Below are 144,179 nucleotides of genomic sequence, written 5' to 3' on the forward strand. Positions count from 1 at the left end.
AGGAGGTTGTAGCCAGGCAGGGATTGGTCTCTTCTCCCTGGTAGCAAGTGACGTGACAAGAGGGAACAGCCTCAAATTGCACCAGGAGAGGTTTAGATTGCATAGTAGGAAAAATGTCTTCATGGAAAGGGTCAAACACTGGAAGCCCAAGGAAGTGGTTAAGTCACCATCCCTGGAGTATTTAAAGAGGTGCTGAAGTGGCACGCGGAGACATGGTTTAGTGGTGGGCTTGGCAGAGCTGGGTTAAGGGTTGGTGATGATCTAAAAGGTCTTTTCCAATACGATTCTATTATTCAATATTTATACACTATAGTTCAAGACTGAATTGAGAAAAAAAAAAAGGCAGAAAATATTTACAATTTTTTAATGCTCTTTTGATTTGTTTTTTTTTTTTTTTTCTAGCTAGAATGCTACATTTAGTTATAGATTTCTATTGAATTGACTTTTAGGGTAGGATCTCCCCTACAAGAATTTATTTTAATGCTGGATTTGTTTCATTTTTTGGGATTTTAGGTTTTTTTCTGTGATAATGGGAGGAAAAAATGTGGTTTGTGGAGATCCAGAAATTCTCTTGGTTTGGAGGCAGAGTTGCTGCATTCTGATTATGACTGTTTGAAATTACTTTGGAACAAAACAAATTTTTCCTTTTAACACAACTTTGGGTGTTTGTATTTGCATACATGCTTATGGAAGAGATTTGGAAGAGCAAACTCTGCCACCTACACTGAAGTTTCTGTGTCCACACTGACCAGGCAGCTAGCCAGCAGTCACAAGTGATCAGTTCTTTTGACAAAGCCAGAAAAGAAACAGCTGCTCAATAATGCTGAGAATTCAGGGGAGTATATGCTTTGTTTAGAGCACAACATATCTGTGATATTAACACTGCATTGCAAATTCACGACTGCTGCAAATGCCACAATATGGATGGACTCCAAGTCCTAGATGGTTACATGAATTCAGCTTGAGATTCAGCAGCACAAGCAACTTAGCAAAATAAAAACTGAATTTAAAAAAGGGAAAATGTGATCACAAACCTAAGCTAAAACAGTTCATTGCTGATCAGAATTAATTCAAATGAAAATGTATTATATTACAGCCACTAAACAAAGACTGTGAACATCCTGGATGTATTTCTGCATTAAAAACCAAACAGCAAAAAGCATGTGTGAGTGAAGAATGCATCTGGTTTGTAGCTAGCTCTTAAATTAATAAATCAACCGTAACACAATTGTGACTTCTACCTGAACGACAGCTCCAATTAATTTTGTATTGGTTCCCAGTGCAGAGGTGAGGTCAAGGTATCTTTTGGCTGCATTCCTAAATTTAAACACGGGACAATCTCATCCGTCTGGTTAAAAGTAATCAATACTAGCAATTTATCATAATTTGTTTTGCAGTGCACACTTGTGCTGTTTAATCAAGTGTCTTGCTTGATTTGTCTGCTCACAGTTGCATGAAAAGCATTCACTGAGCATGCCCAATACATTTTTCTTTTCCACACAGCATCACTACAGTGCCTATTGCCCACTGATTCATGCTCCAAACGAGTTGTGAGATGACTTATGCATATTGGCAAGGAGTAGAAATGAGACACTGCCACCCTAAAGATCTCATGATAAATGAATCATTCTTGGCAGCAGGTTCTCTGATGAAGTAAAAACCACAACACAACAACAACCAACAGCAAAAACAACCAACAAAAAAGTCAACAAGAAAATAAAGAAGAAAAAAGTCACTAACTCCCCCAAAAAACAGGAGTTTGATTAACAACTTCCTTATATTAAATATAAATCAATCTTCAATGAGATTTAATGGTGGAGTAGCCTAGTTATCTTAAGTCAAATTTATGACCTGTGACCTTTTACAGTCAAAGGGCAAATGCATCATTTCTTGTTAGGACATATTCAGTTAATTGTATATAAATTATGTACAGTATATAGACTAAGCAGAACAGCAGTTGGCTTAGCTCTTTAATGGAATGGCCAAAGGGCATGATAGCCAACACAGGAATTTAACTATTTGTGTCCCAGCTCAGAGTCAGGGAGTTAGGCACAGCATCACCTATTTCATCTCATTTCTCCTGAAGTTCCCTGAAAGTAGATCTATATCAAGGATGCCTCAGAGACAGTGGGATGATGTCCAGTTTTAAGTCTTGATGGAGGATGATAATTCTCTTGTAAATCTTTTGGGTCTGGGCTTCTTTGGCATGGAAGCTGAGATATGGGAAAAGGAGAAGGGTGGATAATCTGGTATTGCCCTGATATGAATTGTGGACCTAGGCAGGATGCATTGCTAGATCTAGGAACATGTAAGATGAGGTTCTGTTAAAGATATAACAAGGAAGGAAGGCTCCTAGGATGAAGCAGCTCACTCCTAAAAAACTGAACAGCCATCAGCTCCCAGGAGAATAGTTGTTATCCTTTAGTATGAAAGGCAAGCCTGTCTGACCTTTTGTGGTTAGTCTGTTGGATATGGTTTGTTTGAGGTACTTTTTCATTCAAGTTACAGGAAGCTCGTGTGCTAAAGGAGTAGCCTACAATCACTCCAACAAAACCTGTGTAACTGAGGTTTTGCAGGGGACTAGAAGCTTTTTTGTTTAGGGGGCTCATTCTTCAGGACTTAGTGATGTGTCTGGGCTCAATGTTTGCCCATGCACTGAGAGCTGTGCTACACACCTAGGAATTGAAAGCAGCTGCAGTGGTGGTGGATGGGATATACAAAAACATCCAGAATTGTGAATTGGCTTCTCTAATACAGGGGTCCCAGCACTGTTAGCCATGAAACTACAAAATACTCCAAAAAATGGGATTGTACTTCCATGAGCAGGGATCTCTCCTGTAACAGCCTCAAGCACACTGTGGAAGTGGGCCAAGAGAATCAGGAAGCAAAAATCTTCACAGGAACCCATCAAAATCCAGTTTTTCCAGTATTTTTATAAAAATTTTTACATTTTTCCTATTTGCCAGTCCACCTTGCTCTAAGCTGTTTTTCTGGTGGGGTGATTTTTTTTTAAACTCTCTCATAGATTTCTGAGAAAGAGTAATTTTCATTTTCTTTTTATGGGTTTCATATTTTTGGAAAAACAGTTGTAAAAAAGAGGTAAAACCTCAATAGACACCACTCAAGTCTATGCATTCCTTCTGTGTAGTCATTTTTCTAAGTTTCCCAGTGTCCCCTTGCTTTAGAGAAGGATGCTTGTCTATGGCACTGTGCCATCAATGTTTTCATTCTGAAACCCATCCAAGGTCAATACAGTTCTAGTCTGGAAATAAATATGCTATATTTTAGCCTCCAAAGCTAATAAACACAAACTACTTCTTTACTTACATAAAAGAAACAGTAAATTAGGGCACAGAGTATGGAAAGAATTTGCAAGCATCTGAGGAGATATAACTTCATTGAAGAAAGGTAATTATACTATATTATCATGATGAAATTTTGCTTTCAATAACCAATGTGTTTGCTTTTTTACCTGCTCTAAATGCTACACTGAGGTCAAAACAGAATATCAGCTATACCCCTGGCTGGGAACTAGAAAATCAGCAGGACATTGCACTTAAATCTTCCTTCCATTCCTTTTCTTTGTCACTTAGATCTGAAACTATTGTAAATCATTCAACTTCTTTTGTCTACATCTAAAAACTGATTTTAACCAAAAATCTTACAAAAGCATTACTCTAGGTTTTCATACGTGTGTCAAGCTTTATAAAATATATTTCTGATTCCAATATTTTGAGGAAATTCATAATTTAAATACCTGAACAAGACTTGTAGCAACCCACTGTTTTCCATCATGACTATGTGATGTCTGAAGTCCAAGAGTAATGTGAGGGTGTTAAGCCATAGTGACTCCTTAGAAACACTGAGTCTACAAATTGGGTGAATTTCATGTAAAAATAGGAAAGCTCAATACATCTAGAAGGGCTGAAAAAATCCCCCCAAGAAAGCACATATTTTATATTTGTATTAGAGCTTAAAAATTCTGAGGTTGAGCAGTGAAAAGAAAGCTCAGAACTTCTCAGGAACCGATGAAAACATGTCTATGACAGAGTGCTATAAGGATGATTTTACAGATTAGGCTTTTATTTCATTATTAGATTAGGTGAGAAAAACTGAGCTCTATGAAAAGCAGATAGCATCCATGATTTAGAGAAACAGACCCTTGCATAAGGCAACACTAGAGATTGCCTGTTGGATTGCAGTCACAGCCACTGAACACTTCACAGCAGTAAGGAAATTAGGGCAGGGAACTGCAGGCAAGGAGTTTATTATTTTTGTCCAGATGTGTACATCTTTTCTGATAGCTTTAAAGGAAAGAAGGATTTTTTTCAGAAGACTTTGCAAATTTTTTTTTTCCTTTCCATTTCAGTCATTTAGAGCTGAAGTGTGAAACCAAAGCTTCCAGAGAGTTGGAGATTCAATAAAATTGTATAGACTCAGTGGTCATTTCCAGACATGAGAAATTTGTGGGCTAGGGGACAGCATCCCAGTTCATGCAGAGATAGCATCCCAAGTGCCTACCCAAAACAGGCTGCAGGTCATCTAGGGATGGTTCCTGGAGCCTGCTGAGATCTGGAGAACATGAAAGCTACACAGTGGACTGAAGTCCAAACACACCTCTGTCAGCCTCTGTCCAGGAGGGCCTAGTCTATGGCAGACCTTCTAGGGCAAAATTCTTCATAATTTAGTGCATTTTCTACCCTATCGACTAAAACGTGCAGAGGAGACTGGCTTCTGTTGTGGTCCATCTTGAATGACAGCCAGGCCTCTCATTTCTGCCAGTGATGCTAACTCCCAGCAACACACAGCCAAGCAGCTTCTACCAATAAACATGCAGTGATGGGCAAAGGTTCCCAGGCTGTACTAGCAAAGGAGCAGTTTCTGTAAACAGCTTTTTTTCAGTCCTTTCCATTCTGCCTCTTAGCTTAGACCAGAAATAGCAAATAGGTTCACCATGCAAATAAAATAAGGCAGCATACCTCATTTTAGTTTGAAACCTACACCTACAGTTGAAAATGAAGATACAATCTGGAATGGTGGAGTTTTTAAGTCTGCACCAAAATGAAAACATAAAGCCATTTTCCTTTGTAGTTGGCTTTCTCTTTATAGATACAAGACCTCTGTGAAGCCAAGTGAGAGTTTTTCCATTTCAGTGGGCTTTAGATTATATCCATAATACACTGAAGGAGCATATGCCCTTTATAAGAGAGGGATAAAAGCAGCATCCACAGAGCAAGATGACAGGGTATGACTGCAGGAATTTTTGTGCACAATGCATGCTTTTCACTATTACTTCATCATTCTTATAATCAGAACCGCAGATGATATGGAAAAGATGTTTTCACTGAGGACATAACACTAAGCATAAAATCAGAAGACAATAGCTTTATAATAAAATTTAAATGGCCTATACTACACCCAAGAAGGGGTATATTTTCAATAATTTCTCTTTTAGATATGTTTCTTCCTCTAGGTTTGAGCACTGTTCAAACAAAAGATTCAGAAACTGACACTGCATGTGGTTACTACCAATCAAGGGAATATGAAATGCAGTGGACTTCAGTAACAAAGCTCACCAAAGATTTGTACTCATCTGTGTTTATGTCTGAGCCAACAACCTGATGAACAGTGATTGAATCATTATTTCGAGATATTTCTCTCAATATCTTTTGAAGCCCTGACAAATAAATTATACCATGCAGGTTTCTGAGAACTTCAGTGCTTTGGAAGTGAAAATCATATTGAAAGAATGCATCATAGAAAACAGAGGAATATATTTGGATCCAAATGCAGAAGATTAGTAGTAACTTGGGTAGAAAAAAGGAATATTACTTTGGAAGCCACATTACCAGTAGATTGAAAAGCTCTACCTAACTGCAATGCAGGTTCAAGCAGAGTAAAATAAATTTTTACTTTTTCAGTTTTGTTCTGATTTTGTTCCTCAAGTTCATCAATATTTGCCCCATTCACTACAACCCTGTGAACTGTGCCTTTGAGCCAGTTCTTCATGCAGCACACAGTGAGTTCCCTCATCCTGCAGCTGGACAGCTTGTCCAGAGGATGCTGTGAGGAACAATGTCCAAATCTCACCAATTCTCAGAAAACCTAGATCCACTGTCACTTGTTGTCAAGTTGTCAAGGTTTGAGCCTGGCACAATGCCAGTGCCCCCACGAGAACACCTACTTCCCTGGCACCTACTGTGAGATATGATCAGAGACAGAGCAAAGCAGGCTCCAACTTAAGGTTAAAAGGAAAAAAAACATTTATTAACCTACAACTACAAAGGAAGACACACAAAACACAATAGAACATAAGATGAAAACCTTCCAAATTCTTCCTCCTCCCCCCACCAAATTCCCAATTCCACTGCCACCCTTCAGATAATCGATTCTCAGTCCCTCGAGAAGAGAGGAGTCCCTCTTGCGCCACACACCTTCCATGTCCAGTGCTCTCACCACTGCACATGGATCAGAGCTGCTTCTAGGGTTTTTCATTTTAAGGATTCTTTGACCAGTTCCAAAGGGAGCACAGTCCCTCTCCTTTTGGGACACCTGTCCCCCCCAAATTTCATCCCCTGGGACCGAGGGGTCTCTTGAACAGAGATCATCTTCTTCTTCTTCTCTTCTTCGAAGCGGAGGGCACCACCACCACCCTCCTCACCCGTCGTCTCTGTTCACACTCCTCCACATCACTGCACTCTCTTGGCTCTGAGCCATTGCCTCCCCATAGAACGCAGTCTCTGTGGCACAGAAACACCCGTGGTTCTGCCGTGGCTACACAAGAAAAGTCCAGCCCAAAGCCACTCCATCATCTCCTCCCACCTAGAATTTTCCTCAACATCTTCTCAATCTCAACAGCTTCTCAATCTCATCAACTTCATGAAGACTCAGCTTTTGCAAGGTTCCCATCTTCCTCAGAGGGGTTAAAAGTCCCAGGCTCTGCCAGTTTACTTCGTCAACTCCCACGCCTGGCTGCCCTGCTGGGCACCCCCCCCTTCTCCTTCACGCCGGGCCACTATCACAGGCACCGGCTCTGTCTCTCTCTCCCTCTCCGGGGGGGGGAGGGGGGGGGAAATGGAGGATGGCTGCCCGAAGCCCTTGCAATGTTCTCCTCCACCCTTGGGCCCAGGCCTGGTCTACCTCTCTCTCTCTGGCCACATGGCTCCCCTCCCCCCCTGCCCAGCTCGGCCGGGCAGGGGGGAGTCTGCTCAGTCTCAAGCGGGACTCCAAGAGGAAGTTCCCCTGGGAGATCACAGCTTTTAACCCCTGTGTTCTCAGAGGCGTATCCATGCCCTCAGTGGACAAACCAGGTGCCAATATTAAATCTGAACACTGATTGGCTTGCCCACACCATCACAAAAAACTTCATTTCCTCTTAAACCACGACACAAGTGTAATTCATGTTAGCCTTAAATATGAAATAATAAACTTGGTGAAAGAGAATGAATTTGCTTTTCTCTCCATCACCATAACACACCTGATTGATTTTGGGACAGGTTGAGGAAAAAGGACAGACCATATTTGCTTTGGAAAGGCTTGCACAAACATAACTCAATATGCCCAAGACACCTGTGAGGACAGGCCATCCTGGAGTAGGGAAGAGCTGCCCTGCTGAACTCTGACTAATATAGACCTGGGGTTTGGAGGTTCTGCTGCAGTCCCATGTACAATGATGCTGCTTCTTCTGGGTACTGCAGTATGATGATGCAAGATATTCCTTCTCAGAAGGGAACATGGACACGAATCTGGTCCTTCTCCTGCATAAAGGTTTCTCCCTTTTGACACCAAGGATGAAATTCCCTTAGGACATGTGTGTTTGCCTAAATGGTTTTGGCAATAATTAAATATCATTTATAGATCATTGTCTGTACCATGCCTTCAGGACATATATATGCAAAACAGATAAGCTCTCATATACTGGAAATTATGGGTCTTAGCTTTAGCTAGATTCTGTATCTGGTAACTGCACGTGCTTTCCAACTTACTTTTTTCTCCCTTGAAATTTCCTAACACTCCTTGGTAAACTTATTGAACACACTAATTGTTTCTTTAACTAAGAAGTTACTACACTAAAGTACAGATCCAAGAGTCGTTATTTTTCCCTTCTTTTTTAGTATTTTTTAGTATTTGTATTTTTATTTAGTATTTTAGTATATATTCTAGTAGTAGACCTAGAACTGACCTCAAGCATCCTGGTTGGATTTCTCTTTGAAGTACAGGTCTTTTTGCTTACTATTAGGCAAGTACATAAACTAATATGTACTTCAATTTCCTCACACACATAGATTTTTGCAGGCAAGAACCTCAGATTTTCATACTTTTTGTCATTTTTATTTTCTTTTAGTTACAGTCTTTCAAAGTAAAATAAACAATGTCATAACAAAAATACAAAACTTTGCACTGACTGCTTTCCTGAACACTCTCCATTAGACATCAGCTCCACACTTGAGAGTAGCTCCCAGTGACTCTTTGACTAAAACCTGCCAAACACCAAACTAATAAGTGAGAACTTCAGGGAGAAGTGGCAGAGTCTGTATTAGGAACTGGGATTCATGTAAAACAGTGGGTTTGAACTATTTCAGGATCAGCACTGAGCTGAGAAACTCCCAGATATTTGCCAAAAAAAAAAGAGAATGCAAAACTGAAAGAAAATAAAACCCCAAGCCATCCTAAACTAAGGCATATTCTTAAAGAGCAGAAGTGGAAACAACTACACTACTTCAGATTTCTTCCTTGCCTACTAGGATATTACCTGGAAGTTCTCCTAAATCTCAGTAAGGCAAATGTCTTGGAAACGAGTGGTGAAAAAAACCGTGTTCCTTATAGAATCATGCAATCATAGAATTCCTAAGGTTGAAAAAGACATTTAGAATCACTATTCCAATCACCAACATAATAACTACCACCATGCTCACCATACCACCTGGGTGCCATAGCTGCACTTTTTTTTACACTTCAAGGGATGATGCCATCACTGCCCTGGGCAGTCTGTTCTAATGGTTCTTAACAAAAAGTTTGCCTAATCATATCTAATCTCAACCTCCCCTGGCACAGTTTGAGGCCATTTTCTGTTGTCCCACCACTTGTTACCCAGGAGAGCAGACCAACCCCACCTCACTACAACCTCCTTTCAGGCAGCTGTAGAGTGTAAGCTGCCCCCCTGAGCATCCTTTCTTCAGGCTGAACACCCCCAGCTCGCTCAGCCACTCCTCAACAGGCTTGGGCTCCAGACCCTTCCCCGGTCTGCTGCCCTTCTCTGCCCACACTCCAGCATCTCAGTGACTTTCTTGTAGTGAGGGACCCAGAAATGAACATAGAACTCAAGGTTCCAATGCCATGGAGGTGACCATTGCCCTGGTCCTACTGGCCAGAGTATTGCTGATACTCTGGCCAGTAGGACACACAGGTCCAAAAGCTACTGGCCTTTCTGGATACCTGGGCATATGCTGGCTTAAGATCTTCTACTGTTGACTATCATCGCCAGGTCCTTTTCTGCTAGACAGCTTTCCAGCCACCCTGCCCCCAGCCTTTAGCACTGCCTGGGGTTGCTTTGACCCAACAGGAGGACCTGGCACTTCACCTTGTCAAAGCACATACAGTTGGCTTTTCTCTTATCAGTCCTGGTCTAACTTTTAGTGCAGCATAGCTCATAATGATCAACTCGCTGAATTCAGCATGAAAACATTATAAGAATAGCTACATCAGAGGGTCAAACTAATCAAGTATTTTATACTTTGCCATGCATCTCATAAGGAAATGTGACTTGTTGCCACAATTTATGTCACAGTCAAGAAAGACATGACACACAGCATATCACTTTACAATTTCAGAAAGCTTCAGCCTATACAGAGTAACACCACACCACATCAGAAACCTTCAGGCATCTGCCCTTCTTGTTCTTTAGCCCAGCCTTTTATACCCTTATTGTTCATGCACTGCACCTGTGTGCCCTCTGCTCCCTTTGTGACTGGCCAGTGCACCTGGGCACTCCCTGTCTCATTACCCCAATGCTGCTCACCTGCCCTGCAGAGCTGTGGCCATTGGGGATGAGGCTCAGTGCACTCCCTGTCTCGTTACCCCAATGCTGCTCACCTGCCCTGCAGAGCTGTGGCCATTGGGGATGAGGCTCAGTGCACTCCCTGTCTCGTTACCCCAATGCTGCTCACCTGCCCTGCACAGCTGTGGCCATTGGGGATGAGGCTCAGTGCACTCCCTGTCTCGTTACCCCAATGCTGCTCACCTGCCCTGCACAGCTGTGGCCATTGGGGATGAGGCTTGGCTGCAGCCCCACTCCCAGTTACTACAAGCTGTGTTCCTATCACTTGTGCAATTGCTCTGTCTTTCCAGGGTCTGTCTTCTCTCTAAAATTACTGAGTGTACTCACTTTCAACAAACTCGTCTAGTGTGAGGCCTCCCTGCCCAGTGCAGGGGTTTGGAACTGGATGATGTTTAAAGTTCCTTCCAGCCCAAACCATTCAATGAATCTCTGAAAGTGCAGAGCTAATAAATTTTTAGTCTGGGGGGAAAGTGCAACTGAGAAGAAAGATACAAGATCATCTACCATATTTTTATTCCTCTCCAAATGCCTACAATGATGAAAAAGTTGAAAAAGGAGCTCAATGCCTAGATTTTTTTTTCTCTCCTATTAAACCAGTTATATAAGTTGACCTATCAACATATACATTTCTCACAGCCTTTTGTAACATTTGCTGTGTCACTGCACAAGGGGCATTGTTGAGGATCAGAGGTATTCAGTGAGAGGTAACATAAAAGAGAAAAAAGGTGCTGGGATTGCTGTAGTCATGACAGGAAAATCAACTAAGCTGTGGCATAATTCTATCTGAAATCATCTTTTGTTAGTTCTGCTACTTGTGTACTTTTTGAAATTCTCGCTCGTGTTGGCATGAGATTTTCACATCAAAACTTACTTTAAAAAAATTTAGGAAAAATACAAAGAAACAAAGCCCTGTAATTAAGACGAAAGAGAGGAAATCATGAGACGCGAAATCTTATTTAGATTCTATCTCTATCTGCTTTGGGCAAATTGTGTACCATCTTTTGAAGACACAGAACTTTAATAAGGAAACACCACTGTATTAGTATCCCACATCATTTTCCACTGGGCTATTTAGGAAATTGCTGAGAATACAGGCAAATGCTGTTATATTTCACTTTTGAAGCACAGGTTGCATGTTGTGACATTTACTGAGGGCTTTTTCAGAGCAAAGCTGCAAGTTATTCATCTGTTGATATTTTTAAAGTTTTGCGTTGAGGAGACTGCTCTGCAGGAAACATGATTTATCCTGTGGCTGCATGAATTCTGCTCTGCTGGATACACACAGGGATGGGAGGGGACCTACAGTGTTTGCTGCAGCACAGACACATTTATGCTTCAAAACAATGTTGCTTTCCTAACAATTTATATATGAAATTTAGAAAATATATGAGAGAAATTGTTAGTCTATGTGAAGAAAGCTGCTAGAAAATGCTAATCCTGATAGGCTTCTGAGGTAGCTCATGGGGAATCAGAAAATATATTTGTGAGACATATTATCTTGAATGTTTAAGGTTACCAGCATGAACACTGTCCAAATTAATGGATTGTCCAGGGAAGTGAAACAAATTTGCCATGACAGGCTAAAAGATAAAACCTTGTTTACAGAAATTCCGAAGTTTACATTGAATGAATTGCCAGATGAATAAGAAATAAATCAGACAAGAATTATTATGGTATGATGGATGCCATCTGTAGGGTATAAGCACCATCATCTGGAAAAGTGCTGTCTTCAGGGTTTATGAGAACTTGGGCAGAAACATCTACAGATAGGTTTTATGCCACAGTCAGCATGCCTAGCAATCAGGAACACACAAAGCTTTAAAACTGGAAAGCTTCTCAGTTTGTCCCCAGACACTGACACGGTAGTAAATCCCTTGATAAATTTATTTGCAAGTGGCACCAATTTTTATAATTTTCATAACTTTCCCTGAGGTGTTAGATTCTTGTAGCTGTTGCAGTTAACTTCCGGTCTGCTTTTCTGTCAACCCGCTTGATATCACTGAAATCTTATGCCATGTGTTGTGACTCTGATTGCCAGAAAGATTAAGGTCTGATAACTGATTACTGTACCTACTGGGCCAAAAAAAAAGAGAAAAAAAGGCCCAAAAAACAAAAAAAAAAAAACAAAAAAAAAAAAAAGGTCAGATAAGCCATTACCTATAAAGTCTTTAACTATCTGACCAGTAGGACTCGACCACATAACCTGAATTTTTTGGGTATGTTTACAAGATGCTGCAGGAATTTCTGATTTTTAAACAAAATAAATTCAAAAACACACAAAAGTTTATCTTCTGAGATCTGACCAAAGGAGAGGCAAGGAAGAGGAAGTATTGCTCCTTCCAAATGTTGAGAATCATTCTCCTTCTGATATCTGACTGTCAGTTCTGTGGCAGTCTTATGGTGTGGCAACCTTGGCACTTCTGCAGTAAAATTTGGCTATTATACATAATGATAGAATAATAGGATTGTTTATGTTGGAAAATACTTCTAAGATCATCAAGTCCAGCTGCTAATCCAACCCCACCAAACCCTCCTCTAAATCATGTTGCCACATCTCATGTCTTTTAAATACCTCTGGGGATGATGAGCCCTCAGTTCCCTGTTCTAGTGCTTGATTACACTTTCCATGAAGACCTGTACCCTGGGGCTGTTTCCTTGTCCTAGGAATACAGGAATGCAGGAATTCAGAGGCAAGGGATCTTGAATAACTACACAGACATAGTTGAAGATATAGGAAATATCCACAAGACTGAAGTTTCAAGGATCAAAGTTGGATATTTTGCCTGCCTGATATTCCTACAATTTACAGTCAATAGAGGATTCAGAGTCTTCCAGATTAGCCTCCAAAATTTAACTCAGTGAATTGCTTTAGAAAATCCCAACCCTCTTCACCAGTAATATGTAGCTCAGGGAGACAAGCCAACTGAATTCCCTCAGTTGGTCACACAGAGGTAGATGAGCATGCCTTTGGCCATCTGTGGCAAACAGACATTGCAGTGTTGGATAAAAACATGCAGCTGTTCAAGCCTCCCAAAAAAAGCCAGGTCTTGAAGGTAACCAGCAATGGTGATACCACAGCTACCCTGTATGCTGCAGAAAAGATACACTTGCTGGGGAGATGAGCAAACTGTCTATAGAGTATTTAAAGAAATGTCAGTTATTGTTTTGAAACAATTGTACTATCTGCTTTACAGTGCAGAAGCAGGTTAAAAACCAAAAATCAAAGGCAGGGACATCAGTAAAGAAATGCTCAAAGTGACTTTTGTGTGAAGGTTTACAATGAAGATGAGACTTTATTGAAACAACAGTGAACAAGTGAGCATCCAAGGAAGGTGCCTGTGAGGAAGAGAGAAAAATCTGAGGGATTCTTTTCAGTCTATGAACACTCATGAAGTCAACTAAACTTCTAAAGATAGACTATTCTAATAGCCATATATCTTAAGGTCACCATCCTGATTTGGCCAATCACATATTCTTACAAAAAATCTTGAGTCTATGATAAATGATTCATGCCTCTAGTCAATGTACGTGCTGAAGATGTTATAGGAAAATAGAGTGTGGGAGAAAAAAATTTCATATTTTGGGGATAATATGTCCATAGATTTTATTGAGAAGCTGCTTTCTTCATCCTTTTGGTTATAAGGAACCCTAAGCATGTGATGAATACCTCTAAGCAGAAACCTTGTTTTCAGCTGGACATATGATTTACCACTTATTTTTTTTTAATTTGAGCTCAAATGTAATAGCTGAAAACACTCCTATCCTTTCTGTATTTTAAAAAACCTCTCACTTCCTTATAGCCTCAGTATGAGAAAGTTAAAGGCATTTGCTAAACTGCTTTTTCTTAAACACTTAGAGAAAGCCTAAGGAAAGCTTTCAATGCAATGTCCCTGAAATATAATCCCACTCTTTATGATGGTAAAACTAGAGATAACAATATGGCTTGCCTTAAAATGTGACTTTACTTACTATCGTGAATTTGCGCAAATGGTTTGGATATTTTATATGTGCTTAGTTTTACAATATTCAGCTATACTGGCTGGCAAAAAGTATAGCTAAAACTAAAATATATACAATAGCAAAGACAGGAGTATTTTTTCTGATTTACCTTGATTTATTGAGATTCTGAGACATACTGTATTTGGAGATTTTCAGAAAGACATCATTACTTTTAAAACCACTGGATATTGTAATTGTATTTTGGATGACTCTGACCAATGCAGCATTTACAGACACTTCCTAACATTGGAGAGCTGGAAGGCCATAAAGAGGAGGGTGAGATGAGGTTAAAAAAAAAATCCTTTCTGGATAAAGCAGATTTTTTTTAAATGAAGGCATTAATTTAATGTACTAGTTTTGATGTCACGGTAAAAATTTGAAAAAAAATATTAAATAAAATATTTAATTAATGCAGGTCCTTTTATATTGCTAGAATAGAATCATCAATGCTCACTTCCTCTCACTGTTCACTGAGCTACAAGAAACTTGCCCTGCTTTTTCATGGCTTGTTTCTACCTCTGGCCACATCTCCATGGATATGTCTGCATTAGGTTTTGTGAGAAGGCACAGACTGGTTCAGGTTTTTGACTGAGGGAACCAAGAGGTGTGAAGTCAGTGCAAGACTATAAATTATGCATTCATTCTGAGTAATATAACACTGTGTTTTATTTGTGTTTAGGGGAGTCTGCAAAGCCAGAACTATAACCTGGTGCTCAAAATATCCAATTCATAGATTTTGCAGTACTTAATAGAATCCTGTTTTCTGTGTTCCTGGGGAGCAGGTTTATAAAGGCCATAGTTCATACAGAGGCCCTTGATTTTTATGGCAAGACTCTTTTATAATTTTTTTTTTTCCAGAGTGTAAATCTTCATGCAGTCACTAAACATGCATTAGCTCATGGTTTTCAAGCCTGTTCACTTAGATTATGACAGTGAACAACATTCATTACAGTTCACAGAGGAGTTTCACATAAAGGTGTTCAGGCAGATTTATTCTTCACTCATTCAAACTTGAAATAAACCATATCAAGTACACAGAAAGCAATATATTGTGTCTTCGTGGCTAAAGGTCATTGGTTTGCCTCCGTTAAGACATGGGAAGCAATCCTAACAAAGTTGTCACATTTTCAAGCCATATTTACTGGACCTAATCTTCTTTGAACCGTGTCACTGCTGCTGAAATAAACAAGGGCATGGTTGTCAAGGACTTTTAATTTTCACTGACAGCTGTCAAAGGGTCTTTCTTAGACACCAGTCATATTTTAGATAAGAATATACAGTTTCAGGCTTCATGCTGGCCACAGAACATGAGCAGTTGTGATTGAAGATGCTCTCACTTCCTGAGTTTAATTTGAAAACATAAATGGAAAATTGGATTTTATGGTTCAAAAAAGATAGAAACAGATAACAATAATGTCCAGTTTATTTATTGCTTTTATCAATTGGTATTTATTTTATAAAGTAGCTGAAACATTGTTCTAGCTCAAAGCAGTGAGATTGGACTTTTTTATACCATGAATCTCCTATGCACTTTTAAGAAGGGGCAATGAACTACACAAAACCAAAGCCAAGGCTGTCAAACATCAGGCTGGAAGGGCCTCCCCAAGGCAATGATTAATGGTGCATGGAAATAAAGTGACAGATGACCACTAACTTTGAAGGGGTTTGCTTTATGGTTCTAAAAATGCTTCCATGAACCACAGGGAAGATGCATGGTGCAGGATTTTGCTACAAGCTCAAAGACTGGTGCATGAAACAAGAGAAAGTATAACACTTTCAGTTATGTTTCTCTTCAGTTTTTTCATCTTCTTAACTTAATAAAGGAATTTGGAGCCATCTGCAAATAAGAATTGGGGCGGGGGGGGCTAAAGGAAAAATAAAATGAGTTAATACAAAGCAGACATTTGATATTTATGAAATTAAATTTTTATGCTCATCCCTCACCTTCTGCCCCTTGCAATTCATATTTCTGCCTTGTAGTCTACAGTATCATTCCAAGATTGGCAAAGGAATCACTTGTTTCTGAAGGAGCCCACGGATGCACCATAGAGGCAAAGATTTAGGAAATGCTGAAGGAAGACAAATGGAAGAGACCTGAAGGAAAATTGAACACAGTTTCTTTCTACAGCTCAGAGTTAATTGGCAAGAAATGAAGGCAGACTTATCCAAATACTCCATGTTTCTCAAAGCACATTACAGAAAAAAATTCTCCTTTCTACAGAAGATTTCTTGTCTATGGCTTCAAAGACCTTGTACTGGAGTGGGCATGTCTTCACAGCTACATAAATTCCACAGCTCAGTTCTTCCCTTTACATCTGAAAGAAAAAGTACCTCTGAGCCAAAAAACGACCTGTGGAAAGCCAGGTCCCAGAAGAATCACTCAGAAGACACAACACCAAGACTAGAATAAAAAGAGGCAGAACTCCTGACAGACATGACTCATATATATATATAATTTCTAAGCTGTTGTACTGGTGAACCAAGATGAGAATTTGCAGGTATGCAACAGAAAAAATGCAAGTTATGAATCCATCTTTAAAAGCAAAATTATTCTTTAACATAAGAGATATTGACAAACATAGAAACTTCTAAGGGAAAATATAGAGGATATAGTTTTTAGCTGCAATATTGACTAAAATAGTAATGAGAAATTAAAGTTTAAGTAGTGTCTGTTTTCCCAGAACCTGTAAGAACAGTGTTATACTTGCTCTAGAGAAGAATGAAAATGATACTTAACAAGAATTGTTGGGTTTTTTAAAATCAAGAATATAATTTTATATATAAAATACACTGTCTTCATTCTAGAAATACTTGTATCATTTTGTTGTGTTTTGTTTTGTTTTCTGAGAATGTAGTACATAATCTTTGGCTACTAGACACATAGGTCTTTTAGAAAGTATTTCTTGTTCATCTAAACCAGGTTTATTGTTTGATTTTTTCCCAAAAATTTAATTTATTAAGCCATTTTCTAGAGCAAAACAGCAAAAAAGGTGTTTATATAATGTCACGGTTCACTGTAGTAAACTCCATTTTTGCTATGCAGTGAGAAATACATTTGCCTACAGAACTGATCTGCTCCCTCTGGACAAAGCTGAACCTCTCTTTATTTTCACAGGGCTGACTGAAGTGTCTTTATTCTGTAGGTGTCACTGAAATTAAGCTGTTAAGTGCACATATGTACTCAGACACATCCTATAGCACACTTAGCATTATTAAAACTATTAATGATGGCAACCTCTTTGCAACCCAGATTAGCTCATGGCCAGGGGAAGATGCTAGTAACTCAGAGTTCTTGTTTGCTTATCTTTTTGTGGTTTTCTGTTCTGTTTTGTTTTGTTTACTTTCTTCACTAGGACAGCCTGATCTATCATCAGGTTTTGAGCCACTCTAATTCACATACAGCCACAAGTTGGGAGAACAAAAGATTACCTTTGGCTCCTGAACTGTTATATTTTCAGTAGCTTTACTATTATTGGAGGGTAAGCCTTGTACTTGGTAAGCAGATCCCATCATGTTTTTGGTTCTTTCTATCATTTTAGTGGAAAAATTTGGAGTAGAATTTCTCAGAAGGAGCAAAACAGACCCTTAAAAGATATAATTGTAAGAACAGCCCTAAAAATTTGAAAGTATAATTCTTAGTGAGAACATTACGTTATATTCAATGACAGATTAACTGGCTATGCCCATATATATATATATGACAGTGAAGGTTTCTGTATTCAAAAACATTATGCTGTTTTTCCGATTAATGAGGTCAAAGGTATATTCTGCATGTACCTCTACTTACTTTGACATTGTTATTTTCCAGGTAGTTAGGCTGCAAATAACATAATAAGCCTTTTACTTACCCCTGTTTGTGCATATTTCAGAACAATGGGCAAGCAAGAATATATTTTGTTATTTTGCAACCATCATGCTGCATTAATATCACGCTGTGTAGCACTCAGTGTAACAATGTGAGGCAACAAAAGGTCAGGAGTGCTCTTTAAGTCTTCACAGAAGTTTAGGAGCTGGTGATGAATAAGTCAGCAAAGGAAAATTGTATTGGTATGAACTACCATACCCAGAAGGTGTTTGGTATGCATTGAGCTTTAAAGGTGTATGAATCTCAACAGATTCCCAGCAGATCTCCTTCTTTACAACACAGGCAGCCACCAGTAACTACACTATTGGCAAGTGCAAGAAATATACCATTATATCTTTATGATAATGTCTTACAGACTCTGATTGTGAAGACAGAAATATTAATTTGGGAAAAACACACAGTGTGTTGAGGGATGTAAACTCAATCCTCCTGATTATGAGAACTTGTTTATTATGTTATTTGTTACTTGTTAATTATGTTTATTTTTCATACAGCATCATTCTACTGTTACAATACTTCTGCAGCGACATAATTGAAGGACAATTGTAATTCTGCTAAAAGTATATAAAAGAATATTATTGCATCCATCCAATATTTGTTGCACTGCTATAAAATTCATCTCTTTGCACGTGGGACAATGGGCTGAGTTTATATAATTTCAACTCCAGTTCCCCAGAAGTCCTGCCTTTATTCAGTGCTCAGCTAACACAAGGACCTAAGTAACAGAAGATAACTTTCAAACTGGCCTTACATTCAGCAGGGAATTAGAATACATTACACCATAAGATTCCTTCCAATTTATATTATTCCATCATTTTTTGAAGTAGTTTTTCCCCATTCATACTGCTGGTTATATATTCCAGGATTTTATTATAAAATAATAAAAACTCTATTTAGAATAAATAAACTTTCTATGATAACACCACCCTTACTGCATTTTATGAAATGGGAGAATAAAAATAGAAACATCTCCAAGATGAAACAGGAAATGTGAAGAAGAATGAAGGAAATTGATTCAAGTCTCAGTGTAGTACTGTATCTACCATTTCAACCATGCTGAGCTTCAGTACACTTTTTAAAACTGCTATATAACCATTTCTGATTTTAAAAGCTGAAACAACGGAATAGACTCAGGATTCTCCTTTTGGAAGATAACAGCACACCTTTAGAGATCTTAAGAAGTGATCAGAGCTTCCAATTCAGTGTGCCAGGAAGCTCCATTTTCTTCCTTTCACTTATTTGTGGCAGCTGCAGCCCTAAATCACTATATTACCCAAGCTCAGCCAAAGCAAACCTTAAACTCTGATTTGAGATACATTTCAGCTGGATAAAAGAATCATTAGAGTGAGTCATCAGATTTATATTGATATGGGTCAAATGACAAACGTTGAAAAGTGTTATGTGGGAGAACATACCAAGAGATTCAGCTTCCAAGTCTGTTGCCAACGCCTTCCTGACAGAACTTTTTGCATTTTTTTATTAGTTCTTTTTAAAAAAAACTTGAAAAACTAGTTCAGAATTAACATATTCGTGTATTTGTATGATGATGTTATCCACATTTATATCATGGTGTGTGTGGAGGGGTTATTTTTATTCTTCTTGTTGTTATTATTATTGTTTTTCAGAAAGATCTTCCTTCTAATTTTTACCAGACCCCTGTTGTGAAAAGTCAGCTACTACTGGAATTTCATTTTTCAAGGCTTTATGAAGGCATATAATGGCAGGCAGAGTCAACTTTTATTGTCTCATGGGCTCCACCAATGGGAAAGCACTGTCCTGTTGAAATGTACTACATGAATGCCAAGATCAGGTTTCCATGGAGCAAAGTTACTACATGTACTCTAACACTTGGATCTGAGTTTTTTATTTCATCCTAAAGATTAGTAGTCTAACTGTAATGATTAAATTTTTTGTATAATATATGATTCTGTTCAAAGTCCTCAGAGCAATGGGATGCCACACTTGCATTGGCTTCATGGACATTTTGTAGCATGGTGTTGAAGGTGTGGTTCATTACCTTCTCATGCTAGGAAAACATATTGAAAATTTCAGTATCCATGTCCTTCTGGGACAGAGCTGGAGTACTCCGGTGTGAAGGGAGCCAAACATACTGCACTCCTCATGCAGACTATTTAACTGGAGAGGCTCTTGGAAAAATGTCTGTCTTTGTGGAATGAGCATGCTGGTTTACTCCAGAGGCCACCCTGGCAGCCAAACAGAAGCAGGGTAATCACAGGACAAGGAATCTGCAACAAGGCTGCAAGGAAAAGCAGCGACTCGTCTGTTAAGATCCAGCAGTTGAATAAATTTGTTGCAGAAATGTAAACAGTGACTGTGAGATTCTTGATCCTGAGCTTTACTAATTACAGAAGAGTTTAAACCAAGTGACAAGAAAGTATTTTAGAGTTTTCCACTGATTTAGCAAGGTCTAGCTCAGGTCTAATTGTGCACTGAAAGCCTAATTTTACCATCACATAATTTACTTAGCCAGTAAATAAGGTTCACCAGGGTAAACAAGTACATGCAGAATACTGTTTTGTAAAACAATGACTCCCAAGTAAAACATTACTTCCCCACAGAAATGTTGATAACTGTTTTAAAAGAGAGACACAAATGTTTTTCTAACTCTTTTTTCATGTGAGCAATATGAGAAATATTGATACCATGCTAAAAACAGCAATAGAGAAATTCATAAGTGTTACCTGTTCTATGATATGCTGATATTTTAAATAGCTTCTTGTGTGGCTTGAAAGCCTGCTCTTAATTCACAATAATCTTTCATCATGGCATCCAAATCTACTCTCTCATTTGCACATACCTTACAGTTTGTTAGTCTAGTAATCAGATTAAATTTACTTGCAAATTTACCCTTTGACTTGTTACTTTACCTGTTTAGCCACCTTTTTATCAAAAATTCACATGTATACTCACCCTGACTTCACAAGAAAAGCAAGGCTATTTTTGGCTTGGAGGGTTCCCTATATATGGACAATGCATATATTGCATCAGTGCAAATATTCATTTCACTCTGAATGTTTCTCATTCCTTAAAAATGTGCCTAATGTTCTTCACCATTAACCCAAAGAACCAACAGATGTCAATTCCTCACCTTGTACTATTACTGCCATTGATTATGTGTTTGTATCCAAGACACTTCTGCATGGGATTAATAATATAAGGATAAGTTTGGCAGCTCGCAAATGAACAAAGAGGTCAATGTTCAAAAGGCTAGTAGAAACTTTATGGAACAGGTGATACTGGAAGAGGTCAAATACAAAAGCCTTAGAGCCCTTTTTACATGAAGATTGTTGGCCTTTGTTCAATGATTGACATAATTGATATTGATGATCTATGATTCTATGATATATGCTGTGCTAATTACACACATCAAAGAGTTTTAAAGCAATTACATAATTAGAAACACAAATTCTAATTCTATCTTAACAGTTACAGTACTAAAGTTTTGTGGATTACTCAAGGAATACTCAAGGAATTCACAAGGAGTACTATAAGATTGTTCTTTACAAAAGTTCCTGACCATACACAGGTAGAAAAAGAGGGGTTGGATCAGGAGCATACATTTCCACTGCCAGAATTAGTTTAATCTTTGTTTTTTTGAAATGAGGTGCAGCTTTCAAGTGAAATCGACTGATCCTATTTTCAAAGATGTCTGGTATAGTCTAGGCTAAGGTAGATTAGACTAGATGGAGACAACACACAGTAAAATCTCAGAATACTCATTAGATGAACAGTATTTGAGGTCAGAAGGGATTTCAGAAATCACTTTCACATGCCTGCAGAGGACAATTTATACAGGCATCTCTGTAATGAGACAAGCACCCAAACTGTCAGTAATGAAATTTTCCAGTAGCAGGCATGGATACAAAGACATGAAGGGATGCAGATTTCCAAAGGAAGAAAACTGAATTATGGTAGCAACTACCATTAATGATTATTTGAATGCAACAATGAAAATCTAAACTAAATCTGACCAGGGATATTATCACTGATCCAACTATAAATAGCTGATGATAATTATTCTAGTTAATATATTAAGATGAGCCATCAGCTATGTATCATCTATGACTGGCAAATATAAACAATTGTATGCAAGTAAATGGGTTAAAAGTTCAAGGATCACAAAATGAAATGAAATTTAAATTTTACAGAACAATCAACCTGTGGGTTTCAGATGGAAATTCATGAACAGTCCTATGCTCCTGGATTTTGTCCAGCTTTGTGCTGCCCAGATTTTTCACTCATTTCACTTTTATGCCATGTTTAATCTGCTGATGCTACAGTTGCTCTTGACTGACACCAGTAATGAGTCAAAAGGAATTAGTCCTGACACCCACAATTAGCAAAGCAAAATAAGCAGCAAGAGTAGTAAATAAATTTTCATAAATATTTGCCATTAATTAATTTTCAAAACTCTTTCATTTTTGCTTCATTTTTTGCTGAACAAGATGCCAGTCATCTGCAAATGAGCAGTCATCTGGTTCTAATTCCCCTCAGGAAATCTGGAAACAAGAAATTCCTGTCTCCTACAGGAACGCAGAAAGGGAGCTACCTATCTATGAAGTCTACTGGATACTATCCTCTTTCCAGGTCTTTTGCAATTTTCAAAATATTTCTAGGGCATTTTAAGACTGAATAATTTAATTTTCTTCATTACTCCCTCTCCCCTCTATTTCTAAACAACACCCAAAGGCATCTTTATACTTTTAAATTAATACTAATAAAGTATTAAAGTACTTCCAGAAAAACTAAAACCAGCCTTCTCCAACCCAACCCCCCCAAAAAACAAACCAAAGCAAAGCAAAAATCATCTGGCCAAAATCTTTACTGTTTGTAGAAGAAATTTATCATGAGTTTCAAGTTCCTCTGAGAATATGTCAGAGAGAGAGATACATGCCAACTTTATAAAGGTCTAAGTTGAAAAGCTGATTTATTTATGCTCAACCTTCCTCCAGAAATAAAAACAGAATGAATTGTAAGGGGAAAAAAAAAGAAAAAGGGAAAAAAGCAAAAAGGCATAACACTGACAAAACCCCGGCTATTGAATTCTGTATTTCCAAGACTCTTTAAGTGGAAAGGCTATCCTTAGACCTGTTGGCCTCATAACAAAGTGAATTTGTTATGATTTCAGAAATACACTTTGTTATAAAATGCACAAAGCCTTTCTGCCTCCTCCTCTCCCACTCCCCAAAGGAAGCTCGAAACTGTAACTCTTTGTGTGATGCTTCAGCGATTTGCACAGCAATTTAATTCCTTGGTATAGTCAGGAAAATCCTTACATGCATTTTATTGAAGGATGGGTAGAGGAAAAGGAGACTGAGAAAAATATAAAGAATGGTTGAAGGGAAAATGGAACAATAATTGGATTAATATTCTAGAAAAACAAAAATTTTTAAAAAACTTAAAAATACACTATGCCTAAAAACCCAGGGAGAGGAACAGTTTCCTGTTCCTAATATTTAATAGAGATGCCTGGTAGAAAGCTAATCTAAGCCTTCTAGTATTTGAGCACAAACAGCAATTTCTATTCTCCCTTCCCCTTAGGCAAAACTGCCACCAAACCTGGAGGAGGCCACATCTGTTTGCTTTTGGTGGTGCTTGGATACAGTCCACATCCAGTTCTTAGAACCTGCCTTAGCAGGCAATGGATAATATTGTCCAGGAGTTGGTCTCCTCCAGTTCTCTGGTTCTATGCCCCTTGCTAATGAGCTGCCTGTTATGCAGCTGAATCCTACACAAGCACAAATATCCTAGCTTGAATCAGCCTAAACATGTGAAACACAGCTGGAGCAAGATTACTATTTCAAAAACAAGACAGGAACACAAAGTAATTTTGAGTTATAATTAACTGGTGGTCAGAGTCCATTAATGTCCCAAATTTTGCAGGATCCATGAGAAGTGATTCTAAGGAAATATTCCAAGAAAGATAACACATTGATATTGCATATTTTTATTATACATCTGCATCGAGGAGAGGTCTGTCTTGTTTTGGCATTTGGGGAAAACAGTAAAATATATAATTTTACCTGGTCTTTCTCTAAATGTAAGCATAAATTATTGTCAAATACGATCTAGGAAAGTCAGTTTTTATGCAACAGAATGACACTTAATAGGTATGAAAATTATGTCTATCTACTATGTGTATCTGGTTTACTTATTAAGTTTCCAAGTCAATTAGAATAAAAATAATGCTTAGCTTATTAAAAAAGGGAATCAACTTTGTGTGTGTGTGTGCTCAGAGCCCTCAGAAGTTAATTAGAAAGAAGAAAGAATGAAAACTACCTCTTTTTTTTTCCCAATGAGAATTTTTAGCAGTGCATCCCAGGTTAGTTTCTTTAGAGTGAATCTGTGAATTACAGAACGAAAAACACCAAAAACAATCAAAGGAAAACAAAACAGCTCATAACTTGGGTGGAGTTATGAGCTTGAGTCCTTGAGTTTACTAAATGAAGAGCAGATCTGAATTTACAGAAAAGCTGAAGATTGCTGCGACGTTAAATACTTTCTGATCTCAGTTTCATTCCCTACTACTTAAGAAATCATGTTTCTTTCTATTTTAAAAGCTCTTCTACAGTTGAAAGTTTCACAGGAAGGTTACTAAATCTTTCTATAGTCAGTCTTCCTAAAGAACAGTTGAAATTATGTATCTTGGTAAATAAAAAAGGATGCAACTTTTAAAAGAAAACACATCCAAGCAAAAACCAGAAAGGCAGCCAAATCCTCTAGGTGTTGATGCTGATGGCCTGTGGCTGTACTACTTTGAGTTATGATCTTAGAGTCTCCTAGGACAAGCAAGGTCAGGCTTGGTCAATACACAAACAGGATACCTACAAAGTAAATCTGGGTTCTGCAACTCATGGGGTCACAAATTCTGTAGCAAGAACTTTTCTTCTGTCTTGAGCATTTAATCTCTCCTTCGGGCATGGTCACAGAGGTCATTCTAGTCCTAGAAGTTCTGCTTTCTGAACAGTTATAAAATTGCAGCCCTGACTACTTGAGGACATTAACAAAATGATGTCACTTCCCAGCCCATTCAAATTTCAATCAGATATCAAATACTTTACTCGCTGTTGTTTTACTGTATTTATATTTTTCATCAGCCCTATATTACTATAGTACTCTCTTGAAATATTATCTGACTCATTTTTGATCTTCATTCTGTGGTATTTCCTGGTATTTCTAAAGTCCTTTGGCATTCCTAGGAAACTGAGAACTTTTATCATATCTGTCTTCAGAAATTATTTCCTTTCTGACAATCACCAAGGGCAATACTTTGACTACTGAAGTCTTTTGTGACTGGCTTTCAAAAGGCCCAGGACATCTTTGTCAGATTTCCTCACACCAAAGCTTGGGTTTCCAGCCTGCCTTCACATTGCCTATTACACTGGACAATTTAGGCATTAGAATTGCTGGGGTTTCCAAGTCCAAAGTAATAATGAGCATTTGTCCTTCTCTAGAAACAGGAAAGGTGGCCTGAGCTCAAGGGTCATGTTCAGTTCACAAATATGATGCTAAGTGAATTCAGGGAAACTGACTACCAAGTCAGAACTGGCTGTTAGATAGTTATGGGTAAATAAGACGAATCTTAGACTTACTACTTGCTTTTATTATCACGAGGAACCATTATAGAGAGTAGATTTCTCTGAGGCTTTCTTGCAATATGTAACCATACACTGGGTATAAAAGATGAAGTGGAAGGAACCACATTTTAGAGATGCTATGCATAAATCCTTTCTTCTTTAAAACTCTTTTATTTTGTATGAAAGTCTCTTGTATAAACAGCAGTCATTCCCACACTACAATTGATTTTGTGCTGCAGAAATATAACTTTTCAGACCTATGAGCTGCTTTTTTTCTTTACTAAATAATTTTCACCTAATATTCTTGTAGAATCACAGGTCTAACTCTTAATTTTCCACATCAGAACATCATGGGAATATGTGCCAAATGGCTCCTTATAATCAAGAAATACATCTACTGATACAGTTCTATATATTAGACTTGTTGCTCTATTAAGAAAGGGATCAAGCAGTTTTAGAGTATTTTTTCTTGACAATTCCATACTGTTTGTTTGTCCTCCTTTTGTTTCTCATTACTTTCTTCTTTTTTATTTTCTTTTACCCCCTAGATGTTTTGGTTTTGGTTTATTTTTTTTTCCTAATGGGATTCCCTTTCTGATGACTAATAGAAAATCCTATCATCTATTTACCAGCAGCTATGAAAAAATTCTGTCTTTATGGAGGAGTTTTTTGATATTGTTGGGATAGAACAATAATAGAGAAGCTACTGTCTTAGTGTGATTTGCAGTCCAACAAAATATTTTATAAATCAAGAAAATATATATGGGAACAGTGAAGAAATTGTCTACATTATAGAACACTGTTTTCACAAAAAGTGACTTAGAGATGCATTTTGGATCATTGTACTTTGGCATAAACACTCAAGATGTTATATTATATATATATATCTCATTATGTATATTAAAACATCATACATCTCAATATGTATGATGTTTTAATATATAGAAAGGAGCAAAATATAATCCCTCTGTTAGTTCCAAAAACAATGATAACAATATCTTTTCTAAATTTTTCCATTTAGCCAGGATTTGCACTATTAGATTTTTCACCTCTGATGATTGTATGTAAATGTCCCAGTGTCTGGTTTTTGGGGTAATTTTTCTAAGTGTGACAAAATGGATTTGAAAAAAGGACTCCATATTACGGAGTAGTTAAAAAAAGTACTGTGGCAGCTTATTATAAAAGTGGTGGATGCACTCATCTCACACCATTTAGCATTTTATAAATGAAATTATACTTAAAAAATCCTTCACCATAGTGTCTGTATGCATGGAGAAAAAGAAGACTAAGCAGATGAATGTGATAATCATTTTGGCTGAGAAATTTTTTAATCTATCAAATTTCCTGTTACTTTCTGCTTTCCAGAATCCTCTATACTGCCGTCATCAAAGCTGGAACTGTCTTGCTGTGGTTGTCTGTGCTTTTCGGTGTTTGCGTGTGGTCGTGGGGGGCGGGGCGGGGGGCGGGGCGGGGAGGTGGGAGGGGGAGGGCGGGAGGGGGGACGGGGGGAGGGGGCCGGGAAGGGCCGGCAGGGACGGGCATGGGAAGGGAAGGGCCGTTCGGGAAGTGCAGGGAAGGGCCGGGCAGTGCAGGGCATGGCCGGGAAGGCAGGGACGGTAATGGCCTGGCCTGGACGTGCCGTGGCATGTCCTGCCTGTTCCTTTCCTGTCCTTCCGTCCTTTCCTGTTCCGTCCTTTCCTTTCCTTTCCTTTCCTTTCCTGTCCTTTCCTTTCCTTTCCTTTCCTTTCCTTTCCTTCCTTTCTTTCTTTTCCCTTAAATATTTAATATATGCATAGGTAGAGGTTAATCTCTCTGACTGCTTTGGAAATTGGCTTGTGCTAGAGGCAGCACATCCACACACTCTTTTGTGGTACTTAAAAACTGACTTTTACCAGTGTTTTGCTACTTTCGTTCTGTCATTCTGAGCTTTAGAAAGCTGACCTCCTAAATCCAGAAAATATCGAATGTCAACTCTGGGGAAGCTTGTTGGCAGAAAGTGGAAAGGGGGTTGCTTTCCTTGCTACCTGGAGAAGATACCAGCTGATCTGCACAGACCATGCCTGACACATGACATCTGTTCCAAAAATTTCATGTACCGTAGCATTTAAGGCTCACCCAAATCCTGTCTCTACCATGTGTATCTTTGGCTCTAATGACTCAGGGTATTAAGTCTAAATTAGAGCTCTTGCTTGCTGCGTTTTATTTTGGTGAAGTTCTGGTGAAGATGTATTTTGATGAAGTTTCCAGAATAAACATCTGAGGAGGAAGCCTTCTACCCCATAACTCAGCAAAATGAGCGAAGAGTATTGTGTGCAACTACACAGCTGCTTTTCATCTTTTGGTTTGATGAGCAATATGATTAAATCCTTTTTTTTTTTTTTGTTATCAGGAAATACAGAATCATAGAATTATTAAGATTGGAGAAGACTTCCAAGATCATGAAGTCTGACATTCAGTTGAATACCATGTCGACCACTGAACCATAGTGCAAAGTTCCATGTCCCCACCTTTTTTTGAACAGTTCCAGGGATGGTGATTCCATCTGTTCTGTGGGTAGCCTGTTTGAATGCTTGAATACCATTTCAGTGAAGATATTTTTCCTAATATCCAATATGAACCTCCCCTGGTGCAACTTGAGGCCATTCCCCTTTCCTTTACCAAGTTTCCTGGGAGAAAAGGGCGTATGTCAATGACTAAAAATCTTAACAAAATGGGTGTAGTCCAGTCTAACAGTAATGGAAGAAATTTGTGGAACCTCTCCTCAAGTTCTATAGTCCCACCCTGAGTACATGGACTACATCACAGAAACATATTTTAGTAAAAAACTAGAAGCCAAACATTAATATTCCTTATATATGAAAAATTAATATACAGTAGCGTCATGAGCCTTCTTTCATAGTGTGGCCAATACTGAAAGCAGCTTTCAACTTTTTTTTCAATATAACTCATTATTATTAATACTTTGTCTACTCAAAAAGAGAAAAAAATACATTTCTATAAAAACATGTGTTTAGATTTCCAAATGCTTTTTATCAACTGAATACAACAGAGCCATGACAATTCACACCACCCTGAGAACCTGTCTTCCCTGAAGTCATATTTGGCAGTCAGGTTATGGTCATCTCACCACAGAATTGTGCAGGCTGGAAAAAAGCTCTAAGGCTCAGTCCAACCATTAACCCAGTGCTGTGATATTCACCACCAAAACACATCCTGAAGTGTCACATCCACACGTCTTTTGAATACTTCCAGGGACAGTGATTCCATCAGTTTCCTGGGCTGCTTGGGCAATGTATTCCACGCCATAGAGAAGGTCTGCCAACACAGAACCAACTGTGAGAAGTACAGAGGGAGAAATAGGGAGGAAGAGAGAGGCAGATGGAGGAAAGAGAGAGAAGAGAAGAAGGGAAGAAAGGAACAGAAAGGAGACTGCCTTTATTGGTATCCTACAGAAAATGACTGAAATACATATTGTAGTGTTTAAAATATCAACATAGATTATGCTATACTAAAAAATGCTAAGACCTAGTAGAGGAAGTGTTAATGCTTCATGTTTCCCCAGCTTTCTATCTCTATCTAAAGTTTCAGTTTCCTACTTAATATTTCCAAAATTGGCGTGAGGTCTCATCTCACATTTTTTGTGCTAAAATTTAACACTTTGGTTTTAGCCTGAATTTAGAATAAAATAACAGTACAGGTATCAAGTTATACAAGGCATTGTAGAGTGAAAGGCTGAGTGCAAATTTTAGTATTTCACAATCAAATAATTGACACTTCAAACCCTCTTTTTTTTTCATGATATAAAAAATAACCAAGTAAAAATAAAAAGGCACTTTAACGCCATGATCCTGATAAAGTTCCATCTCATATTTTGCACCTGTTTTATTTTCTTCTTTATCTTCCCTCTTTTTTTTTTTTTTTTAATCTGGAAACACTAATTTTCTATTAAGACATATTGCTGGCAAATGTGTTGATCACCTAAATCATGAAGAGAAAAGCATGAAGAAGCCAGGAATTTTAGATGTGTTCTTGCACCTGCTGTTTTTGCAGCCAACTTTCCATCTGGGACTGATGCTATTATTTTGTTTCTTGAAGTTGGGTTACACTGACATATTTTTAGAGGCTGAAGGAGGAGGAACCTGGCTTTATGTAGTCCTGGTTTGTGAAGCTACAAGACCATCATCTGCATTAGAAAGATACTCAGTACATTAGTCAAAATCAAAACAAGTGTGGCCAGTGTAAATTATCGCCCACAGGGCAGTTTTCTAAAAAATCAGATACTAATTTCTCTGTGAATATGCTAATCACTTAGATTTGACTAATCCCTTAGATTTGACACCCACATTTTGGATAGAGAAAGTTGAATGAGACTTCTCTCATTCAAAATACTTATGTCCACTAAGGCAAATTCTTAGATATAAGTTATTCTGACATAGCACTTTTGAATTTACCCAATTTCCTTTGTCAAAAATATCTGAAAATCTTTCAGAATTTTAGTGGCAAACATTGATTTTTTTCTGAATATAGTCCTGTTCCCTAAATATTGAACAACTCTGAATTATTATTATTGTTATTATCTGAGAGATCAGAAAATTTCCAAACTAAATGAATAAACTAAATATATCCTGCTCTTTGCAAAGACAGAAAGCCCAGATCCTGGTGCTCTCAATCATCATGGGAAATGTGTCATTATTCCAAGAGTCAAAGAAGTCAGCAGAAATACTTATGGAGCAATACAGACCTAAGCAGCAGAACAGGAAATCAGAATTTATATTATTTTAATTTAAAGCAGAAACCTCAAAGTGAAGAACCTGTGATGTCTGAACAATGAAAATTTCACAGCAAATCACAGAGAAGTCAGAGCCAGTAGCTCCCAGTAGTAATGCTCCAGTACAAAATCAATTTGTCTTATTTGCAAGAGTTCACCCTCTCATGGTGTTTAGGAGCCTGCTATTTTTCTCATCCACCAGGAACACACATGAGTTACAGGTAAGCTGCTTTGGGTCACCTCTTCTGCAGTGCCAAGTACCCTCTGTGCTGTTTTATAATGAGCAGAGCCTGACTAGAATACAAATATGGTATTTTCCATGCTCTCCATGCAGTCTGGAAAACAACTACAGGGTCCCCAAGCAGATTGGCAGACAAATGGCACCAGAGCACTCTCTTGGCAATCTGTGTCTCTGTTAGGGCCCAAAACTCTTTGAGCAATTTCAGCTGTCAGATTGCAGCAGATGAGCCAACCACGATCCTGCTCAGCCCCACAGGCCTGATTAGCACCTGCACTGTCACTCTTCTCTCTGCAAGGAGGTAACAAACCTGTTCAACAGCTGCACAGGTGACAGTAGACCCTGCGGTGTATCTCAGCATCCTGCTATTTTAGAGAGCAGCACTTAGCACAGCAAAAATCTAATGAACTGTTTAATGCTCCTGTCTCTGTCAGTGACTTTCTGGTGTCTCCAAGAATTTCCAAAGTTCTTCTTTCCCACAGGATTCAGTGACATAGGACAGGTTCTTCACCTAGTTCTGAATGGATTTGGAATGGAGTCATGTGATGTGTACCTGACTTATGAACCGTACCAGGATAAAGCAGGCAAGATTAATCAATGCATGCCAGGCAATGATGATATGGCATAAACCTTCTGAAAAACAGGTTTCTGTCTGCTCATGGTAACACAATGAGCTCTGTACACATAGGAACCAAATTTCTAACAGCAAAACATATTTATAAGAAGTTAAGGAGTTTCATGGTTACAGCTACACTAAAAATAAGAGACACCACAGGAGAACTGTCATTGTGGCATCTTTTTTTGGGTAGTGCTCATATCTTTTCACTGGCTGAAGATAGAATTCAATTTATCATCCTAAATTAGCTGCTTCAGAAAAATAATGGAATCTTGGCAAAGATTTTAATATAGTTCAGATAAATTATGACACTGTGCATAACTATCACAATAACCTATACTACAGCAGTTGGGTTGTACTGAGTGGTTTGAAATTTTTCTTAATAAAACAGTCTACATATTTCTTTTAAAACTCTACTCATGAAAATGATTTATTGACAAATTGATAAAAGAATTTACAGAATGTGTTAAAGGATCTTAATCTTTACAAAATATTGGTAAAGGACCAAATAATCCACAAAAAAAGTTCTTCTGGGAGAATGCAGGTTTTGTTTGTTTCATGGGAAAAAAAGCAAAAAAATGTTGGGAGTTTGTTTGTGAGTGTTTTGTTTGGTTGGTTGGGTTTTCTTGGTTCCAATTTCCTCACAAAAAACAGTTCTTGATTTCTTTTGTGGTAATTTTAACATTGCTATTTTACTAATTTCTGACATGGGTAACTAATTTTTCCTTTCATTCAGAGAGAGTTGTTCTTCAAGTTACTCTGGAAAACAGAATTAGCCTAGAGGTTTAAGTAGTTTGCTTATATACTGCATTCCTTTGTAATTAAGATGGAATGTCAAATCGTTGGGCTCACACTAAGCAACACATAAATGGCTGATCAGAAACTTTGGACTACATGAATGTTGAATTTAGAAAGAAATTATTATATGACTTTCAGGTGAATAAGACTGCTTTCACAAAGAGCTAGCCTCTCACAGTGGAGATGTTTTTAAGAGAGGAAATATACTTTGCTCTCTCTACGATTTTCTGTACTGCAAAGGCATGAGTCTCATTGTCTCTGTAAACTTATAAGCTGATGTGACTCTTACTCTCAAAGCTTCCCTAATCTACTCAATGTTACACCAAATCAATCCATGTTTATTTTTATAGTATATTGGAAAACTGTGTGAAGGTATTTGTGTTGTAATTCTGACACTCTACAGAATAGTTTCAGAAATAAAGTGCAAGGTTGTAGTGCACTAAGAAAATCTTGCTAATGGTCTTTCTTATAGTTGTAAACTTAAATTGGCAAAGAATACTAATAGAAGTTTGCATATAGCAAATGACATTTTTCCTATTACTTAGTAAATTGCACGGAGTGTCTGAAGCCAGTCATAAGCAAGACACACTTTAATTGTCAATTTAAGTGGGATTACTGTGATATGGTTTCTAAAGCTCAATGTAGACCCTTCTAATAGGATTCATAACTGCACAGACACACTTTCTTATTCTAAATGATATTGCCTCTAAACTGTTCTATTCCAAATTAAAGGTTTTTATTTAAGTTACTTAGTTACTTGAATAATGGCGGAACAACTGGAAAGTCTAGAAAAGTTATCCTGTAATGTGTATTAGGATTTTCTTAACAAGCAATCCCTGTAGCAGTCACATGTACTGTTTCAAACTGTGATTTTATTCTTCATCATCTCATGGTGACATATAGAAACTTTAGTCTCTGCCATATCTAGCAGAGTTTTTATAAAGTCTAATGTAAGATCTACTGGTATTGAAGAGGTTCTTCTATGACTTCTATTTAGGCTTTCAATCCAATCCTCTGTAATTAGCACAAAATTCAGTACACCACACATTTGAATGTATAGATTTTTGAGCAATTATGTACATTCTGAGTATAGAATCACAGAATTATGGACTGCTTTAGTTTGGAAAAGACCTCTAAGATCATCAAGTTGACCCAGTAATCCACTACGAAGCTCACCACTAAACCATGTCCCTAAGTGCCACATCTACATGTCTTGTAAATACCTTTAGGTATGGTTATTCAACTACTTCCCTGGGCAGCATGTTTCAGTTCATGACAAACCTTTCCATGAAGAATTTTTTCTCTAGTATCTCATCTAAACCTCCTCTGCTGAAACTTGAGGCCATTTCCTCTTGTCGTCTTACCTGTTTCCTGTTGGGAAAAAAGAGCAACTCCCTCCTGGTTACAAGCTCCTTTTAGGCAGTTGTAGAGAAGGATAAGGTCCCTCGTGAGCCCCCTTTTCTCTGGGCTAAACACCCCCAGCTCCCTCAGCTGCTCCTCATCAGACTTGTGCTCCAGACCCTCCCCCTGACCCACTGCCCTTCTCTGGACACACTCCAGCACCTCAATGTCTTTCTTGTCATGAAGGTATCCAAAACTGAACACAGGATTTGTGGTATGGCCTCAGCAGTGACAAGTACAATCACCGCCCTGGTCATGCTGGCCGCACTATTGCTGATACAGGACAGAATGCCCTTGGCCTTCATGGCCACCTGGGCACACATTTGTTCAAAGTCAGATGCTGTGAACCAGCCCACCCAGGTCCATTTCCACTGGAAAGCTTTCCATCCACTCTTTCCCAAGCCTGTAATGCTGCATGGGGATGTTGTGACTCAAGGGCAGAACCCACACTTGGGGTTGTTGAAATTTGTGCAGTCGGTCTCAGCTTATTAATCAGCTTTGCAGAGCCTTCCTGCCCTCCAGCAAATCAGCACTACCACCTCAGCTGGTGTCATCTGCAAACCTACTGAGGGTGCCCTTGATCCTCTCACCCACAGTATCAATAAAGATATTGAATAAGACTGGCCCCAGTACTAAGACCAGAAGAACAACACTTGTGACCGGCCACCAACTGGATTTAACTCCATTTGCCACCACTCTCTGAGCCACCCAGCCAGATGTTTTCCCAGGAAACTGCAGACCCAACTAAGCCATGAGCAGCCTGTTTCTCCAGGAGAATGCTGTGAGAAAGGTTTTGACACTGAAGGTTGATTTAAGCGTGTTTGCATATGTCTCTAAGGTAGGTGTCTAGCAGTGGAAGTAATAGAATAGAGAATTCTCAAATGACACTTTCAATTCTTTACATTAGCTCAATGATTCTGGTTCAACACAATGTTGCAATAAGAATGTCATTACTGTTCTCCAAATGGAATAATTCTGAATTTCCTGAATACCAGGGACCTCAAGGCAAAGCCTGTTGACACTATCTGATCTCAAGAGTTTCAACATCTGAAAGCCACCTACTAGCAAGTGACAGAAAGAACAAGAAAATAATGATGCACAAACCTTTTAAAAAGCCAAGAGAATCAACAATATGACACATCTCTGTAATAAAATTATTTGAATATGAACAATATTTTGAAACCCAGACAATAATAACAGCAATAAAACTACAAATAGTCAAAGCAATGAACTACAGTGAAACACATCATGTGGTGCTTCTAAAAAATACATCACACCTTTTTCTTCAATACACAATAGATCTACAACACTATATGAATGAAATCTCTTTCTCAGAAGGGCTTCTTGTGGTCTACTCCCACCACACAGTTTTGTACAAACTCAATAAATATATAATTCTCTGAAGTATTTCACATGAAATTACATAGTTCAGGCATCTGGCTAACAGTTTTTAATTAGCTCCCTTGATCTCTAGATCAAGATCTAGATTCTGTGTCTCAATATGTGAAACACCAAGAGAAGATCTTATGTTCAACATACAAACAAATAGAAACAAGATTATTTCAACTGGTTTTTAACATTAATATAATGTTAATAAAAATGTTATAATGTTAAAATGCCTGTTTTAACAGGGAACATTATTATAACTTAGAATCAAGTTCTTCAGAGTCAAGTTCTTTACAGTAATATGGTATAAACCAACTAACTTACACAGAGCTCTCCCAGCATGAACCATTATATGCAGTTCATATATCTCATATGTATATGAACTGTATATAATATCATGAGGCACAGTTCATTTACAGCATACTAGAAGAAAAACACATGGTTCTCCAAGGGTTTTTCCAATAATTGCATAAATATTTTAGACTGGGTTTTTGAGGGTTTTTTCTTTCTTTTTTTTTTTTTTTTTAATCCTGAACTGACTGGAATTATTTTATCATTTTTAAAAACCAAACATGAAGTCTGAGATCACAAAAGCCCTGAGAAAGAGGAAGAGAAGAGAATAAGGACTCTCCTAATAAGTACAGATATTTGTTGGTCAACTTTTAGAAATCAAGAGAGCTTGTCCTTGTCAGTCTTGGAGCAATTGGTTGTCAAAGACAACTGAGTAAAGGATCACACGCACGTTCCATAGAGATTTTAAGGACTCTTTACAGCAGATTTAGCTGTGAGAGAATGCCAAGCTCTCCACCTGACCCAAATGTCAGAAACTCCACACATCTTTCTCAGGACTGGGATCTACCATGAGGAATTGCCTAGTTTCAGGCAAGGTGGCAATGTAAATGGAGACCATATCATGCTCTGTTACTTCAGCTATAATTCCTGACCTGCTTCTTACTATACTTGGAATTGAAGCTCAGAGAGATCTTTTCATGAAGCAGGAAATACTGTATTTCCTATAGTTACCACTATCAGCCATAATAATTTCAAGATATACAGTATTTAGTGACTGTGTCACTGACATTATTATTTAAAGGATTGAGTTTATAGCATTAAAAACACACAGAGCAAAAAAATTGCTTTTGAGGTTGATTAAACACCTCAGCAGAATAGATGTTCATTCTCTTGAGAATCAGTACAAAGAAAGCAAGACTAGATGAAAGGAAGCAAAGTATTTAATCAACATTATTTCAGGATAGGAGTTAATTTCCTACAGGGACAAATCCCTTTCATATTATCTGTACATTCCCTTTGTGAAGAAACTTTTCATATCATTCACATAATCTTTTTTATCTGTGAACAGTCACTGTCATAAAGAACCAGAGAAAAAGAGAAATCTCTGAGTTGTGAAGGTTCTTTCAATTTCTTTCTATCTCTCTTTGTCTTCTTTTTTCTTTTCCTTTCTTTTCTTTTCTTTTCTTTTCTTTTCTTTTCTTTTCTTTTCTTTTCTTTCTTTTCTTTTCTTTTCTTTTCTTTTCTTTTCTTTTCTTTTCTTTTCTTTTCTTTTCTTTTCTTTTTCTCCACACCATTTGATTTAGCAGTTCTGAAGAAATTTATAAGGAAATTTTTTGCATTTTGAAGAATGTTAAAATCATTTTAAGGATGTTGGGTCTAAGGAGATGAAAGAACCCCTAGAAAATCTTTCAAAATTTAACATTTTGGGGAAAAATTTACTTCTGAACTCAGAAACATCATACCTTTTAGAATTGTTGGAATTGAGCAGAGAGGTTAAACTGGAAGACAGTTTTGGTTTTGCCTATTCTTAATGCTGACAGATGTTTTGAACAGATGAGGAGGGGAAAAGAAGACGCAAAATTTAATTGTTCAGCCAAAGAAATATAGCATTTAGAAACAGCGAGTGGAACTCTCAGTTGTCTTAAAATCTCTCAGCTGTTATCACTGGATTTAATCCTGCTGCAATCAGACCTGTAGAGTGATGTTATCTCTGGCTTGTGGTTTCCCAGGAAACTGTGCCCCAAAATGGCTGAAAGCACCCTTGTCCCTGGCATTTTGTAACCACTTTTGTAATTACACTTGCAAAAATGAGCTGTGGAACTGACTGGGTATTGACTTTGAATATAGCACACAAACTGCAGAGTGTGCAGCACAGCACACAGAAGCAAAGCATGGAATATCTCACACATGCTCCACTGGCTCTCAATTAAAAAGATTCAAACCCAATTCAGTGTGGCTGTTTTAATCTCCAAGGCTGAGGTACCAAGAATTCACTCCTCCTATTGTGAGCCATCTAGACAGATGGAAGACAGGGCACAACTCTGAATCAGAAATGGCTTGGTGGTGGAATACAGAGTGTGCAACTCCTTATCACAGCAAAACAGAGTCAGCCTCAGCCTGGCAATCTTTGGAGCAGAACACTCCTTCTCCTCCTCCACTCGAACAAATTATGGCACAATAATGAAGACCAGCTGCATGACAAGGGAAGGGACACAATGGAGAGTGAGAGGAAAAGCAACTGGAGAAGAATGACTGAATTGAATAAAAGCACAACATGGCTCCTTTCTGGCAGAGTCTCTGCAGCTCCTCGTTTTGTTTTGGTGGTTTAGTTATGTGGTAACAAAGGAGATCTTAAAGGAACTAAGGTTATAGGAACACCATAATTCATAGCCAGGAAAAAAAAATCTCATGGATATTTTCTTTCTTATTGCATGGATTTTTTTCTTTCTTATTCTTCAAATGTAAGAAATGTTCAGTGCTTCACTGATTCTACCAAATTTCTGCCCTGAAGTTTACAAAATTTCATGTTCCTATTATCCAGAGAAATTCTACAGGATAGGATCATGATTTTCCAAATAAATAAATGAATTAAATTATCTTTCTTTGATTCTTAAGCTATTATTGAAACAAAGCAGCAAACAGCAGTAATGTACTGACTATAATCATACTTCTAAATTATATCTTGAATTATTGATGGACTATTGACCCACACAGAGTATCTTCAATAACCCATTCCTAGTATCTACACTTACAATTTTATACACCCTATCAATGTATTAACAGAAGGGTAGATGAAACTATAAATTCAATCTTTTTATCAATATATCTTTTGTTAGAATCAATTGGATCATTTTACCATGTACAAGGTTAAATCTAAAAGTGATTCAACATTAGTTTTACCAAGTTGCAGCATCTGGAAGAGTTTGTTAGATCAGCCTCATCTTCAGAAAAATGGATTTTTGACAAACTATCTAAATTAGGAAAAATAATTAGTTTTGGTTTTGACTGAAAGAGCAATAAGATTAGTGATATGAACATAACACTAACACTGACGATTATGTTCCTTTAGTAAAAAAAATACTAAAATGAATAAGAAAGGTACCTCCTTTTCCCTGTGTTTTGTTTTGTTAGGCTACCAAGGAACTAAGTTTTGTTTAATTTTACTGGCATATGAACAAAACAGAATCAAAATAGCTTCTTCATTAACATCTCCTCATCAGATCATGATCCAAGCTTGCAGGGTTGCCAGTTGGGAAAAACAAAAGAAAATAAACCATTACCTAAGGAGAAAACCAAACCTTGTAACATTTTGGTGTTAAAACCTGCTTTTTGATTAATAAATTAACAAGATGATTCTGAAGTCAGTGAAGAATAATAAATATGATCTCACTACAAATACTGTGCAAATAACTTGCAGATAGCAAAGCACTCCAATTAATATACAGCTCTGAAGATGTTTCTGAAGAATGTTCTTTCATATCTCTGCAAATCTCTATACAGTTTTGGATACACATATACAGATATATGTATATATGTGTATAGCTTATTTAATATGTTTACCTATTTTTGAAAACTTTTATTGATTTATATACCTGATGTTACGCTTATTCAATATATTCAATATTCAATAACACACTAGGACAATCAATATTCTGCATTTGAATTTGGGTAGCAGTAGTGTTTCTGTGTGAGAGGCCTTTTGGCCACTCCACAAGAGCCTGATCAGTTTTATTTCTCATATTCTCTGGTGGATTTAAAGTGAAATGGGTCAGATTCAGGACAATTCAGTCAGAAGTTGCTGGGCTTTTGAGTAATGACAAGTGTATTAGAGTATGAGCAAAGATTATGGGGATTGTCTGCCCTTTCAGAAAAGCCACAATTTCTTGTGTCTAATACCAAAATAAAGTGAAACATCAAACTTGTATGACAATTTTCAACTTTTTGGTCTACCTGATGAGAAATGGACTGAAATAAATTTCCAAAGACAAAAACGGCTTACAGAAAAAAAATTTAGCCTTCCTAGCCTCAGTGAATTCAAGTAGTTTACTGTGTCTCCAGCACTAAACTAAACACTGGTGTTCTAGTGACTGGGGGAGGCAGACAAAGTATGCAGAGAAAATATTCCTATACAAGTAGCAGAACCCATTATCATCCCAAAGCTCATCTTTTGTATATGCTGTGTTGTTAGGCACAAGCCTAAATCCCCGTTTCTCCTCCAGCTGTAGATTTTCCTCTCCTTTCCTATCTATTATCCATAGTATCAGAAAAAGCATCCCTCATCTCAAAAAGTGTAAGACAGAAAAGCTGACTAATGTAACATAAACTCTGTATAATACTTCACTCATGTAAGTGCATGCACACACACACAGGGTTTGACTAAACTGTTTGTAATACATTGCTTCAAGACCAAACAGATGTCTGTATAATATCTCTTCTTTCCTGATCCTCAGGGCTGCCTCAGCACTGCATAATTCCTTCTGAAGTTTTAGTCCCTTTCTTACACTCATTAGCTGTTCTACTTTCCAATGAGAATCTATATATACAGATAGAGATGGTGGTGATAGTGTGGGAAAATACTCAATTGACTGTGAGCAGTTTCAAGTCCTCTGCAGTGTGATACAATTTAACCTGGTGTTATTATAAGACCTGATTTAACCTGGGACCAATTCTAGCTTGTACTGTAGCACAGAAATAGGAACTAATTATTCCTACATTTTTATGAGTGTCCGTACAGTAAAGCTAGCATTTATCTCAGTCTCCCAGATAATTGCAAAAGGTTGTTATTTCTCATTTTAAGAGTGAAGTAAATAATTGAAACAGATAAATTACAGTTTGAAACAGACACATGACAATTGCACTTGGTGTAAAGAAAACAAACCAGTAAGCCAATAATATATTGTGAGCTGTCCAAGACATTTCCAAAGAAGGGTGTCTTGAAGCTAAATTTCTTGGGTGACCTTCTACAGTAATGTTCCAAGCAACAAGAAGAAATCACTTGGATATAAAGAGGAATGGTGTGATATATTGCAACTAGAAAAAACATTTATAAAGAAAGTCATTTTGAAAAATGTCTCCTGCATGTTTTCTTACAAATAATGTAGAGAGTTTGCATTATGAAGCCAAATAAAAACTTACACTCTTAGTCACACTTTGCAGAGCTATGACCTCTGTCAAACTCTATATTTTAAAATAAGAAATTGATTTTCATTTGGAAATGAACAGTGTTCATTCACCTGCATTTAAGCAATGTGACAAAGTCAGAAAACTCAGAAGGTTCTCTCGGGTTTTAAAGTAAATAGTCTGTTTTATAGCTTTTGAGGCTATCCACAGAAACTTATTCCCATAACTGCCATAATTTAACACATATTTATATAATGCTGGAGTGGGAGTGTTTTCCAAGTTATTCACTACCATATTAATTTGTCTGGCTTTCATTTCATTTTCCTGATATATTTTTAGAAGTTAAAATCTTGACAGCAGAATTGAACACAAAGGAAGGGCTTCAGAATCCTGGATTGCAGGAATAGAATTCAAATAACCAGATATTTATTGCTGACTGCTAAAATCAAGCAAATTTGAAAGCCATACCCAAATATACCTAAGCCATATCCTACCCAAGCTATTATTTTGATAAGGACTGTGGAGGGAAAAATAATTCTTTTACAAATGCCTTTTTTTTTTTTTTTGTTATTGGCTTCTCTACTAGGAAGAGGCTGATTTTATGTTAGGATTGTAAATATATCAGAGACCTTTAAAAGAAGGTCCATTCCTATGCATTTGTATAATTACTGCTTCAGGCATAGAAAAAGGAATAATCCCAAATCAGAGACAAGAATTCAATCTTATTTATAGAATAAATAACAGGTGTCGTCAGGGTTGGAAGCTCATAAAACAGAGAAGTTCAACATAACACTGTGCAATTCTTTTTGTTTGTATCAAATTTGTTGACTGGCTGCCTTTAGCTTTCTCACCTTAAAATTTGATAAGATACAAAGACAAGGCAGTCTGTGCTTTGATGTTGCTAGTCCAGGTCAGTTTTTTACTTTCCACATAGGTTTTATTTTAGTGAGCAAAAAATTTCCTCTGTCTCAAAACCATTCTGCAGCATGATGTGTGTTTCAAGGCAAAACCAACTTTCCCCCAAAAAAACACCCATCTAGTTTGAAGATGGAGAAAGGTACAGGTTACCACACAAGAGGTGATTGCTGCTGGTACTGTGGCTATTTCTCTGCATGGAGAGATATGAACTATGAAAGCAGCTGCTGGATGCCCTGTTTTCATGCAAACATCCCCAGCGATAACGGGTTGTGCAGCAGATCCTTGGCCAATGTGCAAATCCCCCTGCTCTTCTATCACGCTGACATCTGAAGCACCCAGCAGAGAAAAAGAGAATGTGGCTTGTAAACAAATTAATTCTTTACTTATTATTTGAAGTAAAAGAAAAGGTAATGGACGAGCGAGGGAAATATTGGGTAGAATTTTGGGGCTGCCTATGACTCTCATGCAAGGTTTGGCTGATGCTGAATGAGGTGTGGAGCAAGAGCTCACTTCCCCTACAGTTATTCCCCCTGCTGGTTTTACTTTTCTAGAAATACAATACTGAGGCAGGAGGGGAACAGGAAATTGAATACAATACCCTGTATTGCATTCAATGAATCCTGACGTGCCAAGAGAGTAGTGACACCTTTTCCTTGGGAATGGTCCCAGTTAAGGGAATGATGAGACATAATGACTGGGGCTCAGTGCTCTGGTTGGATGGTGTTTCATGGTGCTCTCCTTGCCAGGGATGGCAGGGGTGGCTCAAAGGTTAGTTGAGGGCATTTAAACTTCATCACACTGAGTACAGATGGAGGGTTAGCACTACATCAGCTTTAACACACAAAAATACCCCCTTCAAGCCTGACCAGATTGTGCTGAAACAGGCCATGGGTAGGCAGAAGTACCTTTAATCAACCCTCATTGTTCAGGGCCCTCATTTAGTTTCCAACATGCACATCCAAATGCTGTTCTTTCACACATCTCTGCTCTTAAATTGTTGATTTTTTCAAGCTGAGATTTATATTCATATTTCAGATCTGTATCAGCCCTTGTGTGCTGTCTGTAAGGTGGCTTTGAAACATATATGTTTGCACTTAATGTCCAAAAAAGAAAAAGATTCTTTACAAAGTCCCCAATTGAAAGCAGTACACGCATTTTAAGCACTACTAATGTTCACATGGACAGGGGCCAAGCCACATCAACCCATTCATTGCTTTGTGCATTGTGCAAAAGGACCATTTGAAAACAGTAAAATATAAATCTCAAAAGACGATAAAATCATGCAAACATTTTTTACTGGATGGGAGATTCCTTCTGCCTTGGCCTTGTATGCAATGGCTCCACTTTTGTGAAAATTCAAAAACATTATCAAACAGCACCCAGTATGAAATATTAGCAGGCACTTAGGCAGGAAGAACTCTGTCCTTGTAGTCAAAGAAGCTTGCCAAGTTCAAACACCCATTTATCGTGCTATTAACTTTGTACCCAATTTCATAAAGAGCAAAGCAGCCTTTTGAGGGGAACTCACTGCTGAGCTAAAGCCCAAATAGTTGTCCATTGTTCCTTTGCCACTGTACACAGGTTCCTGGTGACATTCAGCTAATGAATTTTCTTGATGATTAACTACCCTTTCTATGGGATCATTGTAATAGAAATGTATTAGCTCCTGTTACAAGTGAGGTGGATGTGTCATTACTAAAAGAGAGCTGGGCTTGGTTTTCTTCCTCTTCCTCCTTTTCCTTTCACAAAGTCTGAGCAAAGCTTGGAAAAGTATCACCAAAATTCAACATGCTGAAAAGAAAATGCTGCTTTATTGAGCAGTAAAATGTACTTAGATGCAGCTTTTCCATTAACTGTTGAATTAGAAGAAAAGTAAAATGCAGATAGGGATATATTTGGAATTTTTATATTTATGTTCATTCTAATCATAATTATACAGAGCATGCTCCAGAAATAAGTGGAATAAAAAAGGCCATGAAGACACTGTAGATATATTTCTCTGAGAGCAGACCTTATAATTAACTGAAGAGATTCTCTTTCTTTTCTGTTGCCCATTTTCACTGCAGTTCACACTCCGAAAGCGCTCTGCTGTTGCTTAAACTGCACTGACATCTTGTGGCACTGAAATAGAAGAATCCTAAAAATTAAATTTTAAACCTTTATAAAATATGAGTTACAGTGTTTACCTTCAAGTGCTGCTGTATTGAACTCCTAAGATGGTTGTTGTTTACTCGCTTGCAATCAGAATTGGGGTCAATCTGCCACAATCAACCTAAAATTTAGAGACGTCATGATAGAATTATAGAATGTTTTGGTTTGGAAGTGGCCTTCAAGATCATCTAGAATAACATTTTTTCCTGTAAAACTGAATGTGGGTGAAGTATTTTGACTAAAAATCCCATGTCTGTGAGCATATACACTCAGACCCTTTCTCAGACACATGCAGCAAGAGACAAACCATTGATCTCTGAGCTGGTGTTTTATCACCTTGGCAACAGCAAAGTGTTCAGAAAAACTTCAGATCTTTTTATCCCTGAGAATGAAGACAAGATACAGGCAATCATCAGCTAAATAAAAATCTCCTAGTGGAAGTCCATGTACAGTGTAGAGAATTCATAAGTGAATTGGGCTCCAGTTAATTCCAAAGGAATATTTTTTCCATCTTATCAGAAGGTGAGGAAATAATTTGTGATACTCCATTGGAGGCAAAGTAAAAAGCTGTGTATAAAGAACATTTCATGGGGAGATAGCCACAGCCCTTTTTTAGTCTGTCATTGTATAATTTCCCCACTGAATGCTCCTAAATCCTGTATTATCTGTGGTTTTATGATCATATCAAAGGAAACCACAAGTCCCTAGGAAACACAAGAAAATAGGTGCACACTTAAGCCCTTAAGGCAAAGCAGTCTCCATCACCCTCCTGTTTGTATTATTCATTGCTGCTGCAGTATCTGAAAAAGCCTTGTAATATTGCATTAGGTGCACAAGACCCTGTAGAGATAGAGAACTATTATTATACTCCTTTTACAAATGGAGAATTGAATCAGAGGGAGATGAAGTTGGTTGTCCAACTGGATAGGAAAGGTATGCGAAGTGAGGAATTTATGTGAAAGCATCAAATGGAAGTGAAGAAGCCAGTCTCTCCTTTAGCAGGCACATTGTTGCCCAGTTCATTTGTTTTGTCTCATTGTTTCTTCATGTGAGGTGTCTGATAACTGTGATCAGAGAATCCCAGCACCACAGAAAGGTTTGGGTTGGAAGGAATCTTTAACCCCTGACATGGACAAGGATTCCTTCCACTAGTCCAGGTTGCTCAAAGAGCTGTCCAACCTGGCTTTAAATACTTCCAGGAATGAGGAGATGTTCAAGCACCACATTCTATGGTGTTTGCATGGATGCTGAAAAATGGAATCCTAAAGAATTCCTGCTGAGAGAGTGAGGAGGGGAAAAAAAGGGAATACAGATCAAAGTAAAACAAAAGATTCTAATTTCTGAAAGCATTTGGCTTTGGAAAAATATCTTTTCTTAAACACACTTTCTGACTTTTACTTACAGTTCTGCTTGCTTCAACCCTATTTGAACTTTTAGGTGAGGTTCCTATGTGTTTCAGAAAACCTCCTTTACTTCCACGTGTGCTTGCAGAAAGGCAAGAAAAAATTACTGATGGATTTTCTCAATACAGGCAACTGAAACTTTCCCAGTCACATCCATGAAGTCAAATATTGATTATTTGTGCACGGGATCTTTTCCTACTCTTAATGTAAAATATTCCTATAATGCCATTGAAAGTAAGTCTAGAGCAGTCCAGTAAGCTTCTTGTTTTTCTTATGCTCAGTTTTTAGGCTTAATTGTTGTTTTTGCTTCCATACTGCAGGCAGAGCTGGCAGTAAAGACATGCCTGAGAGACACCTTGATGGAACCTGCAGTACTACATGCAGGGTGAGTAAAATACAGCTCACCCAAGGTGGTGATAAAATGTATCTATTGTTGCAGAAAATATAGTATAATTGGAATATGCCTTATAAAATAAGACCTTGTTTTAAATAAAAATCCTCTGGACTACTGAAGTTTCCTTTACCAAGAACTATATAAGCATAATTATATAAAGATCCTGGGTATTATTGCAGCAGTTAAATAACCTGTGAATAATCTTCATATACTTGTGTGTTGATTTCCAGAAATTTGACACTCCAAGAATCTTCTCACAAGAGTTTATCGTATTAATTTTTTATTTCTCCTCTTATGTTTTCACTCCTTTCTGCTACTAGATGTTGTTTATTTTGCTCTACATATTCTTGCTTTCCATGTCTTCTACTTAAAAACCCAATCATTAGGAACAATGAGATAAGGCTGAATTCTGTTTTAACAGATTTAACAATGGAAAAATTCAAATTTAAGTCAATAAAGAAAAAACTTTACTACATACAGAAGAGCTTTGAGCACTCCCCTATGACCTTGACACATACAAAGTGCTGCCTGTGGGAGAGTTGAAAACCCCTTATTCCCAAATATTAGTGTTTGTGGATTGACTGTAACAATTCTACAGAAAAGTATTGGGGCATGAGCCAGCAAAGACAAGCAGCAGCATCCTGGATTTCAAGAGCAGGAGTAGATTCAGAAGATCCAGGGAAGGAATTATTCCTCTATAATTCGTCCTTGTGACACTGGATCCACTTTTTGGCATAGGTTCATTTTTCACTAATGGCATATTTTCATATATGACATATTTCAATATCTATCCAAAGGAATTATAAAAATCAGAGAGAATTCATTAATTTTGGACCTCACATATCACTTTTTGCAGAAATACTGATAGAACCAGGCTACAAAACTGCGGGAGGTAAACTAACTACACAGACATACACGCAGAAGAATTTTCAAGGGACAGTGTTTTTTTTTAGAGAATTCTAACTGAAAAGAAACTTTTTTGCAAGAAAACATGCCAAATACCCAGGAGGAAGCTTGATTTTGCATTGCAAAGCAGCCCTAACCAACCTACTTAAGTTCATATTGGATCTTGGAAGCCTGCATTCTTCAATGTGTTTGATGTGATTTCTCGGGAAAAAATTAAAATCTGTGTTGAGGAGAAGCCTCATCTATTTTAGACTTCTACTGGGATCTGAAATCAGTGGGATATTTTTTAATCCTTCTTTTTTTCACGCTGAGTAAACTTTTAACATATTTCTGAGTTTCACTACAAATATTTTTCAAGCTTACTTATTTCCCATCACATCGGGTAATTATTAGAGGTACAACTTCTCTGCACAGACTGACTTCACTTTTGTGCTAATTCAACATAAACCTGTATTTGCACCACTGCCACTCACAGCAAGGCAGCTCCTCAGAGCATCTTAAAGTGCCTTCATTTCAGCATGCCTGAGAATCCACCGTAACATTTCAAAGGAAGAGATGAATCAGGTTTTTAAATACAAAATATGACGTGATGTGATATTCAACATGCAGCTTTCTCTATTTTAACAATATTAGAGGCATGAATGTTTCTGTTTGCTAGTACTAAAGAGCTTTAAGTGCTGTTATAAGGATGTTTTTTAAGAAATGTAAATAAAATCTAAGCAAGGTCATGACAAGCTAAAAGGATGTATATTATGTTCTAAATTTACTCCAGTTAATACAATACAACATTTCAGGATTACAGTTAAAATAGGAAGAGAAATTAATTTGTTTATATGAAAACTTTTTTGGGGGAAAATATAAGTAGTTTTTAGAGGCATAGTTTAAATATTTTCCACACTTCCCCCCCGCAACAATGATTCTATATTCATTTCCCTCAGTCAAAACCTGATTTCCTTCAGAATGAAGGCCACAGGCACTGGAATTTGTTTTTAATGACTGCCTCAAAAACAAAGATTGTGATATTCTGAGGAAACAATTTAAATATTTACAGCAATGTGACAATGGAGAGACTATTTAGAAAAAAACTTTCCCAGAAGTTTTCACTTTACCACTTAGCTAAAGTCTAGCTTGGTGCACTACTTCCAGTTGGTTTTATGGAAGTCTCCTTCATCACATTTGAATAAAACTTTCAGGTGTTTTATGACTGAGACAATTCATTCCAACAACAAAAATAAAAGTTGACAAGATAGTGATTCAAAAGTAAAAAGGGGTTGCAAGAAAAAAATACAAAAAAAATAGATGTTTAAGGTGGTGATTCTCAAGATTTGTCTTAACACAATGAACACATCACATCCATCAGATTCAAAGACAATTTCTCAGAAGTTGGATGAAATTTGGTTTAAAACATTCTGGTTTTGCAGGCATGCACATTTCTTGTCTATTGCAATCTCTTAGAAGTGTAATTTCATCTTCTAGTTTGCCCATAAAAGAAAATATTTTCCTTTGACAGACATGCTTCACATTAAAGTGTTCTATAAAGTATTCTATATTAGAAAATGTTTTTACACAGCACTCCAAAAAACCAAAAATTTTGCTGAGACTACATTGCATCAATTTTTTGTTTATATCATCTTATATTTTGCAAATATAAGCTGCAGTAGATGGGGAGGTTGTTTTGAGGCTGGCAGATATGCAGAAGGGTTTGGTTGCTGAGCATTTTGGAGTGGTATTTTTGTCTGCTTTTGTTTTGTTTTGGGGTTTTTGTGGGGATTTTTGTGTTTTGGTTTGGTTTTTGGGTGGTTTTTTTTGTTGGTTTGGTTTGGTTTGGTTTTTTGGTGGGTTTTGGTTATTGGTAGGAGTTTTTTTGAGATATTAGAAAAGTTTCTCAAAATATTAGTTTGTAAGAGTCAGCCATGCAATTTCACACAGGTAATAGGAATAGGCACCAGCCAAGCAAGAATCCAATTTGTGAAAGCATTCTCTTTATCAGACCACTCTAGAAAGATGCTCTATGTAGCAACAACATGAACAATTCATAATAAATGACCCCAAGGGAAAAGTGATTAATCATATTTCAGTTGTTAGTTTAGCAAGGTGAGACACATCCCAGTGGAAGGAGATTGCCTTACTGATACGTATTTAGAGGCACGAATTCAGGGGCCCAATGAATGAGCATAAAATCTATAGGTATGCCATTTATCTCAAGAAACTTCTTTGTTAAAGGAAGGGTTGGGAGACTTCTTTTTAAACCACAACCAAACAAGCATTGGAAAAGAGTGATCTCTTCTGAGACATACATGGACTGGTCATATGGTTGATATATGAACAAGCGTAGGATCATGTTAAACAGATGGCACACAAAACACTTCCTTTTTTGCTCTAATTCCCAAAGGAGAAAAAATTGACACTCAAGATATGCTATGGCATATTGTCACAGCCTGCTTTGCATTTAGCTGAAATATTACACAGTACTGTTTTCTTGAAATGGGATGCTCTAACACAGTCTTGGTCTCAAAGACCTCCCCACCAAAGTTTCTTAGGTTTCTTTTCGTTTCTGTCTTCTTACAGAAATGTAGTGGTCAAAGTCAACTCCAATTTCAGCAGATGCTGCAAAGAGCATTATTCCTTCCCAGCAGCCTTTTGCAGTGGTTAATCACCACTCACATTTTGCACAACATGAAACACAAGTCTACTTGTGTATTTCATTTCAAATAAGTAGTGAGACATGTAATGTCTGTCTGCAACCAGGCCCTGTATTACATGTAGCCACTGGAACTGTTCAGAATGAGATCTGAGCACTGTGACAGTAAACATGTTCTAACAGCTTCACTGGATTTCCACCTCATATTTCTGGAAATATTGTATAACTTGGTTTTTTATAGAGAGGAAGTGGTTAAGAAGGAAGGGTATTGATTTTGTTTCTAATCTAGCATAAGCACAATGAACAACTAAGCAATACTCATAGGCACTAATATTCCATGATAATTTAAGTTTTATAGCAAATGGGTTTAATCTTCTGTTGAGGTAAGTCCCTTAAAAAGTTTCCATGAGCTTCTAAGAGAAATCGCATGCATTTTTTCTCTTGCAAGGGCTATAGAATAGTATTAAAGATGCATGACTGAAATGGATAACATGCACTCAATTATCATTTATCATAGATTTTTTTTAATTTTTCCCACTAATATCTCTTAGCAATGTAAAATTGTTCTTACAGTTAGTTTAAAAATGAGCAGTTTATACTGTTGTATCAAAAAGAAAGTAGCATGATCCTCCTGGCAGTTGTTTCCTAACAATTAATCATTTCTGTCTGTGAGGCTTTGCCCTCAAATCCTCTATACTGAGATACAGTATTTCACTATTGTCTATTGAATAGCTCCTTCCACATTCCCAACTCATTGGAATGCAATATGTTTTTCATTCATAGCTTATGCTTGTCTCCTTACATTATAGCAGTATTGTGATTATTAATCCCTTCATCATGTAACTAATATGTGATAAATCAGCCCTCTGTTACCAGTCTGGAATTGTTATTTGCTAAAGTGATGCCTTTTACCTCTGATAAAAATCTTGCATTAAATTTTCTTTCAGTAAGATCCTTTAAATCATTAATTTGGCTGAGGAGTGATGCAAATGACCAATGAAGAGATTTTTCTGTTTTAATCCCAGTAATGAATCTTTTATCTGTAAGTAGGCAGCTTTTCTATTTTCAATATGGGTCTGCTTAAAGTGTTACAAATACAGAGGATGAAAACTGACTAGCTTGGAGGTTTTTCCCTTCTGCAATAAAGTATTTCTGAATGCACACAGATTAATTTTTTTTCAATTTTTAACTTCAATATTTCAGTGAATGGGACAGATTGGTTTTGCACAGAGACATTAGCAAGGAGACTTTGAGATACTACCTCCATGATCCTAGTCAAATTAATTATTGTCACTCCAGGAAGTGGTGGGGGTTTTGTCCCCAGCTGAAAATGAGGATAGCATTCCACCCCTTCCTTCCCAAATTTTGTCTGATTTTCCTATTTAGACAAAGAGGTCTTTGTCACTAAGAGGTCATTATTACATTTAGGTATTTTAGGCCTCTTATCTCTTCTGGGACCCTTATTGATTGTCTAGATATAAATATATGGTATTAAGAATACAAAATCATAGACAAGATGCTTCACCAGGTAAAATCCAGCATGTGAGAGTGAAATTGATTAAATTTTATTCTTACCTCTAGTGTCTGTACAAATTCTTGGTTAAAACCAATTAATACAAATTATAATCTTGGATGCTTTTCATACCATGCTAGTAAAGTCATAGTAACTAAAGAATAAATTTAAATTATATAAATTATACATATTGAAAGTTATTGGAAATAGGCCAAAGAACATCAAAACAGCCATTTAAAAATCAAGTTAAACTTCTTGTATTTTCTTTCAAGCTTATTCAACTCACTAAAGAGATCAGAGATAGGGTTGTAAAGTGTTGGAACTAATTGCCATGTGAAGTGGTAGCAACTCCATTCCTGGAATTGTTCAAAAAAAGTGTGGATATGGAGGACATGGTTTGATGGTGAACATGTTGGTGGTACTAGTTTGATGGTTGGACTTGATGATCTTAAAGGTCTTTTACAGCCTTAATAATTCTATGATTCAACTTTAAAAAAAAAATCAAAGGCAAAAGCTGTACCCAGCGACAAGAGAGGTTGAAAAGACAATGGAAGGAACCACTAACTGGTCAGCCTTACCCCAGTCCTTGGAAAAGCCTCAAAGGTCACTCATGGAACACATTTCAGTGTACTTGAAGAAGGTGATCAGGAGCAGCCAGCATAGATTGGTGAACGATAACTCAGAGTTGATCCAACAATTGCCTTCTATGACAAAAATGTCTGGATCTCTGGCTAAGGAGAGAGCACTGGCTGTCATCTACCTTGTCTTCAGCAAGGTTTTGGGACCTGTCTCCCATCTCAGGGTCTTTGTAAACAGCTTTGTTTGAATTCAGGTTTGACCATGAGGTAGTGTGGTTACCTCTATCTGGGGCTCCTAACAATGGATTAGAGTATGGTATGTTTTCCTCCAGGTACTAGTATATTTTCTATAGTTTAGGAGGGTTGTTATGTCTCTAGACAGTGAGCAGTGCTCATTCTGGACTTTGTAATTATAACTCCTCTTGTGCAGGGCTACCAATGGACCAGGATTTCTGGGTTACTTTTATAGCATGGACATTATTCAGAGACCTGTTCTAAATCAAAAATCACAGGGTGGAGAAACGCCACAGGGGAAGACTTAAAAATAATCAACCAGGAAAAAAACCTCTTTCCTAGATTTATTTCCATATTAAAGGAGTAAATACTAAGCACCAGACAACTTCAAACACAGATAAAATATAACTATTACTGCAAAAATGTTCTCATGGCTCTTTCAAACAGACATGAAAGAAGTTATGGACAAAATGTTGTGAAGAAACACACAAACCTTATAACCCAAATGGGGGTCTGTCATTTCAATGTAGCTTTGTTCTTTCATAGCACAGGCCAATCAAAGCAGATTAGGATTTGTTGTCACAAGCACTGTATGAGCTACACCACAATTACCCCGTTGCTCAAGCATCTCAAGGCTTGTTGCTGCCTTAGGCAACACCCCTCATGCTGTGTCACTGGGCCTTATCATAAATTATACCCATTAACAGTGCATGAATAATGGTGACTTGCAGATGTTTTCAAATTTTATTTAAAACCTTATTGTGTGGAAGCCTACCTCCTGTTGGATATCCAAAAGCCATCCATAATAAAATTGTTTACTTTTCAGTTTGTGGTGGTTCCTAATTCTGTTGCCTGTTTTACAAATCTTTCCCCAGTGTATTAGAGGCATAAGTCATGAAGATTCCTGGTTGTGCAACTGAAAGTGAAACAGCATGAAAGGCAGCAGCAGCTGGGACTAGGACTTGGGATTTTTCAGCATCTTCTGGTCTCTATCCTATTAATCTCAGGCAAGTAATTTTGTCTTTGAGTTCCCACCGGTGGTCTCCTCTGGAGAACTTATTACTTAATGAGATACTAAGACTCTACATTCAAATAGGATTTCTGTAATACAATATTCTCTACTCCTAATTTAGGTTTCCTAAGGAATCTGCTGAGAGGAGTGAAAAAAAAGAAAAAGATAAACTTCCATACAAAAACAACTCACCACAAAAAAACACTCCAAGGGCCAACCAGGATTTCCAAGCACAAGGGAGATCACTTTGCACTTTCTCACAACATGTTGTCTTATCTTGGCAATTCGCATATATTGATTGACTTCAGAAGAGATTACACAAATACTGTGTAGTTTTTCTGGACCTCAGTGTGCATGTTGAGTATTGAATACAGAACAGCAGCTTGAATTTTAATGTACTCTGAATTTTCTCTTCAGCATGCTAAATTACCGTTTCAAATTAAACATATATAGAGAAAACAGGAAAGTTTACTTAGCTGTTTCACAGAATGTCTCTGGACTAGATCCTAAACTCATAAATATTATTTATAATTACATTTTAGGTTTTTTAAGAGAAGAAAAGCATTTTAAAAACAGATTACAAACTTAACTTTTTTTAAATGACAATGGATTCTGGGCAAATATCATTCACCCAGACTGACATTCAGCCAGAGAACTTTTCTGATGTTACAATATTTAGGAAGACCAGAGCTATCTTCCAAAATCCCCAATCTCTTAAGTTATCTAGAGAGAAGCAGGGAAATAATGATTTAGATTTGAGGAGCATTTATCTCGAATATCATACTCTGTTACCTTGTCAAAATACTCTGTTACCTTGTCAAAATAAGGTGCAAAGGACCTATCCTGAGCCTTATGATGACTTCAGCCCTAGAGGGGTGGGACAGAGACACCACCTCAAAGAGCTCTGCCCCAAAAATGACCATGAAGTTTTAGTAGACCATCATATTATCCAAATGCAGCTTGCATCTGCACATGAACTATCCTTGCTTCTTTGAAATTAGTGCAATAAGTGCACCAGAGAAAGCTGGTATTGTCTCTTTTACAAAATATATTATTCCACTTAGCACTGTAAACAATATTTCATGTATATTGATCAATATGTATATAGATTTGCTTGCTGCTGCTTTTCATGGACAAGACTCAGCATTCATCAGCCACACTTTTTAGGTAACACACCCTAACAACTACTCTTTTTCCACTAGTGTTTGTAGATGTAACAAAGAAGCAGCAGGATATAAAATCTATTTCCACCACTAACATAGATTTACAAATGCACACACAGCACTGAACCTGTCTCTTCTGAGCTGCTTACTGATTTATTATATTTTTCTTCCTGAATGCACTGTGTAGGGTTGACAACTTTATAAAGTCATCTTGAGAATCAGAAAGTTGTATGTCGTAATATTGACTTGATAGTTCTTCAATGTTGCTTTTTTTAGCATGTTAAAATAATGTATGATTATGATCCCTCATCCAGTTTCATCACCTATAACTCCTGTTCACAGGTGCTTGCAGATGTATCAGAAAATCACCTCATTCCACTTAAAAATAAAATCCCTGCATGTATATCTTATTTTTAGAGATAGCACATTTTCCTGGAAAAAGCATTTCAAAGCTTTTTGTGATAACTATTTTGATATCTAGGTTACAGAGAATAAGAGTAGTATTCACTGTGTTTATAAAGAAAGTGGAATCAGATTCTACCTAAAGATTTACAGTGGAAGAGGAATAGGCAATAGCAACAAGGTGAAGCACAGAAATTTCAATTAACTATGAGGAAAAAACAGTGCATAATTAGAGTGGTAAAACACTGGAAAATGTTGCCCAGGTTGGTTGTAGTGTCTCCATCCCTGAAAAGAAGCAAAACTCACCTAAACAAAATACTGAGCAATCAAACTTGTACTTGAAGACAGTCTGAGATAAGTACAGCTTTGGAACAGATGATCTCCAGAAGTTTCTCCCCATCTGATTTTTTTAATTTGGTGCCTGAGTTCCTGTTTACTCATTTGGGAATTGGCTACACTAAAATGTTATTATTTTGAATTGTTAGCAATGAAACTGCTCAAGGCTTCACCGAAGGTACAAAAACTGAACAAAAGATTGGCAAATGTTACTGAGAGATAGAGACTTAGAATATGCTTTAGTGGACAAAATAATTTTAAAACAGACAGAACACTGCACCTGGATGGTCCAAGGTTAATATAGAAAAACTAGGGCTCATCATGATCATACCAGTAGTTCCCTCCATTTCTGAAAAACATCACAGAAGGCTATAAAATCTTAAGTCTCCCAGTAAAAACAGTTGCAAATTTTAGTGTTTTCTTGATATGCAAATATTTTCTAATATTGTATGTTGAAATTCTATCAGAGATGTTTCAAAAATTTTTCTTTTTTCACATTGCATATGGTATGATATCAAAAAGTGCTTTTCAGTTGTTAAGTCATCTGAAGAAAACACAGCCACTGACCCTTTACATGAAATGAGGAAATAAATATAATTCTTGAAAATCAATCCATTTTGAGACAATACATAAGTTCTTGCTCCAACATGAACTTACAAATGCCTTAAAAAAGGAGAAAAAAACTAATAAAGTTCAAATAGAAAATGAGAAAGTATTTATGAAGACACTGATGGGCTTAAAAACAACAGATCCCCATGTCAGATTTAGGAGCAGTTCTAGTTGAAGTATTCAGAATCATTCTATTTATCTGAATGCCAGTGAGGAGTGAGAGACAATTCCAGTGTCATTCATGTCAGAGGTAGAATGAATTGTCCTCTGGAGATGTCTTTTTACTAGGCTAAGCTAAGTAGCTAAAACTAGCTAAGAAAAGAGCTTACTCTTCACTTAGGATTTCTATGTTAGTTAAGATTAATCCAGGCTTAACTTATCATATGGAATAGCCTTTTTCTGCTTCAAGAACTGACATGAGCAGTAGCATGCAGCAACTCTACAAAAATTAATGAGATAAAATCTGAAATGGTTACCTAGTTACGCCAAAATAATTGCAGAGCTCTACAATAATTTTCATCAAAATGATACCATTAAAACTATTTGAGCAGAGCTATAACAGAAATGTCTGAAACAGCAAGGGCTGTTTCAGGCTCTGACCCTTTCTCTACATCCATACCTATGGGTACATCTCCATCACTTAAACAATGATCAATGGCTGCTTGTCACTACTGAGGCCAGACTGCACAGCACACTTCACCATGCAGCTGAATTATTTTCTGTGGTAAAACAGAATAATTTCAACCATGCTTCCAGGTTAGAGTAGCCTGTGGTTTATGATATTCTTCAGACCATGGTGTATGTCTGTAGGAAGCACACAATGCACAACAAAGAATATGACGCAGTCTAGGTCCTTTCTAGTTTATTTACACAGACGGATCATAAAATCAAATTTGGCAAGGAGAGGTTGTAGAACCAGGATAATGCTCTGCCACAGATTTCTCTAAATTATGCTGGATGAAAACAGTGTTAGGAGAGATGATCTGTGGCTTCTAGTTCGGGACAACTTCTTAATCAGGTCCTAAAATTTGTTCAACAAAAGTAAGGTGTAATGTTCTTACATAAAATTCACTTTTTTCAAAGGAACTTTCTTATTCTGGCAACATTTTCTGTTCCTGCCTAAAGTCTTCCAAAAGTTGTTTTCCAGCTTCCTCATGCATAGGTACTACAGCTGCACTGGGACCCAGTACCTGCCTATAAAGTGAAGGTGAACACTGTGCAGCGTGGAGAGGCAGAGAAGAAGCCAATATCACTATATTTATACGCTGCTTGATTTGATTTCTGGTCAGTGGTGTGATTTCCCCAAAATGAACTGTGACATTTCCTACAGCTGCCTCCTCAGCATAGAAAATAGGATTCTGCTCACCTGGGACTGACACAAGGGAAAATCCTTGCCAGCTCTAGGTCTGTATGCAGTGTAAGACAAAAAATTCTATTCAGCTCGGTGGTACAGCTCAATCATAATGATTGCTTTTAGAAAAACAGAAAGGCAGCACATAAAACTACATGGGGAGGACCCATTCCTGTTAACATTTAATATTCTCATATAAACATATTCTTTCTTCAAGATGAGTTTAAGATTGCAGTCCTCTTCTGTAGAGATGCAAAACATAATGGAAAAAATTATAAAATGAGCATCTTCCTGATGGCATTTCTGTATGCATTAGTAGAGACATCCGTTTTACTTTCCTTTTCACCTTAGTGTATTTTTTAACATGTATATAATTTTATTCCATTGATTTGGTTGACTTGCTTCACCAATCATTTCACTACTAAAAGAGCTTTAAAATGGTCAATAAAACAATAAAATTTCAAATCAAAATACCCCCCAATTGTAGCAATTTCACAGAACTAGATCCAAGTTTTTTGTAAAACATGTTGCATCTGTTTTGCTTGTATAAAATCTATTTACTAGAGAGTACATTTTTCACAGTAAAATCACATAAGGCTTTTTAATGCAAATATTCTATCAAGAATTCATAGGCAAGCTGAATTGGCGGATTCTCCTTACAAAGCATGTTTATTTTTTTTTTAATTAATGCCTTGAAATGATGGATACATCAAGTTATAGGTACAAGAGCAGCTTAATATGACTAGTTTTGTATTAGGGAATGGTAACATACTGTATTTTATATTGACCTGCAGAAATAATTGGGTTCATATATTTGTGGACTCTCATTTATTATAAGATATGTTATTAGAAAAGTGTTTTAAAGATTGCTTCTGTCAAATAATAAAATATCAGTTTGATGGTCTATTTTTCATTACATCAACATACAATGTAAGAGTAAAACTGTATGGAGATAAATGGCTAAATCCTTCAGGGTGAACTCCACTTGAAAAATTTTTATTGGAGATAATACAAATAGTTTGAGTATAAAAAATAACTGTATTAGCACTCAGGAACTTTTTTGTGTCAACTTTAAAGCAGAATGACCCAACCACCACAGAAGTTGATAGAAGCTTTCCTTCAACTGGGATGGAAGAGAACCTGCCCCTGAAAAACACCCTGATATCTTGACAACTTCTCTAAAGAACATCAGATTTGATATTCTATGTATGTACCATACCAATGAAATCACATATACTTCTGCCACCAGAGTAGGAGTTTTAGGAATGACAGATGAACTGCACCACTGAGAAAAGTTGTTGCCTAATCTCCAACGTGTTCAGAGACTTGTTCAGTTGACTTAAAATCAAGTTGTGTTGCAAAAGAAACTAGTAAAAGCTAAATCATTTTCCTTCAATATGAACACCCATTTGCAATGGTAAAGATTTGTTTTTGAAACCCTAATTGAAAGTTCTGCCTGTATTACAATGAATCAAATAATTGAATTAAACTGCATGTCATGATGGTTTTAACAATCCAAGAAAAGCATTCAAACAAAACAAGTTGAAAATATAAACTATGATAAATTAAAACAAAAGGACTTACCAAGCTGTCAGTAATATTTTCATGCCTGTCTTAACAGCAGCTGGGGCCTGGGGAAAAGAGAAAGCAGAAAGATTTGTCTCAGTTGCTTTCTACAGCAATGTAGGAGTTAGAGGAGGGTGTCAGTGAATCAGATGCCTCAGGTCACTGGAGTCTCCTCCAGCACATCAGTGCAACTTCTCAAGTTCTCTATGATGGCGCAGATTTACACCAGAAGAGCATCTCAGAGCAAGTATGAGTGCAGAAATTCATGGTTTTGTAGTCATACATTTTCTGTAGATGCCTTTATGATATACAGGCTGGAATTTTTTAAACTATTGGAAAACTACACAATTTTTTTTTTCCTTTCTACAAGATATTATCATGACAATTACCAAATTTCCTAAAATAACACAACACAGCAAGTCAGATATCTTGAATAAATTTCTTTAGCTTTTATTTATCAAGCAAATTGAACAAGAAGATATTAAATATGGTTGAAACTTTTTTGGTCTTGTTCTTGTGAAATGAAAGCCAGTGAACTGATAAAAAAGTTTATAATAGAGTGGCTGTAACAGTTGAAGACACAAGTCCTGGTTTTGAGAACATTAAACAATACCTAAACTGTAGGTTCTTTAGAAAAGAAATATTGTATTGTAGATAGAATTTTGCCATAAATGAGGAGCCAGGATACACTAAAAATATTATAATATATTCAGTGATAAGAAAACATGAAATTCAGATATTTACTAGTTTTCTGAAATATGGCCTATTAGGTTACAATTCAATTCTGACCAATAAAAATAAATATTTATAGTAACCAAGTAAAATATTCCTAGCCCAAAGGGTACATGCAAAGGTACTGGGTCTCTTTTTATGTAATTATTAAAATGTATTCTCTTTTCATGTAATTATTAAAGTAAGACTCTATTATTGGTGGGCATTAGTGCATTAGTAGTGATCAAACTGAAGACAGAATTGAGCTATTTCCCTGTTTTCTCAGATGGTCTTTCCAGAAACTGATAAGCTTCACCAAAATTGATGTGTCAGATGAGAAACTGCCGCTAAATTCAACATGGCTTTTAGCTGCACTGAAATATTTAAATTAACTGAAACAAATTTAATGAAAGCAGTGAAGACGTTAAATGTCGTTGGACTAAAATGCCAATTACTTGTAAACACAATGGACAAATCAGCTTCTGCAAACCCACTGTTTCAGAGTATAAAGACTTCTATACAAGAAGAGGAAATGTTCTCCGCACAGGGGTTTAGGAAACGGTCACTAAAGCCATTATGATACCTTAAATAAAGACAACGGTAAAAAAATAGCACTCCACAGAATGTAATCTCAGCTCCATTTTCCTTTAATACCACTCACCTCATCAGACCTGAGTCTGTGTAGAGAGGCTTAATACTTTATCTGAAGAAATCCCACTCAGCCTCCTTCACAAGCAGATAATGACAGGAAGCATTCCTAACAGCATTACTCATTTACAAACACTAGTAAGTATTATGGGATTTTATTCCAACATCATTTTATGCTTCTGTGGTTCAGAACTTTAATGAATTACATTGCATTTCTAGTAGGAGGCTCTGTGGGATAAGAATTTCAAATAAATATCTACTTAAACTGTCTGTTTTCAAGCTTTTTACAGATCCCTTGCTTCAAACAAGCTGATCACATCATAAAAACAGCCAAATAAACAAAATAAATCTGTGTAAATAGTTTGGGGTTTTCCCAGCTCCATATCAATGTTAGAGCTAAATTTTATTTAATTACTTCTAGTGACGGCTTATTCTTATCAAGATCAGAGCCAGCAAATTTAAGGACAGCAGTCTGAGGACTTTGATATGTATCTGTTTTGTTTATTCCTGCTGTCCATTATGTTTTGATTTCAAAACCTGCTCTGAAGATACATCTGCTCAAGAGATGGTTATGGATATGTATCATTATTAGTCTGAATTTTTTCTGCAACTCACACCAAGCAATTCTCTCAATATTTACCTTCACTACACAGCTATGTACAATGAAAACTGCTACTTATTTTCAGCATGGCTAACCACACATTGAAATTAATGGGATGGGAATAGCATCAAACAGAGGGAAGAACCATCAAATACAACAGAACAGCTGTGAATGGAAACATGAAAGGCAGCAAAGATCCAACCTACACAGAAATTAAGAAAAAAAAAAAGTTTTGATGAATTTATTGCCCTCTACAATTTCCTGAAAGGTGTTTGTGTCAAGATGGGGGTCAGCCTCTTCTGCCAAGCAACTAGGACTGGGGGAAATGGTCCCAAGTTGTACCAGGATAGGTTCAGGCTGGATATAAGGGAACATTTCTTCATTGAAAAGAGCCTATTCCAAAATAAAAGTTTTGGAATAGGCTGCTCAAGGAAGTGGGGGAGTCACCATCCTTGTAAGTATTCAAAAAGGGAGTGGATGTGGCACTTTGTGATTTGCTTTAGAGAACATGGTGGTATTCAGCTGAAGGTTCCACTGGATCTTAGAGGTCTTATTGAACCCTAATGATTCCATGCCAGCTGGTTTATGTTGTGAAATATTTCCCAAAAAAGCATGGAGTATTCAAAAGTAAGGCAAAAAAAAAAGCCATCTAAGGTTTAATGGAACAGTGCCGTTACCCAAGAGGTGGTTAAATGTCCAAACAGTGTTTTCTGCCTCTGTCTCTTTTGAACTATTTTTGAACTATGATTGGGGCCAAAAAAAAGTAGAAATTCTTTTGAGTGGCAAATTAGCATCCACTTTCAGATTGTAAAGAATCTATTTAGGTGAGTGTCTAGCAAGCCCATGGAAATAATGTTTTCTGAAGTACCTCTTGATTGTTTTTATAATTAAATGTAACTTAGAGAAAAGAAGATGTGAATCTTCACCTCACCTTTTCTTTATTACATATTATATATATTATATATTCACTTCTGTATTGCATTCTTTATTCTTGCATAGTTGATAGTTGTGATTTGCATCCTGTCTATTCATACATAAAAGCTTTATTGAAATATCAAAATAAAAATTGCTACCTTTTTTATGCCCTTCTATAAGAATAAATACTCATGTTTTACCAGGAATGATGGAAAACATGTTCTCCCCTTAAATCAACAATTACTAAAACAGTCTATATTAAAGCTAAAGAAGACTTAATTTACATAATGATGACACACAAATTGCTTAAATAAAACAGTAGCCACATTAAAAATGTATTAGGAAGAAGGTGAAAATAGAGAAAGTTGCACTTCAATCATTGCAATGATGAGGAAAAAGCCAGCTGGCAAGAGCGACCACACTTAGTATAACAAATTACAAAGGATATTTTAGAGGCATCTACCACATGCAAAGGTCTGTTGAAAAGGTGAAAATACAGCAACAACTTCAAATGATGTGTCAGTCATGTCCTGGCACTAGTTCTGCTTCAAAAAATGTATTGTTGTATCACCAGCACCACAGCATAGGTTAATTACCCATACATTACTTAATTACCCATACATAACTTAATTACCCATACATAAGCAACATTTTTATTAAGAAATTGGGGGGGGTCACAGTAAGGACATACTGAATTTCAGTTTGCTGATACAACCTTTGATCAGTCTCCTTGTGCATAAATACCACGAAAATCCTGAATTACGCTCCCTGAGCCTCAACCAGTTCACAGACAAACCAGGGTGAAGAATTGCAGTTATTTTTGCACATGCTTTCTTTTTCTTTCTGTATAAACCAATTATTCATGATCTCACATCACTCCTCCAGTCTTCTACGTGGTTATAAAAATACAAGATCTGTTCATTTGATTATTCTGAACTGCTAAGTAATTTTGGTGATGGCAGGAGAGCTCTAAGTAATCATTCACTTTTTGAACCATGAAATCTAGAGAGTATCCATCCGCAATAGAGGACCACAGGCCTGGGATTCATTTTATCTACATTTAGTCACAGAAAACTTAGGTTCTTAGTCTAAATTAGGCTTCTAATTTCTTTCTATAAGTGATGGAGAGAGACAATCAATTCCAGATTCATTCAATCCTAAAATAGACAATTAAGATAAATGAAGGACTGTCTGAGCAATCCTGTCTCACTTATCTGGCCTCGTGACTGGCTTAGACAAGACCCCTAACATTTATATGGTTAATATGACATGATTGATTCTACCTCAAAATACACAGATCTCACTTTTCTTCCATGTTCTACCATGTGTTTGCAAGGGAGCATTAAGTGGTTAGATGAAAATAAATTGCAGGCATTTTCATAAGGACGTACAATAGATGTGGTCATAAAACCATGCAGGAAAAGTGAGGAAGCCTCGGTCCATTTGTCAGCAAGGGACATGGATATTCCTCTACAACAGTTATTTGGATTGAGACTGAATAACCATCTCTGCTGAACAGAATAAGTAATTAGTACTAATCAGACAATTAGTGATTCTGATGTAAGCCTATGGTAGGCTTTCAATGCTATAGAAGCACATATATGTAAAGCTAAAATGCAAATGTAGCGATACATAATGAGTAAAAGGAGGATTTCTGCATATTATTTTGAACACACATAAGTAATTGTCAGCCCATTACTAGATAATTTGGAATAATGATCAATTATTTAACACAAACCTCAAATTTCAGAGGGGGAAATGGTCTCTAGCCCTGAATTTTGCTAAAATTTTTAATTGCTTTGCAAAGATGCAGAAAAAAACCCTGCAGATTAAATCAGACTTCTCATGCATGACCTCAGTCCCATGACACCAAGCTGCTTCATGGGGCATTGGCACTGGCAGGTACCACCAGCAGCCCTCAGGAGAGGCCAGTATAACTACAGGGACAGACTTCCAATGTCCTGTCACATCCATGCAGGTAAGATATACTTGTTTTGACAAAACTACACCTGAGTATCAAAAAACCTGAGTTTTTAGGTGCCTGCAATCCATATGCTGGCAATAACAAAAGTGGCATTTGAGAAACTTTAGCATTCACAGACTGATGCAATCATAAAACGGTTTTGGGTTGGAAGGGACCTTAAAGATCATCGAATTCCAATCTCCCTGCCATGGGCAGGGACACCTTGCTCAAAGACCCAACCAGCTTGGCCTTGAATGTTTCCATTAAATCTCCATTTATAAGTAAAAGTTAGGTAGGGTGGGGATGCATCTGACCAAATTGAGGTATTATGCTGAGTCTATGAGGTGGCATAGACAGTGGGGTTTTTCAGTCCTTAGCAGCATATTGCAAGTTTTGCTGTGATTCCTTTAGTCAACAGCTTGTCATGTTTTTCAAATCAAAACATCAGCTTAGAAATTTCTTAGACAGAAATGTTTAGTAGAAGAAAATTACATAAAATATATTATTTGCATTTACTAACTCAAGAATAACATATTTTAAACTTAGGATTTTTTAGGACTACAGCAAGAACGAGGAAATACAAAATGAGAATCAGCTGTCCACAAGATGTATGACAAAATATCTGATTTGATGTAAGAAATTGCTTCTGTTTAGCTCCTATCAGCTCATAAAGAATAGCTTACATAAACAACAGAGTGGAGAAAAAAAAGCAAAGTAACATGCTGAGACCTGCTGTCAAGGAACAGTGCCTCATCAAGGCACAAAACAAGAGTCTGAAAACACAGAAGTTCAGATCATCTTAAATCATCTCATCATAATCTGACCAAATCTCACTTAATAGCTTTGCCTATGTATTGACATGCAAATATTTGTAGACATGGATCTCCAGGCAGACATTCCCTTCCCCTTCTCCATTGAACTGGTGGATGGAAGGACATTGTCCCCTTAACCAGGCAGCTGATTAAGGCAGTGGCAGCAGCCTCCAGCTGACATGGAGATGTTCAAGGCACTTCCACCCTGCGCTATGATGCACACAGTGGGGTTTATCTCACTTTGTTTTTGATGCCCTTAGAGAAGACACCTGCATTTGGGATAATCACTTGAGCCTCCACCACTGGCACTGGCAAGAAACAGGCACTTTAGGAGCTTAACTACCTAATCCTTATTCAGACTGTTCTCACCTTGTGCTTACACCAATCTGTTCCCACTTTTATTTGGAATCTCTCTACCACATTTCCCCACCTGGAAGAGCAGCTGCACCTCCTGCAAGGCAGCAGATGCAAATAGATGTGGACTGCTGAAAGCTTGCTACTGTCTTACATTTATTTATCTTTTATCTGGAAAGATTAAAAAAAAAAAAAAAAAGAAAGAAAATGAATAGAAAATAAAAAGAAATAAAGAGGAAAAAAGAAAAGTACTGGTTTTGTTTTCCTCAGAAACACTGTCAGTTATTTTGAAGCCTTTAATACAGTAACCAACCAATAATCCCACATAAGACACTTTTACAGTTTTTGTGATAACCTCTTCAGCACAAGTTAACTGTCATTATCAAAAACATTTAAAAATACTTAAACCACAGCTTGACATGGATTTTTCTACTGGTTGTTTCATTAGAATTTTAGTCCTTTCATGCACTAATTCTGGTTTTGTGCCTTGAAGCAGATGTTATCTTGCCAATGGAAATGTTTTTTACACCTCTTTCCTCCCTCTTTTGCAAGCATGCAAGTAAAGATACAAATAGCTTAAAGGGAAAAGGTTTGCTCAGCAGTAAGGCCTGGTGCATGTAGGGAGGTATTTTTCTGATTAATTCTCTGACCTAGCAATTTCCAGAGCTTGCTTCTTATGGCTGTATAAAACTTTAAGCAGATGAATTTTCTGCTTGATGACTTTGGTGTTTTTTGATTGTTTCCTTTTTGTTTTTTTCATGATGCTTTGGGATACATGTCTAATTGATATTTTATGCTCTTCACACAGGCTTGTCAGTGCTTGGTGTACAATGTCCTTGTTTCCAGGAGTGGGTAACTCACTTCAAAGGCTTGAAGATCCCAAGTTTGCCTGACCTTGCAAGGCCTTATTTATCTTGGACCCTGCTTATTTTATGTAAGAAAAAGAAAATAATTGGTCCCTTTTAATATTTTCCCCTGACCATGCAATACACATATCCATCCTTTCCTGTCTGTAAGAAGATTTTTTTATTGTTGATGACCTAATCATATTCCTCTTCATTGCCTTTATGGTAACTGGGGGTTTTGGCTGAAATCTCTGTGCAAAACCAGTTTAAAGACAGAAGATAAGAGAAAAAAACACTCACTCTGAATACTTGGCATTTTTCTTAGAAAAAGCAGGAGAGCAACTGGAGACCTGAGACACATTTGGACTGCAGATGCAGTGAAGCATAATAAGACATGAGCTTGCTTTCACAGCTGTCTCAGATACCACAGACACCCAGAAAAGACCATGGCCTAATTTTTCTTAAATTATCCTGTGTGTCTCTCTCTGCTTCCTTGGCTCAGCTGTTTCCAGGATGTGAGCTGGGGACAGGCATTGATGTGCAACAGTGCGACACTGACCAAGCTTACTGCCAAAGGAAAATCACATCTGTCCCAGCACAGCCAGGAGAAAACCTTGCTCTGCGTTCCATTTCCTCAGTGTGGATGTTCAAAAGGAACCATCAGGCTGCACAGGTCAGCAGTAGAAACAAAAGCATTGTGTTAAAGGATTGCCTCACCCTTAAGATTCTCTAGAGCCTGATCCTGCAGTGAGGTTCATGCTGAGGTTCTCACTTTACAAGATCCAAGAAGCCAAGACAGAAAGTGCTTTCATCATGAAAAGCACAGGTGTATCATGAATTTATGCTACAAATACCCATCTGCCAAACAGCTGTTTGAAGTTATAAAACCCAGGAGAAAGCCAGGCAGCTTTTGTCAGTTTTTAGTGTTGTGCATTGAAAAAAATTAGCTAAAAGAGTCTTTTGGTAGCTCCATAACTACACTCAACTGATCATTTCTTTCTAGCTGCTGTAATTGATAAGCTTTACCATTACCTCTAGGTTTTTAGCTATAAATTCTTAGGGGAGAAAAAAGAGAAAAAAAAACATTTCCTATTTTAAGATGAAATCCAGTTTTGTGTTTTTAAAAAGTAAGCTGCAAAATACATTCAGCACTTCCAATTAGCTATTCTCTCCCAGAAAACAACCCCTGCCTTACAGAGGTATAAGGTACTTCTTTCACTTTTTTTTTTCAATATTCAAACAATAAATGACTGCTGTAAAGTATTCATAAAATTTAAGACGGAAAGAGACCATTAAACCATGACATCTAAATGTCACAATTTCACCCAGTAAGCTTACAGCAGACCCAAAATTGTATTTAACTAAAACATTCTACCAGGAGGGCCCCTACTTTTGACTCAAACTCACTCAGACACAGAGAATTAAGTAATTATTAATTATTTCAATGGTATTTTTTAGAAACCTATGGCAGCCACCTGTAAAAATTTATAACTAAATTTCAATTCTACCTGCAGCATCTTCTTCATCTGTTATTTCCTTTCACACCTCTTGAGTACATTGCATTACCAATCAAACAAAACTTTAGTGTAAAGACTGGAACTCTTGGTTACTATGGTACTTTGGAAATGCTGATATTTTGCTTTTTAAGTCTGAAAGTTATGACTAGTTTTTGGGAATTATTTTTTAAGCAAGGTTGTTCAAAAGTATTCCTTTGTAATTGCATTTTTGGGGAAACAGAAGCTGATGATATTTGAAGATCGTAGGAAAATTCTTGTGAGATTCCTGAAGCATTACTAACAGAACCAGTGGAATGTCTTTCTTATTCCTCTGTACCCTCTATAAAGCCATTCAGGTTTAGGGGGAAAAAAATATCTTTTTAAAATAAGATTCTTTACTTGTGTGAAACAGGAAGCCTATATTTTAATAATTGATTGATTGATTATTCACAGTGTTCATTAATAGATCCCAATGGATACTTTTGAGAACAGCCACACCCTATGCTTCATTTTCTGCCACAGGTGGTACCTGCTAGAGAGCCATTATCCAGATACACTAGACAGCACTGATTTATGGTATCTGTATTTGGGAAGGATGGACAATGAGAGAATCAAGCAACTTGTCCACTTCCCAGTAAAGCAGAGCAAATCACTTTTTTTTAATCTGTTTTAGTATTCTCCTGTGTCATTGCTGTAGCCTCCTGAGTACTCTACAATTTTTTAGCTATGATTGTTTATCTACCCAGTTCATGTGCTTGGTGAAGATGTACAACTGCCTTCATTTTACAGAGAAAAAAAGAAGAGAGGAAAAGCAAGTGAGGGGAAATCAGGACCAAGTTTTTTGAATGAGAAGCTACTTTATGAGATGTGAATTTTTGGCATGTTTCTATAGTGACCTTAAGAAAACCATGTTGTTGAGCTGCTCCAGGGTATTAGCTACTCCTGTATGTAATATACCTCACAAGAGCGGAACAAATATAATTTTAATTTGCTTTCCATTACACCCACTGCTAAAAAATGGCACTACTATAACAAATGCTCTTTAGTTTCTTCATTTGTAGCTAAATTCATAAATCTCAGTAACTATAAATGTATCTCAAGGTCAGAGTTACTACAGTAACCCATTCATTTTGTTTTCCTTTCACTAAATCCATTATCTGAACAAATTATTAGGTGACCTTTTTAGTTACAGCAATTCAATAAAACTTACATTAGATGGAGTTTCAGGAACATTAGTCTAATGTGCTTTAAAAGATCACCTTCTCTGAGCAATATAATAAGTTTGTGTGAAAAGCATAAAGCATGTAATATGTAATAAAATCCAGCCTTTAATGAACCATCTAGAAAAACTGATTCATGTTATAATTCGATGGAAACCCTCCCTTAATTAATGGATAAGAAACAAACAGTAACTACTGGATGTTACTTTTGCTTATATATTAAGCTTGTTTTTCCTTTTAAAATGTATGCTCCTGATTTATACCGTTCAAGAAATTATAGTTTAAATGACCTTGGTTTCAAGATTAATATGCTATGAAAAGGCATACTTTCACAGCTAATTAAAAAGGGGTCTCTGATTACCAGTTAGTAGCAGTTGCACTAAGATACTGCTTAATTTTCCAAAGTGGTAGTAGGTCAAGACTGTAAATTTAATAAACTGTCTTAGATGTTTGATGGATGCTGGTTTTCTTCACCAGATACCTCGAGGCCAGCCAGATAAACAATAAATAAAACACAGCTCCAGCTATCAAGCAGAAATTTTTATCAGGGAAGAACACACATGATCACTCAAATCCATGATTTTCTTGAAGAATATAAGGCATTAATCTGATTCTCTTTGCAAATAAAACAGGAATAATCACTTTTAAAAACCCAGCTGAAATTCTCTACATCTTGTGCTGCCAGATTGCTGTCAAGAAGAAAACTAGTTTAACTTTAATTTCTAATCAGTCTAGAGAGGTCTGTATGCAGAAAGAAAAGCAATAATAAATTTCCACCAGTTCAACATCAGCAATCAGTCATTTCTCCTGCAGATGTATTCAGCACAGGAACATGAGCCAACTTGAGTAAAGGTCAGGACACAGCAAAATATTGAACTAAATGAGTTCCTCCTGCTACTAGGGTTTATTGAGCAGTCTTGCATTCATCCAGTTTGTGGGCATTTCATTTAGCTCTATATTTTTCCAAATATTTGTGTGTCTGTTGCCCTGTGGACCATCTGGACACCAATAAACTTTTCAGCATTTTCTCCTAACTGCTCATCCACAGGAAAAAAAAAAGAAAAGTAGTAATTATTTCCTTTTCCCAATTGGTACCTCTACTAATTATTTGAGACAGAGGCATTGAAAATACCAAAAAAATTTTAGGAAATGCCAGAGATTTGTTTTACAATTTACAGATTGGATGTTGCATCCCTAGAAGCATTCAAAACCAGGTTGGATGGGGCTTTGAGCAGCCCAGACTAATGGAAGTTGCTCCCGTTCATGGCTGGGGGTTTGGAACCAAATGATCTTTAATGTTCATTCCAACCCAAATCATTCTAGAAGTCTTATTCTAAGAAATAAAAACCAGTATAAAATTGCAATATTACAGTTAATTAATAGATAGATAGATGAAATGTAAAGAAACAGTTCAAATATGACAACTAAATGTATTCTTTTTCAAGTTACACCTTTAATTAGTAGGTTTATTAAATCACATAATAAATTTAGGAATACCATGAGGTCATAATGCTTTCAGCAACAGATACAACTTTTTTATTTCTGTGATGAAACCAATTGCATAATCTGTCATCTCCCACAGGCCACTTTCATATTAGCAAAGAGTGCATTTAGACAGCAATCTCTTTAATCACCCTACCAATAATTTCACAGCATTACTCTGCTAAATTTTGTGTAACATATTTATTTGAAATCCAAAGAATGAGAAGAATGTGAGTTCTCATGCTTGGGCTAGATAAGCAAATTCAAAAAATCACTTAGCTAATTATTGATACTCTTACAGTAGTCAGTAGATATTTTTAAAATATTTTTTTAAAAAAAGATATAAGGAATACTCAGTTTTCAGTTAGAGATTTAGTTCACAATCCTTTATCACACTAAGCACATTTTGATGTATGGCTTCCAGCATGCCCTCTTATATATTTTTTTTTCCTTATAGCTATAACCTATTTTCTTGTAGGTTTATTTATTATGCTCATGTAAATTACTGAGATATGTTAAATGGTCTGTTAGCTTTCCCTTGCTGTTCTGGGAAATTTAAGAGATTAGAAAAGTTGATTGCTAAAGAACTGCATAAAATATGCTATGTTGGATGTTGATAGAGATCAGCCAATGATCTATGTTTATTTTTCTTAAGTGAAGAATCACCAATCCATAAACATTACCCAAAAACCATTCACTTTATCATATGCTTTGCACGTTTTTCCCAGATTACAGACAGCCCAGCCCAAGATGAATTTGCAATGTCATGTTATCCAAGCTATGTCTGCTTTTCATTAATGTCTAAAATATTAATATCATTTCATATCTACCCCTTTAGCTCATTACAGAATCCATATATCATGGTCAAAATAATGGATTTTTTTGCTTTTTTTTCCCCTGTTGCTAATAATAACTAGTTTCAATTCAAAAAATAGTGGTCTCCTATAACTATTTTTAAGCAAATTACTTTTTCCTTACCAGATAAATTCTTTGAGATTATTAATTTCTTCAAGAAAAAATAATTTAGATTTCTTAATTTTAATTATATTTATTCTCTTTAGTAATCAAGTAGGTCTTAAAAATTTCACACTGAAAAATCAGAAAAAAGGCCCCAAAATTTCATAAAGAAGGTAATAAAATCATATCCACTTATAGTTCAATTGTAATAACACTGTAGTTTGACTGAAATAATACAGTACTAATACAGTGTGAGTCATCAATAACAATTATCAATTTAGGAACTAATTTTAAAAGCTTCATCTTTTAAAAATATCCTTGAAAGAAAAAACCCATGCATTTTCTTTCAATTGCAATCAAACTCCCCAGAATAACTACAATGTTTTTCCAATATGAACAAAACCTGATAAAAACTTCCAAAATACTTTTCCTCAGACCTTATTTCTGTCATTGGAATAAATCAGACACACCTATTTTTGAGAATATATTGATAACTTAAGTGCTACAAATAGTTGCACATACTTAACAGAGATACCAGGGAAAAAGCTATGCTACAATCCTGAAAGACTTTGCAGCTGCTGATCCAAAGTGAAAAAGTGCTTGGCAACTTAAAGGATGAAGCTGTGTTTACTAATTTTCTAGCTGGGAGGTTAAATAGGAAAGAATCAACTGCAAAACATATGTGAGCAGCCTGGCTTATCCACTTCTGTAAGTCCCTCAACAGCTGGTGTGGAGAGAACCTACTGTCGTGCTGCTGAGCCACTAATGGGCATGAAGAGAAACAAAGTCAGTGACAGTTTTCAAAGATCTCTCATGTAACTACATAAAATAAAAGTCTTCAGGAAAAATCTCAGTGTGGCATGGCTTGGTCTTTTAATTGGAATGAGGAAAGATTAGGAGTTTTGACAGATGCCATGGTGACTAATTATCCATAGATGCTGATGTAAATAAATTTATGAGGTCCACCTTAATAAGAGAATAGGCTTTAGAGGGGCTGAGGGCATCCTCTTAGAAGGACATCAAAGAAAGAGGAAAGCTTGGTATAACTGGTAGAGAAAAAAAAAAGAAGCTCAAAGAGATGGTTGTGATGGATATGTAAGGAGAGCACATATAATTTACAACTTTGAAGGCAACCAAGGGGGGTTGAGATTTGCCAAATATATCAATTTTGAATGTAGGGACAAGCACATGGAAGAAACAGGAGGCACCACAGTATGGTGACAGTGATTTGACTGAGCTGGTCATCATCAAGTCAGTATCCAAGGACAGGACTTCTCTATCTATCAGCATGGGGGGTTACTTAAAAAAAATAAAAAGAAAAAAAAAAGGAGATCTTAACAAATTCATGAGAAGATGACCACCAAAGATAACTGCAGGCAAGTCCAGACCCCAAATGTTTTGAGCCATCTGTGCTGCATTACACAGTCATAATAAAGACAAATGCAGACAAGTTTCATTCACTGAGACCAATTGCACATCTGAATTACTGGGGAGAAAATGGTAGTTGGGGGGCTTTTTGGGTTTGGATTTTTGGGTGTTATGTTGTCAGGTAGGTTGTTTCTTTTTTAAAAACAAACGAGCAAACTAAAGAAAACAACAGGAAAGCAGCAACTTTACTTCTGTGCCATTCCAGGAACTCTGAATAAAGTTATACCACCCACATCAAAAGTGCAACTCCTATTATGTTTTTCCCAGCTAAAATGTCAATAAATGCTGTAGCATGCAGCAATGAAAACAATTTTTTTTTGCGACACCCCTTTTGATTAGAGAGTCTCCTTTTTTATCTTGCCAAATATTGCATTCCTCCTTCTGGCTTCCCTTCTATCTTTCTCTCTAAGTGTTGCTCTTTACCTTCCTCTCCCAGTTTGCTGCCCATACTGATTTGATTATGATAATTCCTATGATTATGTTCACATTTTGGACTATTCTAAAACAATAACTATGGACAACTACTTGTTGTCCAGAGATATTGTGAACTTGTGGCAGCCTCATCTTTGGAGGCTGAGCTAGGCTGGATGGGATTTTGAACAACCTAGTGGTCTAGTGGAAAGTGTCCCTTCCCACTGCAGGGAGATAGGAACCAGATGATCTTTAAGGTCCTTTCCAACCCAAACCATTGTATGATTCTATTTATTGGTCCAAGATCCCTGTCCTTACATCTTAGCAAATATATATGTCCAGAGACTGCTGATTTCAACTTGCCCTATCTCCTTTTGAGGTTTTCAGAAAACAGAATTATACAAGAAATATCAGAGACAAGAAATTTAGAGAATATTTTTCCCACTTGAAACATATTTCATAGCTTTGCTCTATCAGTTATTAGAGAACTATTTCTTTTCATATTCATCTGCTCAAATACAAATTCCAAAGTTTCTAAGATAGGACAGGATAAGACAGGACTGGCTTTTTATTATTGATGACACTTAAGTGCTTATTTTTTAGCTTATAGCAGTATTTCTACACATGAGTTTAATACTGGTCACAAAAGCAACCACAAAGCCTTTAATTTATGACTTTAAGAATGTTCCATGAACAAAGTATCAGAACTAGGCAGAATAAGAGATTCACTCAGACTTGCAGGATACTGTGATGCCAGTTATTCCAACCTTGGCTCCAAGTTGAGCTGATTTCAACTTTAGATGGAATTGCTCCTGGACTTTTCTGCCTTATTGCTGAATTATTTCATTATTTCCACAGCTGGACATGAACAACCTCTGCAGGCAATCCTTCCTTCCTTTTCCCCTCGCTATGATTTGTGTGCATTGTTTCTTATCCTTTCACTGTGTCTCCCTCAGCCTGCCTGTTTTCTCTCTGACCTTTCACTAGGTATTTGAAGACAGGAATAAAACTTTTCCTTTACTGTTTGTTTTTCAGACTGAACAAAGCTGGTTCCCCCAGGCACAAGGACAGCACTCCAGATGCAGCCTCACAAGTATCAAACACAGTAAAAAAGAGAATTTCCTGCTACCAGGCAGCTATACTTTTGTATGGGGTTACCTTTCAACAGCAAGGGCCCAACAAAATTTGTATTCAATTTGTTGCCCACCAGAATTCCCAGGAAATTTTAATGGACCTGCCTTTTTTCAAGTTGTTCCCCAGTTTGTACTGTTGTATCAGGTTAACTTCATCCCAGTTTCAGAACTTCACATCCACTTTTGCTGAACTTCACAAAATTTCTGTCAGCCCATTCTTGAAACTTGCCAAGGGCTCTCTGAAGATTTACCTTGCTCTCCCACGTATCAATCAATTATGGCCCCAATCTGATGTTATCCATGACTTCTGTGAGACTGGTTTCTGTCTCATGGTCACAAATGGTCATGAAAAACCACTGAGGACTCTCTCTTGTAATAGCAAAGAGTAAGGGTTTGATTCCCTAACTGTTACCCTCTACCCAGCCTGTTTATCATTGGCCTATTTGCTCATCAGGGAAAGGCTCTGGATTGCTATAATTGCTTTTTTGCTTGCCAGTGTGTTGATCTTCCCTGCTTTATATCTGATTTGCTATTTACCTAGGTCATAATTCCTGCCTTTAACTCGAGTTTTAAATTCCTGACAAAAAAATTTAAACATTTGTGTCTATATGAAAGGTAGAAAAATGATAAAGTTCCTGTCCCATCCCACTGTAAAAGGGGAGTCGGGGAGGATTCTTTTTGATAGACAAACACAAAGGGCAAACGCGGCAATATTACATCGGAGAAGTGTTTGTTGATAAAGAAAAATAAGAGTTCCTAGCGAAGGGAAGAGCAGAGAGGGGGAAAAAGAGCCCGAGCCCCAGGACAGCTGTCTGTGCCAGCTGGGCAGCCGGAGCAGTGCGCTCCGGTCCGTCTGCGCGGCTGCGGGGCGCGCCGGGCGCGACTTCCGAACAGCAGCCGGCGGCGTGTCCCTTCCATGGGCCAAGAAGGGGCTGCCAGCCTGAAGGACAGGCTGCTCCCGGGGCAGCTGCGCCTCTCGGAGTCGGGGCAGGCAGGGGGGAGGCGTCTGCTCCGTGCGGGTGCCTCGGGGAGGTGGCAAAGCGCAGCAGGACGGCTGCGGCCAGGGAGGGCGGCCGGGGAAGGAGCAGGACCGCAGGGAGAAAAAGGCGAGGGGGCCAAGCTTACCCTCCCGGCGAGCCCTGCTCGCTCCAAGAAAACCAAAGAAAATTGACACTTACTGTGGTGCAATTCACTACTTTTATGTGCTAAGACTCTTCCCATGGCCCAGTTTTCCGGGCTTTTTATTCCCGGGCATCCAGGGATCTGCTCCGCCGGCAAGTGAGGCGGGTCGCTTGCAGCCCGATCGTGGAAGCTGTGGCTGCCCTTATCAGCTGCCAGCCGAAGCCTCCCCGGGAACAGAGCTCCCAGCATTTGCACAGACCCTAGAGTAATTTTTCAACACGTCTATAACACATATTGAGGCATAAATAAAAATCAGATTGGTCCCTCTCAGCAAATTGGCTCCTGAAGATAAATTAGTAAAGAAATATTACTTTGTATATATTACTTTGTATATAATACGTTATATATTACTTGTAATATTACTTTCCTCTTTTCCACTTCCTACTGCCATTTCCCTAAGAATTTCTACTATTTTCTTGGCAGCTCTAGCAATGCCTTGTTTACCTGTTTCATAATGACTACATGCTGATTTTTTTTTTTTCATCAGGTTGTCTTATCTAGAGGAGAGCACTCAGTTTGCTTTTAGTTAAAGACAGCTGTAGTACAATACACTTTCTACTTGATCCAGTCTTGTAACAATCAACCCTTCAGTTAAGTACCTGGTGTAGCAATGCTTCATTGCAGCACATCTGCCCCCAAAGGCAGGTCTGACACAGAGGGGAGGAATGGTGTAAATGCTCAAACAAAAGAGATGGGACTCAATAAACAAGGTCATGCTAGACATCAAACATTTTCAGAAAGCTTTACACAAACAGCCAGATATTAAAAATTTAATTCAAAAGGTGCTGCATTACAGAAATAACTTCTCCAAAAAGACAAAGGTTTTTCTTTTTCCTTTTGTCCTTCATCCAAAGATATTCAAGGTCCATTTATTGAATTGTAGCGTGAAGGACATTAAATTATCAGTCAAAGCTAACAGCCCATACACTGAAAGCTTCATTTTGCAGGAATGGATATTACACGAGGTAAGAAATTTCTTTGAATGCTCTTATAGATGCCCGTGCAAAACCACAGTGTCCACAAAGGGATTTGTAAAGCTGCTGGCTGAAAACAAACCATAGAAAAAAAACCTGACAAAGGCTGCTTTTTGTAGTCTGTATCTTATTTGCACTCCCCTACCTTTTCTCTATAAATATCAGCTACACCAACCCATCCTGTTCAGTACTCCATATATGTAAATCAGCAGATGGAAAGCCTGATTTACACATGAAATCAAAAGAGAGTATTTTCAACCTACAACAGGGCTGTTAAATCACAATTTTCACTGCAGTTGAAAAACCCTTGTATTCAACAACATATTTCCAAGTTAAAGACAGCTTTCGCTCACACAAGAGAGGAACCATACCACTTGTTCATAAAAAATTCCTTTCCACCTTTGCGTAGCATCCTAAGATAACGTGACACAAGTAAAAATGGTAATATTTTGCTGCTAGAAAACAAACCAAAACAAAACAGAATAAAATGCCAAACAGAAACCTTCAGTACTTGTTGATTACCCGAGCTTCAGCTCACGAACTCTTGACAGAAGCAGAACAATGAACTGCTGAATGCTGCATGGAATGGAGATACACACACGATACTGAAGGAGAGCAGTGTTTTGTGAGCTGATTGTGTCAGACAATCTTAGTCAGTCCTTGACAACACACTTCTGATCTGAGTTCCTATTTCTCAATAGACAGCAATAACTTTTCTACAAATTTATGTTTGTTCAATAAACTACCCAACAGTGAAGTCAGTGCTGTGAGTGCACCTGTGGCTGCCTTCTAGCTGTTCCCCCTTGATCTGATTGGTTAATGTTGGACTCTTCTCTAGTCAAGTCTGCAAGGTTTACCTCTTCAAATGCCGCCTCCTACAAAGCTGAGACTGAAGTATCTGTTCAGGAGTTGTTCACTGGTATTTGTAGTACTTTTCTCTGCACTTTAGGGTTGCACAGTGAAGAAAACAAACATGGTTCTAGGGAAGGTGGAGGAGAACTTCTCCATACATTTCACTGAACAAGATGAAGAAACAGGGTACTTCAGTTTGAAAGCCTGTTATGAGTGGTAAAGCTCACCACTTATCTCTTCAATAACTAAACTTCAGTACAAAACAAGAGTGGAAGAAGTTTTGTCCTTAGATGTATAAAGAGGATCATCAAGGAAAATTTAGGAATTTAAATTTTGCTACTAAAAAGCTATTTTAGTACCATTACAAGAACACTGAATTGAGGACCAGCATCATGTATACATCAGTGTTATGAAGAAGTCAAATGACAGCCACAAAACGTGGCTTAGAGATGGAAAAACAGACACTCTGAGAGTGAAATTTCAGGAGTTTGTCTTATTAAGGTAGGAGGTGAATCAGGCATTTCATAGTGTTTGTATAAATATCTCTGACAGTGGAGGCAAGTATTTCAGTCTTGCTGAAAAAACTCTGAAAAGTCTCAATAGCGAAAAGATGTAACTTTTCTAGCAGCAAAAATATTAGGTTATAAGGAAAAGGTTGGTATTGTCTTTTCCTGGAATTATTAAAGTCATGTCAATTATGGTCGTAAAAAAGAAAATAGAAATTGTAGGAAGTGAGAGCGTGTTGGGCGTGTACAATTCAAATAAACAGCCTGTGTAAATGAAAGTGGATGATATCTTGGCCAAAGATCATAACTGATCTTGAATATACAAATCTTAAGAGTTTTGTGCAATTGCTGCATATAATCTCTTTTTTTTTTTTCAATTTTCTGCAGGATGTCAGCAAAACCTCAGCCCATGGTGGACATATGTGGTTTTGTCTATCCCTAGTTATTTCACTCTATGTGGTTTAATTAGATTAAGTTGAATGTGGATTACATTTGAGACTTAAAATTCATAAATATCTGATTCTTATATAAGCATTTAAGCAAGGGACTACCTTCAAACCCCTCTAGGGGTCTGGAATTAGTCTGGAGGTATCAGAAAATTCAGAGATAGTCAGAGACAGTCAAGCTCTCATCTGAAAAAGTGAAATTGACAGTGACAGGATGACATTTCAGTTTGAGCCATTAACCAGTGTTGGACAAAAGAAAATTATTAAGACATGAAAAAGCAAAAGAAACCCCAACGGGAAATACATAGAACTCTTTCATTTCCCTCAGAAATAATTTTGAAAAAAAGGAAAAATAAAAAAAGGCCAATCATGTAGTGCTACACTGGTAATTCTTTGTTTCCCTAGTCTAAGAAACAAAAAAAGCTTTCTGCAATCTGATATTTAATCAACCAAAAGAGTTGGTTCTATGTTGACATTTGGACTTGATGATGTTAAAGGTCTTTTCTAATCCTAATGATTCTATGATTCTGCGAAATATACTAAAAGATGTTGGTGTGGGGTTTTTTTTTATTTTATTTCTCCCTCCTTTGTTTCTCAGTCAATTATTATCCCTGAAGGCTTCCCTAAGGCATAGCCACATAGTCATTTTGCATTTCACACTGGATGTCACCAAGCCTCAGCCTTCATCAGCACGTCAGACGTGGATTCCTGATTCTGCAGCTAGACTGCAAGCATGAGTTCATTCAGGTACTACCCCATCTGCCCTAGTCCAAAGCCAGATCTTGCAACTACCTTCAACAGTGGTGGAAACTATGGAGTATTTGTGTTCTCCAGCACTGCAGCTTGGCTGGGAAAACTGTAAGGTATTAAGCCACTTCAGCCAAAGAATCATCAAACTGCCTGTTTAACCAGTTGAATGTAGAGAGAAAGCTTTGTGTGACTTGACAGAAAATAGCTTGCATTGATTTAAGGAGTGAAAGCTAGCAATTAACACTGCTAAATATTAGCATGGGGGTGATGAATAGTTTCACTGCAGTTCTAAGGGGAATTTCTCCACTTGGAAAAAAAAAATATTCACACCAGAATTTGGCAGGACATTAGAGTTAATCACCACTATTCTTCATACAATCTTTAATGATCACAAACAGTCAGGACCTCCAATTTACATCTCATTTACAAGATGGCATCTTTAAGCAGCATGAAGCCTCCCAACACGCTCTCAACTATTAAATGATTAAAGATTTATTCTTGCAGTACCTAGATTTTCTCAATCTAACCTTACTTACATCTGCTGCAATTACAACATGAAAATGCTTAGCCTGTGCTTACAGAAAAACAAGGATGTGTTTACACTTCATGAGTTTTTTCCTTCAAGAGGCTAAAATTGATCCTAATGAGAGAAAACAGCATCCTCTCCTTTCCTTCTACCGAAATAGGACAAAATCCACTGTGCTAGTCTCTGTCGATGCAGCACTCTCCAAAGAAGCAGATGAACAGACCAGATGTACACAGCTTGTCTGATACCTTGCTGCTTCAATAATTTTCATTGCAGTAAATGTTGCTTAATGCTGGTATAATTTGTTGCTCAAAGGAAGCAATTTTTGTTTCCTTTAATGCCGTTATGATGATGCCTGCTCTTTTCCTGAAAGACTGAGGACATCTCCTACCCATGGAGCTGCTTGGAGGTGAATCTGACTTAACAACCCTGAAAGGAAGCAGGCAGCCAGGGACATCTGAGCTCGGGGTCACTGTGAAGAGCCATGAAAGCCTGGATATCTGTAAGCCAGCGCAGTTTGTGCTGTGCATCAGCAGACATCAGCAACTGGCAGCTGCTGGGGTAGCAGTCCTGTATTTACTTGGCATGCAACTCCATTATATGGACAGCTCAATTTGATTAATGGCCACAAGTGGTTGAAATGCTATTTGCATAAAGTACACTTTGCACTGAAAGCAATTTTATGTAGGAGACAGACATAGTTTGGAAATGTTGCTTGGAGGGCTATTCTTGGGAAAGAGTTTACAATGAAAAGTAAAAATATACATTTTAGTGTGCCTATTCATATCCTCCTTGACCCCAGTCTAAACTCTTTTCAGATGTTCAAAGACCATCTTGACCCTAACAAAGTCTTCCATTTCAGTTCATGTTGTGAGGATTTTTAACAAGATTCCAGTCTGAGCAGTTGATTCATTTTCTGGTTTGGACTACTCACCTCCTAGGCTCAGGACTTTGCCAGTCCATAACATGCCTTGGAGTTTGCCTGTCACAGTACAGAAACAGTGTTTGATGCAGAAAAAATTAGCAAAACTGACCCCCAAAATTAATCAATCACTTAATATTCTTATGGGACATTTTTCTTAATAGATTTTGCAGACTGTTGCATCATTTCTACCCCCTGTCTTGGTTGGAAGGCCCTTTTTTGAGCAAGATTATCCCATAAAAATTAAACCTGTATCTTATATGTATTTACTAAATATACAAATATATTAAAATTTGTAATATAAATATTTACTAAATATATTAAACTTGTATCTTATACCTAATTACAGCTAATTATAGCTCAGTACAATGACCCTTCCCTCTCTTCTGTGTTCTTGCAATGTAACATTGTAAAAGAGGTATAGGTGAGCATAAGAGAGGAAACACATATTTAAGCCAGGACAGCAATTTGTTAAAGGTTTCTTTGCCACACACGAGTGCAACAGCTCTCCCTTGACACATTATTTGCACTAATTAGATTCCCATCTGTAGTGGCTTCCCCCTGGCTGATTGCCAAGCACCCACCAAAGTCTCTCTACCACTCTTCAGCTGGATAGGGGAGAGAAAATATACTGAGGGGTTCATGGGTTGAGATGGGACCAGGAGAGATCACTCATAAACACCAACATGGGAAAAGCAGGCTACAGTTAGAGCTATTTATTGAATTTATTACTCACAAACTCAGACCAGGATGATGGGAAATAAAACAAATCTTAAAACAAATTTCCACTCACCCCTCCCTTCTTCCCAGCTCAATCTCCTGACGCTCCATATCTCCTGCTGGTAGATATGTCATGGGGGTTATGGTGAGTCCATTTTTTCTTCTACTCAGAGAAAGAAATCCCTCTCCAGCTCCAACCTGGGATCTCTCCCAAAGGAGGCATCAGTGGGTGTGTAGGGACTTGCCTGTACTCATTAAGTGGGAGAATTCACCCCAAAATTAGAGGCGAATTCATTGATGCTTTCTTTTGTCTTTACTAAAAAGTTGACCTGCAAAGCACCAATTTTGCTAACATGCAGTCTTGTCAAGGAGTATTCCTGAGCAATGTAAAAGTCCCACAATTCCATATACACAACCTAGGCCTTTACACACTATCAAAATGCAAAACAAATGAAATCTAACAAAGTACATAACACTGAAATAAAGTATTGCTGCCACATGAATGAACACAGTCAGACACATGAGCTCAAATAGTGCTGTTTGGGTCATTTGAGATCTCTTGCATGACATATTTTCCCTGCTGTTAACCAATATTTACTTTAGCTCTTTCATGTGCCCCAGATTAATGACAAGAGAATGATAAATGCAAATGTTATCTCAAAAGATTTATCTCTTCCACATATAAGAGCCATGAACTTCAAAGGTAATACAAGCTTGTTAATCTGTCAAATGCAGGCTTGCACTTTTCCCCATTTGCAGAAGAAGAGCACTCCCTCATATTAAGATATGGGATTTATCTGGCTTTCCTAAAGTGTCGAGAGAATATTTCTGATATATAAATAGAATTTTCTGTACAAATAGTGGTCATTCTTTGGTTCATTTCCCAAAGAAGATAACCCCTGTAGCTCCCTGATATGCTTAACAGGTGCTTCTTTAAGCATACCTCCCTCTTTCATCATTCACTAACCTTCAATAAATCAGAATAATTCAGAATTCAAGTTCTGCTCTCAGAAATCTGCTGCTGTAACAGAAAGTTTCAACGTGATGGGGCAAAATTCTGTTAACTGCAGTGCAACAATGCGAATCGCCAAATTTGAAATGAATGAGCCTTGTAATGCTTCAGGCATAACATTTTAGTGGCTGAAGTATTTGACACTACATGCATTTTCAGTTTCTATAATCCTATAGTTGTCCTGACAGCAGAGAATCCCTGCTCAATAACAGTAACTACACGGAGGAAATTATTAAAATACACTGCACATACACAGGAAAGAGAGCTTCACAACTGGTGCTCTGTATTACATACCTGTAACATGAAATCAGCTTTTAGGTGACCCAATTATTCTACATTTTCCACTAAAATCTTCAACAGCTTTCATGTTTAAATATCTCAGCCCACTGAGAAAAGAGTAAGACTTCATAAGATTGAGTTTTCTTTCAGACATGCTATTTCCCAAGAGGAACAGGTATACATTGGTGTTGGAGCTGGCATAAATGAAAGCCCTATAAGGGAAATAAATTCCACAAAGAACAGAAATTATTTTGTCTAAAGAACAACTGTGTTGTTTCCATCAGTTCTGAAACCTACACAAAGCTCAGCTCTTTTCTGTTCCCCCATGAAATTAATTTAGCCCACAGTTTCTCTAGGCAATACCATTCCATTGATGTTAAATTTGTTTTTAAGGACAAAACAGAATTGTACCACCTTAAAAGATGCCCAAAGCACAGTTAAAATTATTAACATTTTTGTCTTCAGAACAAGTGTGGAGTAACAGAAACACTTTTATACCCATAGGTGGTGCTTGGATTTGGAGAATAATACCCAAATCCCAGCTAGAGTCCTAAGGCAAGTACCTAAGGCAACCCTTGCCAAGTCAGAGTAGAAGATCATCCACATTCAAAGGAGGATTCAGCCCCTCAATTCTTTCTGCTGATTTCAGAGGGAATCTACAGGAACTGCATGCCAGCAGGAGATACCTCAGTTTTTGCAGCTACTGGAAAAGAAACAGCTCTTGGCTCTTGGTATTGAAGTTGTGCTGATATGAACGTCAAAGGTCCAAAACTGAGATTGTCTAACAATGGTAAGATCAAGAACTGGTGAGAAGGTTCCCTTAGGTTACATTTAGGTAAGGGGGAAGAAGGAGCAACTCCCTTCAAGTTACATAATCTGTCTCTTTTCCATTCCTAATAAAAATATTCTTTATCACATGGCTTAGAAGGACCTAAAGCAAAGCATGTGGTAAGCATAAATCCATTTACATTTATTTTAGCTCTCTCCAGTAGGCTAAAACCACTCCTGTTTTGTCTAACAGTATGTTAATAGGGAGACCTAAATGTAATTATTAATTTCCACAAATAAAATTAGTCCTCTGTATTTTGTTTCTGCTTTTTCCTAAACAAAGCTTTTCTGAGTGCACTATACCAACACTAAAAATGAGGGCACTCTACACTGTGGAACATCTCTAATGGTGTAATGGGGATTTACCTCCTGTTTCATTGTGCCTCATCACTCATAGTTTGAAGGCATCACATATGTAAAAAATTGTGAAAATATCAGATACAGTGTAATTAATGTGCAACACAAAGATTCCAGCATTATTTCCACGCAGGATAAAATACCAGAACTAATAATAATAATAATAAAAAAGATCTTCCAACTCCAGGCAGAAAGGAACAGTGACATAAGAGGAATTGCCCCTACTCACCTGCTCTGAGAATGGAAACTTGGCATGGTAGCTGATGTTGGATGGATTACATGAGGAATGAGAAGAAAAGGCTACTAAAATAACATTCCAGATAAACAAATAAATAAAGGAATACTACCAAAGACACAGCAACAGAAACGTTTCTCTTGAATGTATGTAAATAGAGAACTGCCAGTAGAAAGTTAAAGCACTGGGCTTTGATCCAAGACAATTTTATTGTTATAGCTGAGCCTCCTGTTTTTATTCATGAAGAAAAGTGATGGCTACTCTTTCATTTATATATTCTTTATGGGTTTTGCCTGATGATTTACCTGCACAGATGGACCACAGAAGTGTCTAAACTACTTCTGTGCAGAGCAATGCACCAGGAAGCCTCAGAAATTTTAGATTTTGTCTAAAGTCCTCTTTCAGTACTGAAGCCTCAATTGTTTCTCATCAGTAGCTGCTGTGCCCCCACATAGTGCTAACAGTGTAATAACTAAGGGCTTGTTCATAATTGCTGTTTCATAGAACCATTATGAATCAAATCAGTGGAAGGGATTCTCCTCCACTACCCCGCTCTTGTGACACCTGGCCCGGAACTGCTGCATCCAGGGATGGGGTCCCAGCCTGAGAAGGACACAGCTCTGTTGGAGCAAGTTCAGAGCAGCGCAAGAAGGTGCTCAGAGGGCTGGGGCACCTCTGCAATGGAGACAAAAGCTGGGGTTGTTTATCATGGAGAAGTCTCCAGGGAGAATTTAAAGTACCTTGCAGTACCTAAAGGGGTTAAAATAGGGCTGGAGAGGGACTTTTACAAAAAGTGTGTATTGACAGAAAAAGGCACTGGCACAGGTAGCCCAGGGAAGCTGTGGATGCCCCACCCCTGGAAGTGTTCAAGGCCAGGTTGGATGGGGCTCTGAGCAACCTGGTCTACTTGAAGGTGTCCCTGCCCACGGCAAGGGGCTTGAAACGATCTTCTAATCCAAACCACTCTATATTTCTAGGTATAGTTATTTGGAAAAAATGCAATTCTAAAATATATTGGACTTTTAACAGTGTTAACAAATTTCAAATGGGATGTTAACAAATTTCAAATGGGATGTATTTGAACTGAGTCACTTATTTTTCAACTGTTCACAAAACCAATTATATTTCTAATGCCTGAAGAGATTCTACCAAGCTACTTTGTAGCCAGGTCCCAAAACTAACCATGCAATTTCAATTATTAAATTAGAATAAATGCTTAGGATACAAATGAATAAATCACAGAAAATACCCCAGACCATTTGAGTCTCTGGAAATTCCTGATGCGCATAGTGAATATTTGATCAAGCCCCAGAACAATTAACATCACAACTCCCAAATCAACATAGAAACTTCCCAGAAGGAAATGTACAGCTAGCAATATTTGTGCCAGCATCTTTTGCAGCTGCTGACTCTTCTTAGCTTTACTATTTTTTTGTATATATTTTTCATTAAGTCACATAATAGGAAACCAGTCAACTAGATATATTTTCCCCTTAAATTCCCTTTTTCCTCACAACCCCTACTCTGCACACAAAGACCATCACAGTTGACTTTCTAGTCATTCCTCACTGCAACAGTAAGGAGGCCTGCATGACTTTTATGCTCTGGATCAGGGCACATCTCTTATCCAGTTGCCTATCCCCACTGTTCTCAGTGTTATCAGTTGCTGTCCAACTGGTGATTTCTCTAAGAGTACTCTTTGATCATGGCAGAGAGGCAAAGCTCACAAGCACTGATCTTAGATGCTGGAATGGCTTATCAACAATTTTATTCAAATTACATAGTTGGCAGAGGTTAAATTTAATAGGAATACCAGTCCCCACTCATCCTATTCCTCCCCACCGTGCCTCTCAGGGGAGCTCGATCAGAGTAAAGTCATACCAAAGGGCAGCAGTAAGCAAACTCAAGGAACATACACTGATTTTGCTTGCTGAAACAATGTCATGGCTTGAACTGCAGCAATGCTTTATGGCAAAAACTATTGTATTTCATTCATATCTGCTAAATCCAACTATGAGGAAAGCTGTTAACACTCCAGCATCCTTCATCTTAAGCCAAGCCACAGACATCAATTTGAGGACTAACACAGTTTAACACTGGTCATTTATAAGTGCATGAATATTTACAGGTATTTCAGTCTCAATTCTGCACTAATTTGGGAAAAAATATTAAATATTAAAAAATAAAATAATTAAAAAATAAAAGAAAAATATGCAGAATTCCAGTCCTAGGTTTTATTGCTAGGACTGGATTGGATTTCATGAGTGTTTTACAGCTATGATTTTACCTGACAAGATAGCTAGATGGTGCTAAAACATACTTGTTGCAATACAGCTTTATTGCAGGTTACATGTTTTGAAATACAGCTTTTTATCTCTACGATTCCCTATAGCTACAATATTTATGCATGCTTTCCTCCAGCAACTTCCTGAAAAGTTCCTAGTGAGTCTGGAAAACATTTTTATTTTTACACTAAAAATGAGATATTTGAGATAGAGAAATAGAGGGACAACGATCAATCAAGAGATTTCTTGAGTCATGAGCATGTTAGCCACAGGATACTCTATCCTTTACAGAATTTGCCCACCACTGAAACACAGCTTCTTCTGGCACAAATACCATCAGATTAACCACAAATCATGTTAAATAAAAATTTACATCTGAGTAAAATGGAAATTCAGGAATTAAATGTATTGCATGCTGTATACCAATCTAGGCATCTGAAATATATATTAACCAATTTATGAGAATTTTGTGAATAATAAATATATCTTAAAATAAAAAATAACCACAGATTTAAAAAAACCAAAAAATTTCACCTTTTGTAATTCTGTATTTGTTTAAGAGAGAAGTGGAGAATGAGTTTGTAAAGAAACTGAGATTTATTACAGATGACATTGTCATTTCATTGTTAATCTTTTTTTGTTGAAAATTTACCAAGGAAGTAAATGAGTTTAATTTTTTCACATTACAAGCTTTCTGTGGAAGACTGATGACAATGTGAATTAAATAAATAACCTGAAAGTATAAATATTTGAAACAATCAAATAAATATATTTCATGTTTGTCAGAAAAATTTTTTGCTAAACAAATAGTAATCTGCTAGTAATGGCCAGTAAATTAGATCAGTCTCATTACTTACATCACCTTCAACTGCAAAACTCCTCTATATTTACTACCTTAGGCCCATTTTCTTTCTTTAGTATTTTCAAATGTCTTTAATCATAAACAGATAAAGAGGAACATAAAAAAAAAAAAGGTATTTAAGCAAATTTGGCTTGTTTTGAAAACATCTTGCATAACTGAGCAAATCTTCCAAAGCTCATCCAGGGTGTACAGCATTGAAAAGCAGCTCAAGTGACTTGTTCTGAGCAGAGATCTTCTCCATATGTAATTCCCACCTGCCACTGTTTGGAGTCACAACAGATTGTCTGGAAGTTCATGGATGTGCACATTCCACACAACTGTTTTCTACAGACCTACCCATTTTAGGTGGGGGTTGGAGGTGTGAGGTGTAAGAGAAGTTTGTTTCTCCTAAGTAACTTATTGAGCTGGGCAGTGAAGAGGCCCACACAGTGATCCCTGTTGGAAATCATTCTCTGGAAGCTGCACAGAGCTGTCATTTTGAGCAAGGTCTTCTTTATCTGGCTGTACTATTTGTTTTTTCAACAACAGACAAGATTTTAGTGATGCCTCAAAGTCTACAATGCCACCTTGGCTGACTCTTAATTCCTGAAAGAAACACCTATTTTCAGACAGGATATGCTTATACTGAGCTGATCTCTGTACCAATCTATCAGGCTGGGGCTGGAGCAGCTGGCTTGTGGAAAACTAGCTAAGGGATTTTACATATTGCCCTTATTCACACAGGCAGTTTGGTTGGTATGTACCCAACTCTGGGGGAAGAAACCCTTCCAGACATAGTTTCTTCTCCCTGTATTTTGTGCTTTCAGTCTTTTACTTGTCTGAAATGCTGAGCTGGAGCACTTCATCACAACAACTCTCTTGAATCTGCTCATGTTCTTTGTGGTTCTGAGGATCTGCCTGGCTTCTTGTACACCAGTGTGAGCTACCAGTGACCTGGACCACTTCCTCAGAGCCCACACAGATGCAGGAGGGGAGAAAAGAACACAGCACAGCAAACTGGTAAAGGAGGACCTGCTATTGCTCTTTCCTAATAAAATGTGAATTTCACCTTCTTATTTATCTTGCTCTTCACACACACTAGTATCTGTGAAGATGAAAGAGTTTAAAACCAAGAGAGAAGGGGACACATTAATATCTACACCAACCTAGTGAAGAATTTTCTTTTGTGTAGTGGATGATGACAGACATTTCAGGGGAAGATGCCAGAGTGGAAATTACTAAAGTTTTCCTGTTAGGAAGTGCCTGTGTTATGTTTCAGACATCTTTGTTTTGTTTGTTTGTTTGTGGCTTTGTTGTTGTTGTCATTTTCCTTGTTTTAAAGTTCTTGTTTCACTTTACAACAAAAAAAAAGTGGAAATCTTTAAACTGACCTGTCAAACTGCAGGTCTCTGGACATTTTCCTATAGCTGGCTACAGGCCACTGCTTCCCAAGTTCATCTACTCTCCTTGCCAGAGATGTATGAACCAGATCCAAGCCTGAGACCTTTCTAACATGCATAATGACCTTGCTGTCTCAGCAGGGCTCATTAGCATTGCTACAGCCGGCTGCTGGACCTGAATGGCCTTGTGCCTGGCCAGGCTGGGTGATGGATGAGCAGAGTGCCTCCATTTGCCCAAAACAACAGGTAAAGTTCTTTTCCTTTCCCCTGCGAGCAGATATTTTCTTTCATGGGTGCTGAGGAATGCCACCTTCAGGGCAGAAGGCAAGGCTAACTAATAAAATACAGGGAATTTTTTTCATCTAGGATAAACTCTTGATCATCTGAATTTTGAACAGAAGAGCCTAGAAATATAGATGAGGATTTCTCCTTTCAGTGCCTTCAGGGCTCCAGGCTATGGATTTGAAAAGGCAGTTTCCACAGGTGATGAAATGCTCTCCTCGTTAAAACAAGGCTTTTTTTCACAGGTGATTAGCTGGCAATTTGGCTAGCAGATGCTGAGTGATAGGAGCTCACAAATCAGCAAATCCTGCCTTCCTCCTAGTCCACACCTGTTTTACTATCACCATGATGAGTGCTGAACCTTAATCTGATTAAATTTAAATGCCTACCCCAGGTGGTTAGGAAAAAAAAAAAAATTAAAAAGGGAAAAACATCACAATTTTGCAGAAGTAATGCTCTGGTTTAGAAAGAAGCAAATTAAGCTGCAGGAAAACAGCATCTTGGCTTTTTTAAAGTTCATTTGCTCCTGCTGTTAATACCTTACCTGAAGTCACATTAGCCTGGGTTTCTGACACCTCAGCTGGTGTTGTTTTAAAAGATTACAATATTGGATGGATTATAAGTTGCAATTTTTCTGCTTTCATATGAGTTTGCCCCTAGCAAGAAAGGAAGGACACAAGCCCTGTTGCCCTTTAGAAAATGAGCAGCAAATAGGATCCTGTTTTCCAAACATTTACATAGCTACCAAGTATTTTTCCTGTTAAGGGTTTGTTTTGAAAAGAATCAAAGTCAGATTTTGGGGGGTTTTTTTGTTTGTTTTTTTTTTTTTCTGTAAACATTAACATTTTATCCCAAATTCCAAATTGCAGTAGCACAAAACAATGCCTTTCATTCAGTAACATACAAATTTTATGTCATCTGCATGGCTTTCTCTACACCTGTTTCTAAAAAGCATATGGACTTGGAAGAGAGCTTAGCTGCCAAATCCTAGCAGCATACTTAGCAGATCTCAGTTGCTTTATCTGCTCATAACATGATGTTATTTATTACTGAAGAACCTTTAAAGCATTTCATATTTATTATAAACAATTAAATATGTGATTGTCATGTTTCATTATGGATGTGTTTTATTTACATGGAAAGGTTGTGCCTATAAAATGTAAAGGACTGGAATATCAACAGAAGTTTCAGTAAAAGAGTTCAAAAATACACAATTTTTTTCTTCCTAAGTAAATCCAACAAGCCATTAACCTCTGCTCTTCTGATTTCATTACAGAGATATCAGAGGAATTACAGTGGTATTAGATTGGAGTAACCAAGTGGTGAATTAGGTCCTGTTCATTTCATTACAGAAACTTAAAGCAGATGCAGTGTACAAATGGGGCTCTGATAAGAAAGAAAGAAATTATACATTCTAGTAGTTTAAAAATGCCTAACTGGAGAAAGTAGTACCATATTTATTTCCCATCAGTCAAACCCATAGACAATCGATATTTGAGAAGTAAAAAATAAAATTTGCCATCACAGCTCACTGTGATTTATATCATCTTACTTTCAGGTGACACTGTGCTTCATTAGGTTAGGACACAGCATGAAAACATGTTCCAATTGGAAAAATTTGCTCAGCTTTCAGGTCAGCTCAATGTTGGACTTTTGTTCGTGTGCAAATTCACTTGCACCTTCATATTTGTCCATATGTGCAAATGAATTCTCCAGCTTTGTCAGGAATTATCTCTAAACTTCTAGGAGAGAAACTGGAGAACTCCTGCTTGTCAAATCTCAGGCCATCCCTCTTTTGTGCTTGCTGCTTTTTTGTCCTTTGGATTTCAATTTATCTCCTGTCATTCCATCACCATGCCAAAAGTTTACAAACTTCCTCTCCCGACTTTATAATTTTAATCACTGGATTGTTCTTTAGAGTTCAAGGCTTTTTTCTCCTATCCTCTACCATATTTTTCCAATTTGATCATATTTTGTATTTTCACAATTCTCATTAGTATTTTTATTCCAAGGTGTTGCTAATTTACTTTCTGAATATTCCTGTCTGGAGAAAGATGTATGAACTCCATGAGGCAAGTAGCTGCATTTTCTTCACCTGACATTTCTTCAAATACAATGACACCTCTGTGACTAGAAGGATAAGAGAAGGTCAAGATAAACAATGATGTCTAAGAAAAAGAGTTGAACTCTTTCTGTGAGGTTATTTGACTGGAGATGGCCGATAAGCAAGATCTTTTCATAGTGAAAGCATGATTAAAATTGTTATAGTATCATTTTTATCGATGTCTATCTAAATATTTGTAAAATGCTCAGTAAACAAATTGATAGAAATGAATAAGAAAATAACTGAGTTTCTTGTAAATTTTACATCAACAAAAAGTACAATTTCTATTTACCAATGATTTTCCATTGAAAAAATGCCTGTGAAACTGGCATTTTCAACCAGGAAAAAAATCTAAAGTTCTGTTTACTAAGCTGACTGAAATATTATTGAATAGGTAAATAAATGGACTAAGTAGATAATAACCAGAAACAGGGTCTACTTATCTGAAACTCAAGATGAGGTAATTAGTAGAGTGAGGATAATATTTTTTCTAATGTTTAAAATAGGTGAAGAGTGGAGAGGGAAAAGTGTCTCACATCTTTGAATTATTTGCTTGGCTAAACTGTCTGAAGAAGGCACAACAACAAGTTCTGTACTTTCACACTTCTTTGTCCTCTTTTACACCAGCTCCATAAATCCAGAAAAAAGCCTTGTAACCCGTGGAGAACATCACCTCTGGAAACTTTTACCCAGGCTTTTCTACACCTATTGCCCATACTTTCTTAAACTGTCACTTTGAAGCATAAAACAAAGCAGAAAATACTTTATGGGATAGTTAAGGGAGCTTTGCAAATCCATCATGGACAGACTCAGGCTCTTTCTGTTGCCGTCCCAAGTCAGCTGGGTGGCAGCCACATCTAGAAACAATGCTGCAACAGCATGATGCTCAAACTGATTCATTTTCTTTGCAAAATAAATTAGTCCAAACACAGTTTTCAAATAAGATATCTACACTGTATTTTTGTGGCTGAACTGAATTTATCTGCAGGGAGAAACCGGCTATTACGTAAGCATTGGTTAAACAAAGTATGTTTTGCTCTGCCTTAAACCACTAATTCCTGGTGAGAGAAGCCTGAAAACAAAGAAATTTTGCCATGGAGACAATGGTATTCATGCCCACCTAAAATTTTATATGTAGACCCCTTGGAGAACCTTTCTGATGGTTATTTCCATCCAGCACAAACATCAACTGTACCCACAGCACCCACCACCAAGGCTGGCTACCCAGAGCACTGTAGGAAGCACACACCAGAGCATGATATACGCTCTGCTTGTCCTTGGAGACCACACCAGGTACAAAATATCACAGCTGTCAAGTGCCTGGCAGATTTACAAAGCCTTCTTCACCCCTGCTCTAATGATTCTCTAAGATTCTTTATCACCTCCTGGTTCAGGGTTATTGTTAATTGCCATGCAATTAGCGCAGTATCTTCTGGTTAGCTTGAAATGCAGGCAGAAAAAGATCACATCTGCCAGAAGCTGCTGTGCACAGTCATACCTGGGAGGAAAGGAAGCTGTCCTACAGTCAACACCATTCATGTTGTCTCCCATTGCCACACAACTCCAGCACATCAGAAGACATGTAACTGCTTTCCAAAAAGTATTGAATCCTGGAGGACTTTGGCTGGGAAGGGACATTAAAGATCATCTCATTCCAACCCTTCTGCCATGGGCAGGGATGTCATCCAGTAGATCAGGTTGCTCAAAACTCCATCCAACCTGTTCTTGAGCACTTCCAGAGATGGGGCATCCACAGCTTCTATGGGCAACCTGTTCCAGAGCCCCACCATGCTTACAATGAAGAATTTATTGCTAACATCCAATCTAAACCTACCCTTTTTCGGTTTAAAACATTCCCCTTTGCCTTCCACTATTTGCCTTTGAAAACAAGTCTCTCTTTATTTATAAATCCCCTTTTTACTCTTTCTTTCTCAGCCTAGTCTTCATCCTGCACTCCTTTACGCAGCAGATGGTAATGAGGAGTGTCCAACGAGTTGCATGGTAATCATCAGGAGAGGAGGTGAGAGAGGCTTGTCATGTCCAGAGGCCACAGCTGCAAAACATTATTCTATCAAGTGCACACAGAGATGTGGGAGAGAAATGTCTGTTTCCTTAGCCCACATTTGGCAATCTTTGAGCAAGAGAAGACTAAAGCCTTGTTGACGGCTCAGCAACCTGCTCTTGTCTTAACATTTTGTTTCAGTAAACCAGTTATTTACTGTGTTTGTACAGACAGATTAGTTGTTTTTAGGGTTTTTTTTTCTTGATAATAAATACGCAAAATAGCACTGCCTCATCAATCTGGCTAAGTCTCATCCTGCTTTCTGCTCCACAATGACCTTTTCATGCTGACTGAATAATGTGTCCCTTACATGACTTGTAACAGATACACATTGCTTACCTTCCCTTTCTGCTTGATGACATACTGATTAATAGCACTGTGAGAACTAGCTCCTTGTGATCAATTAATCATCTGTCATAATTGTTCAGTAGCTAAACAATTATTAATTTTGGGTGCTTGTGATAGTGAAGGTTGACAATGTTAGAAAGGAGAACATGTTCCCCTTGCTTCATTGGCAACCTGATCTAAAAATCTCATAGAAATAGATATGTGTCAAGGCATTTATCCTTCTGTGCTTTGGATTGTAATAACTCCTCTCAGGGAATCCATCAAAGTATTCACTAAACATCAGCTGCTGAGGGAACCTGATAATGGAAAAGCAATGCCTTTCTTGGGCACACATTAAAAGTTTGAAGGCTGGGCCAGACAACCCCTGCTCTGTTCATGAATAGTAGGATTCACAGGCAAAATTGTTCATCTTCACCCACTATTTAATGACCTATGTGCAGAGAATTAAGCAGATTTATTATCTCCTTCTAGCTATCAGTGAATATAGATAAGTATTTTAAAACCTGACTTCTCAGAGGTAACAAAGGTGAAGTAGACCTTCACAGAGCCCCCTGCTTCAACACTAAGCTCTTGGCACATAGGGGATCTCCCTGAGAGTGGGAGGACTCAGTGACCCTTTCTTTTTCCCTTTAGATCTATAGTTTGGGTTGCCACTGGAGAGCATATTAGGGAGTTGATAACAAAGGAGAGTTCTGGTTCAGCATCATTATAAACCCAAGTGCTCAGAAGACAATTGGGCAGTGCAGTGTTAATTAACTGAGAAGTATGACATGGAAAACTGACTTTGTCACATTTTGCTCTAAAAAACCAGACCTGTATAACTGTTTGTAGTACTATGTAGATATAATGATATCTGATACCATGCCTGAAAGGTTAAAGTCCCCTATATTATTTCTATGTAGAGAGATTTTACATTCAAAGGTTTTCTTTCAGAACTTGAAAAAGCCAATGTTACTTCTCTAATCTTCTGATTAATTTTAAAAATCTCAAACAAACCTAAACACAAAAACTAAAATTTATCTAATAGGGAAAAATCATTACACCATACATTCTTCCCTTCTTGTTTGAACACATATCATAAGTACAGGGTTTGCAAGCAGAGACATGTAGGGATTGCAAATTAGCATTTTGTGTTTGTAAGCATTGTGGTGATGCAAATCCTGAAGATGGTACTCTTAGTCCTGACTATTCCTAGTCCCAATGCTATTCCAAAGGACTGATAATTCTTTGAACTCTATGCATCATAATATTACTGGAGGAAAAAAAAAATCTGTGATGAAATTTGTTATTTTTGGTTTGGGCATTGATATTGGATGAAAGAACATTGAGACTATAGGAGGTAAACAACCTTTCTTGGTCTTGTTTCTTCCCATTAAAGGAAGTGAATAATACATCTGAAAAATACACACAAAGACATAATAGAAGTAAAGCAAATATTCTCGAACATTCTCCTGAAATTTTGGATAGAAAACAAAACATTTTTGGGCATTTGCAACAACATTTCATTGCTTTTCTAAATTTTCAAGATTAATCCTCAGTGTTGAAATTTCAGATAAGGATTTAGTTATCCCAAAGATAACCAACTCTTTATATTCTCCTGCATTTTTTATATAAAAAACTCAGATCTGTGGTGGTATTTTAAATGAAATTATAATGGCACAGTTGTTTGAGCAATAATATTGATAAAAAAATCAAATTATGGAGCTCTTGGAACAGCCAGTCCTGTTGGGTATGAGCCTAATTATACACAGCAGGTGCAGTGCTTTCCATTGTCTTGAATGAGAACCTTTGCCTCTCAAGTACCTGGAAATGCAGCATTAATGAATGTTACCAGATTAAAAATAATTTCTGTTCTGAAAATCTAATAGATTAATATTATTATTTCTATAAAAATATATGGTATGACCTCTATATTATTTCCTTAGTAAATTATATAAGTAGGAAAATAGCTTCTTTATGAGAAAGGAGTAACAATATTGTTAGAATGTCCTCTCAAAGGATAGCAGTTAATTTTGTATTTAATAATAATATTTGAATGCAAAGGCAACATGGAAGCCAAATATTTACATTATGTTGTGTTGTCTCTTGAATATATTACTATTCTTAAAGACCAGCTTGAGGATTACATGTATGCAGGCAACAGGATTTTCCACAAATAATTCAGCATGATTAAGAGTCTTTGACCAAAGAAGTCAATGATATCCTTTCCTAAAATGTTAACTCCCACTAACTGTGGATCTAGCAATCTGAGATTTTCTTTTTCACACCTTTTTTTCTGATAGCTGACATTTTTATTACTGCACGTTACAAAATGTATTTCCTTGGAAAATATGAAACTGAAATCAAAATCATATCTTAAATTCATCATAATTTTAAGTAATCTACAGATTTGTTAAAGTTTAGACCAGCCTCCAAATTTTATTACATCAACTTCTTCCCTTTTTCCTCCAAATTTTTTTTCTTTTCCTTTCTCCCAGTTGTTTTCACCTATAAATGTATGGGCTATAAATTTGGTAGGCTAAGGTGAAACTATGCAAATGAATTAGTAAATTAGACTGCATTTGCTGAGACTAGATAAGCTGCCAAAACAAAATTCTCCTACTGGTCTGCAGAATTTGCAGAAGGAAGAAAAAAGAAGAGGGGGGAAGAAAGTAAATCTTTTACAGAGAGTGTATATAAAACCTTAAAATAAATGGTGGATTATATATCATGCTATCCCTCTTTATCTTCAAAATTCACTTCATCTTTATTAAAAAGTAAACCAAAGTCAGTCTCAAATACTGAGGATTTTAGGGGTTTTGGACCTTGCAGAGCATTGTACCTCTTAGACTTGTGCTTGTCAGCAAGATTTTCCATATCTGAACTGACCTTTAACTCAGGTAACTTGTAAGAACTCATGGGCAAGGGAAGGAAGATATTTAGAATTGCTGCAAAATTAATTTCTACTCTTATAGATGCAGAGATATTTTAAATATCACTTAATTGGATAGTGGGAAAGTTGAATTGTACCCTGAAAATGCTGCCTTTTGACCACTTCACTAAAACATAAATATATATTTTAGGTGATTTGACTTGACTTCATTACCATGTCATTTTCTCCCAACACTTCACAAAAATTAACCGTTCACAAGAATTCAGAATTTTCCTTAATTACATTAGGTATCTGTGAATATTTCAAATGGTTTCAGCTCATGTTCTTTCTTCTCTATTCAATGGATAACATAATGATGCCAGATAAATTTCACCTCCTAAGTTGTTTTTCAATATATATATTAATAAGTGATTATTAAAATTGATACTGACTCTAATTTATATAGATTTTTTTACAGGGCAAATTTTCCTGTGAAATATCTTCAGGTCACCTTTTCTTACCAAACTGCTCTTCAGGGACCTAATGCTGGTGGCATTCAGAGGTGCTGAAGTATGGGAATATCAAGGTTCCATTAATTTAAAACATAGCAGTTTAATATGAAACTAGTTTGTTGTATTTGCCATAATGGACCATCAATCACATGAAAGGAATCTTGAAACTTCTACATGACTTCTGGCAGCTAATTTTCACAACTTTGTGGGTAATTCAGGCATTTCTATAGGCTAGTCTTTGGTAAACTGTTGGACTTTCTCTTCAAGGTACAATTTTGTTATGCTGCCCCTGCCTGTGTCATAGAGAAAAAACTCTTCTAAACTTTTTCAGATAGTCAATGCACTCTATTTGTTTGTTAGTTTATTTATTTATTGTCTTAGGACTTTTCCAGACTTTCTTGTATGTACAATTTACTTTTCTGTATGAATGCCAATACTTCAATATTACCATAGTATCTGATGGTCACTATTGTTATTCTTAATATGTGTTTTGATAGCTACTCCTGTGGCAACAGGGAAACAGCAAGTCTTTCTCAAGGTCAGAACTCAAAGCACATTATGCCTGCAGGGTGAGGTTTGCAGTGAGAGGTGATACTTTTCAGCAGGCTAACAGATGCATATGGAAGAGACACACCAGAACGTGGACACTCAAAGCATTCCTCAGAGAACTGTGACTGTCACAACCCCATGCTCCCCTTGAAAAAAAAAATTCACAGTTCCTCAGCAAAATGTATTATGCAGATATGAACTTTAAATTTCCAGTACGGTCAGGGCAGAACTCGCAGAGTTAATTCTCTTGGGAAGACTTGTTCCCTTTGTTATTTACTGAGCTGAGTTGTCTGCAGATCTTCTTGCCAATAAAAACATTTTCGCCCGAAAGCAAGCATAATGACAGTGAACAAGGTTGAAAAGTACATTGGAAGAAGGGCTTAAATTTTTATTTGCCCAGCATTAATAAATGCCCAGGTTCTTTGAACTGTTTTTGCATTGCTAAATCAGTGAAACAAATGACAGAGGACAAGAGGGAAAGATGAAAGGCATTTCTACAGAAGTAAAAGAGTACACAAGACCTAATTATCTATAAACAGGAATAAGTGAACATGACTAAATACCGATTTTCTGTATTGTTATAGCTTTACAACACTGTCTGAATGAATCCCACACTTTTGAGTCATATTTTAAGCAATTTCTGGAAGTGGGTTGTAGCAAGTAAGAAGTCCTACTTAAGATCTTCACAGATGAATCCACAACTTCAGACACAAGAACAGTTTTAGGCATGTTTGGAACTCCAGTGGGTTGTATCCACTTATGTTTAAACCTACAGTCCCAAGCCTTTTGAACAGGTTTTGTCCAACCCCAGAGACTTCAATGTTACACAGATCCATAGTCACCTGGCTTTTCAATACATGCAAAACACCATTATTTTTACAGAGCTTAATTTGTCACTCCTTTTGCAGAAGTTTTGTGATTGACTATAAAAAATGTAAAGGTTTACTTTTTTAAGAAAAAAAAGAGGCATCACAAAATGTTGTATTATCAAAGTCAGAAGAGGCATAAAAGTGTAAAATACTATTTCAGAGCTGAAACTGAAAGGTTTGTTTTCTTGGGTTTGGTTTTGTTACTTTGGTTTGTTTGGGGTTTTTTTGAGATGTTATAGTTAGAACTCCTAATTCATCTAGAATAACAGTGTTTTGATTTTGTTCAAAGAATTTAAAAGTAAAACAGGTCTCACTGGTGGACAACATACCGACAATGTGTTAAAAACTCCATGTAAATTATCTCATTTGTTTAACACCAATATTCAATATCTTTTTCTACTGATATACTGAGATACTTGTGACAATCTGGATGATCTGACTGAAAAACTACACAATAAAACTTTCAAACTTTGTTATATAAATGTTGTATAACAGGTGGGCTGTGCCATCACCCTCAGATTGTTTAGCTGGATTATTGCCTCCTCAAGTCAGTCAGCTAGAAGTCAGTGTTAACATTTCAGAAATAATGAATGAACTGGTGACAATATACGGAAGCAAAGCAGGCTCCAGTGGAGTTGTATACAAGAGGCTGACAGGCTGTCAGAACCTGTCAGGCTTGCACTTCAAACACAGAAAGAGCATTTACAGACAGCTGTATAAGGAGTTAGTTCATCTCAAAAGGAATAGATGTCATCACAACTGCTCTGATAATTCACCACAAATTCATACATCAAATATGAAGCTTTATTGTGTCTGAGCCTTCTGATGGAGTCTACTGAATAACCCAGTCTAGCTAGGCTCTGAGTTTAGATGAGGTTTGCCATCCAGTCCAGGTAAGCATAGATAAGAATAGATATAGACATAGGATATATCCAAATGGGGTTTATTGGCGGTCAGGGAAGAGGCATTAGGAGAGCAATTGGAGATTGCCATTCTCTCACTTTGAACTCAAAGCCTGTGACAACCACGGAGAAAACAAAGGTGTTGTGTTGCACTAAATAGTTTATGTAGTTGTTGTTTTGCACTGGGTGATTTGAAATTTGCACTGAGCAATCCTGACATTGCACGAAACAGTTAATGGTATGTCACGTAGATTGTTATTCCCTTCTCCCATCACACTGTCTCTCCCTCATCCACCCCTCTGCCCTATACCCCTGGCGGTCTGTCCCCTGGTTACCCCTCCCCTCGCCCCTCCTCCATGGTATCCCATTGGCGGTGGTCCTCTTCTCCTGCCCCCATTCCCTCGGGTATAAAAGTCCCTGCGAGAAGGGAGTGGTCGCTTTTCTACCTGGGGGTGGCCAGAGTGTGAAGTGTCCCTTCCCAAGCCAATAAACAGGGCACTGGTCCCCACGTGGAGAAGAGCGGTTCTCATCTTTTGCTTTCATCCATCCATGTAAGACTGTGTGGGCCAGGGTCCATTGCTAGCCAGAGTGGGCTCAAAGAACAGCCTGAGAGACACGGATCTTACACAAAGGGTAACCCCCAGGCCATGGACAACAGTGGGAATTTTTCATTGTCTTCTTTTATGGATTTAAGCAGACTCCGAACTTGTAATCTGTTCTATGGGTATTTTATTTTATCCAAAAGTACTGTTCACTGAAAAGTCTAAAAAGAGAGAAGTAGGTTAGGCCAGGATTGGGAAGCTTCTTGAATATTGCTAGAAGAGATTACTTTTGTTTGACAAACAAGAGGCAAAATGGAGCTATATTTCTTCTTTGTAGTTATGGGATAAACCACAGAGAGTTAGATGAGTTATGTGAGACGAAAAACTGATGTAAGAACAAATATAAATAAATATAGGTTGAAAATCAGATAGTCTAAACAATGGAAAACTGTGATTTTACAACAGACTTCCAATCACAGTATTAGAAGTGAAAATATATTTAGCAAGGTATAAAATGGAACTCATTTAGCTTATATGGTGCATGGTCCAGACTGACCTGGTGAGGAATAAGACCCTGACTAATTAATTTCTCGTCAGACCTCTTTTTCTAAATTATAACCTCTTAAAGCTAAAAGGGTAGAGAGAAGCACTTCCTCCCTGTCCATCCTGTGAATAAATTGTAGATGTCTCCTACACATTGAGATGAGAGGGAAAAAGACTGCCTATGAGTGTCTCCTGAGAGATCCCAAAATTATAGCCCCACCAATCCCTGTGCTCTAAAGTCAGTTTCTTTTCCATTTATAAGAGAACCAACAGGATTAAAGTGCAAAACGCCAAATTTTGGTGAAGTTACAAATATTTTAATTTCTCTATATTTGTTTTCATACTCTCAGGAAGAGGAAGAGTAGGAAGGAGGAAGGGGAACAAGATAAGAGGATAAGAGGATGTTACATGTTGTAGCATTAGACATAGTCAGTATGGCAACAGCATGAAGACTGTAAATCTGCAGTGCTCCTCTATTGTAGGACAGACTATGTGGTATCTGCACATACAGGTCCTCTAAGATTGCTAAACTTTTCTACTATTAGATTAAAAGCTATGCCAATAGCTTCCTTTTGCTATCACTGTCACTGTTTCAATTCCTTTCCCAGTTATCTCACACTTCAGCAGGGCTTGGCTGTTATTGTGGATACCTTCTTCTGAAGGATATATGCAAATAACCAGGAAAGGCTGTTATCAGTGGCTTTGAGATAAGCTTTCTTTTTGGTCACACTGATAAGATTGAAAAGATTATGGCTACAACACACGGCTAAGAAACATCCTGACCTTTCACTGACTGCTCCTGGACAAATGAGGCATAATAACTTTTACTCACTATAAAAAACAAGTAAACTAAAAACCTCCCCCAACAGCTACAACAATGAACAGGAAGGAAATGGCAGCCAGTGGAATTTGGTTACTCTCCTAGTTTAAAGGTTTGCTTTGTTATGATCATATTGGATTCAATCAATTCATTCAATAGATCACATGCTTTTAGAGTTTAAAACATGGTGATTACATCTAACGTATATGTGTGAAATATGTCACTTTTAAAACAAACAAAATATAAATTATTTCTAATAGTGTTTTATAGATCAGGTGAACACATAGTGTTACTGAAAAGCTTTCAGGTGATATTGTTTTCTAAGGAGTAAAAAAGAGTGGAGTGCTGCTTTTGACCCATGGAGTGGGTGAAAAAAATAAACATCATTTTTAATTACGGCATTAGGTACTGAAACTCCAAAGCAATTTTTTTCATTGTTGTCTAGTAATGCTCTGCAGTAAAATCTGAGTTCAAGACCTTGACATGACCTATGATGAACAATGAGGTGCGTGATTTTTTTTTGGTCTATCCTCAGGACTGAACTGTATGGCTTTTAATTGGGTTAAGGCAGACTTATAATAGACTTCAAAGTCTTTTCTATTTTGTTCTTATTGCCATGATAGTGGCTCAGTTGGATAACGCAATTTCAGGGAATTATCATGTAAGTAGCTTTCATATTGAATTAGAAAAATAAAAGAGGATATGAAAAATAATGCCTGCTAGACATCTCTTACAATAAGCTTCTGCATCTTTTCACCACAAAATGACATCTGTGACCTTTCTCTTCCCTTTTCAGTTCAATCAGCCAGTATGAAAAGCTCTGCTCTACGGTTAAAAATAGATAGCCCCACCTATTAAATATTGTTCAGCAGAACATGCTTGTCTGACTTGGAAGCCAAAGAAAGAAGGCAACAGTATGAAATTATTTAGGAGAATATATTTTTGTGTTCCTATTTTCTGTATGAGCTGACAAAAATCCATGAGGAGGACAGGAAAATAATTGATCGTGGTACTCAGGTACCCCAAGTATCTTCCTCCTTTTCCAGAGAAACAAAATCCGGTGTAGTCTGGCCATGAAGGTAGTGAATCCTAGAGATAGAGCTGACTTGAAAATTTACCCATTCAGGGAAGAGTAAAATCTCCTTCATTTGCATGATGCACAAGCAACCTCAAAACTGCATTCAGCTTTCTTTCTTGCTTCTGAGTAGATGCTCTTTTATTTTACAGATGCTATGGTATTTTATTTATTTAATTAATAACTCATCCTATAACTATACCAGCATATTTCTTCATCCTCCATAACTTTGAACCAAAATCTTTGTAGTTATGAGAGTTTTTCACTTACATAGTAGAAAATTTCTCATGGAGGTACACCTCTTAAGGTGCTGACAATATTATTTCATTGCTTGTTTTATTAATTAGATACCAAAATAATAATCTATTACAGTATTTTCTGAATAATTTTATCACTAGCCATCCTTCAAGAATTTGTCTTTATGTTTAATTTTTGATTCAGAGTGCTATCAGTTATGCATGGCATAGAGTTTGGCTAAAGGCTGTTGATAGACTGTTGGCTGCTCTGATTTGTCACAGCCTCAGCAGTTTGTATAGAGCTGTTTGCAAAGAATGTTAGCAAATATTCTAAATATTATATGTATGATGTGCTCTCAAGTGAAAAAATAATGGTTTTTAAAATAAAACTATGGCTCTGTTCGTAACAGTCACACAATGAAGAGGAACAACTTAATCTCTAATGTTCATGGCAAAAATAACACTTTCCCAATGTCGGGATTTGTGTCAAATTATTTTCCTCCATTGAATGTGATAGGTAATAAATGGCCTTATTATGAAGTTTGGTCACATTGTACAAAAAATGGAAAAGGAAAAGTAACAGTCAAATCTAGGTGAAAGCCACATAACAAATACAGCAATAAAATAATAATAATAATATTTAAAAAGCTATCAGGTATGAGCCATGGAAATTAAAGATTTTGATACTTTTGTAAGTGGGTTTTTATTCATAGAGAACTGCATATTTCTGTACTTTACCCACCACCACCTGCTTTTCTGTTCCTTCCCCTTTAAAGGTTTGTGCCCAGTGCTGCTGGACAGCTGTGGGTGCTGATGGTTAATCCCTGCACACTGTGCTTCAGCTTCATTTTCCAAACAAATCAAACAGGAGCAGCAGCACTGCATGGGTTTGATAGGACTGAGCATATCTAGAAATTATTAACCTGAGAGTAGGTGTTTTTTATTTTGGCAGAATCTGGCTCTATACTGAAGACTCCATTCAAAATTACAGTAATAATATGATTCCCTTTTTTACAGAAAGAAAAAAAAACAAGGGAAAAGATTTTTAAGTTTTTCTGGGTGGTAATTTACCATCCAGTAACCAGAGGTTACCAGTAAAAAAAATAGAGATAACCATCAAAGAGAATTGTACACAGCCATGAAAGCATGAGAAGTGTGTGACAAAGGCACACCAAGATTCCATCCTGACCCATTTTTCCTCTTGGAGAAGTACTGGCTGCCTTTTCAAATGATAGGCACAACCACTAAACCCCTGGCACCAATCTCCATTGTGGGCTGCAAACCTTAAATCATGTGAATGATACTAAAAGCACATTTAAACCTTGGAGGGCAGGGTTTCTCTTCACAGGTATTATTTAAATTTGTCTCTCAATGTTTGGGAATGAAGGAATTAATTAGGGGATAATGCACAAATACATTTAATGCCTTGATCCCCAAATCTCATTATGAACTCTGACAGTTTGCTCATGATGCTGCTGAGAGACCCTGACTTTTTGAAGACATAACCTGTCTGTTATATATGTGTCTTGCTCTGTTTACACTGAACTGAAAGCAGGAAAAATACAGATCAGGAATGAGTTTTATAATGAATCCTTAACAACACAGATACTTCTTTGGTTGGACCAAAGGAAAGGAAAGGACCTGGAAAACAAAGTATTAGGACATAGCAGGCTGATTTAAATAGTTTCTGAAGCTAAGCAGTAGTTTTGCCTTGTGAATCTGATGTACAGGAAGAGCAGCCATAATTTAATGGATTAAATTTGAGTTTAAGAGTCTGCAAGTTCTAGTCTGGTGAGTGAATCAGCCCCTTGACAGTAACATGAGTTTTTGGTGGTGGCTAAAGGCTCTGAACCTCAGTGACCTGGCTTGTTTGCGCAACAAGGAAAGCAAAGCTGTTATCTAAAAACAAAACAGGTGTATGAAGCAATAGGAAATCTAAATTATTAATAAAGCTGGGCTTGTTCAGGGATTTTTCATATCATATCTTTCTTCTTCCTCCTGTATTTGAATGTATGATAATTGAATTTAATGAGGGGGCAAAAACCAAAACCAAACCCACCAAATTTCTTGTAGAGATTATAGAGATTAGATTTTTGTTTGAAAGATTCTTGGGAGTTTTATTTATTTCTTTATTTTTAACCTGATTGATAAGAGGAGTTCTAGAGTTCCATAGGGAGCTGGTACTCAAGTACCTTCCTCTCTGGTTTATTTATTTTGATTTTGTTTTTTCACAAAAAATCTTTCAATTAGCATCCCTATTTTTCCACTCTGGCTTTAGGCTGCTCATGTTTTCATGAACCTTTTGTTCCCCAAAATTCTCTCTTACTTTCTGTAATCACACGTAAGTTTGTTAACAGAATTTGCTTGCAGGTGAATTTATAAGTTATAATTAGGAGTAATTCCACAATAGCAACAAAATGGAGGATTCTCATTCACTTTACAGGAATAAGCCTCACCAGATATTTTGTATCCCTTGTACAGTGCTTCTCTTCTGGACTCTGCTAAACACCAACATTTTTTTGCCAGCTCATGGAAAATTTTACCCCCTGTGTTTGCTGACAAAAAGTTTATACCTTGATTAAAGTCTCAGCTTCTCTTTCAGTAATAATTACAATTTTTGAGCAGTAACTGATATAATCCTGCTGGATTTTTTCCAGAATTACTAGAGAATTTGGACCCCAAAAAATAAAAAAGCAATCCAGATGGAAAGAAATAAGATTGTTGTGTACTTTAATCTCCACAAGTCTATTGACATCACAGTCATTTCCTTACCCAGTGAAACCATATTAGTACAAAACTGACCATACCTCTGCTGACTAGAAAACAACAGAAATGTAACGCCAGAGGAAGGAATGGAAGTTTCTCACCAGGAAAGAAATTTCCCGTGTGCATTACTTACTAGTCTTGTGACTCTGTATGTTGACTTTCACTCTGGAGAACAAGAACTTGTTTCTCAGAGGCTAGGAACTGGAATGGTGAGTGGAGTTTCCATCAGTGTATGAGGCTATAAAGACAAATTACTCTGTTCCTCTCCACATCACTGGGAGCAGAATTTCACTAAAGAACAACTTTTATCAAAAGTCAAACCTCATGTTGAATTATACCTTAGCTTAAAAGAGCTCAGATAGTAGTTAATCTATCACAACTTAATGCACTTTGCTCCAGGGTATAAGCTACACTTCCAGATGAAATGAGGATTTGTTCCTAGTCTAATTTTGTTTTTCTTCACCTCTCAGGCACTGGACCTTATTGAGCTTCTCAGTAAGTTCAATTTAAAGAGCCTTTTCATACCAGAGAACTTTTCCCTGTGCAGGACATATTAACTTTCTTTTTTATAACATTCTTAGCCTGAGTTACTTCACTCTTTCAGTCTCCCACAGAAATGTTCTAGGGAAAATTTCCTGAAGTTTAGGTAGTCAACTGCATTTTTGAACCTTTCCTCTCCCTGGTGCTTTCACCCCAAGATAATTCCACAAAAAGTTGGAAATCTTCAGAAACACTACCAATCTTAGGTACCATCATTCCATCTGTTTACTGCTTTATCTCAGTTGTCCTGTCTTTGGACATCCAAAATTTCTCATATGGAAAAAAGATGAAAAAAGGGAAACATCACAGGCTTTTCACATTTTTATTTTAAAATTTCAGTTTTCTCACATAAGTTTCTATAAAAAATTTGACAAATGAAAATGTACAGCACATTCAGCCTGAGATATATAGCTGCTATGAGTATAGAATTAATATAGATAAAGTAAGGTTTATTCAGACTTTTTTAAAAATTTATTTTAACCTGTTTGAATTATTTAGAAAATACTCAAAATAAGATTCTCACTCAAGACTCTTTGGGGACTCTGTTGAAAGGCAAGAAAATCAATTGTTTATATAGAAACATCAGGCATGGGCTGAAGCATGCAGCCTGAAATAAATCAGGTTGTATGAAATGTAGGCAAACAAAATAAAAATAGGAACTAAAATATTCTGCATTTATACAGCAAATCCTATGTATTACTTCAAACAAATTTAGAGTGGCAAATTGAAACCTTTTTATTCCTGCAGGAAAATGAAGCATAGAGATGATTGATGCATCATTGGAAGCCCCATAGATAATAGAACTGAACTGAGATGCACCTTAGGCATGAGTCCCTCTTGCCCTATTTGCAGTGCTTTTTCATAGAACCTACTAAACTTTGTAAGGATCAGAGCCAGACTAATTTCTTTTAAATTCAGTCTGGAAAGAAGTCATTCCATAGAATTGTTTGTTGAATAATGTATTTGGATGAAGATGGTTCAATCAGTGCTATGAAAGTACAGTGCTTGCAACTGCATGTAAATATATATTGTAAGAAGCTCAAGAACTAGAAGCAGTTTGTGGGCTCTTCGCAGCAAGCAATCACTTATCAAGACACATGACAGCAAAGTATATGATCACAACATCAGTTCAGTGAAAAAAGTGATTTTCTGAAAAAAATCATGACAGCTGGCTTATAGATAACTGTACTGCTTTTGCTGTCAACTTTTAAATAATAGGCTATAATAAAAGGAAAAAAAAACAACGGCACAAAGCTTCTGTAGGAAAAATTGTCCTGAGTGAAATGTTTGATTCTTAGAATTTCAATATGAGATTTAACAATTTGAGTCTTGAAAACTCAAGAGCCTTCTCCAGTGAAAGATGAAAGGATACAAAGGAGTTCACCATGAAACTAAAATATAGAATTGTATTTATCTCTGCCTCAGAAATAAGTGAGGAAAATATACTGCATATTCACAAATTTAAATTTTTTGCACTTTATATCACTGCCCTTCTCCTCAAAGTATGGGTATACAAGAACTTGATCAGTTCCAGGGATTTTCCTGCTTTTGTGTTTGCATTAATTTGTATCAAGTTTTTCTTAGAATTTACCCCTTTAAATAGGGAAGGAATTTTATGTGTTGTGATGACTTAGAGGAAGATATAGAACATTGAATCCATGTTTTAAATCCATGCTTTGTTTATAAACTGAGTATAGTGTATTCAAACAAGAAGCAGTGATCCCCAAAGACAGTGCAGGCAATCTTGGTGATTTAGCTGCACCAGCTGAATCACAGCAGTCAAATAAAAAACACTAGAAACACAGAAGGAAAGGGAAAAAGACAGAAACTGGGTGATATTTACAAGCATAGGTGTCCTGGAGCAGCCAGAGTTGCGAGATTTCTATCTCCTTCCTCTGATAAGTTTGAGGACAGAGATAATTAACTGATTACATTCAAATGGAATGATGACAGGTAAGTACATCCCAATGGTGTCCAGTGGAATGATATGGAGAGCTGAAAAACCTCACCATCTATCACCCTGAAGTCTGTCAGAGGATTCACTACTGAAGTACAAAAGGAAAAGCTAAAATAAGCCAAAGCACAGCAAGAAGAAATAACAGAAGAGACCACCAGTGCTCCGAGGGGTGATCTGAGAATCATCCAAAAGTTCCCAGTTTTGCTCAGAACAGCAGTTTGGAGATAAAGATGTTCACATAGGTGAAGAGGTTCAAAGAGAAGATTACCCAAAGGCTGTTAAGCATCTCATCCCTTAACTTGGTAATGTATGCAGGCTGTTTCTACAGTCAGGAAGAAAAGCAAGGGATTTCTGAAATCTTCCACAGACCCAGCCTGAGATTTTAACTTTTCCCACTGACTTTGTAAACCAAATCAAGTCATCTCCATGCTGATGAGATGCAGAAGGCCAAGGGACTGGGAAGGACAAGTTTGAGTCAACTCACCACAGATAACTAATGAACCTTCTCCTTATTCCCAGTCCCTTGGTCCACTGCCAACATATGTTAAGAGCTTTTCTATAGGTGTTCACCCAGTTTCAAACTTAATACAAAGTTTGAATTGTCATTTTCAAAAGCAGAACTCTCTTTTGACAGAATGTTCTTTGGAGCTGGCTTTTGAAATAATTGCAGACTGGCTTTGTAAGACCCAAAAGACAGGGGACCTAAGACTTTAGCTCCTCACAGCATTAGGGAATTGAAACCAAGAGATTTTATATCAGAATAACCTTTTCCAGGGGATATTTTTGAGAAATTTTCTCCCTTTTCCTGCCTGAGAAGAGACATGGCACGATAAAAATGCACAAGTTCACCCAGTTGTAAAAAAGCAATGAAAAAGGAGACTGGCTGCTGCTGTAGTCCAAACATGACTTAAGAATGATGAAGTTTTATATTGTGTCTTTTCCCCTTTTGTGCTGAATTTAGCTGAGAGATAGGTGCTTACTTATTCAACAGGGGCAGATATATTTCTCTACATGTGCAATACCTCTGCTTCAGATTCCTAAAGAAAGCTATGGGTACCTCAAGCAAGAGAAACATTATATCTGTGACCATTGAAACTCAAATTATACCCCCATGTTAGGAGTCTGAACCTCTGTTGGTTGAACACCCATATAAAGCTCATGTTCTGTTTCTTATGATTTATCAAATGAGCTCAACAAATACTTATTCATAGTTCCTGTTATAAGTCTTTCTTGGAAAAGATTGAGAGGTTCCTCAGGAAAAAAAGCTGATTTCCTTCTGTTCTGTTGATGAGAATTAATTCCAACAGGCAGAGCTCTGTTCTCTTCTTTAAGAGAATGAGCAAGTTTCTCAAGATGCAAGTATTTCAAATAATATTAGTCATGAACGTACAATTTACACACGCAGTATTTGCACTCAGTGTTTTCCACTTTGCTGTTTGCATACGTGCAGCTACATTCTATTTCTTTTCCCTTCTTATCTCAGTCCTAGGCAATGAAAATATTTGGATGGCCATCTTACTCTGGAAGGGAAACAAACAGTGTAAACATAGAAAGGAACAAGTGTTTGAGGGATTGAAGGGTGATGATTAAAACTAAACAGAGGAAGGGAAAAGTAAAGGACTTTAAGAACGACCTTAAAGGAGACAGGAAAAAATGAGAAAGAAAATAACAGTCTGTGAAAGAAAAAGGGATCCACACTGGAGTGAGAGAAGGCAAATGGCAGAGGAAGGACAACAAAGCAGAGCTGACTAAAGTGGGATTTGAAAGGGAAACTTTACAAATCTCAAGGTGTCAGCAATTTGGGTTTTGTTTGTTGGGGTTTTTTTTTATGTTTTTTAAATGCTTTCACAAGGAAAGGGAGAAATTTTATTTGCAATGTTATCACAAAAGAAGAAGCATAAGTCTGCCAAAACCAATAAGGTGCATTGAAATGTGTGTTTATTATATTAAAGTAAATTTGTGAATGAACCCGTCTTGATTTCATTGGTAAATATTTGCAACAGCAGCAAAAATAGTGGATTTTTTAGGGGAAGTGGCATGAAATATGAGTGATAAATGTACAATTAATTTTTTCCTAAAAAGGGAAAGGAAAATAAGTATTCAAAGGAGAGGGGAAAAAGAAAAGATACAAAACGAGAAAAAATGAAATTCAAATATTACACTGGGGAAGGCAGTGGAAGATAAAAAATAGAACATAATTACCTAGCAATCATTTTTAAAATTTAAGAATTATATCATCCATCTTAATCTCATCACAATATCACGTCTGAGTGTGAAAGGACAGAGAGCATTTAACTTCACCCATTTCCCCAAGAGACAATTAAGAGGTGTTGACGTCAAGTCATTATTCCTGTTTAGCACTTTGCCTTTTCTTTTCCTGTGGCAGCAAACGAACAGTTTTGCAGTGGAGCATTCAGTGCATGGATCCCAGCTCAGCAATAGCAGCTTCTGAAGACTGCATTGCTGCCCCAGTTTGTTTACCTGTACTGGGAAAAGAGACCAACCAAAGTAAATCTCATGGATCTGTAAGACTTCTTCCCACTTTCCTCTCCTCTCAAAAGCCCAATTAAATCCCACTGTAGCCACCACCCATACTATCACTCTGATTTCTGATGGGAAAATATCCCTGTCATTTCACACACAGATAAGCTGACTACTTGAGAAGGATATATCTCCTTTCAATCTGGAGACAAGAGAAGCTTAGGAATGAAAAACCCTCTGACCACTGAAAAGCTTATGAGCATCAGGAACTCTGGTTTCAAAAGGGCCTATGCTCTTCTCCGATGCCACCAATATCCATTATGACTACTTTGGCCAATGTAAAGTTTGGTTCATTGCAAAAACATAGGTATGTGGAGGGAGAAATGGCACTTTGAAAGTAACAAATCTTAGAAGTGATATTTACATGGGCCTAATTTATATTTTTTATTATTTATAAGTATTCAAAGTCATTTTCAAATTAATTTATAAAGAATTTTATTAAAAATAAACCTTAAAACCCATGTCTCTATGAAGATTTATATAGAACATTATTTATACACCTAACTAAGCTCCAATGACCTCCCACTCAGATGTCCTCAAATGAGGAACAAACAGGATAAGAAACATTGAGGGGAAGGGGGATTAGCCTTCAGAATATTTTGTAACATTGGAGAAACTGTCCTTGTGATATTAATGAAATGGAGGCTGACTATTATGATAGGGAAGAAAATAAATAAATAGGGATAAAAGTAATCCCAGGTTATAATCCTATTGTAAACTCTTGCAGGAGGGAAAACTTTTCTCCAGACCTTGCAGAAAGGTGGGAAATCTTATTTCAAGAAAAGATAAGTACAGTGCAGCATTGCCATTGACACTTCTTTTACTTTTCAAATTACCCAAAATTATTCAGAATAAATTAGCACCATTGTGCTGTCAGATGCAAAGAAGGTGAAAAGCTTCCTGATTACCAGTAGAAAACCAGAAAAAGTGAAGACTGGAGTTTTAGTGGCATTTATAAGAACCTCTATTCTTGGATCCATGGAGCTGGCTTGTGTACCTAGCAGGGAGGAAAGGATGACTGCATGGCTAGCAGAGGAGAGGCAGTATGTTAGGGATAGCAGAGCTCATATCCACCACCCTGCTACTGATTTGGTCAGTAGAGCCTCTGAATAATGCAGGCAGAAGGAAAGACATGTCAAAGCAGATCAGCAGCTGAAACTCAGAATGTCTGTGGTAGTTCTTTCTGATTCACATGCTGAGACCGATAGTGAGAAACTTGCCAGCTTCATGAACATGCCACTGAGATTACAATCAAAAGCCCCTTAATTTCTGCCCAGAAAAATACTGGTTTTCCAGGACACAGAATTGTGATGAATTCTGACCCAGAAAAAGCAAGCACAAAGGCACTAAAAAAAAATAAAAAATGGAGAAGACAATGAAGACAAGGTTTGATTTTTCATGCAGTTGGTATGAACAACTGCGCTAATCACTATTTTTCTTCATACTCACAATGATTTTGGATCTGCCACAATTTCTGGCCTTATACAGACTGCAGACAGTATTCCCCTATTCCTGTTATCTCCATTTTATGTAACTTGAAAACTTACATACTGGTGAACTCAGTCTTATTTTCAATCATCATATAAACACTTCTTAGACAATGAAATCTCAATGACGTTATTCTCATGATTTTTTGGGGCACAAATAATAATTGCCAAAACATTCATCGGGTTTATTGATCTGCTTTCTGGAATAAACTATAATTTGATGAGTGATGTTTTTTTGTAAAATAGTTATGAGAAAGCTATTTTAAAATGTACCTGAAAGAGCAGGCTAGATCTGAAGAGAATACAGAAGATTATTTTAGGCTGGGATAGGATGAAATCCAAAGAGCAGGGTAAGATCAAAAAACAAATAGAAATCTGTATATACTGTGGAAGAAGTCATGAAAATAAATTGAAGCTTGAGGGAAGGATGGAATGGAAAAGGACAAAACTAATAATTTATTTACCAATCCAGTCATTTAAAATTCTAATTTATGTACCCATCTATCTCACTCTATGCTGTGTGTAACAAAACTTTCATCAATACAACATAAAGACATCAAGTCCTTGAGCTTTGTCCTCCTCTTCCCCTGGAAGCACTGGAGAATATTAATAATGATTGTGCCTGCCTCAGATCTCCCTCTCTTGAAGGTGAAGAAGCTGAGCAAGGGCCGTTCTTATCGTCTTTGGCTCTGATCCCTTTACTTCAGACTGCCTTTAGAAACAGGTTTGGAAAAACCTGAAGAGAAATGAGCTCACTGGGGAAATTATCAGCTTCAGAAAGCCAAATACCCCTACCAATCACCCCAAAATAAAACAGTCTCAGACAAACTCATTTCTTACAGAACATTTTCTTTCCACGATGTTGCCGGCTGGAAGAGCTATCGCTGTGTAACTGCTCTAACGTGGTCCATGTTGGCAGGGCTTGCAGCTGTAGAGCAGAGCAGACCAGAGTGCTGCTGTGACATGAGCATTATGGTTCCCACCTGCTTCCCTCGAGGGACTTCTGTGTCTCTCTTGATTCAGCACCACAGCAGTCCACCACATTGGACATTACAGAAGCTTGAATTTTACAGTACAACGTACTGTGCCTCCAGTTCTGTGTTTGTGAGATTAATGACTCTCCCTTATGCTCTGCAGTCTGAACCCATGGTTTATATGTGCTAGTAATCATATAATTTCATATCACACAGACATCCTCTTGTGTCTCCTATTAACATATAGTTTATTCTCAAAAATATATTAAGGTACCAATTAAAATCATTATATTCACTCTTTATCTAATAACATTAAACAGTGATTTTTTTTCAAAGAATTTTATAAATTTATTATTCTGATGTTTCAAAAACTGAGACCACTACAGTCCAAGAGCAAGTGAATCACTCTGCTCATTAATTTTATAGGTTGTATTGAAACTCTCACCACAGTAATTTATAAGCTGAAAACTTTAGAACAGATTTATCAAACACATTCTTTGATAAAACACAACCAGACTTGCTGAACATATTTCACCAACCTCATGTGAAACTTCATAATAACATAAAATTTTAAAAGAAAACAGCCTTAGAAACAACTCATAGAAATATTGCTCAAAGCAATAGCAAATCATGACAATAAAAGCAAATCTATGATCAGAACGGTCAACTGAACAAGAGCGAGATTTTCTACAGGTAGTTTTATGATTGCACCTTACATTGTAACCACCATCTTGGTAATCCACTTTCAAGAAAATCAAACAAATAAGCATAACATATATTTCAAACAAAAGTATCTTGCTGCTTTGCTCACTTCTGCCTGACTAGCCTGTGTAGCTGAGCAGGAAGTTGAGCAGTTCTGATGGCATCTGGCTATTCCCAGCTCCTGCCTGCTCGCCTTATATCTAGGAACAAAATGACATCTGGAAATGATAGTGAGAAATTATCCATGTTCTTCCTGAATGTGCAAAGCAGAGAAAGATTTCATAATCAACTCTAACCTTTTACATGCATAAGATTTGCCTATGCTTTTCCTTAGGGGTGTGAGAAAGCCAGCTGTATTAAGCAAGCCATCTTGTGTCCAGTTGTTTATATTCTTGTCTAGAGTGACAGAAATCTCTGTGGCTCTCTGGTTACAGAAGTACCTGACTATGTGGAGGGGGATGCAACACGAAACCCAACAGAGGCCCCATTATATCTCAGCAAAGACATCTTATATTGTAACTGGTACCTTTCAGGCTGCATTGAAGGTTTATAAATTAGAATTAGACCAATTAGTTGCAACCACTTTAACAAGGAGGAAATTATACAGCCTCCAGCCCTATTCTAGAGGAGCACTCCAGACTGCAAGGCTGTCTTTATCCAAGGGTTATTCCAGCATTTAGCTGATCACTTCTTATATGTAGTCACATATATGGGATCAAAAGATGACAGTAGCCAATGTGCAGAGGACAGGCTAGTTGTGTAGAGCAGTCCACCTAGGAGAACCCTGTTAAAAATCCTACCCTCTGCAGCTGATTCACTGTCTCAGCTTCTGTATCACCAGCATGCCACATTTTGATACTGAATTTAGACCTGCTCTGCTTTATGGACTGAAAATGTGTTATCTGTCTTCATCCATGTCTTTGTCTGATGCTGCAATCAGCACAGTCCAGAGCAGTGGTGGGCCTCACTGATCTGCATCCTGCATTAGTCCTTATTTATAAACAAATATGTCTGGTTTAGAGAACAGTGTGTTCTCACCTTCTCACTCCTGGACTCGTGAATTGAAGTTATGAATACAATATTCGAAAATTTATATTGTTGATATATTATTTCTTGAAATGTATAATATTAAATACAAGGATGAGTGTGAAAACAGGGTGAGAAGAAGCTGACATCATTAGGCCACTGGAAAAAGTCTGAAAGTTTATTTACAGAAAAATATTTACTCATTTTGTGGGACAATTGTTATACATTTCTGGAGTCCATTTCTTGACAGAGTAAAATCTTTCAAAGTAAAAAATAGACTGAGCTTCTAATCTGGACATGGTAAGAATTGTCAATTGGATTTACTTCCTATCAATACTTTCATGCTTCAAGTTTTTGTTGAATTTCTAAGGAGACAGTAAGTTAATAGTTATTCATTAGCTTATTAACATTAAAAGCTAGATTTAGAATCTTCATTTTTTTGTTTCTGTCAATCAAAGTTTCATTAAACTTAGATTTCATTTTAGATCCTTGTAATCTCAAAAACTAGGAGCTTTTTTCTATAAAAAATGAACATACTTTTATCATCACAACACTGCAAATCGTAAAAAAATAATCGAGACATATTTACAAAACATTGTATATAAGTTTCAGATTTTAAAAGCCCAAAAGAATAAAACAAACAAACAAATTTAAACAAAAAAAATTCATATGTTTACTTTTTTTAACATTCTTTACCAGAAGTATTGAAGAGTGGAACAGACACATCTTACTAAGGATCACAAAGTCTAATTCAATGAACTTAAGGAACTCAAAGTCTAACTGCTGTGTGTTTTAAAGCTATATGCCTACTGCTTCCTGTATACAGGATGTGCATTACATAACTAAAGTAGTCAGTTATTTCAAAAATATAGGTTTTAAGTTACTCAAGGGAACATGCAAATAACACTTAACTTTTACATACTTATGTCAAAGCAGCACTGCAGTTATGAAGTGGGAGAATGTAAACCAGAAAATACATTCTAGAAAAGTGCATGACTGAAGCAAATTCTCAGAGGTTCCAACAGTTACAAAATTCTGTTCTATCTTAGTATCAAAAACTAAAATTTGAGAGACAACCATATCTGAGCTTTACCTGCTTATTTGATTTTCCTGCATGGTGAGGCCCAAAGTGGGAGCAATTTACTGAGAACAAAGTAACATTCCTACAAAAGAACTTTCCACCATGGTGAACTCCCGCCAGCACCTTCAGAAAACTGCTGTCACTCAACCTGTGCACCCCAGTGATATTTAATCCTCAACTCAGGTAAAGGAAAAAGCTTTTTCCTCAGTGCTCTGTCAGGGACCTCAGTCTAATGTGCTCTGCTGTCAGGAATGGCTTCTAAATTTTGTCTTGCTTTGTGCCTCAGTAGCTCAGGAGCTCCACAAGAAATTGCTATGATCTCCAAGGGTTCTCCAGAGGATGAGTTCACTCATGGGTGCTGGTGACATACACAGGCAGGCACCAAGGTACAGAAGGCTGGTTCGTGTGTCACTGCAACTTGACCACACCAGATGCTTGTCCAGACTGGAAATTATCATCATCTCATCCCCTGGTATGCAGATCCTTGAAAGTGCTCATTCCCCTTACTGCTCTTTCCTGACCTCACAGATAGGGTTTCCACATTTATGCTCATTAGCAGACCTCCTTTTGGGCCACAGAGTTAATCATCATGGTCAGGGCAGATCTATCTGGTAGAGGACACACAAGGGATCCTAAAATATATCAGACTTCCTTTAACTTATCCTCTGAGAGAGCATTTGAGTGAATTAATAAAAGCAATTGAGTCACAAAGTAAAGCAGAACATAATTTCTTGAAAATAATCACAGTACAATGTTAGCATGAGCAAATTACAAATACTGGAGAATAGTGTCTGAATTTATACAACAATTGCCCTTGAAACATAAATCTCACTTTATGAGAACAGAGAAGACCCAAAGAAGTCAGGTTCAGCTCACAGATAGCATATTTCCTCCTTTGATTCATGCATTCCAATTAACAACAGTAATAAATATGCTTCACACAATTCATATAGGAGTTTTAATTGTTGACTTAGTAGAGAAATTTTTGCAGCAGAACAAGCAATTTCCAAATCTTGTGAAGCTCAAATCTTGTGAGCCTGTTCAGCTCATACAAGATCCACAATGCACCAGTAAGAGGTATCTAGTGAATATTTTGGTATTTTACTGTGAGCAAGAAATGCATGATACAATACTGAAAGATTTATTTCTGATATTGTTCAGAAAAATGCATACCTTGGAAATGTTGCTAACGAATCATCCAACTATAGTCACAGCTTCGCAATTTTTAGTGACAAGTAATTGTCTTTGGCTTCATTGAGGATAGAAGAAGTTACAACGTGTCCAATACAACTGGCTTTTTCTTCTCTTAAATTTGTTGCTACTACTTTTTGGAAGAGCTTTAGTTTTAGTGTGTGTGACAGATACTCAGACTGCCACTGTCCTTCGGTATCCTCATTCAGCTCTCACGCTGCAGTGTATCATTTGGGGCCATCATCAACACCAATCAAAATGCAGATCAAATTAAAAAATTCAAGGCTTTAAAATGTGATAGCTCCAGCACATTCAGAAAACCAACACAGAACTGAAACTCAACATGTGAGAGATGCACAGCTTTCAGGGAGCCCATATAGCACCTTCCAGTGTCAAAGTCACTAAAGAGAGCTGGACGGGGACTTTTGGCAAGGATGTGAAGTGACAGGACAAGGGGTAGTGGCTTTTAACAAAAATAGAGCAGATATAGTTTAGATATTAGGAAGAAATTCTTTCCTGTGATGGTAATGAGGAACTGGAACAAGTTGACTAGAGAAGCTGGGGTCTCCCCATCCCTGGACGTGCTCAGTGTCAGGCTGGATAGAACTTTGAGCAACCTGATCTGCTGGAAGGTGTTCCTGCCCATGGAAGTGGGGGTTGGAACTAGGTAGTCTTTTAAGTCTCTCTCAACTCAAATAATTCTATAATTCCATGATAACTCAGTGATGGGATCCTATAGTCTTCCCCATGTCTCCTATCTAAAGACAAAAGATTATCCAGATGTAATCTTGGAATTTCATTTTGAGATTATATTCAGAGAGAAAAATCATAGAAGATTTTCAACTTTTTACTTAGATCCTAATGATACTATGACATCGTTCAGCAAATGTTGACCATTTGCTGATGACTAGTGTGTAATTCTACAACAACTGAATTACAGGATTCACAAAACAATTCAAGAAACCAAGAATGAACATTACCTAGATCACAAAGATTCCATTTCCTGATGAAAAGAGACAAGGGCATAAAAATAATTTATTATTGTTTGCTCATCCCGTGTGATAGAAAAAAAGAAAAGTTTTATTTTATGTTGGAGGAAGGATACGGCTTTCCAGACAATCATAGTTAATTAAATTCTGGTGGTGTAAGAGGCTACAAGAGGCTCATGACATTTGTTCACCTCTACATCATGAGCTCCTTAGCAAATAAGCCTTTTACAATCTGTAGTAAATTGCACACAGCATTTATTGTATCGTAAAGTCCATCTCTGATGGAAACCTCTGAGCACCAGCATTAGACAATGACGTACAGCTACTATTGAGATCCTTACACTAAAATAACTGAGTAAAACAGCATATTCTCATGGGAGAATATGTATTGTAAAAGATGCACAAACTAGCCTACAAAAGAAAACTTGCAAAAATTGTAAAGGAGAGCCTTTAACATCTGTGTTTAACAAACATAGCCGGAATCAGCATTTTTGTTTTCACTAATGGCTGATTGCATCTTCAACACTTTTCAAAATGGTTTATCAAGTATTCCTCACATGTTTGACAATGTATAGAAGGCTTGTGAACCTCAATAAAATAGGCTGTCTGTGGAAAGCAGCAATAAATTATGCTGCTTTTAACAGATTCCAGACTTCATATTGTACAAAGAAGTAATGTTGCAATATACATCAAAAATGAGTGTGAACAGGTGATAATCTATTTTACCATTAATTTGCAAGTTGTCATGCTGCTGTCATTACTGTACTGGAGATAATGTACTGTTAATTTCAGTACCACAAAATTATTGTTTCCTTTAGGAATGACTGTCAAAATGGAACTCCAACAGACTCAAGTAATGGAAAGAATCCTCTGAAATTCATGCAAGGGGTCAAGTAGATCAAATCATGTAAAACACATGAAAAGAAGGATGCAACTTTAGAGGTAAGAATGCACACACAGCTTAAAAGCAAGGAGCAGGCAATAGGTACAGGCTAGTGAGGATTACCAGTTGCTCCTTGCCATGGTCAAAAGGAGATTAATATAAATGTTCATTAATTCAAGACAGTATTTGTAAAGACGAATTTATGGTTTATATCACACAAAGTATGAAAGGTTTGTAGACCTCCTCTGATCATGTTGTTTTTTTCTGTTAAGGGAGTCAATATGTCCAAAGGAATGGCATGCTTTACTGGGCTGGATTTCTCTACAAATTAAAAAAGATTAAAGAAAGATTGTGAATTTGGTTTACCGTATTAAGAAAAATGTTAAAATTCCACACTAAAATTTGAAAAAGCATAGAACAATTAACAAGTTTCTGTTTGACAGTATTCTCAACTGGTCCAACTTCTCTTTGGATTCAGGAAATTTTCTTTTCTTCTTTCCCTTCCTCGAGGGATGCTTTATGTCTTTGGCTTAAACTCTTGTTGAAATAGGAATTGGTTTTCATATGTCCTTAACTAGACTGAAAGGTTAAACAGCTGCTTCTGTTTTCTCTTTTCCCAAACCATAGCTGCAAGTAAAGGCCTCTTATTTTCCATATCCATTACACTTTATGGTTAGTGCATGCCTTTCCACACCACTGGATTTTCCTGTTCACAAAGTTGCCAGGGACTACAGTGCAACTTCACGCAGTGAACCTTGCACTAGACTCAGCACTTACAATTTGTGCTTAGCTTCATCCAAAGAGTAAATGCACATTTCTTATACAGGTGACGGACTTTTATATTGGGGCATATTTTTTGAGTCAAGTTCCTTTATCTTGTGCTACGTTTCAGAAACCCTGCCATCACCAGCCCTTGTCCACTTTGTGACCCCAGCTTGGAAATAGCATTCTTAAAAGCTATCTCTATTCCTACAGTCTTTTTAGCATGCACCTTGTCTTAAGATTGCTTATAAACTACCAGCACCCAAAGATAAGCACAATCCTTATAATGGATTTTTTTATGAATTAGGTTACTTTACTTAATCACAGTTTGTGTAGATAAAGCACATGAAACAGAACCTGTCTTTTCATTTCCACTACCACTTCAGCTGCCTCTCTTCACTATATATTTATTCTTGAATAATGAAAAAAACACTAAGTGATAAAAATAACATAATTTAAAAGAAATTAAGTATAAAGTGCTAAAAATTACTTTAATCTTCTTACAGTCCAGTGGTGGGCTGAAGAAAAGAGACACACTGATGAATTAAATCCCGTTCTAAAATGTAAAACACCCTTGCCTGATGACAATATTTTTATTGTTTAGGTAAATTTGTTTCATGTAAACTGCTTCATATATCATTTTAAACTTAAAAGAAATGGTCTTTGACATTCTTTTAGGAATGCTGTTGTAGTCTTTGTAAATTATAATTGAAATTGAGGGAAAAAAATTTATGCTTCCTGTTGCAATTAATCTATCGAATAGAAGCACTCACTAAAAAATATTATGTGATGATATCATTAAATAATTTAACATCAGGATGCTGCATAGACAACCTCAAATAAATAATTTTTTTCATTAAAAAATGTTAAGTGCTTATTTTTGCCAAAGCTATAACTTTAATGTAAATGTGGCTTTTAGTATGTATAAGTACTAAGAGCATAAGATTTTTTGAAGGCCATCACCACTTCGGCACCATTGGCAAACAGCCCCACACTGACTGATGCTGGGTTCTCTTATGTTTGTACAGCCAATGTGCCATTTTGACAGCCAACTGCAATTCAAATCCCTTTTTCAATACCCTGCACCACCTGTGAGACAAATTTAAATTAATCCTGATTTTCGTGGCTTACTAACACCAAATGCAGCAGAGAGAGAATGTTATCTGTTTGGAAAAATTCACATTGGAGTTCCTCCTCATAAGCAGTATGAAGAAAGCAAAAGTGTGTATCCTGATAATATTTTTTTTTTTTTTTGATGCACACCACCTCAGTCACAGTCTTTGTACAATGCTGAGGCTGGGCTCACTCAGGTTTTTTGTTTGGATTCCCAAACGTAAAGAAAATAAAAAAATAAACTCCAGTTCTGTCACTTATTTTGCAGTAAGCAGATACCACATTGCTGGGAGCATTTGCTTGGGGTAGCACAGCACAATGAAACCAAACACAACTTGAGATATTATTTCTCAATGTCCTATCAAATTTTTAACTTCACAATCATGAAATGTTACTTTGTGTGAATTCTAGAGCTAGGAGTGAATGATGCATGAATTAGAGAGCTGACAAACCCTTGAGAAAGAGCTCAACACAATGACACATCTGCTTACTCTATTCAAAGAGCAAAATATTGCATTCTTCCCAGGTGAGAAGGATGGAGACAAATGATGATCTCTTCTCAGGGCTGACTTGGAATATATTCAAAATCACAAAAATCTTGTGCATTTTTTTTCCTATGTTTTAGGTTAAAATGCAAAGAACACAAGATCAGTTTATCCAGTCAGAAATTAATTTCTGCATATGTATTTTTCCTGGGACAGTTATAGTCATGCCTCCATAAAGTGAAGTACTAACTAAACTCTTCAGCAAGAGGGAATAGATAATTGTGGAGGTTATAATTTGTGGGTGCATAAAAAACTCTTATATGAAGAAGATCAATAGGATTGATGATTTATTTTCTCTTCCAGTACATGAAATAGGTGACATTAGATGAAAGTGAAGTTAAAAGCAAACAAAAATAAGGTGGTTTTCCATGTTACAGAGAAGGAAGATGTGGAACTCCTTGTCATAAGATATATCTGCAAGAAAAGTCTGCATGGATTCAAAGGATGAACAGACAAGCACATAGGAATGAAATCAATTGGGTGTTACTTAAATACATAAAAACCATTTCTGGTTCACATAATTCCTGTAAAAGTTTTATGTCTGGGAGAGTAATAGAAGCAAGTAGAATTTATATTTGCCCAGTTTGTGCAACCTTCCCTCAGCTCTCTGCTGGCCATCAAGGAGAGGTAATTACAAAGGCAGAACTTTGGTCCGAAACAATGTGACTGAAATAATGCTACTGTCTTATCCTGACTCATGATATCTATAACAGTTTGCAAATTATGATAAATCATTGTTTCAGTTATTTCCAACTAAAAAATACACCCCCAGTGCCACATCTATAATTACAGATATAATTATATCTGTGAGGAAGGGAGAACTTCAGAAGGGACAGTTACCCTGCAGATTAGGCTGGAAGAGGGGACTAATGAGAAGCTTATGAAGTTCAACAAGCATAAGGTCTTGCACCTGGAAAAACATAATTCTGGAGAGCAGCAAGGCTGGGATATATACCCAGCTGGGGAGAAGCTCTGTGGAAAGGGACCAGGAGCTTCTGATGAACACGAGCTCCACAGAAGTGAATAGGGTGGTGCTACAGCCAAGAAAGCCAACAGGATCCTGGGTTGCATCAAAGAGTGCTTCAGCAGCAGAGATAAAGAAATCATTACACTGCTCTGCTCAGTGCTTTCCACACAACACCTGGAAATTTATTTTTGTCCCCTCTATTAAAAAAAAAAAAAGCGTGAATATGTTGGAGAGGGTCCAGGGAAGAACCAAAATGATTATCCAAGGACTGAAAAGTTTACCATGTGAGGAAAGTCTGAGAGAACTGCTTTGTTCAGCCTTGAGAAAACAAGACTTAGGGGAGGCCTTGTCACCATGATCCAGTACTTAAAGACTGGCTACGAAGAAGATTTCCTTTTACAAGGAGTGCCATCAAAAAGATGAGAGGTACAGGTTACTCCTGGGGAGATTCTGGCTTCCACTAGAGGAACATTTTTCACAGTGAGAAAAATCTGCCATTGGAATTATTTGCCTAGGTGAGAGGTGTATTCCCGAATGTTGGACACTTTGAAGATTTAGTTGAACAGAATGCTAGGCTATCTTGTCTAGACTTGTGGTTTTGCTTTTGCCAAGGAAGGTTGGACCAGAAAATCCTTGATGTCCCCTTCCAACCTGGCATTCTGTGATTCTCTGATGGTTTCTATCTAGATTAGGAAATGAACATGACCTGAATCCCAGAAAAAAGTTTAATCCCATTGTGCCAAAGGCTATAAATACTATCACACTAGTAAGAGCAATTTTGTCCCATGTAGCATACGGACAAAATTAGTTCCAACTACAATTTTATTGGCTTCAGAGTGGCCTCCCAAATGAAACAATTCTGTTCATTCAGAAAGATTCACACTGCTGTTTCAACTCATTGCTCTTCATATCCAGCAATAAAACAGAAGCTCAAATTCTGATTCAGTTGCATGACTAGCACAATAAAATACAGTGGAATTATTCCTGGTTTACAGTGTAGTAAACAAGAGAATAAAGTTCATTTCAGAAATGCCAGCTAGTAAATCTATTCAGACCAAATTATTGATTTCATTACAGAACACCTCATTCTTGTTTTAGATGCTATTTCCAACAGTGTTCAACTATTTTGTATTTAGCTTTACTCTGCACATCTGTCTAAATCAGTAACTTTCCCTGGGAAAGAAGAAACTTAAAAACCTCTCCATGATCTTTACTGCAGATTTTCTTTTCCCAGACTTCACATTTTAAAGATTGTTATTATTACTATTTGGGATGAGAAGAGAGTAGCAACACCCCAAAAATATTGACTTTTTTTTCAAATTCTGAATCTCAAAATCTGTAATTAGCTTTCATGGCTGGACAGGTCTGATTGTTGAGATCGTCTCAGTGCATGTAGATTACACATAGATATTTTATTAATAAAAAAGTAAAATTAGAGCACAATTCAGTGCCCAGATATGTATGAGACTGTGCAATGTCTCCCCATGGCAGAGAATGATTTATCCTGTTTCTATCAGATGATGCTAGTTTGCTTATGCCAGAGTTAGTGCCCAGCTAGTTCCCCATCGTGGGGATCTTTTTCACTGAACTGAGAATTTACACTCCAAAACAACTATGTGTATGCTGCAAACCCAGCAAATTGAATCAGCTCAGTGACAGCCCTGAGATGAGCACCAGAGGCAGCTCCTATGTGGTGCAGCTGAGAGCAGGGCTGAAGGGGGTCTGGGAGAAGAGAGGGCAAAATGGAGCTGCTCTTTACATCCACAGCACATGGGCACACAGATGGACACAACTGTACCACACAAATATGCAACAGCAACTTCTGGCAGGCTGCAACATAATCCTCATCGTGTTTCATAAACAGCTTCAGGCACCAATTAACTATTTTGTCTTAAGTTCCCTTGGGCCCCAGACAAGAAAGATGCTCTGTGCTGTAGATCCAGCCAATCTGCTCTGTGTGGAGACACCAGGTCACTTTGGTTATTCTGCTGTAGGGCCAAGAATCCATCTGTGTGTACTAAGCAGCTTAGGCCAATGTGTTCACATTCTGGATGGATTAAAAATAACAGTCCCTGTACAGAAGCTTTTAAATGCTGTTTAAAACCTAACCCTCAGCTGTCTGTTATCCCAGATTCATCTTTCATCTACTCTACTTACCTTCATCCTCTAATCAAAGCTGGTTAAATATGGGGTTCAAAAATAAAAGCTTATTTATAAATGTTTTAAAACAGTGTTATTTCACCATTTTAGAAGCTTATATTGGCTTCAATTAACCAAACTTATATTAGGAGTTACAGATACGCAGTTTCTCCTCTCCTTTCTGTCACTCTTAGACAGACAGTGATTTAAGGGGTAACTTTTCAGTGTGTATTTGAGAGACAGAGATTTGAATCAAGTAAAAATTTATGGACTGAGAGCTTCCAGAGTTGTTTTGTGAGACACTGGAAGCATTTTTGATTTAAGCTATAGATACAACAATTCCAGAGGTTTGTTTGAAACCCAGAAAGCCTGTATATTATATTTATTTCCCTCCCATCCCTGCTCCCCTTCTGCACCTTTATTATGCATATGGTTCAATCACATCTCCTTCATTCAGGAAAAGCTTGGGTCCAACTTTTATAGTTGGCATTGCTTATCAAGTCACAGCAGCTACATGCTCCTCTTCAACTCCACTCCCTTTTTTGGATGAGCCAGAAGGTCAATTTGATGACTAAGGACAGTAAAACCCAATTTGTCATTCTGCTGTGCTTCACCAAGCTGCCTTGTTATTTTTAAGTCTCTCTTCCTATGGTGGCATGTTCTTGCCCCATATTTCACTGTCTCCCAGGGGAACATCCATCCTCTTATCTGATACCACCTTGCCCCCTAGTGACATGTTCTCATTCTTCTCTCCATCTAGCTCCTGCAGGCCTGACTTTATTTTCTGCAGCATTTTCAGTTTTTTGTTTGTTTTGTTTGTTTTGGTTTGCATTGGGTTTTTTGGGTTTAGAACATACCAGGGGTTTTTGGTTTTGTTTTTGTTGCTGTTGTTTTTGTATTGGAAATAAAATTTTACTAATTCTGTCTCTTTGTGATATCTAGTTGAGTCAGGTTTATTTTGTCTCCAGTCTGCAAGAAGAGCCCAAGTTTCTGCACTGCTCTCAACTATTTATATATTAATTCATACAGGCAGGGGTTCTGCCACAGGGTTTAGTTATTACAGAAATCAGAAGCAGCTTTGCCTCTATCAGCATGGAGGCAGGTGGGCAACTATATTTGCCATGTAGGAAATTCATTGGGAAATGGAAGGCATGCAAAGGGGTTGGGAAGAAAAGGGCTAAAGTGAGTCACTGATTACCTGGAGGCACAGAGGGGAGTGTCAGTGGTACATCATGACAAACTTAGTGTGACAGGCTAGGATCTGACTGGTTTTGACTGAGTTAATCCAGGTCCTTTCCTTTTAACCTCTGTTTAACAGATGATTATAAAACAAGCAGAGAGATCTCCTGTGTTTGTGGGAAATGCTGTGTCAGGAGCTGGTCACCTTTCTTCCCACACAAAGAATTCTGACTTTACATTAAGGTGGACATTTGAAGGGCTTCCTTCACTCAGGGCTCTGATTCACCATAATCCTGCACATTAAGGAGGTGTCTTTTCTTTGCATCTGCTAAATAGAATTTCTGAAGGCACTAGCTTCTAGTGAGACCTCTAGAATCCTTTCCATTAGTGCATACAATATGTCCATACTGCATTATCCCTAAAAAAAAAAAAAAAAAAAAGAAAAGTTTTATGGGCTCTAAGGAATCCTTATCTACCAAAGTTGATGGGAAAACCCAGATGACAGAGAAGCTCATTGCCTAAAAATATTTTATCATCATAACTGGTTATGAAGCACTCTTACATCATAGGCAATATTATTAAAAACATTTTGCTGTCCTTCTTAACACTACAAATATAGCAATGTGAGATATTTCTTCCAAACTGTTCCATTCAGGTAATGAAATAATATTTTGTCTTGCTTGGCTTGGGCTCACTGTTTTCATTCTGTTCTGTAATCACCTTTTAAATCTGCCGTGATACAAAAGTGCTTCATAAGTTGTGAGGCCAGTGGGGAGTATTACCAGAAATCAATACATCCATTAGCATATCTGTCCCACACTAGTGAGTATTCTGCATGATGGACAGCACATCAATTTCCAAATATTGAACATGATGGTGAGCGAGGCATCCTCTGATTTTCAGGATTAGACACTGGATCTTTGTGTGTGACCCAAGAAGAAATTACCTCTATGACCTATTACCAAGATGGTTTTCACTAACACTGCATGTGGGGGGGGGGCTGGTTTGTTGTGCCCTTTTTTTTTTTTCCTCACAGTCATCTGGGCAGTCTTCTGTTTTCAGAATCCCAATATACAACTGTATTTTTTTCTAAGAGAAAAGACACTAATAGGATCCCTGATAAAGATATGCAACAGAAAACAATGTAGGCTGCTGGCAGTTTCTAAATCTCCCTGGTGGTTCACTACATACCATTATTCTCTGTGCCATGGCATTTACTGCTGCTCGTGAGAGATGCTGTATGGGGTTGCCAAAGATGCTATCAGAGAACAGCACTATTAGAGAATCTGCATGAATGTGACCAGACAAATAATTTAACATTTTTCAGTCAGCAGACTATAGTTCTTGGAAGAGAGCTATAGAGTATGGTGGCAACAACAAAGGAACAATACAAAACAAACAAGCAAAAAAATCCCAGGCCACTGCTTGGAAGGGAGACAAACATTTTGACAAACACAGGAATTAATACAGAAGTTTTGCAGAATTGTGGCTTAGGCAAATTTGTTTTCCCAAACAGATTCATCCATCCTTAATCAGCAGCCCCAGCTGTCCCTGCTGGGAAAATCTGCATCTCTTTTTCTGCTTGTTGCTGGCTGTGCTGAACTGGCATTTCTAAAAGTAATTACCCCACAAACTGTAGTCGAACACTCAGAAATAGTAAGAATTGTTAATTCTGTGCCAGCTATGCTGGTTTGCTTAGCTGAAAATACCAGTTCATCTTACTGAGAGGAGCAAGACTCACAGGGTGGCAAAGGGAAGCCAGGACTTTGCTAACAAGGACAGGGTGTTCAGCAGCTGACTGGGGAAGGGGTGCCAGGCTGCTTATGAAATGCAGATCCAAGACACTCTGTCAGTCTACACTTCAGAGAAGTGCTACACAAAAGAAAGCAGACTTTTGTGTGGGTGGGTGTGGGTGGACCTTATCACTCTCTAAGCTACATGAAGGGAGGCTGTAGGCAGGTGGGGGTCAGACACTCCTTTCAGGTAACAAGCAAGAGAATGAGAAGAAATGGCCTGTAGCTGTACCGGGGGAGGTTCAGACTGGACATTAGGAGAGAGTTTTCAATTATTGAAACAGGGTGATTCTATGGAACACGGAATTAAGCTGTTGAAAAATTGATGCTCTTATTTACTGCAAATCATTTCTAGAGGTAATATTCTATTATCTTTTGAAATAATAAGTTGATTTGAAAACCAGCAACCTTAATTGTGTTCTACCTATAGTTTAAAAGCAGTGTTATGCTATAAGAAAGTATTTTACAATGCAGAAATCAAAATTCAGTAGGCAAATACTTTAAATCACATTGCAGCTCAGAAATATGATGGTATTGTCTGCTCTTATTGGTATTGTTTAAGCGTGATGTGCTCAGCTATTATCACCTCACAGACACATGCACCACATTGTCAAATTTGCATGAGAACAGCAGCTGTCAAACAACAGTAATTACAAGAAAGTACCAGGGTGAAAGGCAGCTATGAATTCTCTCTGGCAAAATTATTGAATTCATCCGAATTAGCTGCTACATGACCAAATGGGATGGAATCACATCTACAGCATGAGGGTCCTCCAAGTACACAAAAGTTAGCATTAATTAAAATGCTTATTTTCCATCTGTACTTTGCAAACTATTTCTGCCCAGACTGCTCTGTGTGTGTGCGCTCCAGCAGAAAGTTTGCAGTCCAGACATTTCCATTAGATCCACATTTTCAGTAAGGAGATGTGGCACACAAAGAACAGTCACAGCTGGGAGCAGGGGAGAGCATCACTCTGGGTGCAAGGAGCCATTTGGTGCCTCCAGGCCACTTATGTGACAAGCCAGCTAAAACACCTCAAGGGCCACAGAACTCTTGGCCATGACCATGGGGATGCCCTGCATATATGATCAGTGACAGAGGGCATCCTTGGTGACACCACCAAAGCAGAGATGGTGACAAAGCCAACAAAATACATATAAATAGGTCTTTACAGCCATTCCCTGACATTCTGCACCTATGCTGGTGACTCCAATAAAACAACAACATGCCAGATGGGCACAGACTTCATCAAACCTTCAGCCCATAACCATTTATTTATTTATTCACTCACAGTGTATTTTGTACAATTTTGTTCATTGGTTGCAATTCATCAGTGAGACCAAGTCTCATTGGAAATACTGGTTTTGGTTTTGGAAGAGTTTGTTTGTTCAGTTGTTCTGGGGTTTTCTGGGGGGGTAGGGGAAGTTTGTTGGGTTTTGTTTGTTGTTGTTTTGGTTTGGTTTTTAATTTCATTGCTTGTAGTGTTTACATGCTTATAATACCTACATTTTAACGTTTTGTTTGATTTTATTACAGAATTTAAGTAAAGCATCCTAGAATGAGGAGGTAAAAGACAACTAAAAACAGATGTCTAAAATTTTGAAGTAACTGGTAATCCTTTTACAATAAATACATCTGTTATTGTTTCATTATGCTCATTGAACACCCTTTTATTCCTGTTCATTTTCTCATTATAATTCCATGCAATTATTCTTTAGTATTTTTACTCTATTATGTGTATTATTATCTTTCAGTACTATAGAATTATAATAAAAAAATTTGTGTAGTTAGTAGTCCATACTACCCTGGGGTATCTGTAGTAAATCTGTACTTAAGCCTGAATTCAGGCACCATGAGGAAAAACCTTGATCTTTGTGCTAAGGCCAAGTTGTCACAATTAGTCCTGAGAAAACCTGTTTCTTCACTACTATTATTATTATTATTATTATTATTATTATTATTATTATTATTATTATTATTATTATTATTATTATTATTTTCTTCAGACAGCAAACTGTGATCCTTGATGCCAAAGGCTGCATCACAGTCTAGGAAGCACTGGGATGCTGAGTATCTGTGCCAGCTATGAATGATACATGTGAGAGGAGTGAGGTTGTTCTGTGAGCAGCGCTAAAGTGGGTTTTGATCATCTGATCAAAGAGGGCTGTAAATCAACATAGGCTTTAATGCAATGAATAGAAAGTTTTGTTCCTTCCCAAGTGGAAGTGAGTTGCTGTATGTAGGGCAGGGCTGAGCCTGAGCTGTCATTTTGTACCATGTGCAGAGGTGCTTCAAAAGCGTGAAAAAAAATGCTTGCAAATATAGTTAAAGGTTTTTTTAAACTTTGAGGGACTTGGCTGGCTTAGATAGAAATCAGAATTCTTTGTTTCTACAATGTAAACATTAGACTTTTATTTTGATAGGTTATAGTTTTACATTGACTTCAGCCCCTGCAAGTAAGAGACCTTCATGACATGTGAGGTCCATTTAAGCACCTAAATGCTGAAATGGACCTCACATGTCATGAAAGTCATGAACCTAAAGGCTTCTAAGATGAAGCTATCTCATCTCTGCAGGCTATCTAGGTCAAGAGAGCTGGCTGTTTTCTGTGTCTGGCCCCAAGATGTGTTTGGAGGAATTGGACACTATAAATGCCAGTCTCTCCCTGTTGACCAAAGGAGGAGGTTATATCTATCAGTGTAGAAAGAACAGACAGAGCTGCCACATTCAGTCACCTTGATCTCCTCAGAGTGCATGAACCCGTCTGTGGATGTAACCAGGAGAGATGGGTGTCAGAGTGAGTGGTGTGATCTTCAGGGATGACTGTTGTACCATGTTCCAGTGCCCCCAGGATGCCTGCCAGAGACTTGCTTGGATTCAGAGAAGGGACAATTTGTCCAGGCACATGCAGAGAGCCTTAATGCTCCAGAAGAACCACACATCCAAGCTTCCTATGTCACTTGCATTGGCTAACATGTTACATAAACTCTGCTTTTCTCATTTGACTTGAATCATGCAACATAAAGAATAATGCAATCAGGCTCCATGAAAGAAATCTATGTTTAGTAGCCTCACACAGGCCTACATTTTGGTTTGTAATGTGAGGATTGTGCATGCAGCACGATGTGCTAGGTTTGTCTCAGCCCATACATGAATTATCTAAGATATTTTCTCTGCCTTAATAGTGTTCTGCCAGAGTTAATGCCCATGGGAGAAATTGTTTGGAAAAGTGAAGCATGAAAACCAGTTTTGCTTTTAATGTAGCAGAAAATAATTCTAAAGGGTGAATGACACAAACTCCATATTCAAAATAGAGACCTAGAGTATCAAGAAAAAGCATAGGAAAATTATCTGGATGCCAGGATTCAAACAAAATCAGTAAATCCCCATGCTGAACATAAGCTTTTTTAATGTAGCAGAGTTTACTTTGATACTAAAGTGTCTTCAGGTCATGCATGTCAAAACAAAACTAAAGAAAAAACCTACCCAAACACAGATTAATATCCATTTTTTTGAATGACCTTTTCAAATCTTCATGTGTTATTCCTACTTCTAGAGAGCTGAAGAACATGGACTATTTTAGAAATCTCTGTGGATAACCCAATGAAAACAAAAACAGTGAAGACACCAAAAAATGAAGGCTCTACATTGCAGTTTGTGTCATAGCCTAATTTTGCAACTCTAATTTTTATGTTCTCACTGAAATTTCTAATTTATATATAAAATCCATGGATATGCTTTTGCCAAGTGCCTAGTAAATTGGGGTGTTCAGAAAGGTCTGGAATCAAAATGCCCCTTCACTGAGAAGATGTTTCATCACAGAGAAGAGTGCTGAAGTTCTGTACAATGTTCAGCGTGTCCATTTGCACCTGCAGACTCTAAGCCCTGCCAGCTTACAGTGCATTTACCTCTAGTGTACCAGACAGCAAAGAAATGGAACCAGCTTTACATTAAAGGTGCAAAAGTGAGTTCTGGATAATATCCCTGTGAGTAGAACAACAAATGTGTGATGAGTTAGGAACAAATGCCAGTTCCTTAAATATTGACTCTATATTTAAACATCTGCTTATGTCCATATAACTGGAGTTTCCCTGAAGGTAAAGCCTTCTGATTTAGTTTGAAGGTCCTGTCCCCTTATCCAAAGCACAAATAAACCAAATCTTATTGGCCTGTTACTGATTGTGTACTTAGCCTGGACTAGTTCCAGAATTTGCTTATCCTATTATTGTGGCCAAAATAAAGTGTGACTACAAGCCTTACAATAAATCATTATGAATCCATTCCAGGTTCTCCTGAAGCCACTGTCTCTCTTTCTGACAGAATTCCACTAGTCCTAGACCAGCATTTAAGACAAATACAATAAGAACAAAGCAGAAGAAAAATATTTTTACATTTCTAGTGTTTGCAAACACTTTGGGAAAGTTGTCATTTTTCAGTGAAACTTTTTCATTTAAAGCACTCCTGGCCATCTCGCTTGGTGATAAAAGAGATGTAGGACCTAGGTTATAAATGGGATGTAAGAATGAGATCTAAGTTTGTCCTACACTTATAATTGTTAAGTAGCTGTTTATACAGGCTGTGCCTGCCCATAAAAACAATTAATTATCTCACTGATGTCACAAGAAACAATTTAAACACTGGGCCAACTTGAGATGGGGTGGTGGAATGAACCTTGAGCCACTGTGTTCACTAAGGAACTGAGTAACTGTAAAGGGAGCCCTCAGATATTACAGGCAGTAATAATAAATCCCCTTGGGAGCTCATGTCTGTGTGCCAACCCGTTTCTCTCCATTGCATTGACTCATATACCAGGTGAAGAAACTACCATCCCAGAGGGTGTTCCTACTCCAGAGCTAACCATCCTGTACATTGGCAGCATTCTTGCAAATATTCAATAGGAACTTCTAAACATGCAGAATAGGCTTTTGGAAATAGTTAAGACCACTAGGATCTGGTGGCAGATAGTTTAAAATAATTAACAATGCAATGGAACCATTTTATGATGAAATGAACACCCAGGACTTCAGGCCAGTTGGATGTAGGAATCCAGCACAACAATATTTTGGGGAGTCCTGTCCAATGCTGCTGGAGATACCACAGAAAGAATGATCATGACCCAGATAGTGGCTGACCATCCAAATCAAGAGATTTTATTCTTCATAGAGGCGTTATCCTTTGCAAAGATCCAAATACATTAAGGATTTTTTAGCAACTTTCTCTCCATAAGCATCTGTACAACACCTGAAGTCACATGCACATTTCTTCAATATGCTTCATGTGCAGATGCATCAATCTGTCTTCAGTCATGTAAGCATTTATATTTTGCTTGCTTGATAGTGTTTCTTTTACAGAAATTTATTAACAAGCTGAGGTGAAGTGCAACAATCTCTCTCATCAGCCTTGCTGTGAAAACAAAAGCAGAGTCACATAAGAGCTTGTGATTGACTTTCATTCTCTCTGTTTTCAAATACCTGGGGTATCTTTTTATTCTTTAGTCACTGATGACTTTCTCAGATTTTACTTTTTCAGATGACATTAACAAGCCTCCAGACTTGCAAAAGAGTAGAATTGTGGGTTACTACTATTACTACTGTAACCTAGGGCTGAATTGTTTAAGTGGACGGTTCATAGTTGGTTAAAAATGAGAAGATGGTATTTTTGAAACATCAGAAGAATAACTGGAGCTTTATTTTTATCTTTTTCTTTTAGTTAATTTTATATTGAACTGAATTATTTAATTTAATATGAATCTGTCATATTCTGCATTAACCAATTTTCTTAGTAATTTGATTCATGAGCAACATTTAATGAGTTTTAACAGAAGTTTTATTACATCCATAATTACTCTAAAGTGCAGACTAAATAGAAGTATTGCAAAGCATAGGTGACCATATGCAAGATCCACAGTGAATAAGAACCTCTAATCCATGCAAGATTGATCCAAATAATTTTTCTATGTTCAATATTATTTGTTGTGTCTTTCAGATTTTTAGCTAATTGGGACTCATTAAGAAACTTTGCCTGAGGAGTCTACTTACTTGCCAGTATTATGTGTTTTATAGAATTATATAAAACACATCAAAGTTTTCCTGTGGGAAAATGTACATCACTAATACAACAGGCACCCACAGGATATTATTCACAGAAGATATACAAATTAAATGCCATAAATGTTAAATAATTAACAAGGGAAAAGAATGGCTTTGTTTAATTTTTTTTTTCTCAGCCTTCTATCAGATGCTGAGAAGAGCCAGGCAGTGAATTCAATGAATAAAAGACCTATTCAGAAACTGTTTTGACCCACACCCTTTTATGATTATGACTGGGTGAAATCAATTCAGAGGTGTATAAAGGGACAATTAGATAAGGGACAAGGAATTATCTTTTTCTATAACTACCAAAAATGAAGTTATATTTGAACTAATTAGAACTTCTGAAAACAGTTACAACCTTACTGCTTTCTTATACACACAACACCAGCTCCCTGAAAAATAATACTGCTTTCCTGGTCTCTTGGAAGAAAATCACACAAAATACCTTTCATTTCATGCATGTCAGAAATAAAAAATGTGCGAGTCATGGGGGCTTAATGGCCATTTCCTCAACCCTTTTGCATGGTAGTGGTTCTTTGATTATGACTCCAACTGCAGCAAAAGGCAAAGCATTGAACCCTCATTTTTTCATGGTAATGGGCAAGAAATTGTCTCTGTCACCATCTCCCCTGGGCTGCCCAATATGGATGGATGTATGGAAAGGAGGGTTGCAGTTCCATGCAGTAATTCTTCTCCAGTTGCTGACAACAGAATGCTGATGTCAAGATGATCTCTAGCTTTGTGTTTCAGTATCATTTGATGTTACCCCTGGGATAAAAGCACATGACCTCACTCTCTTCTCTATACTGTTACTCAAGGCATAAAGTAGCCCTCCCTAAATGTTTGTGATTTAGGAGTTGTAGAGTACACATGGCAAAGTGTAGCCCAGGTTCAGAAGCAGTGTCAGCACAGCTACACCAGTGTGATGCTAAGTCTTGGGTATTAAATATGAAGCAAAGGCCAGAGTCCATTGGCACATACACACCACGCTGCTCATTGTTTGCTCCTTAGGGCTAGCTCCTGATATTTTTATGGCTTTGGGCTGCTCCCTGCTAAAGCAACCAGAGTTCAGAGCTGTGGGCTTCAATCTTATGTCTAGATATATGCTTAACCTACACTATATAAAAATATAATATAAAATACCTCTACGAAAATAAGCATTATTATGCCACCAATGCTGTATTTCCTTTGAATTCCACCTATCTGAAAAAAAAACCACTTCAAAACATTTACTATGTGCATTCACTAATATAGGCAGAAACACAATATTATGTATAAATATAATAGGATATATATAGGCAGTATACAGGCAGTATATATTCATTTTTTTAGAATTTTTTTGCATTTATATGATGTAGTTAGGGAGATTTTGCTAAAGAAAGTCCCAAAGAACATTCAGTCAATCTAGAAATTTACTGATATCAAATATATGACACTTTATATCATTTTAGGTGGGACTGCCTAGTTTATCCCTTACATATACATTTACTGACTTATGTGTTTAAAGCAGAAGAAGCTTACTGATAACATGCAGATACATAAATAGTGATTTGTGTTACAGCCTGCACATGGAAGTGGGTGCAGATCAAACCATTGTAGGTGGTGAGAAGTGTCAGCTGTGCATGTGGAGATTTTCTGCATTCACATCTGTTTGATCCATTCCCTATTTCCTCACGAGACTGAAGTTATGGACACAGCCATATTTGTTTTCCATCTACAGCCTCTGGGTATGATTTTATGAAGTGTTCTCCATCTCACAGGTTGGCTGCTCAGATTGTTCTCTGAGGACAGGATTAAGACCCAGCTGAATTTTTCAGCCAGTGAGCAATTTCTATAAAAGAATTGGCTTTCAAAATAAATTACAGTTGTATTTGAGAAAAATAGAAATATAGTTAGCTCCTATCTGACCTGCCTATATATTGGCATGGCCTCTCTGGGTATTTTTCCTGAATTAATTTGCACTATGTGTCCAAAATGCCAAGATAGATATTGCAAGTGAGAGGTACATTATATCTAGGAAGAGACAGGAAATCTGATAATGATGGAGAAGGAAAGACTTAGAAGTGTGAAAAGAAAAGCTGCATCTAAAAGTTATATAATGTTAATATGGAAGTTTGAGCTTCTGATTAGAAACCTAGTATTTTTTCTCAAAATAAATGACGAAAAATCCCAAGAGAGCTACCTTATCCTATCAATTCATATATATAAAAGTTTAGGGTATTTTACAATGTTAAAATATTTAGGGCAGAGACCCTTTTAGCCATAAGAACTGCTTCATAGACTAGACTCATCCACAGCACATGACATTTGTCCTGGATCTCCTCTGAGCTCTTTTTGTAGGATTGTAAAAACTGTTTGAAATAATCTGAGGGTTGCTCTGGAGCCCATATGGCTGAGATTTCTGTAATGTGGATCTGTGGCCAAGCATTGTTTGTTCTGAGGAGGTTGAATTAGATGACCCAAAGATAATTCCCATCTGAATTGTCATAGGATCTCACAAAGCTATGAGGTATGCCAAAATGACCTTGGGATGCTTAAAAGCACAAAGGAAGACATTGGAGGATGAATGAAAACAAATTTAGAGAAGGTAGGGGTTTTTGTGGGTTTTGGGATTTTTTTTTTCAGCTTACTTTTGGATATTGCTTCTGGTGTACCCATAAATAACGTCTTGGCATTGTCTTGGACTGACTGGTAGACATTTCTGTGCCAGAGAGCATTAATAATGGGTACTAGGACAAATTAGTCTGAGCTATGATTTTACTCTTTACTTAGTACAGTAAATTCATGCAAGGAAACTATCTTCTTATTTAGATTAAAAAAAAAAGGCAGTCAGTAAAAATAATACTCTTCTCGGTGAAATGTATACTTTACAACATCAAAAGAGGCAAGATAATCTAATGGCTCTTTCTGAACTGTAATAATATGAAAATTTTAATGGAAAATTTAATATACAGACTGTACAAAGTTACTAAAATCATTTTAATGTATTGCTTTGTTCTCATGACACTGAATGCACTTCCAGGTCTTTGATGACCACAGATTTTAGGTACTTCAAAGAAAAAGAGCTTATTGTTATCATTTGTTTCATCCTGTCTTATTTTCATTTATTCTTTCTTAAGTTATTTTGGAGTTTTTTTTGTTTAAATTAACATATTCTTCTTTCCACCAGTGTGTGTCAAAAGATGGCACCTTTGTCTAAAAGGAAGATGAGGTACAAGAGAAGATGCTGTTGAAAAATCTGCCACGAGCAATACAGAAGACAGCCTTGTTCTACAGATATTTTTGCTTATTATCTGTAACAAAATAGGAAAAAAGTGTTCTCCATTTAAAGGAAAAAAAAGGGAAGTTTCTCAATTCTGAGAAAAGAGCACAAAAATTTTCAACAGTCAGCTGACTTACAAGCAAGCATCTCAAGAGAACTAGTTAAAGGAGATTTCTGAAACTAAGTTCTGCTTTTGTAATGGTATATTGGTAACAGTGAATTGGCAAACAAGTAAACTGAAAATACCTCTAGGGATTGATAATAATCAGTATAATTACTTTGTCTGAAGAGACATAAATCATGGAAATACAAATTTACTTAACTCGTATAAATAAAGTGAATAAAGTCATGCTTTATTCCTTATTTTACCAATAAAGAACTAAAGATTTTAAAAAACCTTAATTCTTGTGATCTTTATGAAAAGCATTTTTCATGGAGGAGTGGTTTTGTTGCAGCAATCTGTTAGATAGCTGGGAGTTATTTTGTTATTCTTTACCTCAGTTTCTCTGTGGCTTTCAATTAATATCATATGACATCTATATTTAAAAATTTAAAAATAACCCAAACTCTAGTATGTTTTAGGAAATTACCACAAAATAGATCACGTTGTAATAATTCTCACTTCTACTTGTCAAGTGTAACTTTGATAGAATAGATTCTCTTAAAGGTGTACCAAGACAATTTTAGAAGATCTTATAAATAGCTGGGATTTAATCCAACATGGAACATTTTGTGTCGACAGCCCATCAACAGAAAGCCTTTACTGATGATGCATGCAGGAGTTTTAAATCTCCATAAAACACCTGAAAGAAGTGCAGCTGACTGCTCCAGAGTTAACTAATATACTCCAGGATCAGAAACATTAGCCTAATTTAAATAAAGGAATAGGAAATAGGGGAAAAACAAAAAACTGTGGAGTTTGAGAACAAATGTATTCATAGAGGTTCTATCTAAAACATGCAGTGCACAGTGGTAGGACATTAAAGTTAAAATACTTCACTTTTGCAATTTGGCACAATTTCTTATCAACTCTGGAAAATATTTGCTTTGGATAGATACTGATCTTATTTCCAATCAGCAAGCTTATATTGAAAGAATCTCTGGCAACACATGCTGTAACTTGGCTTCTTCATGGCAGTTCTTTCAAAAATCTGTGAAATTCTATATGGGTTTGTAAAGATGGCAACTACCCATTCTCACCTCTTACTTCTCACACTGCCTTTATGAAAATACAAATTCTCTTAATAGTGCCATGTCCCAGGGATGCACACAAAGCTCAGACTCTACCAGATCACACTGCAGTTGGTTAGATTTCATAGAACCAGAGAATGGTCTGGGTTGAAAGGGATCTGAAAAAATCATCTACTTCTACCCCAAAAATATTCATTTTACACTTCAAAGAATTTGTGTTAAACAGAGGTTGAGAGGAATAGAAGCATCCAGTTTGATTGTTGAGGATGGAATGAAATTAAGGTTTGATTATTTCTGTTTATTTTAATGAAAACAAAACAAAAAAGGCACAACTGTGACTTCTTTCACTGATGAGTACATCTAGTATAAATGCTTTTGGTCAGAATAACAGCCTCATCTGGGTTTAGGAAGGATCCTATCAAAAATGCCTAAAATACTGATGATTTTTGTTACAGAGACTGTTTCTTGCTAGGAGCTGTTTATATCTTTGACATTATGAATTCCTCAACCATTAGAGAAAATTTAGAGCAGGAACTGATGGCAATGCACCCAAACAAGTCCCCAACTTATAGAGCCAGAAATCATAGAATACCTTTCATAAATTCATCAGGCTTTATCTGCAAGGGTGTTGTGTCTTGTGACACTTTTAGTGCCACAAGGTTATAAAAATATTTTTTATAAGTATGATTTTTTACAAAACCATAGTTAAAATCAAAAAATAACAGAAAATCCAGATGTAACTTAACCCAAATTCTGGTCAAGGTCAATGAGATAAGGTTGCTTGGAACTCAGCCTAGTCAGGCTTTGAATATCATAAGATTAGCATTCTGCTGGCTTTCAGAGACACTGTTCAAATATTTGAACATTGTAATAATGAAAAAGAAATCTTTGTATGGTTTAATACATCTTTCTTGAATACATTTCATCAGAATGTTACTCCCTTCTTGAGATGAAAATTCCTTGGATTTATGCATAATAGTTCTTGTGAAATCTGTGTTAAAAAATTACTTGAACATCTTAAGAAGATGTTTGACTTTTTCACAGTTGATACAGTGAAAATTAATAGTCTTTCATTGATGAGCTCCTGTGACCAAGGCCTTTCTCTTCCAGCTTTTTCTAACTAATGTATTCCTGGATGATAGGGGACAGGTTTGAAACTAGTCTTACAAGTTTATTTAATACTATCCCCTTGCACTTCATGAATTTCATCCTGTTCCTATTACCTCTGATGTCAAGGTCATTTAGTCCCTTCAATATGATCATGCAATACTCCTCTGTCCTCCAAATGATGCTTCCCAATTTTGCTTCTATGCCAAGATCATAAATAAAACTTTTAAACATGACTGTTCCCAAAATTGATTTTTGAGAAATTTCAGTCGTATCCTCCTTCTAGGCTAATGTTTTCCTTTCAGTTGAGCTTGCTATCAACTCCCCACTTTTATAGTTTCTCCACTGAGCAATATTGCCTTGATCTTAAATGTGTTAAATATGTTTCCAAGCCAAATTATTTTCTGCATTTAGCAGCACATTTATTCTGCTTATTAATTAATTTTCAGTAAAAGCCATCTAGTGTGATATCTAGCCTGATATAATCTACCTCTTCAAATTGCTCAAATTACATCACCTCTTTTTTTTCCATGCAATGTCAGTCACTTCTCCTTCAAAATGATTAAATTGGTGGCTCACAAACTTTGTATTAGCTCATTATATTATGGAAAATCTGCAATTAAAGAAAAAACTCAGTACTGTGAGATCATCGTGCTGAAGAGTCCTCGAGTAGAATAGAAGCATCAATATGTAGATATTCAATATATCAGAAGCAGAAACTGCTGGTTTAGACTTCCAGTCTAAACCTTGTGAAAGCATGAAAGAAAAGTAAAGAAAGAACTTGGAAAGATTCTAAAGATATAGTTAAGAACTATAGTTAAGTTAACTATACTTAAGTTTCTTATGCAAAACCATAGGTAAGAAGGCTTTTTGTGACTTCTGTAAACTTTGTTTTCAAATTAGCAGGAATTGGTACCTGAGTGCACTTTAAAAAAAAGCAAAACACCAAAAACAAACAAACAAACAAAAAACAAACAAAAACAACAACCAAAAAAAAAACCAAAAGACACACACACACACAAAAAAACCTACTGAGAGAAAACTTCAGAGGAAAACTGCATTTCTTTCTCAAATATTTTGATTTGTCTTAGCATTAACTGCTTCCTAATCATTCTGTATTCCAGATTCAGAGCATATCCACACTTCTTCCACAGCTCAGCAAAACAAATCTGCCAAAGTACAGTCACAAAATATTTGAACAAAGACAAAATACCTTCTTTTGGCACTTTCTCTGTTTCAGAAAATAGATTAATGTCAGTTGAACAGAATCCCTGTTAGATGAGAGAGCAAAGGGACTGTATTTCTCTTACACCCTCCCAACCATTCCTTTGTAGGGTTGACATGTTAACATTTTGTCCCAGTTTATTGTACATACTGTTACCATTCCCTGTGGGATCTTCAAGATCAAGAGGTACAAAAGTGACAGGAAAGGAAGCACTTCATCTTGCCACATCTATGCCTTTGTTTCTTATGTTCAAATATAGCAAAGTGAGTAAGAAACAGAAAATGAACTGTCTAATTATTTTTCCTTTTATTCTGATTGTAAAATTTCTGTGATCAGATCATAAGGCTATTTAAAACAAAATCTTTGGGCTTGGAATTATGTATGCTTAACTTTAAACTGATTCTCAGTTAAACCAGAAGAGTTATTTAGAATACTTTGGCCTAAGTGAGTGTGTGGGTGTTTCTCTGTGAGATCTGTACAGGAAGGAGTTAAAATTGGTGTAGAATTGTTTTTCACTAAATTTCTTTTTAAATTAGCAACACTGATCATACTGTTTTTACTCCAAATTACCTACATGCATAGTCAGTGTAAATTTAGTTACCAATCACATGATTTCTTCCAAAATGCTCCAAATTGTGATTAAGATTATGCTCTTTTGCTATGTCAGTAATCACAGTCTGAGTCTATTTCTGGTTAGTTAACTCACACAAATAATTAAACTACATAAACTCCACAGTAGGCAGAAGCTGCCACGAATACAGCCAACACATATGAAAGTACAAGCGTAAATCCCATTAAATTGTAAATCTGATCTACATCCCAAGAACAACTAAATACTGACCTACCCACAGGCTGAAGTAGATATGGTGCAGATTACTCCTGAGAGGCTGTGAATACAAGAATTGGAATTTGCTGTCTGAACATTTAAATACTATACTCACTTTCTCATATATTCTGCTATTAAACTCTCACTCCCAAAACAGTCCTGGAAAGGGAACTGAGATTGCCTTTTGAATTTGGAGAACATTCTCTCCCCTATGATCTCCAAAACACACCCTCACGTCCATCAACTATTTTCCCTTCAGTCCCATTTTTTTTCTTTGACCAAAGCAAGGGCAGGATCTGCTTCCCACACCCCTTTCTTTTAAGTGGTATGTTTTGCTTCACTCCTTACCAAAGGAAAACAAAAGGGAGAGAGACAATTTCAAGGAGATAATGCATTTGACCTGTCTGTTTATATTCAAAACGCTGGCCAGGAAGGTTAGGAGCAAACATCAGCTTTCTTTCACACCTCTTAGCTCATTCCATAAATTAATAACATCATACTGGGAGCAGCCCAGATGCTGTGTAATGAATGTTAGCCCTAGTTACTGCTGGCTGCTTCCGAGGATGCATTTATTTTTCTCATTATCTTACACACAATCTTCCAGCCATTGTCTGCTACCCTGCTCACTCAGGAAACCTCAGAAAGTGCTAAAGATGTCAAGAAGCAATAAGCCTCATTTATTTTTATGGCCTTCATCAGCACTTTCTTTTTTTTGCTTAAAGGCCTATAATAGAATCCACTGATTAGAATCAGCACCATATCAGAATATAGATATGATAGGGCTTTGCTGAAGGTGAATGGGCTACTGAAGGACACTTTCTCCATCTGATACTTTTAGAGGATACGGAAGCTAAACAAAATTAATTGTGTTGGTACATTTCTACTTTTCTTTCTCCTTCTTGCTACTTTCCCAGGCATTTGGAAACTGATTAACTAAAATGTTAGGGAAGATGATCATAAAAGTCCTACTAATTAAAAGGGAATTAGTCAACTGAAACAATACCAGAAGGTAAGCAGTTGGATTTGATAGCTGTTAATAAAATGGTACAAGTGAACAGAGAAACTTCCATGTTAAACACCATATTTAAGACAAAATTAAACCAAGAAGCAAATAATTGGCTTCTGTTGGAGTTTTTTTCACTTTAAATGCATCCACATAATAGTTACAGGTCAATATATCATAAATAGGCATTCTGTTCTCTCCCCACACAGATCTGATCTAAAAAGTGTTCTGTTTTCAAACCCTAAGTAAATAAAGCCCATATAAATTTAAAAAAATAGTTAGTTTCTCTTGTGTACATCATTTTCCCACAGACAATCACTGCAAGCAAAGGATTGCAGACTTCTAGCCCAGTTCTTGTCAACAATTTCAGTTTATTGCAAACATAACAGTAACTTTTTCCACTAGAATAATTAGCACAAGAAAATGACAGAAGTAAGGCTGCACAGAAAAAGGATGCGGGGGATGCTTCCAGTGCAACCACTACATTATTGCATTATTACACCTATATGCAATTTAAAATAGTTTATTTATATCTATAAAGAAAATTCACCCAAAGTCTTCCTCAGTGTTAGGTGGCAATACCCTAACAACTGTTTGTATTGAACAGACAGTGTACTTTTTATATATTCTTCTTATTCTGCTTTAACTTTCTTTTGACCTCCAGGTCACGTTGTATCTGAGCTGTTTTGAGAGTTTGGAAATCTGGTCCCGACAGATTTACATGGGAAAGCTACTGCTTTTGACTATCATCTTATTTTTTAATAAGTAAGGCTCAAGCTAGTACAGGGACTAATATTTTAAGAATAAGGTTTTTCTTGTTCAAAGAAAAAAGGCACTCTGGATATGAAAAATTTAAAAATCTTCCATGCTAGGACTGTCCACGTAGGAGTGCAGAAAAACTACTCTCAGTTACTGAAAATAAAAATCCGATGGGCTATTCAAGTGTGCCACTTTCTTCTCATGTATAGAACCCTGAATAGTGCATTTTCAGAGTCATGAAGAGTTGTTTTGTTTGGGTGATCAAGGTAAGAGGAAAAGTTACTGCAGAAGATTAATGGAACAGCAATCTTGTGTGACATGGACAGATTTACTATACTTTCTCAGAGATTGCTTCACATTAAGACCAAGATGCAGAAATTAATCAGAAATCCCATTCACAAAAGAGAAAATTCACACACTTCTTAAATCCATTATGCTCTGAAAGATGAAAGAAAATTGTATTACTGTGCTTAGATCACATAGTCTAAGTTTTTATTCAAATAGAGCTAACCACCTATGAAAAGAGAGCAAAAAGCTGATTCTTGATGCCAAAAACTCTTCTTAGAGACAAAGGGTTATAACCAGGATTCAGCTCTGAACTGTAACAAGCTTTCATAATTTGCCTGTATTCATTACGGATTACTAGCACAAGGGAACCATTTCTCCCAAAACCTTGTTTATTTTCTGTGACAGCTTTCACAGAAGGATATGTAATATTTACAGCCTGCTAATGCAAGTGGTCAAGCATAAAATATTTCCTGGCCCCAGGGTAGTGGCCTGTAAAGAGATGTGCCCACATCCTTGGCAGACCCCACGAAAGGCTCTCAACATCACGTTTGGACAAGTCAGCCCTCAGATGCACGTGTAGAAATGCAAACCTTCATGCACACACACTCACACATTTAGCAGTAGAGATAATTATGAAGAATTAGAGTGCATTGCTATAGTAGGTTGCATTTTCAGAGATTATTATCTGTGATGAAATGTGTTATTTAACGTCTTAAATCTCCTACGTTGGCACTTACCAAGACTTTCCTCTAGGAATCAAACCTATTTCCTTCCTGCAGAGAGAGGTGTCACTCAGGCCTTGAGTATACTGAACTCTTGCCTTCACCTGACTGTTTTAGCCTTTGATTCTAGTTTTTGGTATGGTTTATACTTCAATTGGTGCTCTCAAGCATGAGATTTGTGAAGGTCATCCCTTCATGGAATCATAGAATGATTTGGATTGGAAGGGACATTAAAGGCCCTCTAGTTCCAATCCCCCTGTCATGAGCAGGGACGCCTTCCACTGCATCATCAGGTTGTCCAGCCTTGCCTTGAACACTTCCAGGAACACAGCAGCCACAGCTTATCTGGCCAACCCGTGCCAGTGCCTCTCCAGCCTCAGTGTAAAGAATTTCTTCCTAATATCCAATCTAAACCTCCTCTCTTTCAGTTTAAAGCCATTGCCACTTTTCTTACAACTACATGCCCTTCCTGGAAGTCCCTCTCCAGCTCTCTTGCAGCCCCTTTAGGTTCTGGAAGGCACTCCAAGGTCTCCCTGGATCATTCTTTCATCCACATCAAACAAACCCAGTTCTTTCAGTCTGTCCTGATAGGAAGAATTGTTCCAGCCTTTCATTGTGTCCCCACTCCAGCAGGTCTATGTCCTTCCTGTGATGACACAGCTGATGTTTTTATCAGAAGAACAGTGATTCTCCCTTCTCTTCCCAAACTTACAGCAGTTTGGAAATTGCAGATCATGTTTTTTGGGGTTCATTACACATTTTTACAGCAAAGCAATTCTTGAGTGCAACCCCGAAGCGCTCGCTGGAGACCAGCACCCTGCAGTGCTCTGGGGAGCTCACCCTCCTTATGCACACAAACTGTATCTGGGGGAATTTTAAGGGAGGAAACTTTTCTTTTAGTCTTCCTACTCTATTACTTACATAGTTTTACTAGAAGTGTGGTGTCATTGAAATCGATCTGTTTGAGTTCAGAGCAGAAATTTAATGCAAACTGTGAGTGCTAAAGCCACTCACCTTTTCTGAACAAGTTCAGTTCATTAGCTAGGAGTATTAATATAGGAGTATTAAGAGTATTAGGTAGTTAGGAGTATTAATATGCTGTAAACATCCTATATGAATGAATCACCTAATAACAATGAGAAGCCAAAATTCCAGTATGAAATAATATTTTAGCAGGAAACATCAAGCAGTGCAACATTCTGCAGTGCAGTAGTGCTAAACAGGAAATTATCTGTGCAATTTTGACCAGTAATTTTCTAATTCCATGCAAGAATGTTATTTATATTTTTCTCAAAGTTTACAGTGTTTTGGCTAATTTCTGCTTAAATAGGAATTTAGGTTTTGGTTTATTAAAAGTTTCATTCTGGACAGATTATTAGAGAGGAATCATAAACACACATCCAACAGACTAAAAACTTTTACAATTCAGGGATAAAAACATCACTAAAATGTTACTAGTCTTCTCTAGTGAATGCTTTCCTAGGCAGACATAGACAGAGAGATGAAAATGGAGTTTTCTTGATATATTTAGGTTGATAATAAATTAAACAAATTGGATATTTTAAAATATAAATGCAAGTGAAATAAAACTGATTGAAATAGAGTACATTCCAAGATCCTTATTAAATATAAGCAGGAGATTTTCAGGCCTTGTGGTGCCACACTCTTGAAGGGAAAGTAATAAATAAAGGTGTAAGATTTGAGAGCAGTAATTTTTTAAAAACTGTACAAAGCACCCAGATTGCATATAAATCACTTGAAAACACAGAGAACTACAACTTATGTCAGCAATCTCTTTCATATTCAGAATCATTAATCTCTTGGACATGACAAATCTTTTTAGCAAAAGAGAATAAATTCAAGATAATAAGTTTTAAAGTCATGAATAACTCTTGCCTATGAAGTGCTTTAATGACTCTCCTTGTCAGAATTCAGACTTATTATTAACTCTACAGAATGGCAGCAGCCTGAAGAGATACAGTTACAAATCAATTTCACTGCTTTTTCATAATGACTAACTAATTGACATCAATTTCTGATGGAGTCACATATTTCCTTTCATACTTTATTTTAATGATGTGTATATCAGAGATTTACAGACTGGTCATAAAGGAATTTATTTTAATTCTGTGTTGTCTTGTACAGCCTTTTAAAGGCAGAAATATAAATCATTTTGAAAGTATTAACTTTAATGTTTGGGATGTATTATTTTCCTTTATATTTTAGATGATCATCATTTTATTAAAATATATTCTTGATTTAGCGACTTTAAAATAAGAAAAAATTATAGTGAAAAAAGACAATTCAGGTTCTTCATATAACACTAATGATTTAAGACTATAAAATGCCTTGCTTACTTACAATGTGGTGTTTAAAAGAAATTACATCAAAATTAACAACTAGCTTTGGTAAAACCATGCTTACTACACTTTGTGTAATTATGGACAGCAGTCTTACAAAAGTATTCGGAAAATGAATAGCCAAAATATATTCTTAAATTCCACTACATCAGATTTTTTTCCGATTTCTATCTACAAATTCAAATAATTTTCCACATCTCCTTGGGTGTTTGAACTACTTTAAAATAAAAATCTTTGCCTTGTTCTAAACCAGAGAAAATCTAATGCAAATCCAGTTATTTTAAAAAGGATTATTGTATCAGTCACACTTGAGTTTGTAAGGTAAAAGAGCCAATATTTGAAAAACACATGCTTTCAGAAGTCCTTTGGGAATGTGTATTCACTTTAGATCTCATTCTGGGCATGATTTAAAACAGAGAATGGGAGAATGAAGGAAGCAGACATCAATAAGATGGCAGCAGGCTCATCTGCTTGTCTGGCCAAGCCTTGCAACTGGTGGCCACAGAGCTGGATATCCATTGGAGCTATCCAGTGCTGTCCAATGGAGCTGTCCATTAGTGTGTGTCCACTGGGGAATATATTGTTCTGCTGGACCAGATGTGGTGCC

This window comes from Serinus canaria, chromosome 1, assembly GCF_022539315.1.
Source record: "Serinus canaria isolate serCan28SL12 chromosome 1, serCan2020, whole genome shotgun sequence".
In the NCBI taxonomy this organism is placed as follows: Eukaryota; Metazoa; Chordata; class Aves; order Passeriformes; family Fringillidae; genus Serinus; species Serinus canaria.